The sequence below is a fragment of the Adiantum capillus-veneris genome, chromosome 7 (assembly GCF_014529385.1).
Source record: "Adiantum capillus-veneris isolate H3 chromosome 7, ASM1452938v2, whole genome shotgun sequence".
NCBI classification, from domain to species: Eukaryota; Viridiplantae; Streptophyta; class Polypodiopsida; order Polypodiales; family Pteridaceae; genus Adiantum; species Adiantum capillus-veneris.
In genome coordinates this window covers 143,751,195-143,895,373 of record NC_140937.1, presented here as the reverse complement: position 1 = coordinate 143,895,373, position 144,179 = coordinate 143,751,195, and the positions used below count along the sequence as shown (strand labels likewise).

At 41.0% G+C, this 144,179-nt stretch overlaps 1 protein-coding gene across 3 annotated transcripts; it reads right to left on the bottom strand.

The window, feature by feature from the left end:
• Positions 1 to 64,005: 64,005 nt before the first annotated feature.
• On the bottom strand, positions 64,006 to 66,363 carry LOC147454734 (photosystem I reaction center subunit IV, chloroplastic-like). 3 transcript variants are annotated; one of them, XR_015188672.1, is made up of 4 exons: positions 66,027 to 66,363; positions 64,983 to 65,048; positions 64,462 to 64,620; positions 64,006 to 64,342 (listed from the first exon to the last, which is right to left on the bottom strand). XR_015188672.1 is itself a non-coding variant. In XM_086516584.1 (3 exons), the coding sequence occupies exons 1-3, from the start codon at positions 66,246 to 66,248 to the stop codon at positions 64,519 to 64,521; spliced, it is 390 nt and encodes a 129-aa protein (XP_086372710.1). In that variant the 5' UTR covers positions 66,249 to 66,363; the 3' UTR covers positions 64,440 to 64,518. The 3 variants fall into 3 exon arrangements, 1 of the variants encoding a protein (XP_086372710.1); XR_015188673.1 differs by having other exon boundaries at positions 64,006 to 64,320; XM_086516584.1 differs by lacking the exon at positions 64,006 to 64,342 and having other exon boundaries at positions 64,440 to 64,620.
• Positions 66,364 to 144,179: the final 77,816 nt, after the last annotated feature.

The following is a 144,179-nucleotide window of genomic DNA, read 5'->3' as shown; positions in this document are numbered from 1 at the left end:
AGAAGGTCGGATGCTCCTGTGTGCTCTTTGCTCTCTCCAAGAAGGTAATAGTGGAAATGAGCTTGATAGTGAAGTGAAAATATACTTAACTTCGGGCTTCCCGGATCACTTGTTACCAAATTTGACATGTGCTCCTATCTCGTCGTGAAATGGCACTTTAGGATTTGAAATTTCTCAATTTGGACTCCTTTTGACCTGTTTCTGAGAAATCTGTCCACTTTGCCAAAAAATATTGTCATTTCGGGCTTTCCGCAACTTTTTCAGAATTGTACCCCATTTTTTACCTGGGTTGCCCTTGTCATTAGGACCATCACCGTCTATTCTTTTCTTTTTTCCGATCTCATTTCACCTGCTTTTTTATTTTTTCTTTTATTTTTATTAAGAAAATCATAAAAAATAAAGGAAAATAGCAAATTGAAAGCCAAAAAATTCCAAACATACACGATAAATAGCTGGTAACCCTGTGTATATGAATATACACTTCTTTGTGATTTTTGGACTTGGATTACCACTTTTTATCCACTTTTTAAGCTCCAAAACACTCTTATTTAGTGATATTTACACATCTAGAGACCCAAATTCATCATTTGATCTCTTCTTGTTGCAAAACAAGGTATATAAGGGCATAAATATTATCAATATTCGCAATCAAACATAAAAAATTGCAAAATCATGTAAGACATGCCCTTGTAATATAAATTTTTGTTTTTCTTTGTTTTTTTACGCTTGTAGCTGCTTTGTAAGCTCCTGTATACCTCCCCCCCTCCTAGTCTGAGTCCTCCCGGACGACTATGAAGTGTCTGTGGGTGAAGCATTGTAGTTGTTTTGGTCATAAGTTCCCAATGCAATTGTAGAGCGATGATACAACAGTCTTTCCAATAAAGCTGCTCTTTGTTTGATTGAAGGATTGGTGGTCGGGTTTTGGGTTGGTTTTGGCACTTCGGTAGTAGAATCAGTAGATGGATTCTTCTTTACCTTGTTGTCTTTTTTCACAATCCAAATCTGCTTCCGCTTTGCTTGTGCTTGCCAAAACTCAAATTCTTGCGACCCAAACCTGCTTTGTTCTGTGTGTTGATTTCCTCGCCTTGAAATACCTAGGAGTTTCCGTTGATTGAATTGAAGGAGTTCCTGTTTACAAATCTTTGGGATCCAAATTTGCTTGCTATAGCTTTGTGCCGTCATGACCTTCTTTGGAATCCAGATCTGTTTCACTGTCCTTGATTGTCGGGGATCACTCTGTTGTCTGGTATTGAAGACTCTGTTTTTGTTTTCTGGCACACCTTTTTTGGTCTCCATACCAACGTTGACTCCGTTTTTTCCCAAGGTTGAGCTGTTATATTATTGCTTGTCTTCCTTATCCACTGTTGAGAATTCCTCGTCGAAGAGTAATCCGGTTGTATAGAAACTTTTGGTTGCCATTGCTTCTTCTTTTCCTCTGTTGTTGTTTGCCCTTGTCCGTGGATTCTTCCTTTGGAGTTGGCTCTGCTCCTTTGGTGAACTTAACTGATTGACTTTCACCTTCGTATTTGATAAGCACTGATTTAGAACTCCAGTCAATCATTGCATTGTATTGCTTCTGCCATGGTTGTCCTAGCAATAATGGATGTTGTGTAGCTTGGTCTTCAACCACGTAAAACATATGAGGATACACATATTGGTTAATCTGTATATGTAAAACTGTGCATCCGACAGTTTTGATTGAATTCTCAGAGTAACTTTTAACTCTTGCTTGGCAGTTTGTAGTTTAGTGTCATTTGTCAATTGTCTATACAAACTGAGTGAAAGTAGGTTAGCTTGAGCTCCTGAATCCAATAGTGCTCTGGCTTTGATTTGGTTGGTTCCTACTTTGCATTCAATGATGGGTTCTTCTTTGTCATTCCCCATTTCTGTTATACTAACTGCGTTTATTCGTATTGCTCCTTCATTGCGCTGTTTCTGACGCAGTAGTCTTCTTTTCTCCATTCTTTCCTTCGCCTCGGCTTGCGCTTCCTCCTCAATCTTTTTCTTCTGGACACGCAGCTTTTCTTGATGTATTTTGAGAAGCATGTCTTTGTTAGCGGCAACAGATACTTTTTCACTCTGCATCCACTAATCCAATTGGGCATTTCTTCTCCGTCTAATGTAGCAAGCTTGACGGCTCCACTTGGTGATAGATCTTTAATCACCAGAGGTCCCATCCCTCGCTTTTTAAGCTTCTTAGCATGCTGTTTCAGAGTGTAAACTAGGACATAGTCCCCAACCTTAAACTCTTTAGTCCGCACATGCTTATCAAAAAATTCCTTTTGTCGCCTTTTTTGAGCGTAGATGGAAGCTACTGCTTTTAGGCGAAGCTCATCTAGCTTTTCCAGGTCATCTATTCTATCAGAGAGCTCGTGCCCTGTCCACTCTAGATCCTTAGCCACCCTTAAGGTTGAAATCAAGAATTCTATTGGCAAGATAGCATTTAGCCCAAAAACCATGTTATATGGGGTCGTTCCTATGGATGTTTTATACGCCACCCTATATGCCCATAATGTTGAATGTAACTTTTGGTCCCAGTCAGTTCTCGACTCAGATACAATCTTCGTGAGGACCGTACATATGGTTTTGTTTGTTGCTTCAGCTTGTCCGTTTGCTTGTGGATGATACGGGGCTGATTTCCTATGGATTACCATGAATTCATCTAGAAGGATCTCTATCACTTCATTTATGAAATGTGTGCCTCGATCACTCACAATTTCTATTGGCAATCCATATCGTACAAAGACGTATTCATACAGAAATTGTGCCGTGGTCCTGGCATCTGCTTTTTGAGTTGCCTTTGCTTCGACCCACTTTGTTAGATAGTCTGTAGCCACAATGATGTATTGTGCATGAGTCTTATATGCAGGAGGTGAAATGGGTCCGACATAATCAATCCCCCATTTTGCAAAAGCTCTTGCCCCCATCATTGGTCTAAGCGGCATATCATCTCTTTTAAGTGGTACTTTGGTCCGCTGACAGTCATCACACCGTTTAACGTATTCCTCAGCGTCCATATGTAATGTTGGCCACCATATTCCTGCGGCTAAGACAAGTTTTGTTGTCTTATCACCTGAGAAATGGCCTCCACCTACTCCTCCATGAGCTTGCTCCAGGATTATCACATACTCAGACTCTGATGCGCAAATCCTAAGCTGGTTGTCTTTACCTCTCTTATAGAGTTGATCTCCTATTAAAGCGTTATCTCTAGCTTCTGTCTCTACAGATTTCTGACGAGCTTTTGACGTTCCTTCTGGGAAAGTTCTATTTGTGAGATATTCAACAATATACTGACTCCATTCTGGAGCGATCATTATCTGATATAATGTTGAATACTCGGCTGGCGGTTTTGATGAACATACAATACATACAGTGACATATTCATGTACGCTTTCTTTCATTCCTGGCCAATAGACTCCCAATTGTAACAAATTCCTATATGTGTTCCTTCTTGAACAATGAAATGCACATTCCTGAACATGTGCTTCGCACAGATATATATTATATTCCTCAGGATTGATGCATAGTCGTAAAACATGATCATTTCCCAATTGATACAACCTTCCTGCAATCAATTGAAGATTCTTGGATTGCTGAATAGCAATATGTTTCAGGTTGTATTCTCTTCTATCGAACTCTCCTCCATAGGTTAATAGGGTCAACGACATTTTGAGACCACTTAGGTATCATTTCTATGTTGAACAAGTACGCGTCTGGCATGTCGTCATCTACTCCTATAGGGTCTTCTCCATTCGTCAATCGCGAAAGATGATCAGCTCTAAGATGTGTTTTTCCTTTCTTCACTACTACCGTGAAGTCGAATTCCAGTAAGATAATGAACCATCTCACTATTCTCCCGGTATTGCATGGTTTATTCACTAGGTAGAGCAAGGCTTGGTGATCCGTAAAAAAACACAAACTTGTTGGCTAGAAGATAATGCCGAAATTTCTTCACAGCATATATCATTCCTAATCCCTCTCGCTCTGTTGTGGTGTAATTCTTCTCTGCATGGTTGAGCTGTCGACTGGCGTAACAGATAGGAAAATCCATGTTTCCTTCTTCTGGCTGAGCCAGAATGCATCCTATTGCATATGCAGAAGCATCTATGTGCACATGGAATATCTTCTCCCAATCTGGTGATTTCAAGACTGGAGCAGTAATGAGTGCCTCTTTCAATTTCTTGAATGATTCCTCACATTCCTCTGTCCATTCAAAGTTCACTATTAGCCTGTAAAGTGGTTGGCCTATTATAGCGTACATGTAAATGAATCGTCTATAATATCCGCAATGTCCCATAAAGCTCTGTACTTGTTTCGCATTGGTTGGTCTAGGCATATCCACTATAACTTTTATCTTCTCTAAATCCGTGGATATTCCGTTTTGTGAGACAATATGTCCCAGAATTCTGCCCTGTCGGACCATAAACACACATTTCTCAGGATTGAGACAAATGCGATATGTCCTACATTTCTCAAATACTTTTCTTAGGTGTTCTAGATGCTCATCTCTCAGTAGAGAATGTACACATAAGTCATCCATGTAGATTTCTAGAAACAGCCTTAAGTATTCTTTGAAAGCATGCGTCATCAGCCTCTGGAAGGTTGCGGGAGCATTGGTTAGACCAAAAGGCATAACCCGATAAGCATAAATTCCCCACTCCGTTGCAAAAGCTGTTTTATGTTGATCTTCCAATGCTATGGCTAGCTGGTTATATCCTGAAAAACCATCAAGAAAGGAGTATGCTGTTTTCCCTGATACACGCTCTAGAACATGATCAGTTATCGGCAGGGGATAATTGTCCCTGATTGTTGCAGCATTCACCTTCTTTAGTTGACACACACTCGGAGTTTTCGTTCTTCTTAGGTACTACCACAATCGGAGATACCCAATCAGTGTGTTCAATCTCGTATATGAATTCAGCTTCCATTAGCTTATCTATCTCTTCTTGATTCGCTTAGCAAAAGTATCATTATATGTGTATGGTCTCTGTCTGCTAGGCTTTGCGTCTTGTTTCATGGGATTGAGTGTTGGCATATCGATGGGTCAACTCCCTTTAAGTCCTTATAAGACCATGCAAACACATCCCTATACTCTCTGAGAAGACTCAAAAGTCTCTCTTCCTCGCTTGGAGACAAATCTGTGGCTATGTACACCGGTCTAGGTGTCTCACCTGGAGCTGCTAAATCAACTTTTTTTGCATCCTCCGGTCCGTCATAAGATTCGTTCTCCTTCCTCTCTCGAATAGGTGGGGTTAATATCACCTTCCTATCCTCTATTGTGAATTTCCTATAGTGAGAGGGAACATCCATGTTTTCCTTGATTTTGACGTTTTCGTCCTCTCCACTCTCAATTTCTGTCGTCCAAACTTCCTTCAGAGTTTTCTTGAGCTCTCTGTACTTGTTTCTACGTTCTAACTTGGACTCCGTGTATTCTCTGTTGCGCTTGTTCTTTTCGATTGTTTCTGTTTCAGTTTTCGTTCCATTCTTTTGAACTTGATTTCTTGAGCCTCTTTTGTCTTTTCGTAAGCTCTTTTGATCACTGCCTCTCATTCTTCCAGAAATCTTATCCTTAACACAATCTTCAGCCTTTACTAGCATTAGGAATTGATTTTTTCCTCTTATTCTAGGCATCGGATTGGTTCTAACCCCTTTTGTTTTTCTCTTTGCTCTATAGCGTTTCTGGCGTTGTTTAGTTTGGTTCGGAAAATCATAAAATCGGACATCCGTTATAGTTTCTTCGTTTCCGCTTGAATTGTCCGTTGACTCGTTGTCTGCTTCATTTCCCCACTCTGGATGATTGGGAATGTCGTGAAACACCTCTTCTTCATCTTCCTTTTCCAGTGTATCGTTCTTTTCAGTTTCTTTTTCGAGTACAGTTCTCAACATGAAATACGGAACCACGTCGTACCCGTCCTTGTCGCAAAATTTCGTTGTGGGACCATCCGGAATTGCACAAACATCTAGGGTTGCTAGAATGTGTGTCCATTCTAATGGTTCAAACGTGTCCTCTGGAAAGGGTTCTCCTATATAAGTTTCGTCTTCGATAGCCCTTTCTAAAACACATTCTTCTCGTTTCAGACTTCCACATTTCGAAGCTCCACACATCCATAACTCCTTGGGTTTACCTAACCAAGCTGGAAATTCGGATCCCGCCAAAGTAGCTGAATCAAACTCCTCTACCGGTGTTCGGTTCACATCTTTGTAGCTATGGTCTTTCAGGTTCACACGTGTAGTGGTTTCCATATTTCTCAGGTATATGTGATCGTAGCCCCAATCCTGGACCATTTTCAACTGTCTCATGAATGGTCTTCCCAGTATGATATCATAGTTATTCTCCTTGCCAAAATCGACAATAGCAAAAGTATGTTCGTATTCAATGCCGCAAGAAGTCACTACAACTTTCTCTAATAACCCCATAGGTTTCTCCATGTGTCCATCTGCTAATTGGAGTTTCAACCTAGTCTTCCTTATTGCTGGTTTCCCCCATTTTTTCCAGATTTCTTTTGTAGCTATGGCTACCCCAGCTCCGCTGTCTAGTATTGCCATTGTGTTCACTCCTTGGAATTCAACTGGTAAGGTTGTATTCCCCTCTTCACCTTCGCAATACTCTCCGACCTTGTTTAAGGGTACAGGCTTAGCGTTCTTTTGTGGCTTGCTCAGCTCCTCAATGCTCTCTTGCAATCTCGATGTTGGATCTTTTATCCCGAATTTCTCCAAGCATTTTCCTACAGTGGTCCACATATGTGGTCTTAGCCTCAAAAGCTCAGCTAGAGTGATAGTGCATGTCACTGGTGTTGACAAAATCTCTATCAATCCTTGCGAGTCCATGACTTTTTCTGATGAGATTTTTCGTGAGGGAAGTGCTCTAATCTCGGATTTTGCTTCATACTCTCCTAAGTATGAAGGTAAGGTTTTCAGTGAATGAGGTTTGCTCTCCATTGTTCTAACAGAGCCCCCATCTCCCCAGTAAGATTGCAGATCCAAGTCCACTTGAGATCCTGCCTCAAATTCCACTATGGGAGGATTCCTGATGTCCTTTTCCCAATTTGTCTGATTAGCTTGGCAACTTAGCTCGTTTGCAAAGTTTGCCTCTCTCACTTGTTTCCAAAATTCATTGTAATCCTCATCTTTTTCGTAACCTCTGTATGACTGGATGAAAACTCTCTATCTCCTGATCGGTTGTGTTCAATACTATGCGGTCATCCTTTTGTGTATTTCAGGCTTTTGTGCACTAGGAGTCTTTTCAGCTACCCGTGAAACGATAGTCTCTTGCTGAATTGGGTTTTCCTTTCCACAATTCATTGTTTCTTTTGGTGGTTCTAATAAGGCTTGTGCAGTCTCGATCATTCTCTGGCACATTTCAAGTCTCTGCTTTTCCAATTCCGCGTTTGGGTATGTCATCCACCTCTGTTCTTGTGTTTGGTTGTTCTTTAACCTAGCTTCGTAAGCTCTCATCAGTGCGTCCAATGGTTCGTGTACCTTGTCGACTAGCACTGATCCCCCTGAGCTTAAGCTCGTTGTTTCTTTGATACTCTTTTGTTTCGTTCTTTCCGGGCTCATCTCTCGTTTCCCGTTTTGACTCTCAAGTTTTTCTAATCTAGCTTTAGTTTGCTTTAGTTCCTCAGCTAGAATAGCGTCTTCACGTTCTTTTCTCAACTTCATGCGTGCTTTTCTAGCTTTCCATGTGTTTTTCTGACTCCGCGGTCCTTGACTAACCACTTCAGTCGCTAACTTTCCATTCTCAGGTTCTCTAGTGGTTTTCTTAGCTTGAGCTCTAGTAACAACTTGCGTTGGTATCAGAGTTTCATTTTCAGACCCACTGCTGGTAGGAATAGTTTCTAGCATATTCAATGTCGTCTTTTGCACTTTGTTTGGATTCTTTGAACAATCCTCAATGAAGTGAGTAACCCCACACTCAGTGCAATAAGCGTTAATTCTAATGATTTCCGTATGTGGGCAAACATTCATCAGATGGTCACCTCCACACTTGTAACAGGGTCCTAGTGCTGGTCTTGGTCCCGCTTGATTCGTCCTTTGTGGATAGGATGGTCTTTGTCCTGTTAACCCTCCATGAGCTATGAACATCAAGGTTCTTGCGTCCAATATTGTATCTCTCTTCATCAGAAGCACTTGTAACTGTGGGTATTCCAACATTCCCCATCATGCCCCATGGTTCTGGTTGTTTTGGTTCTTCTGGTGGGTAATACACTGTCGGAGACATGTGTGCACCCGATTCTTCGTAATAGGCTTGAACAGGCACTAAGGCTTGTTCTTCCTGATTCTCTAAGGTTGGTGCATATCTAATGCCCACTGGTCTTGCTCCTGGTAAAGGTGGTTGTTGTCCCAATACCGGTTGAGGTCTTTCTATCCCCATAGGTCCAGGTACATTTCCCGTTGGGTATCGAGGTACTGGATGTACTTGAGGTGGTGCTAATTGAGCAGGAGGTGCATACTGGCGCTCCCTTACATACCCTTTGTTGTAATAACACTCCTCTGTTGGATGATTTGTCCATTTTTGTTCAATAGCACACCATTTCAGTGTTTTTGGCAATGGTTTTTGGTATGGTGCCATCCTTTTTAGAGCATCTTCTATCATTTGCTCTACATTTGGCATGGTTGTTGTTTGAACATTCTTTTTAGTGGTAGTCTCACTCGCTACGGAGGAGGAGCTACTGGATGCAAAATCTGTATCCGCTGACACCTCTCCATAAACCGTACAGTTATCCACTAAGTACAATGCCTCTCTCGTTACTTGCTCGAAACTTGTACAAGCTTTCAAGTGCAAGTCCTTCTTGAGAGTGTCGTTCCTCAGTCCCTCAATAAAGAGAACAGATAGTCTGTCATCTTGTGGTCGTTCACGTACTGGACATCTCTCAATGTATTGTTTGAAGCGAAGTGACGCTTCCTTCACTTTTTCATGTTCTCTCTGTTTAAAAGCATATATTTGTGAGACCGTATTGTGCTTAATCCCTCGTTTTGAGAATTCCTCAGCAAACTCTCTTAGCAAATGGTCAATGTCATGGAATCCCCCAATGTTCATTAGTTGAAACCATGTCAATGCGGTACCTTCTAGAGTAAGACCAAATCCCTCGTATTGTGTATGGAAATCTGTTATCTGCTCAGCTCTTAAGACTTGCTTAAAGAGTGACACATGTGCATACGGATCTCCTGAACCACCATACTTCTTTGGCATACACTTGGCTACTTGAGATGGTCTCATACGTCTATGATCTGCTACCAATCTCATTGCTCCTGTGTCTCTGCTAAAGCTTTCTCTAGCATCATGGACTTCATGGGTTACCCTTGTCGGTTCCTCTGCCCTGAATCTACTACTGGGAGGTAAATGTGATGGTTCCGCTTCAAACCTTGGACCTGGCGTGGTATAGGTGGGGATTGGAACAGCACTACCTCGATTTGTCTCCATTGACTCTCTGGAATGTAATGATCCTATTGGTCCGAGCTTCGAGTCCCAAGGTTGACTGAAAGAGTCAGCAACCTGAGTTCTTTGTCCTCCTGTTGTCATTGAGTTTTGCACTCCAGTTGTTGGTGCTGGTCTATGTGAGCTAGAAGTAACATAATACTGATGTAGTGGTCCCCCAAAGTATGTATATCCTTCTAATTCTTTCTTGCCCATTGTTGAGTATTGCCTGCCATACTTATCGTAAGCAGCAATTTTCACTTCCGATCCCTCTGTGTAGGTAAAGACATAGAGTCTTTTTTGGTCTGTCAACTCTCCGGTGTAGGGTTCTTCACATTTATAATAGAGATCTTGCTCCCCATTACTATATTTGTATAGCCCCACATAGATGTTATCAGTGTTGATCCTTGTAGTTTCATTCTCTCTTCTTAACCTCGCATTAGGGAAGTTCATTATTGGTGCTTTCTCCTCGAGTTCTTCATCTATTTTGGCTTTGGTGCCCATCAATCCCCACTTGTCCACAATGTTAGGGTTTAGGACTACCAAGTACATGGTACCCTCGTCATCGAGATATCTATCTCCGCTATAGCTCACAGGCACTAAGTCCTTGAACTCACTAGGTCTATCTTCTATCTTTACACAATAGCGGTCCATTCCATCTTTGTAGATCTTGGCACCTTGCTCATTGTCGTACTGGTATTTTATGAACAATAGCTTCATGGTGGCGGAAGGGTTTGATGATCCCGCTGCCATATTTTCTCTGTTGTTCAGGTTCAAGTGTTCCAAGTTTTCGGTGAAAATCTCGTAAGACCTCTCCGAAGAAGTATCAGAAACACTTCCTTCAAAGATCGGCTCTAATGGTTGCACCCAACTTTGGTTTACACTTCCCTCGGTTGATATGACACTTGCTGGTTCCCCTTGTTTTGGTTGATTATTCCGGAGATTCCTGCCCGATCTCAAATTCATCAATTCCCCTAAAGGACTGTAACTTTTCCGTCTCGGCAATTTGTTTTCCCCAAGTTTTTGTGGTCAGAATTGATCCAAACTGATTGATACTTGGTCAACTGTTTAATCTTGTCAGTTGGACAACTTCTGTTTCATCAAGTGAGAATTTTGTTACTGTTATGCTGAAAAAGACATTATACGCGTATGATGTCTTTTTTCACAGATTTTGACTATTTTGGTTATGCTCACTCTCAGTGGCCTCTTTATGCTCTGTTCACTCACAAAATTCAGTTTGAACTCTGTTTGAGCAAGTTATGGCTAATTTAGGCTTTTCTTGGCAATTTTCCGCTTTTGACTTGTTTTTTGGGTCAATTGTGATCCAAATGGGATGAAACTTGAAATATAACCTCTAGACAACTATTACAATGGATCTGTGTTAGCAAAGTATCAAAATATGTCCAAAATTAGGTCAAAGACATCATACGCGTATGATGTCTTTTTCATCAAATTGGATCCAAATTTGATATTTATGCTTCCAACAGTGATTGTAACAATCTTGTCAGGTCAGATTTCAAAAATAAGCAGTGGAAGTGCCAAAAGACATTATACGCGTATGATGTCTTTTGTCCCAGATTTTGACTATTTTTGGTTTTAAGCCTTCTCCAATGTTTATAATTGAGTTTCAAGTGTTTTTGTCAGGTTTGAATGTAAAAACAAGATTTGAATCCAAAATTTCCTATTCTTTGCGTTTCTTGGACTCCGACTTGTCTTTTTTGGGTTTCTTTGAGTGTTAATGCTCTTGTTTTAAGTTGATCTTAGGGTAAAACCCCCTTCTAAACACTCTGGCAATGTCAAATTTTCAATTTTAGTCTCTGTTTAGGTTCTAAGACATCATACGCGTATGATGTCTAAAGTTGCAGATTTCCAGTTTTTCAGCACAGAACTCTTCCAATAGCTCTTTTAAGTGCTCAGCAACAATCAGTTACACAGAAATTTTTTCTGAACTTTGTTTATTGCATATTTCACTACCAAAGAGACTTTTTCAGTGATCTAACATGCAATCAAACACATCAAGCAAATAGAACACCAATTGATAGCTCTAGATCAGGATCAAATCAGGCCCTACCTAAGCTACTTCTAATCATAAAATGGATTTTTTGCAATTGAAAATATAAAGAGATTTACTACCACACGAGGAGTAGCAAATGCTTTTTATGTCAACAACCACTTAAACACCATAAAAAACAATCTAACCTAAGCTAAACTAAAAATACTGTCAACACGGAAGACCCAAGAATACCCCACTTCCTAGTATCTCTCGAGACCTTCGGAGTCCACCACTCCTAGATCTTTTCTAACTAAAGTATACAAAGTAGTTTATACGACTCACCTCGTAGGATTAGTCTAAGGTCACCTACTTAGGGCTCTCGTCCCCGGCAGCGGCGCCAAATGTTAAGGCGGTTACGCCGCTAGCGGAAGCTAAATAGCGAGAACTCAACCAACAACAGAATTTGTCAGACGAGGACGAAGCTTGACCCGCAGGCGCATGGAAACAACTAGGTGGGTGTTAAATCACCTACTCGACCTTCTAATGACAATCACTACTAAGGAAATCAAATCTAAGTTCTAAAATACGCAAGTGACTGAAATCCGTACTACGAACAAATGCTATACGAAACAGGATCTAGAATCATCGAATCGATCTCAAACTCAAGGGGAAGTCTATACACTAGGTAAGAACAACACCCTAAAGACTTGAACTGCAAAATCAACCTATAACCACTCCGTGCGGTAAACGCGTATGAAGACAGGCCGAAAAATACAGGTGACCGAAACTTGACCCCGATGGTACTAATGTGTAGCTCTACTCGTTGTGGTTCTATAGATATGCTGCACGCTCTATTTCGACACACGAGTTGGAAGAAAACTCACACCGAAGCTCGTAGGAACTTACCTCACGTAGAAGCCGATAGCGCGCACTCTTGGTATCTGTGCGTAGCTCTCACCGTTGCTAACACAATGGCGGTGTCGCTTCTCCAATGGCGGTCCCGTAGCTCGCGTAGCAAGGAGATAAGACTCTCTCTCACTCTCTCTCTCTCAGACACAGTCACGGCGCTCAAAACTCACTTTGATTAATAATTCAATCCTCCTTTAGGTTACAAAACTTTGGCTTATATACCTCAGCCTTGGAGGTGAAAACATCTCTAATTATTTACATCAGCAGGTGAAATTACGTCGGGATTACAAGCTGGAAACTCAATTGAGTCCCGTTACTTAATGAATGGTTCAAATCAAAATTAAATGTCGGAAAGACATTTATTACAATCAATGGTTACAAAATGATGGGTGTGAGCAAAAATGCGGGTGTGATCCTCTGCTGGCTCAACAATGGGCAAGAATCCTATGGGTTACCAGAAGTATTATGCTAAGTTAGCAAAAAGATGCTATGGACCTTTTAAAATTCTCAAGCCAATCAACGAGATGACTTATCAATTAAAATTGCCCAATCACTGGCTCATACACAATGCTTTTCATGTGAGCCCGGTCAAGCCTTACAAATGAGAGCCACCGAAAGAAGCAACGATTGAAGATCCTCCAGAGATCAAAGATCAAGAAGAGGTGCTCCAACCCTAATCCATCCTTCACCATGAAGACAAGGTATTAAAACATGGTAAAATTATTCGACGGTATCTTATCAAATTCAAGAATTATCTTTTTGAAGATGCAAAATGGATGCATGGAACACAACTTTTAAGGATAATATGAACCTTGTCAATGCTTACAATGATACATTAGAGTAAGCCAATGCAAATGCATTTTAAATAAACAATGTTAGCACTCTCTCTTTCTTTTATTGTGCACAAGTATGCATGCTTAGAATCATGTTTGTGATGGACAATGTCTCCCAAACACCAAGTAGAACTTGTCACTCTACTTTGAAAGTATGATACGGACTAAAGAGCAGACATGCTTGCTAAGTCTCCCAAGCACCAAATGGATTAGTCATCCATTCTGGAATGACGTCGTAGGGTAAAAAGGGATCCTCTACGCGCTAAGAAACATGGACTAATGACTAGGATTTATCTTCTCTAACTCATGTAGTCAAGGATGACTATGATTTCAAGAGAGAGGTAATCTCATAAAATCTAATATCTAACTTTACCAAATGATTTTCTCATATTAAACTGATCATTGAATATGGGAAGATAAAAGGGGAACAAGAGTTAGGATATAGGTATGTGCTTCTAGACCTATCTTAGCAAGAGACCAAAAGGAGAGATGGTTGCATCTCAATAGGGGTCCAAAAGGAGATGGTCTACCAAAGATAAATGTGCAATAAGGGATTCTAGATTTATCTCATCATGGGACCAAGAGAAGAGATGATTACATATCAATAGGGGTCCAAAAGGAGTTAGTCTATCAAAGAGCAACGTTCATATAATGGGTCTTAAAAGACCTTAGGGTTAGCTTCATTAAAGTATCCAAAGGCTAGTGTTGAAAGTCCATAGACCTAGGACCATTAGGTACTTTTAGACCTTAGGCAAGCTAGGGTTGAAGCTTGAGGTGCTTCAGATGTGTAAGGTGCTTGAGGTGCTTCATGTGACTAAGGTCCTTGAGGTGCTTCAAGTGACTAAGATGCTTGAGGTGCCTATTGACTATGGTTCTTGAGGTGCTTATTAACTAAGGATCTTGAGTCAACATGTGTCCCATAAAGGAGTACACTTTTCCAAATGCTACACCCCACCTACACTCACCAAGAGACACCCAAGCCACAAGGGGCATAAAGGACACATGTCAGGCCCCTAGCAATATTGCCCTCATAATGTGCCTAAATCCTATTGGATGACCTTTAGGGAGGTCCAATGAGAATTTAGATTCAATTAAATAATTAAGATCTTTCTTTCAAAGGGGGAAAGGAGGACACTTGTCCAAATGCACAATTAAATAATTAAGATCTTTCTCTCAAAGGGGGAACGGAGGAAACTTGTCCAAATGCTACACCCCTTGCTTGTTATTATGACTAGAGCCATTCATTGGCTAGCCCAAGGCTTTAGCCAATAGGCTTGTATCAAGAGTAAAGTAGAAAAATCAAATCCTGTCTCTCTCTCTCTCTCTCTCTCTCTCTCTCTCTCTCTCTCTCTCTCTCTCTCTCATATACTCCAAAATCCACATGCACACACTCCCCCATTGTGTGTTGTGCACACAAGTCATCTCCTTCTCCAAGCTTGAGAAATTGAGAGCCTACACCAACACTCCTTGGCTATAGAATGCAAATCCAAACAAGAGTTATGCTCAAAGAAATTCTTATCAATCTCTCCGTATTCATTATCACTATGCTAAGCTATGCTCTAAGAGTGATTATATGTGAGGAGACTACTTCTTTCTCGTAGTTCTTCTCTTCATCTTCCTCACTCCTTGCTAGCTCTTGCCACCTTCGATTGTGTTTGAGGTCTTGGGATTGAGGCCAAGGACAAGTTCTTGTTTATTGCAAGTAGATGAAGTATTGTTTTAAGCATAAGTTTGGTGCATGAAACTTTCCATCTTCAAGGAACCAAAGAGGTCTTAAGGAACACAAAGATTTTATTATACCAAGTCTCTCTTCATGGGAGAACCTATAATACAAAAGCCTTTTGAAGGGGGGACCGGCTCCAATTAAATTCAGTCCTCAATTGTTGTCAATTTCTCTATTTATCTCTCTTTTACAAGTTATTGCTCATGTCATGTTAATTAGGAATGTGTACATTGTTTCTATCTCCAACCTAGCACTCTCTCTATTTTCATTAGGAATTTTCTTAATGAAATGCTCACTATGGCTAATCTATTTCCGCTACACTCAAAGCTATTAGTTTCTTGGATAACCTTTGAAAAGATGGCTATAGATAGGTCCTTATAAAAACTTCAACGGTTCTTGGTATGCCATACCTTCTTAAAGTAAGAGAATCTAATAGTTTGTGTACATATAAGCAATACCAAGGTTTTCACCCCCCTCCCTCCTAAGAACAAGTCGTTCTTGAAAAGCCCTACCTTCTAGGGCCTCTGAACCCATTTTGATATCTTGCCTACCAAGCCGCTAATTGTAGGGCATTCCTTGAAAAGGTGAGAGAGATCCTCACCAAACATTTTGCATCTCAAGCATCTTAGATCATTGTAGGGCATTCCAATGCAAGGGCCATTGTCGAAAGCCTTTTTTATTAACCTTTTTGGAAATTTATCTCCAGGAAAGGGCTCAAGAGTTTGTTTCTTGCTTTGAAAACCAAGGGCCACCCAATCTTAGGTTGGCCCATCGGGGTTAGCAATTTGTCTTGCACCTCAAGGTCTTTCCAATAGCCACCTTCAGAAAATATATTTTCCTTGTCAATCACAACCCTTGCCATAATGGCTCATGCATGGTCTTGCTTGGTGATCAAAACCACAAATTTGGCACACTAGGCCTCTACATGAATAGCCAGGTTGAGTATCCCAATGCCTCCTTGCTCTATAGGCCTAGCGACAGGCTCCCATTTGGACCAAGTGAGGATATCAAGTCTTTGGTGTTATTTTTCCACAAGAATTTTCTCACTAGTTTCAAGAATTCTTTTTAGTTGCATTTGGCTATCTTGAGGAACATGCCAATAAAGGCAATGTACGGGAGCATAAATGAATTAATTACTCTAACTTTTCTTGGGAATGGAAGAAATACATACTCCCAACTTATCATCTTACTCCATACCTTATCTAAGCCCGACTAGAGTCTTTGCTTGTTAGTGATTTCTACCCCTAGTAGGACCCCCATGTGTCAACAAAGCTTCCCTTTTGATACAATCTCCCTCGTCCATACGGTTGGGTCTAATGATACATTTTTTGAGAGAGAGACCAGTCTTGATTTCTCAATATTGCACTTTGATCTCGATGTTGTGGCAAACGTTTGAACAATCTCTAGAACCTTCCCAATTACCTACGTTTGTGGAAATTTGATGTCGAGGTTGTGGCAAACGTTTGAACAATCTCCAGAGCCTTCTCAATTACCTAAGGAAAAGCTTTCAATAAGAGGAGTGAGTTGTTCATGAAGAGCTTTGCTGAGACTTGGTCGTTGTTAGGTAGGGACATCCCTTGGATCTCCCCTCTCACTACACTAGCTTCAAGCATGGTAACTATAGGACAATACCCAATGAAAAAAAGCAGCGGGGCAAGAGGGAATCTCTTGACCTTGAATGAGCCCACAATTATTTTATTAAACAAGAGCTTAGATTGGCTTGCAACACCAAGGGTGTGTACCAATCGACAAAGCCACAAATCAAATCCCAGTGATTTCATGACGTCTTTCATAAAGGACAATGTAATTCAGTCATAGCCTTTGTCTAGGTCCAATTTGAGTGAGATACACTCTTGCTTTGTGAAGGTTTCATACTCTATATCGACCATTGATATCAGAAGGTTGTCATAGATTGACCTTTCAGTTGTGTTGGTGGGGGATGATGGCTTTGTCTAGGAAGAAAGAGAGCTAAGTGCAATAGCTTGGTTGATAAATTTATATGCCACTGACATCATAGTTATGGGTCATCAATGTTCCACTTGGGAGCAACAAAATTTCTTCAAAATAGGTTTAATAAGGCCCCTCTTTACACTTGACTCCAAAGCTCCTTCAATCGGTTTGGTTGGCCATATGCATGATTGAGGATTTCTTATGATCTCAAAATTCTTTGATGAACTGAGTTATTAGCCCGCCCCACCCAAGGGACTCTTCCTTGCCTAATGTGTGAAACATGCAAGAGCATTCATCCCCGATGAAGGCCTTCTCCAGTAGGTTGGCTTCTGATAGGGAGATTATCTCCTTGACACTCCTGAGAACATTTGCTCTGGCTACGTCCACTTCCAGGGAGTGGGACTCTGGTTGGCCTATGATTTGGCATAAATGATCAAGCATCAACTTGGCCAATTCATCTTGGTCTTGCAAAACATCCCCTTCCTTGTCTGTGAGAGTGAGTATGTAAGGCCCCGAATCCTCTTGATTTTGAGGGTTCTAAAAAAGGTTGATTGGCACTCTTTGGCTAAAGATAGGTTTCTTTGGATAATAATATTGTTTCCCTAACCTCCTCCAGTTTCTATTCAGCTAGGTTTGTTTTTACTTCCAGACACCTCTTGTTTTTTAGTATTTAGCAATTTGACTTCATCTTCAAGTTTCTTCAGCCTCTCCTTGTAGGCTTTCTTCATTCTAGGGCTTGCATTTTTAAAAACTTTTTGGATACTCCTCAAAGATATCCCAAGCTCTAGGGTTTATTCAGCTTGCTCAAAGCTTTTTTGGTTAGGATTCAAAAATAAAGGGTTATTGAATAGGTGATCCCCCGTGACAAGTAGCTTCTTAGAACCTATGGGACACTCTCCTTCCCTTTTGGCTTTTCTCAATTTCATGCAAAGTGGTAGGTGATTTGATAGATGCTTTGTGAAGTCACCACCTTCATTTTAAGAAGCAAAAATTCAGTCGGCTTGATGGGATCAATAGCATCTATCATGCCAAGATGTCGTGCTGCATTGTTAAGTATGGAGCTTGATTCACCCCTTGTAATTTTTACTCTAAAAAATGTTCATTTGTAAGGCCCCCATTATGAGGAGAAGTCATTGTGCATGAGAAAATCACTTGTCATTGGATATTCCCTTTCACCAAAATATTATGGCCGAACGGCAGTCGAAAAGTGATCGAAAAACAACCGATCGGTTGGCCAATGGCTAGTAGTCAATGGCTGGTGGTCTTTGGCCTGTGGCCAAATTCAATGGCTAGTAGTAGAGTTTCACATGGACTTGGCTACGACTGCACATGGGCACATAGATGAATTTCATGTGGACTTGTCTACCTAAGGATGACCACACATGGGTGTATGGGAGAGTTCAAGATGAGCTTGCCTACACAAGGGTGGCTACACGCACATATGTCTCTCATGAGAGAGGGTAGACCTTTTGGCCTATAAAATGAGGCCTCTTCTATACACAAGATGGATTTTAGTGGTGCATTGTGAAGGGTAAGTGAGTTGGTGAAGTGTGAAGTGGTGGTGAGAGTGAAGCAAGGCGGGAGTTAAAGGGTTTCTAATCCCTTTGTAATCTACTTCAAGATTGAAGTGCAAATTCATTAAGTGGCTGCTTTCCTGTGGATGTAGGCCACATTGGGTGAACCACATATATTGTGCGTGATTTCTCTCTCTCTCTCTCTCTCTCTCTCTCTCTCTCTCTCTCTCTCTCTCTCTCTCTCTCTCTCTCTCTCTCTCTCTCTCTCTCTCTCTCGCTTCTCTATTATGTGTGGGACACAAAGTCAATCTCAAATTGGAGCTGTGGGAAGAAGGGCCACATCAAGAAGGATTGCTGGTCCAAGAAGAAGAAGGAGTCGGAGTCTCAAGACAACAAGGCAACATCAAAGGCCAATGTGGCAGGTAAAGTATATCAAAACACTCTAATTCTCTCATTAGACAATGTGTCCAATTTCTGGATAGTAGACTCTGGGGCTTCATTCCCTGCAGCACCTCACAAGCAACATCTCCATGATTACACCAAAAGTAATTATAGATACATATACTTGGGAGATGATGAAGCTTGTGAAATTTTCAACAAAGGTTTGTGTGAAAACTACAAATGGAAATGATTGGAAGCTTAAAGATGTTAGGCATGTTCCCTCTCTTCACAAAACTTTGATATTTTTGGTGTAATCAAAACACGGTGGAAGATCTTGAAAGAATATTTGGTGGTTACCAAAGGAGAAAAGGTTGATACGCTTTACTTGTGTATTGTCAACACACAATCTTCAACTTGTGCAACACTTATAAAAGTCGACAGTGCGGTGTGGCACTACTGGCTTGGGCATATGAGTGCCAAAGGAAGGTGGCTTTATTTTTGTGTTATGATTGTTTGTATAAGTATCATATAGGCAAAGTGATGTAATAAGGTGTTAGCCTATGCTATGGAACTGAGCTTTATGCATTGGTTTGAGTTTATGGAACCTCATCGATGGATGTGGCTGTCTCATGTGCATGCGCATAATGCTTTCCACCCTGCTAGGTGAAAACTAGCTCTATGTGCAAGGGGGGTGAGGTGCAATCATATTATACCACTTATGCATGGTTAAACATTATCAAAATGGGATTTTAAAGTTATGTTTAGTTGCTGGTTAGACTTCTTTTATTCATAAAAAGTTCATCCTTGCTAGCTGCCCAACTAACAAGATCATCACTACCACTTATGCATGGTTAAACATTATCAATGGGATTTTGAAGTTATGTTAATTGCTGGTTAGACTTCTTTATTCATAAAAAAAACATTCTTGCTAGCTTCTTAGCTAACAAGATCATCACTACCATCTTTTTATCTCGTTAGCCACTTATTGTATCAAAACCCCATTTATTAATTTGAAATCATGTAAAGTCCAAACTTGTTGAATCAAATTTATTTGCAAAGAGTGTAAAGGGGCCCTTGACTAAGGTATAAAAGTGAATTTTGTAACTTTGGACTTAAGTTTTGAATAATGAAAGTTGAGCATGCACTGCAATACAATTTGGTGAAATCTCTCTTGTTTCATTTCTTCGTGTCTCCCTTGTGTGAATTTGCATTGTAGTTTTTGAGCGCACCAATGCACTCGCATGTGAAGCTCTTCCTTTCTATGTAAGTCTCTCATGATGAAGTTGTGTTTTTAGTAGTGTCTATCTACGAGCTATTTTCTCTCCTTACTCTCTATACACACATCAAAACTAGTTTTCGACCATAGGAATAGATAGAGCACGTCCTAAGGCAGCTATAGAGTGCATCGAAAGCCAAACGGACCTACCCAAAATAAGCTGTTTATCTTCGGCGTGATTGTGCCCAAGTGTCTGAAATTGCTTTTGAGCACATGAGGCTAGTGAGGATACTCTGCACATTCTAGGTAGTAAGTTTTGCGCATTTGGAGCACCTTAGCTATACAAAATCATCGTATTAGGCTTATGTTAAGAAGGTTAGCTTTTGCTGTTTGACACACACCTGCGATTGATCCAGGTGAGAGGGCACTAGACTTGAGTTTTTTGGGAGATTAGCTATCTCTTGTAGCCTCCGTACACTGGTCGGGTCAGGTACGTCCCACGGATTGACATTTTATGTCTGTGGTTCTCGCTTTGCTAGCATCAACATGGTGAGGCTTGGTAGCTGACCTACATTTTGGCATCGTTGTCGAGGACAAGGCAACCTAAACTAGAGTAAAACCCAAAGCATTGACTAAAAATTCCACTACTTCCTCTAGGGTCAACTAGAGTAAAACACTTTTTGACTTTATCACTGCCGAGAAGTGCTTGAGAGTAGGGATACTTGGTGAGGACCTTGGTAGCATTAGATTAGTTGGATAGGTTGGGTGAAGGGTCCTTGAGACTAGGAATTAGTCGAGAAAGATAACACCTAGGTAGAATTAGAGATTTGGTATTGGAAGTTGATTTTTTTCATATATTGCACTCTTTTTTATGTTCAATAGGAGTAGAGTAAGTAAAATTAGTCAGGATTGCATATGATCTGAATCCCTCTAAAAAACACCAAAATTTTGTCAAAGCCATCTTTAGCATGCCAAAGATAAATAGCCATGCCCATCACACAATTTTAGGTTTCTCAAGTACTGAGAGTGAGAGTGTTCAAACATAAGGGAAAAGACATCTAAAACCCTTAAGGTGAAATTGGCTTTGCAAAATAGGCAATTCTATCTTAGGCACGTCTAAGATAAAAAGGGGCTATTTCGGGTTGAACTTGAGAATTTGAACTTGCATCGAGTTAGACCAACTTGTTTTGACCTTCCCTATTAATTTTGGTACATTTTGAACCATTGGAAAACCTCGTTGGGCTCAAACTTGGTAAAAATTGCCATTTGTGAGAAATTGGGGAAAGTAAATTCACTTTTTGGCCAAACATTAAAACCAGAGCATAGGTAAGCTTTAAACATTGGGGAAATTCAGACTATGAAATAAAATTTGCAAAAAGCTCAAATTGAAGAATTATAGATTTTCTACCATAGAGGTGATTTTGGCAAATTTTTCACTGACATAGCCTCATTCGAACATTATAGAGCTCTTGGGCAAGTTTGAACAATGAAGCTGTGCAAAGATTGGAAACACCAAAACAATTGGAAACCTTCAAAACTAGCAAAAAGGGGTGATAAAGCACATACATACAATCTAAACTTTGTGAAAGTCCATTAAGAGACTTGAAATTACATGTGAAAACCCAGGAAAATCAAATTGGAGAAAAATATATGAAATAGTGGAATTTTAGATAGAAAGTCTATGAGAAAGGTGAATTTTATTATCTTGACACCAGGGTTAGCTTTGTGTAATCATAGGAACCCCATTCAAGTGGTCAAAGTGAGATTCCATCTCTGAGAAAGAGTGTAGCCATCTTTGACACGCCTAAGATAGCTTGTATACATTTATTGGATTTTGGATCATTAAGTGGATCTAGTGATTAGTGATAGGAATTGTTAAATACTTTATGACTTCAAATTAACAATTGTGGAATCACATACGTTTGAAGTGTTGGTGTGCAGGAAATCACGTCTGGGAAGAAAACGGCAAGGCACAGCTCATAAACACTGTGTCTAAACCAAAGAGCATCTTTCTAGGTTTGAAGTATCTGTCAATTTCTTGTGTCCACTTATGAACTTGGGATCTGGTAGGGTGTTAGGTGATCTCAGAACATTGGGAGAAAATTTGAGTAGGGCATCTACAAAAGAGACTATGAATCAGGGGGATAGATTGCCCACCATTGTAGAAGAAGTCAGAGACACCTACTATTTGGATGCAAGTTTGGAAATGTCATCCATGTCTATGGGAACTTCTTTTGAATTCGGGGGGTCAAGTTACCCAGGGGGGTATTGTTATATATTGACCTTTCTCAGGCAAAATGACCACAGAGCATCCATGTATTTGGATGCGGAAGACAGGCCATGTGCACACATAGATGACCATGAGATTGAATTTGAAACAGAGGTTAGGGTCAACAAGCAAGGGAAATCATATATGGACCCTAAGAGGACTATGTATGTAATCGCAAAGAATCTCAAAATGGTGGATAAATGGGGAAACCTTGTTGAGACTTCTATGCCCAAATAGGACATCGTGGAAGGACCACCTTTTGTCAGACTATTGGACTATAAATTAGTCAACTTGAGAATCATGAGACGCTTGAAAACTAATAATGAGACCTTGGGGGTATATTACTCAGAAAATGTGGATTCGAACAAAATGTTATTGGTGAAAGATGCAATACCGGTAACTCTTCAGGATAGTAAGATCATTTACATATTTAAGAGAGATGATGAAGCGATGCCTGTTTTTAGTTTCTAAGATAAGTATAAGAACAAATTTACATGGATGTCTCTTGAGGACATTGAGGAAACTTTGTATGCAAGGGTACTTGGTCAAGCATTATTTGCCTAAGCGAGGAAAAATAGATGTTGCACAATCCTCCATAAATAGAATTAAAAATGAGAGGGGGTCTACCATGAATCAAACACAAGTTAGGGAACTTGATGACTTACTAGCAAAATACTGGGTTAACGGAGAGAATAATGTAACTCTTCACGTGGACCTAGACGGTGACATGAGAACCAAATGTGGGTTCAGTGAGGCACACAAACCAACTACCCTATTTGATGACATAGGGACCATAGCACTTGTTACTAGATGGGTAGGACAGGTGCCGCATAGGTAAGTGAGACCTATGGATTTCCCTAAGTGGATGAAGAAATACAATGGAAACAGGGATCCTCACAATCACTTAGCAACATTCAAACAATTTCTCAGGGCGAAGAAAGTTTACGACTTCTATACGCAATATGAAGGGTTTGGAGTAACACTTGAGAGTAAAGCTTTCACATGGTTTCAAAATCTAGGGAATGGCACGATTCTAGATTTGGCAACACTAGCCAATAGATTTGTAGCAGCTTTCTCAAAAACTAGGATTAAGCATAACATTGATGCACAAATTTCCCACAAATTTAAAGCTTCAAACAAAAGATTGGGGAAACTGTAAGGGGCTAGTAGATTCGAGCAATATGTAGCAAGATGTCTTAGGAAAGAACTTCCAGGGCAAGAAAGGTCGATCTCTTTGTTTTTAAAGGGCTTCATCAACATAAACTTGCATGCAAGCCTTTATAGCATGAAACACAAAAACTTGGATGCATGTATGCTTGATGCTATAGATCTTGGGGACAATTGCAAGATCTACTATGAAAAGGAAGACACAATAGACACAAGAAGTGAGCAGACAATTGCGATGGTACCTTCACAAGAAGGACCGGTAGCGGCGACCACTCTTGCTACAAACTCAAGTCTGGAAGAGGTTCTCAAGAGTGTCACTCAGACTTTGGCACAATTGAAGAGACAGATGCCTGTGAAAACATATGGACAATGTTCTTACATTGTCCCACCAATAGTACAACCTCAACCTCCTAGAGAAAACAAGTGGTATGAAATAGAGGGCAAATGGACTAATCATGAAACTCATGAATGCTACTATAGGCCAAAACATGATGGGAATCGACAATATGTTCCTATGAGACCACAAGGGCGATCGGCCTATCGATATGGTTCTAGGCCCAAAGCCTGTAGGGGGCATGGAGAGACCACATCCAGTGTTAGGTCAACAACCTCCCTTACCCAGGGTAATGCTATCCTTGTGAAGATTATGCAACTTGAGGAGATGAGAGATGAGCATGCCTTGGGTAACCCCATATGAGGAACCCAGTTCATCTGGAATGGTGGAGGAAAGCTGGTGTTAGTCATAACTAATACCCACTTATGAGCCTATGTACTACACACCACTAGAGTCTCCTTCCATGTATTTTATTGCAATTTAGGGTAGCAAACCACCGATGGGAAGACCACAACACCGCATCAAAGAACTGAGGGATGTCATAAGTGTGGAGCACCAGATCATTGGAAGAATGAGTGCCCACTTGGACAAAGGAGAGCTACTCCCACCTGTTGAAGATGATGAAACAGGAAACATAAGGAAGACAGCAACTCAGAGTAGGAAGAAGATGGAGAAGGAGAAGACACAGAGCTTGTGTACGAGATCTCTGTAGTCTCTCTCTGTATTGGAATAATAATTGTATACAAACTCAGAGCAACAAAGCTTATATGAAACCCTAAGAGATAAGGTGTCCTTTCACACCGGATGTCCAGGGGGAAAAACCCAGTGGGAGAAAAGTGCCCCTGGTGAAGCGCGTATACACACTAACACTACTACATGTCTACAAATCCCCCCTGTAGTGATAGTGTGAATCCGTACAAGGTAGCAGATCATCATGTGTATGAGAGTAAGCCCAAAGATTTTCGGAAAGCTTCAAACTTTTCTCGTGATAACGCCTTCGTAAATAGATCTGCAATGTTATCCTGTGTAGGACAGTAAGTTAGTGTGATCTCCCCTGCATGTAGCCTTTCCCTGACATAGTGGTAGTGAACCTCTATGTGCTTTGTTCTTGCATGAAATACTGGATTCCTTGCAACTGCCATAGCACTCTGACTGTCAGTGAAAATGGTAGTGGGTGCCTGTTGACACTCACAAAGATCTGCCAATAACCTGCGTATCCATACACAATCAACTATTGCCGTGAAAGCTGCCCTGTACTCAGCTTCACAAGTTGATGTAGCCACTGTGGGTTGCTTCTTGCTTAGCCAAGATATACATGCATTTCCCAAGAAAAAACAATTGCCACTTGTGGAATGTCGTGTGTCAAAATCACCAGCCCAATCTGAATCGCTGTAACCAAGAAGCTGCATAGAACTGTGCTTTCCATACATATCCCCCCTTGGAAAGAACATGGCAAGATTAGGGGTACCTGAAAGGTAACGAAGTATGCGCTTCACAGCCTGCCAATGATGCATACCTGGGCTGTGCATAAATCTGCTTGCTTGTGAAACCCCAAATTGAATGTCTGGACGAGTGTTGCCTGCCAAATATATCAAGCAACCAACCGCTGCTGCATAAGTATGTACATCAAAAGTTTCTCCAGCATCATGCATGCTCAACTTTGATTCAGTTTCTACGGGTGTAGAGATTGGCTTACAATTTTGCATACCAAACTTGTCCAAAATTTTATGCAAATATTTTGCCTGCAACATGTATATGCCATCCTCTGATTGCACAAACTGAATACCCAAGTAATAATGTAGCAAACCAAGATCAGACATCTCAAAGGTTTTTCTCAAAGCATCTTTAAACGCTTCAATTTCATTTGCATTATTGCCTGTAAGAAGCATATCATCCACATAAAGTGTTAGCCTCCATCTCTCTTTTTGACATACAAAGTACTTTCTGTTGGACTATTCTGAAATCCCTGGCCAATCAAATAAGTATGTATCTTCTCATACCATGCTCTTGGAGCCTGTTTGAGACCATACAAAGCTTTACGCAATCTACATACCTTTTGCTCTTGACCTTTTACAACAAAACCACTTGGTTGACTTACATAAACTTCTTCCTGCAAATCACCATTCAAAAAAACAGTTTTGATATCCAACTGATGAACTTTCCAACCATGATGAGCAGCAATTGCAACTAGTGATCTAACTGTGGACGCACGAGAAGTAGGAGCAAAGGTTTCATCATAATCTATGCCTTTCTGTTGCGCATAGCCTTTTGCCACAAGCCTTGCTTTGTACCTGTCAACAATACCATCTTGTTTCCTTTTTACCTTAAAAACCCACTTTGTACCAATAGGCTTTTTACCTGTAGGCAAGTCCACTAGATCCCATGTATGATTCTTATGAATAGAATCAATTTCTTGCTGCATAGCATCTTTCCACTGAACACACTCTAAAGCTTGTTCAAATGAATCAGGCTCATCTGCATCACAAAGAGTGCTAAAGCAAGCCAAATCTACTTGCTCTCTGCCAAAAGTAGTACCAGCACGTGTTTTTCGTGGCAACGGTGCATCCAACTTGCTATCCTGCAAAGTTTTCTGAACCCATTTAGGCAAGGTTCTTTCTTCCCTGAGAACTTCTTGCTCTTCACGCATAATTTCCTCTACATCATGAGGTGTCACATGCTGATCAAAAATTGATCAAGATTATCAACCTGTTGTGATTCTTGATTCTCCACAAAAGAAGGAAGCAAACCTTCAAATACATCATGTGTCTGCATATGAGGTACATCAAAAGCAACCATAGGTTGAGCATTAGTTTCTGCAAAAATTACATCACGACTTTCAAAAATCTTGTTTGTAGCAGGATTGTAAAGTCTATAACCTTTACTTCCACTACTGTACCCCACAAATATACATTTGATTGCCTTATCATCAAGCTTCCCACGTAACTGCTGAGGGATGTGAGCATAAGCAAGACAACCAAAAACACGAAGATAACTGACTGAAGGTTTTCTGTCATACCAAGCTTCATATGCAGTAATGGTCTTCAAGGCACGAGTAGGACACCTGTTCAAAACATGTGCTGCACAAGCAACTGCCTCCATCCATAGCTTATGAGGCAAACTCTTAGCCTTGAGCATACATCTAGCCGTCTCCATTAAAGACCTATTCTTCCTTTCTGCAACACCATTCTGTTGTGGTGTGTATGGCATAGTGCATTGGTGTTTAATGCCTTTCTTTCCCAAAAAATCCTTAAATGCACCTGACATGTATTCACCTCCTCGATCGGTACGAAGAGTCTGTACTTTGCAACCTGTTTCATTTTCAACCATGGCGACATAATGTTGAAAAACTGCAAACACGTCTGACTTTGCTTTGAGTGGATACACCCAACAAAACCTGGAAAAGTCATCAATGAAGGTCACAAAATAAAGGCTGTTTCCTATAGATGGCGTCCTCATAGGACCACATACATCACTGTGTACAAGTTGCAACTTTCGTGTCGCTCTAACTGAACCATCCTGCGAAAATGCAAATCTGTGCATCTTTCCAAGAACGCAACCTTCACATACATGTCTTGGTGGCATCTCCAATAAAGACAAATCATGCACCATATTATGACATTGTAAAGTCATCAAACTGCCATAACTAACATGCCCGAATCTAGCATGCCACAACTCAGCATCCTGCATGGCCTGAGTCTTTGTTTCTGCAATACATACCTGAATCTGCTTTTCATAACGATCTAGCACAAATAGTCCATTTTCCAGCGTACCTGTAGTGATAAGAGAATAACCATTCTCTCGATCTCGTACAACACATCTGTCATCCTCAAAAATGACCCGAAGACCATTTTTTGCAAGAGAGGATACAGACAACAAATTCTTCTTGATCCCTGGAACATATAAGACATCTGGCAAGCATAAATCTGAACCATCTGAAATGGTAATCAAAATCTTACCAGCGCCTTTGATTGGATAAGAAGCATTATTTGCACATGTCACCTTCTTTCCTGCTGGAGCTGCATCCAATGAACAAAACAAATCCTTCCTTGAAGTAATATGCCTGGATGCACCACTATCAAAGTACCAAATCATTTGTGTCTTGTCAACACTGTAAGCAGAAAAATTTGAACATACTACAAAAGCATAAGAATCCTGCACAAAGTTTGCAGACTCTTCTTTAGCTGTAGAAGAATCACCAGAAACTGAAACAACCAAACTTGACTCTTTCTTCTTTTCTTTAGCAATTCGCTTTTTACACTCACTAATGTAGTGACCAGGTTTCTTGCAGTAGTGACATTTACCTTTCTTCTTGGACTTGTCGGAATCACCTTTAGACTTCTCTGAAGACTGTCCTGCACCAGACTTGGAGTGATGAGCACTCTCTTTACCCTTGTTTTTGTTCTGTACAACAAGAGCATGATCCATACCATCCACCTGTAAAGACTTGTTCTTACGTGATTGATCCTCCTGCAATAGCAAAGCCACTAACTCTTCAAAATGAAGAGGGTCAGGATTAGCTCGCAAAGACAGAGTCAAAGAAGTCTGAAAAGTCAAATAAGATGGTGGTAGTGAATTGAGTGTTTTGGAAACCAAGTCCTTCTCTGGAATCACTTCATCAATGCTAAACAATTGCTCTTTAAGATCCCTGATTTTTGTAAGATGCTCGACAATATCGTCACCTTCGTCCATCTGTATTTTGTCAAGTTGTTTCTTCAAAAACTCTATTCTGGCAGCGTTTCTTCCTCCAAACATAGCTTGCAGAGTGTTCCAAGCATCCTCAGAAGTTCTGCAAGATCTGATATGTGGTGTGATTGTCCTCTTTATGGTTAAGGCAATCACAGCCATAGCCTGTGCATCTTTAGTATCCCATCTCTTTTGCTCTGGAGTGACTTGTGAGGATCCTGCACCAACAGCTGCACCACGACTAGGCGTGGCAGGTGCAATGCTACCTGGACGAACTTCATCTCCAGATACATAATCCCACAATCCTTTACCAACCAAAACATTTTTGGCCATAAAAGACCAAAGAGAATAGTTGGTACCATCCAATTTGTCTTCGGATGTAAACGCACCAAAAATCTCTTTCTCCGTAGATTGAGCCATACTGTAGATGCACACAAGAGAGCAAAAGAACCTCCAAGAGATTCACAAATCTCCTCTCCAATCCAAGCAAAACTCTACACAAAATCTCAGCACAAAGCTAAGACAAGCTGCTTCCCAAAAGAACTGTTTACCTGAAGAAAATCTGTCAAAAAGCACACCCTCTTGATCTAAACGCCTCGGAAAAGTAACTTCTGCTACGCTGCTCAGAACAAAATTCTGAGGGCTCGAACGGCTTCGAAAGGGGGGTAAAACCCCAGGTCACCTTCTCAGAATACTCCCGGAACGTCGAGGATGCTCCCACGAGCAAATTTTCCGAAAACTGCCTGAAAACTGCGATTGCGCGCGCGGACGCGAAAACGCAAGTAGAGGCTCTGGAAATCACCTCGCTCTGATACCAATTGTTGAAGATGATGAAATAGGAAACAGAAGGAAGACAGCAACTCAGAGTAGGAAGAAGATGGAGAAGGAGAAGACACAGAGCCTGTGTACGAGATCTCTGTAGTCTCTCTCTGTATTGGAATAATAATTGTATACAAACTCAGAGCAACAAAGCTTATATGAAACCCTAAGAGATAAGGTGTGCTTTCACACCGGATGTCCAGGGGGAAAAACCCAGTGGGAGAAAAGTGCCCCTGGTGAAGCGCGTATACACACTAACACTACTACATGTCTACACCACCACCTGTTTATTTTATGAACTTTAGTAAGAAAGGGGGACACTTTCCCAAAGAGTGCCCAAAAAATCCAAACAACAAGGGTAAAGCACCGATAAATTTAGTGGAAGTAGTAGCATCTAGCTCATCTGAATATGATCCGACTATACCTCTCTAGGTAGTCACAAAGGCCCACGCAAAAATGAAGAGACCCAAGGGAATAAGGGGTCAGAGAGTGGTGCAAAACCTTCATCCAAATCTCAAAAGCACTTAGACAAAGATATGAAGAGCAAAAGAGGAAACTGAATGTGCAAATTGAGTCTAAAGCCAAAGAAATCACAGAGAAAAAAATCAAGTCAAAATCTGGAGAACTTGAACAATCTATTGTGAGATCGAGGGGATCAATTTTGGTAGAAAAAATGTATGAACCAATAAACACCACTTTGGAAGCCTACCAAGCAGGTTTGTAGGCTTTAAAAAACTTGGAAAATAAATGGAAGCACTATTCTCATCCAAAGCTTGAAGCTGCAAAGCTAGAGGCTTTTGCGAAACTTGTAAAAATCACACAAGAACTAATGGAATGCAGACCCGCATCATTGAAATTGGAAGATGAAAACATTGCCACGGAGAAAGAAGTCATTTCTAAACCACCAGAGGAACAGACACCTGGACCAAGAGTAGTAGTGCCATATTTAGAGGAAGGTATAGAGGAAATCCCTCTAGTCCAAGAAGACTGGCCAACAAAAGTATGGGAACAAGTGAGAAATGTGAATGAGATAAACATGGGAACACAACCGGATCCTTTTGAGGAACTATATCTAAGACAATCCTGTATGGAAAGAGACACGCCATCTATCCATGGAGATTGGGGAATAGAACCTTCAATGAGTTAAAAGCCAATTTACTCAGAACTCTACCTTCATACATGGGCAAACATGAGGGATAATTTGTAATTTGCAAAATCACCAAACTTCTCACACCAAAAAAACTTTTGGATGTAGCTAACATACATTCAATCTTGTCCACACCATTAAAATGCACCATAACTATGGGAGAACTACTGAGCATTAAACCTCACTTGTGGTTAGATTTACAAAATAGTTAGAAGAAAATGAGAATCAAGGGATTAATGATGGAGCACACCGTACAGGTAAAACAATAAAGAACCATAAGAAAATAGTCAAACATGTCCCAATAAACAAAGTAGGGGACTATTGTGAAGGGAAGAAGGAAATGGCACCTTTCCTATAGAGTATGCAGGGATGAAATCTCTTGTGATACTAGAGAGCAGGGCTGGAATATCCATTGCCACAAAGGAACTATGGGAAGATTGGGGAAAATCTGATATTAGAAAGATGCACATGAAATTGCAACTAGCTGCTGAGAACGGACATGAAGAGAGACCCATAGGCCTACTAGAGGGGGTAATTGTCACTTCTTGTGGAATAGAATATGAGCACACCTTTGCTATTCTGGATTTTCGATCCAAGTCCAACTACAAGAATATATTGGAAGGATAAATTATGAGACAATTACAAATGATTCAGGGCTGGTGCTATAACGCTATATATTTGAGACAATCTGGAGCCATAACAAGAATCTATTTAGCAGATCACTCCTACATGGATGTGAATAATACTCCATTCTAGGACCTAGACATTGAATCATTAGCATTAGTAGGCATAAAACTCCCTCCTTGGCTCAAAGATGATACACCCATGTGGATGTATGCAGCTTCCTAACACAATATCCTACATAGGGAAGATTGCATCCTCAAAAGGACGTAAAGGATAATGCCTATGTATCTGAACCCTTTCCTAATCATTTATTTGATCCATGGAATGAAATCATACCCATTCAAATGCTTTCTATACATAGAACGGGATTAACCAATAGTGAAACCAGAGTACATTGGAAAATGTGAGTGATGACATGCAACAAAAAATACCAACTCAATGATAGCAATAATGAAGAGTATTATGATGCAATGGACAAATATGAGGAGAAAGAAATCACCAAGGGGGATTTTGATTCTGAGAAGGAACGATCACAAGCACGAATGTTAAAACAAAATAGTGAAGAAATCTTTTTTGATTTCCCAAACCAAAGGAGAAATTGTCAAAGGAGATACCAATAGAAATGTGAGGAAAAAATATGCCAATAGTGGAGAACAAAGAATAATATCTCATACTGGTGAACGCATGAGATTTTCGTAAGGACCAGATAATAGGATGTTATCTAGTGTGATCGCTGGAGTCTCGCCAAAACAAAACTACACCAAAGAAAAAGGAAACAAACTCACGGCAAAAGGGGCATGAAGAACCTGCACAAATGTCTAAAACTAAATAAAAATCCAAGTATTGGGAGCTAAAACAAATACTTAAGGATGTTTGGACCACTAAAATAGAAACAAAGGAAGAAAAGGGGAGTGAAACCATTGGTGTTCCATCAAGAAATACACTCTTCAAGACAAAAAATTTGTGGTTCAACAACCTATGAGGGAACTAAAAGAACCAGGGAAGTATTATGATGGACCTGAGAATGCCAAACAAATTGACCTAGCCTTATCTCAAGAATAGCAAAAACTAGCTTACATAGCTATTTATCTCTCACCATAGGAAGAAGAAATCCTCGTCAAAACTTTGAAGGAGTATTAGGATGTATTTGCATGGTCTTATAAGGATCTAAAAGGTGCAAATTTAAAATCTATCAACACACTATTCCAATCAAGGATGATGCTAAACCCACCAGACAGATACTTTATACTTATAATGAGACCTTTGCAAAGAAAATCAAGGAGAAGATAAAATAACTCAAAGATGCGTAATTCATCTAGGAAATTGAACACATGGACTGGGTGTCTTCAATTGTTGGGGTACCCAAGAAAAATGGTGAGTTATGAGTGCTACCATAAGTTACGAGTGGTAAGTCTCAAAAAAATGAATGATGCTACCATGAGAGACAACTATCCCCTTCCCATAATGGAACATGTGTTAGAGAGGGTAGCAAGAAAAGAAGCTTATAGCTTCTTGCATGGGTTTTCAGGATACAACCAGCTGGCCATTCATCCTAGGGATCAACACAAAACAACCTTTGCAATTGAGTGGGGAATTTTTGCCTATCGGATTATGCCATTTGGGTTAACCAATGCACTAGATAACTTCTAGAGATTAATGCTTCACACGTTTAAAGAATACTTAAGACTATTTCTTGAGGTATATATGGATGATCTATGTGTTCATTCCTCATTTATGGGAAGACCGCTTTGAGCACCTCAAAAAGGTTTCTAAAAAATGTCGCTTATATCGGATTTGCTTAAATCTTGAGAAGTGTATATTTATTGTTAGGCAAGGGAAAATTCTCGGACACAATGTATCCAAGAATGGAATTTTTGTTAGGAAATAGGGCATAGCTTAGTATATAATTGAGTAGATTACTTAATGGAGAGAGATAATTTTCACACACAAGAGATTATAGAGTAGAGAGAGAGAGAGAGAGAGAGAGAGAGAGAGAGAGAGAGAGAGAGAGAGAGAGAGTACAGACGATATACGTGGTTCACCCAATGTGGGCTACGTCCATGGGAAAGTAGCCACTCAATGGATTTAGTACTTCAAAACAAGAAGTAGTTTACAAAGGGATTATACCTTTTGGAGCGCCCACCTTGCTTCACTCTCACCACCTCACACCCACCTTGTTGCATCAACTTCACACCATGAAATGTGTGTAGAAATGGCCTCCTTTTATAGGCCAAAAGGGTTGCCCTCTCTCATAAGAGGCAGCCATGTGTAGCCACCCTTGTGTAGATAAGTCCAAATCGGACCCCCAATCTGCCCATGTGTGGGCACCCTTGAGAAGACAAGTCCTCCTTTGAAATCGGCCACCGGTCACTAGCCATTGACTCTAGGCTGAAAATTTTGGTTTCCGGCGAGTGTTTTTTTTTCACACGTTGGCTTCTCCTCATAATGGGGGCCTTACAAATGTGCATTTTTAATACAAAAAATTACAAGGGATAAATCAGGCTCCATACTTAACTATTCTACATACCTTGAAAAGATCAAAGTCATTACTCGACTAGCCAGGCCAACAATGGTTAGGGAAGTGCAAGCATTCATGGAACAGTGTGGATATTATCAATTATTCATATACATGTATGCTATTATAGCCAAGCCTCTATACGCTTTAATCACAAGTTTTGTGTGGATGGATGAGTGCAAGGAATCTTTCCAAAAGCTAGAAATGACTTTAGTATATGTACCTATATTGAAGACACCAGACTCAAATAAAATATTCCATGTACACATAGATGCATCTAATTTTGATATTGGTTGTATCTTGGCTCAACCAGCAGAGGGAATATGGACTTTCCTATATGCTATGCAGGTAGACAATTGAACACCGTAGAGAAGAACTACACAACAATTGAATAAGAGGGATTGGGAATGATATATGATGTTAGGAAATTCTAGAATTATCTGCTACCAAACAAGTTTATATTCTTTGTAGATCGCCAAGCCCCTCTCTACCTGGTCAATAAACCTACAATACCAAAAGAATTGTCAGATGGTTATTTTGCTTGAAGTTTGCTTCAAATTTTTTGTAAAAAAGGGGACCACACATGTGTGGGAAGACCATTTTTCTAGGATAACCAATGGAGAAAACCCTATGGGGGTAGATGATGACCTTCTTGATGCATATGTATTCTCACTAGAAGCCATACCCAGGTGGTCGAAACAAATAGTATCTATCATGACTATAGCACAAATGGATTATGTTATTCCATTTCCCCTTACACCAAAACTGATTGGATAGACTGCTATGTACCAGCTATTGTCTGGAAGGCTATATTGGAAAACACCGGAGAGAGTTCTACTCTTGTGCATCAAACCACAAGAATGAATTGGGTATCTAACTCAAGCTCACAAGACCATAGTGGGATTGCATTATGCCAAAGACCAAATAGTGGAGAGATTAAAATGGTAAGAGTCTATTGGCCAGCAATGGCAAGGGATGCGGTAGCTTATATAACTTGCAAAGAGTGTCAACAGAGGGAACCCATTCCACATGTAACTCTGTATCAATTGACAACCACGCCCACATGGAATAAAAATTTGGTAGCATTCTTATCCACGAGTGAGGGGCGGTTGCCCCGCGCACGTGTGTGCAAGGAAGGGGAAGGACACGTGTGTGCAAGGAAGGGGAAGGACAAAAAGAGGAGAACACAAGATTTAGGGGAAACACACAGCTGCAAGTCTTACAACTTGTGTCTCTATATTATTTTGTATATAAGAGAAATGTCAAAGGGTTAGTGGAGTTAGAGTGTGTAGGGAGGGTACACGTGGGTCGATGGTCGTGACGGCCTTTACCCAACAATCTCTCACTTAAAGGCCAATGTGGTTTTAAGTGGCGACTAAAGCTAGTATGTAAAACCGTGAAACACGACAACTTCACCCCTATACAAAACTTCTCAACCTACACCCATTAACTGAATGCAATGTGCAAACTGCTCCATAGCTAGACTCTTTATAAAAGCATCTACTGGGTTGTCATCCATGTGAACTTTGACAAGCTCCAAACATCAATGCATTCCAAATGAGATCACACCTTACCTCCATTCATTTTGACTCGGAATGAAACACGGGATTACTTGTCAAAGCAATGGAACTCTCAATATCACAATGCAAATCTAGAACCTGTTGGATGTCTAAATCTCCCACTAAACATGCCAACCATATAGCTTCCTTGTTGGCATCTGACACTGCAACATACTCAGCCTCTGTAGTGGAAGAAGACATACAATCTTGGAGAGATGATCTCCAAGAAATGGCTCCTCTTGAAAATATGAAAATGTAGCCATACGTAGATCCCCTACTATCTCTAGAACCCACATAATCTGCATCCGTGTAACCAAAAATAGATGCATCACTATTGACAAAGCGTAAACACCTGCTGGTTGTACCCTTCAAGTATCTGAGTATGTGTTTCACTGCTATCCAATGCCGCTTGCTAGGATTAGCCATATACCAACTAGCTACTCCCACTGCAAATGCAATGTCTGATCTCGTTGCTACCATAGCATACATAAGACTACCTACAGCTGAAGAGTATGGCATATTTTCATTTTTTTCTCTCTCAACATCTCACTTGGGAGAATCTTCCTTGATAAGTTTCAAATATGACCGTAGTGGGGTACTCACTGCCTTCCCCCCCTACATATTGAAATGCTCCAAGACTTTGTGGTTATAGGATTCCTGAGTTAACTCAAGAATGCCTCTCTCTTTATATACATATCAAGACAAATATTTTCTTTGCCCAAATATTTCATAGCAAAGTTTTTTCTCAACATTTACTTCAATTTGGCAATCTCCTCAGTGGACTTTCCTGCAATGAGCATGTCATCTACATATAAAATGAGAATGGCTAAAGAACCATCACTGAGTTTCTTTGTATACAAGCAGTGATCCTCTTGGGTCCTTCTAAAACCCTGAGACCGCATAAAAGCATCAAATTTTTTATACCACTGCCTAGAACCCTGTTTTAATTCATAAAGTGAGTTTACATACAAGATCCTCCTTGTTAATTGTTCATAATATTTAGGTTGCTTCGTGTAAAAAACCTCTTTTAGATCCCCATGAAGAAAAGTTGTCTTCACATCCATTTGGACAAGCTCTATGGCTACTAGGCCAAACACTGTACACAATGTAGTCATCTTGACCACCACTGGTGATGAGAAGATTTCATCAAAATCAACTCTCTCTTTCTGCTTGAATCCCTTAGCAACCAATCGAGCCTTGTATTTAGGCTTAGAATCATCAAATGTAAACATCTTCTTGTAAACCCATTTGCAAGGTAAGGCGTGCTTGCCTTCTAGAAATTCAACCAAGTCCCATGTCTCATTGTTCACAATCAAGTTGTACTCAGATTGCATAGCTTGCTCCCACTTCATGCTATTTTGCATTTGAATAGCTTCTTTGTAACAAGTGGGCTCATCATAGTTAGTGACTAATACATAGTCCAATCTTGGCTCAAAACACTCAGGTGCACAAAACACACGTGCAAATCTCCTCATTGCCCAAGTGCTTGATTCCAATCTCTCTAGAGCACTACTAGTGGTAGGAACTTCACCAGTTCCAAATTTGTGGAGGTTACATCCTCAAATTGGACTTTTTGATATTCAACCTCTTTAACATGTTGTCTATGCATTTTAGACTCATTGAATATCACTTGTGAGCTACCTTTCTAGATTTTGGGGTGCTAGAGACAATATCCCATCTCTCCATCTGCACCATAACCAATGAAGATGCACTTGTGTGACTCGGGATCTATCTTCTCGTGAAGTTGTTTGGGAATGTGTGAGAATTCTTCACACCCAAACACATGTAATCTATCATAATTTGGCTTCTTGCCAGTACACATCTCCTATGGAATCTTGAAATTCAACAGAGTACTAGGCGATCTATTGACGATGTGTAGTGATGTCATAACTCGGGAGGTAAATTTACCATAGATAACATGGATGCGAATCTTCCTTGAACTGTGAAATTCATACGCTCAGCAATTTCATTCTAAGCAAGTGTGTACGGTGTAGTAAACTATCACCAAATTCCTTGCTTACTACAAAAATTCATGAACTCTGTGGAGACATATTCTCCACCGTTGTCAGTTCAAAAATCTTTTAGCTTTCTACCAGATTAGTTCTCAACCATGGATAAAAAGATTTGGAATGTAGTAACACTTTGTATTTCTCCTTCAAGAGGTAGACCCACACCATCCAAGTAGAGTCATCTATAAATGTCAAGAAATACAGTGCTCCCACTAGAGATTTGTGTGGCATAGGCCCACATAAATCACTATGAACCAATATAGAGGGTTTCCAAACTCTCAATGTAATGGCAAGGAACTTTGCCTAGTTTTCTTGCCATAGATACAACACTCACATAAATTGAAATTAGAATAGTTTAACAAAGGTAATCAGCCCAAACTTTGAAGGATTTTCATTCCTTTCTAGCTCATATGGCCTAGCTAGCTATGCCACAACTCAATAGAAGGATGCTCTTGGCTGAAGAGACATATAAAGAGTACAATGAAACAAATTTGTGACCTTTAATGAAAATCATATTTTCTTTATGCACTAGCCAAGAACCATTGCCAAAAATAATAGTATAGCCTTGAGCATCAAGTTGACCAACTGACAACAAACTCTTAGTCAATTTAGGAACATGTCTGACTCCACAAAGCATAAATTCAATGTCATTCATCATATGAATAACTTGACATCTCCCATAATGCATATATCAAGCTGATAGGAATCTCCAAGCTTGATTGAGCCATGCATATCAGTGTATGTGGTGAACTATTCCCTTTGGGGAGTAACACGGAAACTGACACTTGAATCAATGATCCAATTTTGTGCATAACACTCATCAAGAGACAATAACACATCTAGACTCAAATTGAAAGTGAAAAAAAGCACATCAATGATGGTTGCTACATGGCAAGAACAACCTCTAGAGGTGGAGATTCAACCACATTGATCTCCTCTATCTTTACACTACTCTTTTGAGCGTCAAACCTCACAACAGCTTTGTCCTTTTCACGCTTTAAAACAAAACAATCTTTCTTTAAATGGCCTTTTTTACCACAATGATAGCATTTTACATTTCTCAAGTCACAGCCTTGACTCTTGCTATGATTGTGGAAATCCCTACAATCTTGTTAACAACTATGGCTGCCACTACATCCACCTCTTTGCCTATCATCAATTACGGCCACTTTCCATATATGCATCTCTATGCCCACCACTATCAAGAGATTGAGTCTAATCTCCTCAGTGAACAATGCACTAGTAACATCATTGAACTTCAATTTACTGATAGGTGCGAAGTTACTAATCGCACTATTAAATGTATCCCAAGTATAAGGCAAAAAGCATAGCAAGAAAATGGCTTTCATTTCATCAATCAAAACTCATCCCTTTTGATGTCACTTGAGAAAATGTTCTATTGAACTCATCCAAGTGTGCATATTCAAACACATAAGTTTCTTCATCAAGAAAACTTTATTAGAAGCACTTTTTCCATCCCAAGCTGCACATAGAGAGTCCCAAAGCTCTCGTGCTATAGTCTTGTCCATGCTCGTAAAGAATATGGTCTCACCAAGATGTAACCTAATCGTGGCCATAGCACACACATCCAACTCTTCCCAGTGATCATCATTGTAAGCATTCTATCTACGCTCTTTCAATGGCACTGCTACACCCTTGTTGACCAAGACATCAAGCATATGTTGCTTCCAAATTGTAAAGTTTGTGCCATCAAATTTATTTATGTAGTAGTCTTCCCTTCCCGAAGCACTACTATTAGCCATAACTCAAGAGAAAATGACCAAAGATTTATGGCAAAACTTGATGGGAGAATTTTGATAGAGTTTTCCCTAGAATAGGGGTAGAAACTCAAGACAAGATACAACAGAATCACTGGCTGTAAGCAGTCAAATGTGCCAAGATGCATATGGTCGACTTGCGGGAAAAATCCGGCAGTTTCCTCTGTATGGGGAGTAAAATCTCAAATTTGACACGAAAAAATAAATGCATAAACTGACAAAAGAAACCACTGGGCATAAGACTGACGTGAAAACTACCATATGATTGTCAACTCGGTATCAAAAGCAAAAGTGTTTGTCCAAATACATAGCCTATGGCGAGGATACCAAAAGAGGGATACTCCAACAACTTGTATCACCGAAAGTGTCTCAACATTCAAGAACACCCTAGCTCAAGAAAACCTCACGCAAAAAATCCTCCAAAGATTAAGCAGACTCAAGACTAGCCACAATCTCAAAAAGGGCCACCAAAGTGTCTCAACATTTGAGAACACCCTAGCTCAAGAAAACCTCACGCAAACAATCCTCTAAAGATTAAGAAAACTCAAGACTAGCCACAATCTCAAAAAAGGGATCTTCCTGTCAGAGTGTCAGAAACGATCGAAAAAACTGCCAAAAATACCAAAAAATGGCTCCACATAGTGTATAATAGGCAGTAATCACAACTCGATGTACATGAGATTTTGTGCACAAACAGGCACAAAAAATTGTTGCATACAGTAAACAAATCTCTACGGGGATATCCACACTCAAGATAGCTCAATAGCACTATGTGTGATCAAGGAAGTATGCATATATCAATGCATAACCATCTACAAAGAAAATTGGTGCCAAAATGACTGCCAAGAATGCCTGAAAGGCATTGTACCTATGTGTGTATCAAAAACCTATAAATTGTGTGTATGTGGGCTCAAAAGCCCCCCTTTGAACTCACCTGTTTGTGTAGACTAAGAGTTCAATATTGATTTCCATTGCCGCATGGAAATATGCTAGTTGAGTAGCTGCCAAATTGATCAAAGACGAAACTATGCAAAAAAATGCAATTGCTGTGCTCAATGCCGATGCTGGGTGTCACCCTGTATAATAGAGGTACCTCATCTGCACATGTCATGAGCACTATTGTCCATGGGAAATTGCTCATCCGCGAGAACGTTGGTGTTGGGGGCGGATGTCAAAAATCCATCGTGTAAATGTGAGATGTCGGGAGGAATGCCCATGTCATGAAAGAGTGATCTCTATGGAGCGTCAAAAAAATCTCATGCTCTCTCTCTCTCAAACCTTCTCTCGATCAAAAGGGTGTGTGTGGCTGTGTGTGTGTGTGTGTGTGTGTGCACGTGCGTGCATCGAAATCTAGAGCCATTAACAAAGATTTAATGCTCTATTTGTTATGTTCAATGACTACCAAACTGTGTACCCTGTGTGTGTGTATGTATATACACATCTGTCCGATCGATTCTCTACAGATTAGCATTGCCAAAATTAGCTCTTGCTGCTCGTTTTTTGTCTGCTCATTGCGAGTTTCTCAAGAACCTGCACTCATTGGCTTTGTTCAATGAGCAGTTTTCTATTGCCCAATTTGTGAGCTTCAAGTTCCAACTCAGTCCAAGTTTTCCAATTACAGTGTTGTGCTACTTGGGACTAGCCGATTTTGGGCTCCTCAAGTGCACTACAACAGTGTGTGTTGAATGTGATCCCAAGTCTGGCTTGCTATGGCTGCCTACTTACACACAATAAAATTGTTGGTTGCTTGGTTTGCTTGCTGTCAATTTTCTATTGCAAGCCCTCGATTTTGTGTTCCCAATTTTCTCACATCTCCTTTGGCTTGAGCTTTGCTAAATTGTCTTCAAGGCTCACATCTCCTGCTCGATTGTTTGAGTCTCTACTTAATTTTGAGCTGTAAATTCTCTTCTGCAGCTCGACCTGCTTGATTTCACTTGCTTTGTTTTCACCTGCTCGGGTTCTATTGCTCAACAATCAATTCCACTTGTTAGATGTTGCAAATCTTACCCTTAACATCCCTTTCAGATCCCCATTTTTGCCAAGATTCCACAGGAACTCTCAAGATTTTAGAAGCTCAAGAGGGGTTGCACACGCCATCAGCGATTTCAAAAACCAGAAAGCTCTGATACTAGTTGAAAATGTGGTTGCCCCATGCATGTGTGTGCAAGGAAGGGGGAAGGAGAAGAAGAGGAGAACACAAGGTTTGGGGGAAATACAAAGCTGCAAGTCTTAGAGCTTGTGTCTCTTTATTATTTTGTATATAAGAGAAATGTCAAAGGGTTAGTGGAGTTATAGTGTGTAGGGAGGGTATACATGGTTCGGAGGCCGTGGAGGCCTTTACCCATGCCCATGAAACAAAATATCTTCCAATTTTGAAATAAGCACATGCCAAATTAGCAGGGGGACACTTTGCAGCAGGCGTATGATCAATAATGGCCACAGGAATATGGTTGCCCACCTTACATTTATACGCCAAATAATTTAGATGTTGTGATGCATGTCAAAGGGCACACATACCACAAAGAAGGGACAATATGCCACTTAGACCAATGATGGGTGCATGGGTTTTTGTGAAGTGGGGAATTGACCTTGGTCCGATTTATCCACCGGCTTACAAAACACAAGCACAATACATTATAGTTTCCATAGATTATTTGACAAAATGGGTATCCAAGGCAACTTGTAAAAATACGCATGAACCAATACATAGTTCTTATATAAAAATTTATTTACAAGATACGGACTACCAATTGAAATTATGAGTGATGGGGGACACACTTTTGAACAAAGTAATTGAATACATGCTGGATGAATTCATGATCATACATAATAAATCTGCCATAGATCACCCACCCAACAAGCTAATGGCCAAGCATAACACACCAATAAAATCTTGAGCCAAGTGTCGACAAAAATTGTTTGTATGGGATGTAGTGATCGGGTGATGCATTTGCACTCACCTCTATGGGCTTACAGAGTGGCCTACAAAACTGCTTTAAACACGACACCATTCAATCTAGTCTTTTGGCCAGACACGATACTTTCAATGAATTTTTTTCTTCCTACCTTACGTATAGCTCAAAAACTTGAATGGAGTGGGCATGAACTGTCAAATAGATTAGAAGAACTTGAATGATTGGATGAGCAAAGGTTAACAACCATAGCCCATATTTATGCTCAAAAGAGGAAACAAAAGCAGTTCTTTGACACAAATTCTTGCCAAGGAGTTTAAAAAGGGGAACCTTGTCTTAGTATACTCATTTAAATAGCATGTTCCTAAGTTCAAGAAAAAAGGGGATGGACCATTTGTAATTGAAGATCTTTCCCTTGTGGAGTAGTCAAATTGGAAGTGTTAGATGGAGATGTCATGGCCAATTAGATTAGTGGATGCAGATTAAGAAAATATTATATGCCATTAACCAATGAGATGCTAAGTAGAATACACTCTACCAAAGAGCATAAAGTAAGGAAACAACATGTGATTGATCAAGCGCAAGAGGAAGCAAGGCTTCGTATCCTTAAACGCAAACAATGAATGCAACAACATCCTCTACCACTTGCGGCAATGGAGCTCCAGCCCATGGATGAAACATACAAGAGGGGATGGATGTTCAAATCTTAGTTGGATCATCCACAGGATATGAATAAAGGGCATTAATAGATACAGGTGCAAGGGAAAATGCCATCAACTATACCACCTTTCAAAGGATAAAGCCGGAGGACATGCCACCATGTCGGATGAGCCTTCACATGGCAAATCAATCCCTCTCTCAAGCAGTGGGCAAGTTGAACGTAGATATTTAAAGTTAAGGTATTCCTTGTAGTCATCTATTCTACATTTTGCTAGACAATCAACTTTTGGAGAAAATTATCCTTGGCACTTCTCGGATAAGAACATATAATGCTATGCCAGATTAGGAAGCAAATTCCTTGAAAGTAACCATTCTCGAAAGTCATAGCACAATACCGTTCTGTTGCAATGATTTCCCATGTGTAAAATGTTCATGAAGCCAAGTGTACGAACTTACTGACAACATAAGTGCATGCAAGGAACCAAGCAAGTTTACGTACCAAAGAAACTAATTGCAAGCTCATCCGAATATATTTGGATTGCAAGGATCAAACAGCCCACAAAAACCACAAGCTATCACAATGCTAGAGACACCAAAAATAATGGAGAGTGAAAATAACTCAAGCAATTCCTTCCGCAAAACCTAAAAAATCCAACACACAAGTGAAGCAGCTTGAGCCAACTCAATACTCAAGCAAGAGATACACAACTAAAAATATAGATGGTTGGATATGGAAGAGAAAGGCAACCAATGAAGTATCGTGGACCATCAAACAAAGAGCTATTGAATTACAACACTTTCTCTTTGGAAAAAAAGTGCATGAAACCTCATCATCAAATGCCCTTGAGCAAAATGCTCAAGACCCTCTTCTTGCACCGCAATATTGTCTTTCAGTTGCGTTGACTTTAATTGCATGGTAGAGCCAATCACGGCTATGGATAGACAATCTTATGATGCCATGCACACACCCACTTCAACTGACCATTGTTGACTCCAATTAGGAGGGGTGGACGCATACATATATGCGGACCCTTTAAAGCGAACAAGTACACTTGCTATGAATGTGATATTGAATTCTTGAATTTTTCCAATTTGGTGGAAATGGTCGATACTAAGAGTTTATGGAGATTTAGGGACAAAAGTTATATATGAGCCCTTAGGAAGTATTTGACCTTGTAAATAAGTACGTTTTCTTTCAAAATTAGAGCTTTTTGCTAATAATAGCCTTTAAAAAATACAAAATCACTATCACAAAGGGCCATGTGTGAGTGAGTAAATTTTTTAGGTTTTTTGGGTTTGGAATAGAATTTTTCTGAATAATTTTGGATTATTTTATTTAATTTTGTTAATAAAAGCTAATAAAAGTCAAAAATATATAAATAAATATGCAAGAATGCCAGAATTGGAATTTGACTTGAAATGCTAAATATTGAAGCTCAATGGAACAACCAAAAAAATTATGGGGCAATTTTAATCAAATTGATCGGCAAGACCACTCCAATGTACTGACTACTTTGGACAACTTTTGGCAAAAGGGTCTCTAGATGTTAGTTTTCAAAATAATTCAATTCGGGGATACATTGTGAGGGCTACTCGACTCAATGGTTAGGTAAAAGATGGGGGGTGTTCGAAAAGTCCAGGTATGTATAGTCCACTAGGCCATTTCTACCCTCATTTGCATTGTGGACCTTTGTGAGAGAACTCTAGCTAGTGGATTTTTGTGATCTTTTGAGAGCTTTTATTCGTGTTCTTTAAGCTATAACTCACTCCAGCCATGAGGGGTAAGTTTCTAACAAAGCATTTTGAATACCACTTTTTCCAACACCAATTGTAGAGGACACGACAACACAGGGTAATCTGGGAGTTTTCGAGAGGAACAACACTTGTATCGGCACATGGAGCTTCCAAATTACACAAGACTTGAACCATGGACTCATATCAAGTATATGAATACATGGGTGGAGTCAAAAGTAAAATTGCTGGCTGATTTCTTGACCTAATATCTTCGACATGCCGAAGATAAAAGATCCAATTGGGACCATGTTTTACCCATTTGAAGCTAGCATTATGTAGAAGGCTGATAGAGAATCGGGAGTCTATTAGAGGTCTCCTCATCAAGCTATGAAAAAATGGCCATCTCCTTGCTGCAAAGTGACATTTTTCACTTCCGTGAAAAAAATTGACTCGTTTGACTTCAATCCTCAAAGGGACATTCTAACACCTATATCTAATCTACATTAGCCTCCTGGGGGTCAAGAATCACAAGTTGGTAGCCAAAAATAAAACTCTACTCAGGCAGGGACCATCAACTTCAAGGTAATCAACACCAAGTGCAAAACACAGGACCAAGGCCACATTGACCTTAGAAGCTATATATAGCAAATTGGGGGCAAAAGATGCTAATTCACGAAAACGTTCTCTTCTACGTGCCTAAGATATCATTCCTCACATAAAGCTCTTTTTGCACATTTGATTGCAGAAGTATGATCTCCATAGCCTTCACATACCTTGTATAAATCTGGGACTCACACATCATGCATTCACTTCACTATGTTGCACTTTTCCAACCATAAAAAATACAGAAAAAGGTGTACACAAAGGACTTTTGGACCACATCTTAAGCTCAAACTGTTCACAAAGCTTAGTTAGCACCTATTGGAGTTACACAAGAAACATCAAGCCAAAAAAGTTCCAATTCATTGCATGTTTATCTTTAGTGCGTTGAAGATATACTTATGTCATGTTGAATCTTTTCTCAGAAAATTTCTCCATTAATGTGTTTATATGGTCTATGTGAAGCTCCATATCAAGTTTCATCAAGCTCAACTCCTAGAGACAAGCACAAGCTCTAATTGCGGAAAAAACGGACACATATTTACCTATAACTCACCACAGTGCCCAGAAAGCCATCCAACCTCATGCATATCACCTATAGCATGAACACAACGTGTACATTCACTTTGGGACAAATTTGCAATCATATGCACACATCTGCATCTTCGGTGCACCAAAGATAGACTTTGCTAGATTTTGTGTTTTTTGCATTTCAGCTGATGTTGTTATAGCATTTCTACTTGTTATTAGTAAAGATTGGAACAAGTCTGTTAGAAAATTTCTGACATTCTCATGAAAGGATATCTCTCCTCATCCTCAGGGGCTCCAAAGAAGAAAAATATGAAGGACAAGTTGGTAGAATTGCCAACATATTAACTAGAGGAATAATCTCTCAAGAAACCTAATGTTACCTAGCTTGCTAAAGACCAATTAGAGCACCAACACATCACTATTTACCATGGGACCATCAAAAGTGCTCAAGGGTCAAAGGTGGAGGTTCAAACCAAAAGAATCCATAGACTTAGCAAAAGAAGATACACCATTAGATCCTTTGCAGGAAAAGCTAATCCAACTGGAACCATGTGATGTTGACTATCAAAGAGCATATGAGCTGATACACACTATCAATGAAGATGGTCAAGCCACAATATCAGATCTTAACAGCACCCCAATGGAATTAAACATCACAGAGGAGCAAATAGCTGGTGCACTGAAGTTGCCAAAGGGCAGAAAGCCTATGAGAGACCGCCAACTAGCAACCACAACTATCTTGACACAAAATCCACATCTTTTGCTGATCTCAAAGAAATGGAAATAGAGGGGGCACTTTGGCTCTATCACCAACACTTCCACTTCACCACAAAGAGGCCACCTCAATATACATGTCCTAATCATGCAGTAGCATCCACTTTTACACAAGCATGGAGGAAGGAGGGGTCTATTGATGTCAACCATGCCCATTACATCCATACCACATTAACATATAAAAGCCAAAGCAAATATCATTCTTGGGGGCACCAAAGGTACTTACCAAAATAGCCTATCATGCTATAGGCCAAGTGAAGCATTTACCACCATACCCTGAGCAGAACCTATGGCTCGCTAGCAAGATGGAAATGGAGGAAGAGGAGATACCACCTAGGGCACCATCTATTTCTACAAAATTGAGGCAAAGACTTGTCAAAGTTTCCAAAGAGGAACCAGAGGGAGAAACGCCCACCACATCTGTGGCACCACACAGCGACAAAGACCTACAAAGTGAAGAAAAGGATCATCTTGAGAAAAGAGCAAAGGAAAAGGGAAAGGCCAAGATCGAAGAAACAATTAGCAAAAATTGGCCACGCCCCATAGTAAAAATCGAGGAGCCGACACAAAGAGCGGCTAAAATTGAAAGAGAAGCACTGGCCTTTGAGCTTGAAAGAGGGCTCATGGGAGATTTTGCTGAAAAATGGCAACCCAACCCAAAGAAAATAAAGGTCCACACTAAAAATCCATTGTACCATCAACGAGACGACCCACTGGCTAAATTGGAAGTGGTTTATGAAGAGGAAGAGACTCAAAGAGAGCAATCCAAGGCACATAAATGGCTTCAAAATGGGACTAAAAATCGACGATGCCTATTGAAAGTACTCCCAACATGAAAAGAAGCTACAACAACAATCAAAAGCAAAATCCATCAAAAGACTACATGCATCCTTTCTCTCAAGGATGAAGTTTATAGAGGTGAGATATTCCTTTTTGCTAGAATATTATGGCCAGACGATGACCAAAAAGTGATAAAAAAATGGCCGATGGATGGTCAGTTGGCCGACGGTCGGTTGTCAATGGCTGGTTGGCCAACAACCCGATGTCTATGGCCGATGACCGATGTTCAACAGTCGGTGGCCGAGTTTCAAGCGGACTTTTTTACCTAAGGATGATCACACATTGGTGCATAGGGGCGTTCTACTTGAACTTGTCTAGACAAGGACAACTACACACGGATGTCTCTCATGAGGAGGGTAGCCCATTTTGGCCTATAAAAGGAGGCCTCTTCTACACACAAAAATCATTGTTGTGGTGTGAGGTGAATTGTGTGTGGGGTGGTGAAAGAGAGCAAAGCAAGGTGGGAGATCCATAAATGGTTGATAATCCCTTTGTAACCTTAGGCTACTTCAAGTTAGAAGTGCAAAGCCATTAAGTGGCTGTTTTCCTATGGACTTAGCCCACACTTGAGTGAACCATGTATATCATGTGCTCTCTCTCTCTCTCTCTCTCTCTCTCTCTCTCTCTCTCTCTCTCTCTCTCTCTCTCTCTCTCTCTCTCTCTCTCTCTAGTGTGTGTGAAAATTATCTCTCTCCATTAAGTAAATCACTATAACCTCTCTTAGCTATGCCTTTATTTCCTAACACATTCCTATTATGCATAATATTTTTTGCCCCACCATTTGCATTAGCTTTGTGAGCCATAAACCCTCCAAATGTGGGCAACTAATGTCTTTTCATAAAAAATATATTTATAATATTCCAAATTCAATTTGTGCAAAATTATTGTCAACAATGAATTTTCATTTGGCACGTGTGAGAAGCTCGCAAACATATGGGTCATACACATGAACTAACATTATATGAAATCTTGACATGGGGGGATGTGATCAAAATGGAGCCACATATCATACAAGTTTTCTATTGTCACATTCTATTAAACACATGTGGTTGGACGTCTCTTTTTAATTGCCCATGATACAACCCCGTATGAATATATTGATAATGGTACCTAGCCTTACGGTCAAGCATACCCTCATGATGTTTATTGGTGACTTCACTGATCTTTTAGTATCCTCCATCAATCCATAGATAACGGAGGTATCTAGAATTCCTCAACCTCGCACCCATTCTGTGACTTGAACATGCATTTGTAGCCACAATCCTATCCATGATGATATTGTTTACAACTCTTCTTTCCAACTTTTTTGTAGTAGTGAGTAGATGAAATGTTGCATGGATATGAAGAACCTCTTGAATGTGTTTAAAGGCTACTCTACTATGTCCTTTTGCAACCAAATTCTTGTGATATCCTAAGTTGATGACACATCTTGTTACTCCCATTTTGTCTAAGGATTACGATAGTGGATGACGACATGACATGTTTCTAGAAATTGGCATTTTCTTATGAGAGAGCCCAACTCGTTGGTCATCAAAGACTTCAAGAACAATCTTAATAGACTTTTCCACTATTGAGATGCATTAAGCAATGATGTCCTATGATATTAAGGACAATCCAAATTTTCACAACATAGATGATTGGAACATCTACTAAACCTCTTAGTACCGCAAAAGTTGCCACTATTGCTAGTCATATACTCTATCCAGGGATGACTCATATTTTTGATCCATTTTAGACATAAATGGCTTATCTTTTGTGGCAGCAAATCAAATGCTTGCACAAAAGCAAGTTTCTTCACCAAAAAGAGAAACTTGTAGATTACTTTGCAGAGGCAACAATCTTACCATGTCGAGATTTTTTTTATAGAGGCTCTCTATTTTTAACATTGTCTTCCATCCCAAAATGTATTGGCACTAATAAAGATTCCATTGCTTCATATTACTATATGGATTGTCCCAAAAACCTTATAAAGGTCCTCTTCTATGAAAAACATATACATCTTTGCTAGTTTCATTTTGCACTAGTTCAAGCTTTCTTTGGACACCACACATTGTGAGTGGAAAAGTGGATAATTTTTGTTCCATCAACTACTAAAACTTTACTCATGTCATTTAGTTTAGAAAAGTATTCCATCATAAGGAACAAAAGTGCTATTAGTTTCTTCCTTCACATAGTCTCTTACTTTGCTTAATTAAAATGAGTTTTGGGAGGGGTTTGGGGGGGGGGGGGGGGGGGGGGGGGGGGGGGGGGGAGGAGATCAACTCTAGTGCATAAGGCTAATAAGAGGTCAGAGGTTGAAGCTAACCTTCTATTGAAGGCCAACATTTATAATGGAGGGTTTCTCTTATGGGGGGGGGGGGGGGGGGGGGAGGAGATCAACTCTAGTGCATAAGGCTAATAAGAGGTCAGAGGTTGAAGCTAACCTTCTATTGAAGGCCAACATTTATAATGGAGGGTTTCTCTTATGGACCACATTAGTAGCCATTGGTACATGGAGCTTGTCCAAACGGATGTGAAGACAAACTTTCTTCATGGGGATCGTGAAGAGGATGTATACATGAAGCACCTTGAAGGTCTTGGATAGCCTAGCATGAAGGAGCTTGCATTCAAACTCAAGAAATCACTTTATGGCTTAAAAGAGGACTCAAAGGAGTGATACCAAAAGTTTGATCTTTTATGCGGTCCCAAGGATTTAGAAAAAGTCAAGAGGATTACTGCATGTATATAAAAAAACTCAGTGATGGTTCTTTGGTCATTCTCATTTTATACGTGGATGACATGCTCATTGCAAGAAAGTCCACTTGAGGAGATTTCCAAATTGAATCAAATCTTGAGCAAAAACTTTTCTATGAAGGATTTGGATAGATCAAAAGGTTTTCTTGGTATGGGTACCAAGAGAGACAAGAAAAAGGGGTATTCTTGAATTATGTTAGGAATCTTATATCTACAAGGTATTGCAATGTTTCATTATATAGGGGCAGGTTGGGGGGAGGGGGGGGGGGGGGGGGGGGGGGGGGGGGGGGGGGGGGGGGGTGGGGGTGACAGTGCCAGTACCCCACTACCATCATAATTGAAACTAATCAAGGAAGATTCTCCCAAGTCAAATGTTGAGAGAGCAAAAATGGCAAGTGTGACATATTTTTGAATTGTAGGAAGTCTTGTGTATGCTATGGTATCTACAAGGTGAGACATTGCATTTGCAATGGGGGTGGTTAGTCAGTACATGGCTAATCCTGACAAGAAACATTGAGATAGCGGTGTGACACATCCTCAGATACTTGGAGGTTACAACAAGCAAGTATTTACGCTTTGACAATAGAAAACATCTATTGTTGGTTACAAGGATGCAGACTATGTGGGTTGCAAAGTTAATAATAAATCTACATTTGGCAACATTTTCATATTTGTTACATCTTCTTCCACTACAGAGGCTACGTACGTTGCAATTTCAAATGCCAGCAAAAGAGCTATATGGTGTTGGAATTAGGTACCCAAGAAAACACACACAGCTTGGAGGAGACGAAGGAAGCTCAAGGCACACAACGGAGAGTATTTTACTTAGTGTGCAATGGAAAGATAGATAGCCCTAGAGTGATGGGCATATATACAATGCATGGGAAATAAAACCTCCTAAAGAGGGAAAAATGCCTCGGCGGTCCTAAGTGTGTTCACACACATCACTACCACATGTATATGGTAACAAATCCCTCCTAGAGTGATGCGGTGAACGAGAGCTGGCACACGATTAAAGGGAAGTGCCATGCCCTGAGGACATGATCAGTCCAAAGCTTTGCGGAAAGCTTCAAACTTCTCACGAGACAATGCCTTTGTGAAAAGATCTACAAGGTAGTCCTGTATTGGGATGATATACATGAACTGCCAAGCATGAAGCAAAAATCACTTGTGGACATTCGCGTGTCAAAACAATCAGCTTAATCTCAGTCTGAAAAAGCATGTAAGTATTGCGGCAGTTTTCCCCCCTTGGGATAAAACAAGCCAAGATGTAAAGTGCCACTCAAGTAGCAGAAAATTCTCTTGATATCCTGCCTATGCTTAGACGTTGGGCTATGCATAAATCTGCTAACCTGTGAGACTACAAACTAAATATCCATCCTCGTGTTGCATACATAAATGAGGCATCCAACAGCAATTTGGTAAAGAATGACATCTGCAGAATCACCAACATCATGTAGACTTAACTTCAAACTTATTTCCATGGGAGTGGCAATAGGTTTGCAATCCTCAAGTCCAAACATACATAGCAATGTCTCTATGTAACTTTTCTGACACAAGGCAATACCACCATCACACTGCTTAAACTATATGCCCAAGTAATGATGCAACAACCCCAAATCTTTCATCTTGAAAGTAGCATTCAAATCAGCTATAAATTCAGCAATATGTGCCTCATTGGGACCAGTGATCAACAAATCATCTACATAAAGAACAACAATGAGAAGTACATCACCCTCATGCTTGACAAACAATGTGCTTTCTGTTAGACTGTTACGAAAGCCTCGTTTGACCAGATGAGTGCCAGCCTTCTCATACCAAGCACGAGGAGATTGCTTCAACCCATACAAAGCTTTGTTACATTTTCACACCTTATCCTCTTGTCCTTTCTTGACAAAACCGCGAGGCTTCGTTACATAAAATTCCTCAAATATGTCACCATTCAAGAAAGCAGTAACAATGTCTGATTGATGTACATCCTAACCAAAATGAGCTACCAATGCACTTAGAATGTCTGATTGATGTACACCCCAACCAAAATGAGTTGTCAGAGCACTTAGAAAACGCACAGTAGTCATACGACAAGTGGGAGCAAAAGTTTCTTCATAATCTATGCCTTTTTGTTGCGCATAGCCTTTTGCAACAAGTGGAGCCTTATGGTGATCAACCTCACCATGGGGTTTGCGTTTCAACTTGTAAACCCACTTTGTACCAATGGCCTTTTTGCCAAGAGGCAAATCACATAAATTCCATGTGTCATTTTCTATAAGTGCATCATATTTTGATTGCATGGCAGCCATCTAATTTTTTGAATTATGTGCTTCATCAAAAGATAGAGGTTCCTCAACATCATGTAAGCTAGACACAACCAAAGCATAACAATTTGATGCATAAGAGGCATGGCGAGAACTTGAACGAGTACGACTAGACAAAGGTACATCCAAATCAGCGTCACACAAAGTGTGCACCAGCCATTTTGGCATACCTCTAGCATGCTCATTTCCAGCCCTTTCCTCATCAAGTATATCATGTACATCTGCATCACTAATTGGCTGATCTGTAACATTTTCAGAAACCCCCATAGGCTGTACATTTGTCTCATTGGAATTTACATTCGTACTTCCACCACTAAAAAGAGGCAGCAAAGTGTCATAAATGTCCTGTGAGCTTACATTACTGTCATGACAACAAAGGATGAACAGAATCTTCCACAAACACAACATCACGTGAGACCAAAATACGCTTTTTTTGCGGATGGTACAACCTGCAACCTTTGCTTTCAGCACTCTAACCAACAAAATTACATTTGACAGCCTTATCATCCAATTTTTTGTGTTTCACTTGTGGCACTAAAGCATAATCCAAACAGCCAAAAACACGCATATGCTTAATAGATGGATTTCTATCATGCCATGCTTCATATGGAGTCATAGACTGCAACGCTTTTGTAGGACACCTGTTGAGTAGATAAGTGGCACACATGATGGCCTCAAGCGAAAATGAATGTGGTAAAGCTTAACTCTTGACCATACATCTTGCCATTTCCGTAAGAAACCTGTTTTTCCTCTTAGCAACACCATTTTGTTGAGGCATATACGGCACTGTACATTGATGTTTTATTCCATGACTAGCCAGAAATGCATTAAATTCATGAGACATATACTCCCCCCCTCTATTGGAACGGAGGGTGCCCATAGTACATTTCGAGACATTTTCAACCATAGCAAGAAATTGCTTGAAGCACATGAACACTTCGAACTTAGCTTTCAACGGATATACCCATGCATGTCTGGAGTAGTCATCAATGAAAGTCACAAAATAAAAGTAATTTCCCAAGGACGGAGTTTGCATAGGCCCACAAACATCACTATCCACAAGTTGCAATCTACATGTAGCACGAATTGACCCATCCTTTGGAAACTTAGTACGCTGCATTTTACCCAAAATACAGCCTTCACAAACATGTTTGATAGGTGCTTCAAGAGGTGGCAAAGAAGCAACCATATCAAATTTCTACAAACGTAGCAAACTGGCAAAATTCAGATGCCCAAAACGTGCACCATAGTTTGCATGTGAAACAACCCTTGAATGTGCAACTGCATTTGCAAAATTTTGTCCACGCTTGTCATATAAAGTGAGCTTATACAGCCCACGGCACAAAAGGCTAGATGCAACAATTTCATCACCAAAATTGAGATCATGAACTGTACATTTGTCATCCACAAATTTGACTACAAGTCCAAGTCTAGCAAGTGCAAATATAGACAAAAGATTCTTCTTGATCCCAAGTACATAAAGTGCATCAACAAGTGTGAAAGAATTTCCATTTACAGTAATAAGCACAATCTTTCCAACTCCCTGAACCGGATAAGAGGCATTGTTGACACAAGTGACTGAATTCCCATGAGGGACAAACTCGAGAGAGGCGAACAATTCACGATGTGAGGTAATGTGCTTTGTAGCACCACTGTCAAAATACCACAAATGTGAATCTATAGAAACTGACATGCATGCATCATGGACAACAGGATTGTAAGTGCACTTTGCACTAAAAGCCTATTCTGCATCAACATCAGTATCAAAGTCTCCTTTCACAGAAGAATCAACAATGGTTGCATTTGTAATGGAGCCATCACTTGCAGTGGAACCACCCTCTTTCTTCTTAGCATCTTTGGCCTTCAACTTAGGACACTGCTTGATCAAGTGATCATTAGCTTTACAATAATGGCAACGCATCTTCTTTTTGCCCTTATCACCAGAATTCCCAGACGAATTGCTGCCAGCAAAAGCATTAGGAACATGTGATTTTCCACTCGTAGAAGAACCATAAGAAGTGGCTACATTGCTGTTACCACCCTTTCTTTGAGCAGTAATAAAAGCCTGTTCAACTGCACGTTGTCTAGTCCTGTTCTTTCTAGAAAGTGACTCTTGCAACAGCAATGTGCATAATGCATCAAACTTGACAACTTCAGGATTTCCTTGGGTCATAAGTCTCCAGGTACTAGCAAAAGTTTGGTAAGAATCTGATAAGGTATCAATAACAATCTGTACAAGGGAGCTGTCTGAAATGACTTCACCTGCAGAAATAAGTCCTTGATATCCTTAACACCAACAAGGAAAGTTTCCATATCATCTTCCTCATGCATAATCTTCAACTCCAGTTCTTTACGCAACAATGCAATTTTTGCCTCATTGCGGCTTGCATAAAGACCAGCCAGAATATCCCAAGCCTATTTTGCAGATTTTGCTAAATGAATGTGAGGAGTAATGGTGCGCTTCACAGACAACACAATATATGTAATCCTGCGCATTCTTTACATCCCAACAAGCTTGTTCTGTCGTAAGCAAAACAACTCTAACAACAACAATCCTTGCAGCAAGACCTGCAACATCCTCTACATCGCCTACATCCTTAGAACCAGGACGTACATCAATGCCTTGCACAATATTCCAAACACGCTTTGACACAAGAACATGTTGCATCATGTAAGCCCACATACGGTAATTGTCCCCATCCAATCTATCCTCAACAGCAAACATCTTGAACACATTTGTGTTGTTGTCAACCATGGAAAATGCCTGCACCTGATGTGAAAACCGCCTGAAATGAGAAAAAATTGAGTCAGACCAGCACGTGCTATATAGCACAACCCGCAGTAGATTGTATGGGATCTGTTATGCAGTAATTGACATTGATAGAAATTTTGCACAAAATGACAAAATTGCATGTGCAGACCTGCCTGTAGTGGAAAAGGAGGTCAAAATGAGCCCAAACGCTTGCCAAAGCTCACCAAAATTGGATAAAGTGAGCAGGAGTGTGATGGAGCTATTGGCGACAAATCCCGAGAGGATGAAACTTGCTTTGATACCAATTGTTGGAATTAGGACACAGCTTGGAGAAGACGAAGGAAGCTCAAGGCACACAACGGAGAGGATTTTACTTAGTGTGCAATGGAAATATAGATAGCCCTAGAGTGATGGACGTATATACAATGCACGAGGGAAAAAACCTCCTAAAGAGGGAAAAAATGCCCCGGCGGTCCTAAGTGTGATCACACACATCACTACCACATGTATATGGTAGCATGTGGTTGGCATGCTTATTGAGAGATTTAAACATTTAGAGCACGTTCCAATTTTGCATTGTGATAGTCATAGTGCCATTGCTTTAGCAAGAAATCTTGTGTTTCACTCTAAGAAACACATTGAGGTAAGGTATCATCTAATTTGGGATACATTGACGGATAAGCACTTGGAGCTTGTCAAGGTCCACATTGATGATAACTTAATAGATGCATCTAGCTATAGAGCGGTTTGCACATTGCTCCAAGTTAATGGGTGTAAGGTGGACACAATTGTACAAGGGTGAAGCTAATGTGCTTCATGGTTGTACATTCTAGCTTCATTCATAGCCACTTGTAGCCACATTGACCTGGTAAATTTTAGGGATAATGGTTTGTGGCTAGAAACATGACTAACACCCTACTAACTACTAAAACTCATTTACCCCACTTGTAGCCACATTGACCTTTAAGTGGGAAATTTTAGGGAAAAAGGTTTGTGGCTAGACACATAAATAACACCCTACTAACTACTAAAACTCATTTACCCCATATACGAGACAAATAAAAGGTACCCACTTCTTCTCACAGTGGCATGTTCCCCCAACTTCTTCTCCTTTCCCTAATATGTTGTACATAACATAAGAAACTGAATGGGAAAAAAAGTAAATTTGGCACACCTTAAATTGTTTACATGTATTGCTTATGTACATGTGTCGAATGAGTTGTGTAGAAAGTTTGACCCATAAGCTAAAATTGCATGCTCAGTGACTATTCCCTTGAGCAAAAATGGTATAAATGTTACAATCTTATCATGGATCAAGAGCATAGATATTGTTTTTGATGAATTAAAGAGTTGGTATGCCGATGAGAAAGATAATTTTGGAGCTAATGTAAAGAAAAATATGTTGCAAAACTTGCAAGTGTGTAGTCACAAGTTTTGAGCGGATCACATTATCACTTAGTTCAAGTCATGATGAGAATCCATTTTGCATGTGAGAGTAGAGCAAAGCTATCATGAGGAGTATGGTATAACCTCTATGAAGACTTTGGGTGCAAGTAGGATGCATGTAGAAAATGGGACACTTGGTAACATGTGACTCACCATTGTGCATGCATGGCAAAGACTGTGCAAGATGTACAGCCTACTTGTTTTGAGGATGAAATTGAAGATCTCAAGTGGCATTGAGTTCTATGATGAGGAGACGGCTATCCTTGATACTAATAATAATGAGACATGGGATTTGGTACCATGTCCAAAAGGAGAGAATGGCATTGGATATAAATGGGTTTACACAAATGGCACGGTGAGCCTATACAAACCTAGATTGGTAGCAAAGGGCATGCACAAACTTATAGTATTGATTATGAAGAAAATCTCAACCCCATGGCCAAGATGGTTATTTTCCATACCATTATTGTAGTGGCTATAATAGAGGTGTATATGGAGCATCCACATGGATATGAGAATGTGAAACATATCGAGTATGTAAGGAAGCTCATGAAAGTACTTTATGAGATAAAGAAAGCACAAAAAGCTTGGTATGAGAGGAATGCTCTTTATTTAATTACTATTGGTTTTCATATGGCTAATGCAATTAATTCCTTGTATGGGTGAGACAATGAGGCAAGTACAATGGTCATATGCATCTATGTGGATTATTTGATTGTTGGTGGCAATGATGAGGCTGAAGCTGAACATATGAAGAGTCTCTTGGGAGAGCCACTTTATTTTTGGGCATTGAGATTATAGGCAACAAAGAGGGTATGTGGCCATCACAAAGACAATATGCATTGGGTATGTTGATAAAGTATGGAATGGCTAATTTTAAGCCTATCGATATGCCATTAGATCAAAATTTGAAAGGGCAAATTGATGTGGGTGATGTGCTTGAGAATGCTACCATGTACAAGAATATTGTCGGTAGACTAATCTGCTTGATAATCTCACAATTTGATTTGAGTTATTTGGAGATACCTTGAGATGTAGCATCTTAGAAAGATGCCACTTGGATGTGGTGAGACACACATTGTGCTATGCAAGTGCTACATTGGATTATGCACTTTTTTAATGAGACTAGGATAGTAGTGCAACTCTATGGTTATGTAGATGCAGATTGGGTTTGTAGTCCAGTTGATTGATGATCCATGAGTGTGTTCATGTTTTCATTTGGGAGTAATGCTATCATATGGACAAGCAAAAGGCAACCCATGGTTGTTTGTTGAGTGCAGAGTCTTGGGGTGCTACAGTGGTAGCATGGCTAGAGATGCTACTTGGATAGTTGGGCATACAGGTTCAGAGCTCAGTTTTCATCTACTACAACAACCTTAGAATAATTTTAGGGGATGAGCGACATTGATGTACGCTACCACTTCATCCTTGTTAGGGTCTTGGCATGTTGCAGACGTCTTCATGAAAGCTCTGGGAGTAGAAAAGTAGAGGTAGTTTCAAGCTATGTGTGGAGTTACATAAGAGATGTTGTTGAGCTTGAGAGGGAGTGTTGCAGACGTCTTCATGAAGGCTCTGGGAGTAGAGAAGTTGATGTAGTTTCAAGCTATGTGTGGAGTTACACAAGAGATGGTTTTGAGCTCGAGGGGGAGTGTTGATATATGAAACTCAACACATGGTAGCTTGGATGACTTCTCACCTACATTTATCACTAGCATGAGGTAGCGCACATGAGGATCATCATCAGTGGTGACACAACTTGACTTCACCGACATATTCTACCTATTAAGATTGATGGTCACTTATCTTGCCATCTCACTCATTAGTGGTTTCACATTGACCATTATACAAAGTTCTTATTATGTTGTATTTCCCATTTATAGACCTTATTAATGTTTTGAGTAGAGAAGAAGAAGGAAAATAATTTCCAGCCTTTATCTTCATTGTGTGCCCTCCTCTTGGTTGATGCATGTGTGCTTGCAAGAGCTCAAGCTCTCTCCTTCTTTATTCGTCACAAAGAGGAATATACAAAAACCTCGATATTAGGAAGCAAGCATTCCCGGAGAGGATCCATGCTAGGAGTAGGGTACCAAATATTTGAAGAAAGACACAGTAATAGACCATCAAAAACTCAGGATTGCGCACAATAGCATACCATATAGAGATGCATAGTGCACATTGACATACTAAGGACATTGGTTTGACTAGCTTGAAGGATGCTTGGAGCCTCTTACACAAGTAGAGAGAGAAAATCTTTTCGAACCATATTTGCCATAGTACAGCAAACAATTTCTATAAAAAGTTCAAAAAGAAAACCATAACTATATATGAAACCTTATGATTTACTTTTACTCCTAATATCAAATAACCTGATAACATTGTTTTCCTAGATCTCACCCCTTTTTTTTCAGAGTGCCAATATGATTCTTCAAAGACCTGATGTTGCGATTGTAGCCTGAAATCTCTAGTGCCTAGATATAGATACCTTTAGACATGCTAAAAACTTGTAGAAGATCAAGTAGGACTTCATCCATTGTCAGGAATATTGTCCACAAAAAACCTAAAAATCACAATTTGTGCCACTAAAACTTCTCTTGGAAACAATGCGAAATGTGATCTTTGAGAACGGAAGCTTGATAAAAGACCTTACTTCTCTTGGTAAATTGATAAGTGGGGAAAGATACTACCACTTATTAAGAAGAGGAGAGTTGAGTCCAAAGGAGCTAGTTGTTTGAGCATTCATCCTTGGTGACCAGGTTCATCGGCTCGAATGCGGCCAAGTGACCCGTTGGTGCTCACGGATGTACTTTGTCACCTTGCACGAGAGTTGTGCGATTTGCCCAAGGAAAAAAAAAAAGGAGAGGAGAGGTGAGTTGGTATGCATAACATCAACCAATCAACAAAGCTTTCTCTATGGAAGTAACCTTTATTATTTAAATCGTGCAGTATCTATAAGTTAGGTAGCACTTAATACTAGAGTAATCATGCACACATAGTAAATTTACTTAGGATCGAATACTAGATTATCTTTAAACCATTTCATTGTAGTACATTCAATCATAGTCATTCTATTTAAGGAAAGCGTTATTTTGGCTTTATGGGGAGTGTTCGAATGACATGATATCTAAGGAGATACCTTTGGTCTAAATTCCTATGATCGACATAATGTAGATCAGATTCTAAGTCGCCTTTTAAAGTTTATATAGTAAGGGGGACTTCTTAAAATAAGGGGATCCATGAAAACGCTTTTGGCTTTTTGGAAAGGTCAGAGGGTGGGAAGCATCTTCAAGGTTGATGCTGTAATAATTCATTAATTAATTGTGCTTGCTAGAGGGGAGGATATAGCTCTTTAGGTTTTAAATTGCAGGACGACGCTTAAAGTGCAGGCCACCTTCGACGGTTATGGCTCTGCTATTGTACCTTGCCGACATCATATTCGCATGGTGCTTTCTACACACACAGACACACACACACAGAGACAGAGACAGACAGAGAGAGAGAGAGAGAGAGAGAGAGAGAGAGAGAGAGAGAGAGAGAGACGGGCATCACCCTCGCCTCCGCTTTCTTCCTTTTCTCTTGTATTTAAAAGAGGAGGCCCGTTACCATCCTCGGCAGCCACCATCCTCAGAACGTGATCTACTGAGACTTGCACATGCATGCGTGTGTGTGTGTGTGTGTGTGTGTGTGAGAGAGAGAGAGAGAGAGAGAGAGAGAGAGAGAGAGATTGTTGGGGAGCTTGGAAGTCGAGCAAGACCAAGTGTGTGTGCAGCCAAGGATGACTTGCCGGTCCAACATTCAGTAGCTACTCTCTCTCCCTCTCTCTCTCTCTCTCTCTCTCTCTCTCTCGTATTCAAGGTTAGGTCCCGTCCTGCTATCTCCTCCTCTCATGGTCCTCTCTCTCCCTCTCTCTCTCTCTAACACACACACACACACACACATGGGATTGGGATTGTTCCTACGTCTTTTCTTCTCTCCCTGATTCTCATACATTCATTACTTCCGCATATACTACCCTAGAGCTAGTTTCCATGACATAGATGCTCATAGATAAGAAATCATTGCATGAGTCATCTCTTCTATTTTCTTCTCAAATGATTTGGTAAGGCATTTGTAGCATAGCCACCATTTTTTCCTCATGTATAACCAAAATTCTTTATGCTCTTTGAGCTTCTTTTGGGATCGGCAAGTTGTCCTTGGCTACACTACCTGATCTTCTCTAATTCTAAGCTTCTTGCAAACTTAGTCAATTCTCGGATATCCAAAGAGTCTCATCATTGCTTGTTCACATTCTGGTGTCTCCCGGGGTAGACACTTTTCAAAATGTGTATCATATCACATCAATTAAATGGAGAGGATTATTAACAATCCGAAATTTATGCTTTTATGTACACATTATAGGGGTTGGATTTTTTAAGAATAGGTCCACAGTGGCAATATAACATGTATAATTAATAACATATTAAACACATTTGCTATAGGGAGGTTTTGATGAGTGACTGCCACAGGTATTGTCTGGATTAAAGGGTCGCATATGTATCTTGCTTAAATTAGTGTCACTACAAATTAAGAAGGTGACCAAGATATAAAAGATTTGTTTTCTACATAGTCGGTCTACATAAATTTTTTGTTAATATGTAACTTATATATTCATACATACACAAGTAGTGATATACATATACAATCATTATATGTATGTATGTATGCAGAATGGAGAAAGAGAGAGTAAGACATATCCTAGCAAGCTTCTTATCAGTATAATGGAGTTTACCAATACATTTTCGCACACTAGTAAAGCAAAATATGTTGAGCATGAGCACACCAAAGAAGCACTCAATTGGTTTTATCAGCTACAAATTGAGGGTCCCTATCTAAATGTGATTATCTATGCTTGAATGCATGCGACATTATGTCAAAAGTTGACATGGAGAAAGCATATGCACAAACTGTCAGTGAGATAGGCTCTCTATTCTAGATGTGGTAGCTCACAATGCAATTGTTGTAGTAGTATGTCCAACAAGGGTAGGCTAGGGAGCATTGGGCTATTTTTAAAAATGCATAGCGAGACTTTCTTTCTAGATAATTTTTGGGTTGAGGATTTTGTCTTTGAACTCCACTTATCATAAGGAATGTTTAACTTGCGGAAAACACATAAGAATTACTTCTTGTCATCAATGCAAAGTGAGGGTCTCTCTCTCTAAATGCCATCACCTATGCTTACATCTACAAGCCACATAGCATTATGTAAGAAGTTGAGATGGATGAAAGCATGCATGTGGGACTAATGGTCGGGGGGAAACAATTTTTCCAATTCATATTAGAGTGAAATGTATGTCAACTCTTGTAGATTCTGAAAGCACAAAAATTTTGTGAAAGGCTTTCTATCTGGGATGTGGCCTCTTGGAATGCATTGAGTGCAAGATATGGACAATGAAGTAAGGGCTACAAAGCTTTTTTTTATATATAAATGCGCTAAATGCGCAATGAAAGTTTCATGGTAGGCAAAATTTTGGTTCACAATTGAACTTTAGTCATTGTGCAAAAGATTGAACTTTACTCATTGTGAAGAAGATGATTTGACACACAGGCATGGAAAAGAAACTCTAGATTGCAAAATATATCCGACAAGGGTAGGGCTATAGTGCTTAGTCATCTTGAGTGAACGCATCATTAGGGTGTCTACCTACTTGAACTTTGATCTAGGATGTCTCTTGCACGATTTTCATCAAGTAGAATATGCTCGCATGAGTAGGGGAAGAAGCTCTATGCAAATTAAATGCATGTCTCCAAATGCAATCATCTATTCTCACATCTCACAGGCGTGTAGTTAATATGGGTTTCCCTATGAGTGTATGTTTTGAGATGTGTGTGTATGTACATATGATTAATTCCTTCATATTTCGCTCCATTTACAAACCACCATCGAAGGCTACGACAGGTTCAAATTATAGGCTAATCGATTATGGGTTTCCTTATGAGTGGAAGTTTTGAGATATGTGTGTATGTACATATGATAAATTCCTTCATATTTCAATCTATTTACAATCCAAGGTCGAAGGTGATGACAGGTTTGGATTATAGGCACTAATAATAGGCTCTTCACACTACTTCTCAAATGCATCATATATATTTTGTAATAGTACCCCCTTGTGAGAACTTGGGGAGTGCACCTTTAACAAACTACTCATATAACGTGTGTTCAACATGTATTAAAAAACGCTTTTAATTACATGCATATTTTTTCTTATCTTTTTTGACACGTATGATAGTCTTTCTACAAATGCTCTTTCTTGTAGCAATGATAGCACTCGACAATATGCAATGAACCTCTAGATTTGCTTCGAGAATTTTAGTGATCCTTAATTTTGGCACGGTTATGAGTGCGACCTCCTTGACCTTTGACATTGGCAATACATGCAATAGCTTGCTTTGTAGGCTCCATGTACTTCTTATGTATCTTTTCACTGGCTAGGCTTGAAACTACAACATAAACGAATTTGTGCTCAGACACATAGTTGCTAATCACTGTGCAAAATATGTTCCATGACAATAAGAAGATGGACCATACTTCATTGTCAAAATCAAGTTTCTATTACATCAATTGACGAAAAAGAACTTCGATCAACATCACTTGATGAAAAAGTCACTGTCACATTTTTCCATACTAAGCTAGAAGAACTTCATCAAGTACACCTTGTTACATGCGCTTATCCTCTCATGTGTATTGCATAGCTTGTCCCATAAGGCTTTACCTGTAGCTTCACCTGCTATGGTAAAATACAAACTCTATGAGACGTATACGTATAGTGGGCTTGGCTTTGGCATTGGGCATCTTCTTGGCCATGATCTTTTTGGGGATCAATGATTGAATCAAATTGGCCCTTTTCGATTTGACACATCTTGGATTTTCCCTTCTACATAGAGAAATTCGTGCCATCAAATTTTCTAATGTTATAATTGTCTTTCTCAGAAGAGGACGCCGTATCTTTGTCACTTTAGCGAATGTCAACAACTATGCCTAGGAAATCGAGCGAAATTTGGGTAAAATCTTGCATTATAACAGAAGAAAATCTCAAGCCAAAACAGTACTCAAAGTGTCATAAACACAGGTAAACTCGCAAGAAAAATCTAGCAATCTCCTTTACAATAGGAGCTAAACTCAATCTAAATTACTCAAAAAAGCTAATTAATTACCATTGAAGAACGACTACGATATGACAAGTAAAATCTCTCGCAAGAACATGACATATGGCAAAGATATTGTAATAGAAAACTCTAACCTATATTGCCAAAGATATTTCAACATTTGAAGATATCCCAACTTAAAAAACCTCAACCAAGGCCTTGCAAGGACTAAGCAATAAACACATTGCACTAGCCATTGTTTCAAAAGGAACTGCTAAAAAATATCCAAAGAAGATCAGTTCTCCATCCAACCTTGATAGTAGAACAAAGATTTGGTTGGTATTGTGGATTGGGTCTTGAGCTACGCACGCTTATTACTGGTTGACAAATTATACTAATATTTCTGAGTTCATTAGTGAAATTTTCTTTAGCTGAAACACATAAAAGAATTAATGTCAATATATTAAATTGTGCAAAATTAGGAGAAATCCAGCCATATTTGATAAGAGAATATTTGAAAGGCCAGAAATATTTTGGGAATTTCTCCAAAATTAATACAGGGGTACTTTAAAAATTTTGAAATGTGGGTTATTTTGAGAATTTCTCCAAGTTAAAAGGGTACTTTGGTAATCTTCCTTATTCTCTAGTAATTAAGTTCAATACTACAAAATGTAGAATTCATAATCTGAGGCCAAGTTTTGGAATATCCCCAGATCACAGGGGTACTTTCAAAATTCAAGAATTTGGATCAAAAACAGATGATGGCATTAAATCCTACATAATGATAGCCATTGATTGTACACATTCTCAGAGAGTAATAGTATGGCTTCATCAGTGTTTCATGACTGGCTAGAGTTCACGCCTGCCAACATTAACCAACCGAAAAGGCAAAATGGCCATTCCATATAATCACAAAGGCGCTGATCCAATTTCCGAACTCACGACCTCTTGATTAATCCTCAGATACTAGTCTTGAAGGAGGTCTACCAGCAATTCTAATACTGTCAAGTTGTGAATTACTTTTGAGGCCCAAACTAATCATAAGTGCTCAGTTCATCATCACCTGCATACAAAAACAAATGGATCTGCAGACAGAAGGGGGAAGACACATGAACATGGATCCATCACTATTTCCATCTTTGAAAACGCAAAAAGAGACTAGGAACATTGGAAGTATGAGCATAGCACAACACCATTAAATTACATTTGAAGGGAAAACTTGATTATAACAGCCGTCTCTACAAGTGAGGCTAGAGATCTGCTACATTTGTGATATCTCATCAAGCCCATAGTTGTTTGTTGACACATTTGCATAGTTTAATTTCTCGAACCGCACGACAACAGGGTACCGGACACCAGGGGCCTGGCACAGAAAACAATGTGAGCACTGAGGAAAAGATTACCACTGAATTAAAAATTCACCTGCTATACCAACCTCATTTACATATTTACAATGTAATCTCAACACAACTGAATTGAGGCACACAGCAATATAAACCACTCTACCCATGAGAGCTGTAGTGATTGCAGGAATGAAGGATCTCTCTCTCTCTCTCTCTCTCTCTCTCTCTCTCTCTCTCTCTCTCTCTCTCTCTGTGCATGCACATACCGCGAATTAATGCAACATACTAAAAGCTCAAGGTACTTGAGCAACACCCACAAGAAAGGCCTAAGATTTCTTGATCCAAGTCAGAAACCAATGAGGAATGGGAGTGTCAAATCTACCTGATCTACAGCCACAACTGTGCCAACTGTGTTGAACCAATATGACTCCAGCCTCAAAATCTTCACCTGCATTGCAAGAAAAACTGAGCATCTTAGCAAACCTGCCACTCTAAGGCATCTCCTTCACAACTGCTTAAAATGTCGGTTGATAAGACTGCTATCACATAGAATAAACACTCCAAGTGAAGTTAAAGGCCCAGGAGACAAGAATCCGCATAAACCTGTACCAGATGATTAATTACACGGAAAATATGTCATTGAGCAATCATAGCTTAGTACCCGGTCACATGGAATGTAATTAGAATAGCAGTGACTTTCACTGGATAACCCAATACTCATAGGTAAGATAGCTAGCTCGCGTGCAGCAATCCTCAGATCATGGCGATAGAAAGCTCCTCTGAGGAGCCAGTTTCAACTAGCAACCCAACGCCACCTAGGCTATCATGAATGGAACTGTGATCAAATGCCAGCCTTGTGCAATGCTAGCACATCAGCCCACCGTTTTATTCCATACATCATGTTAAAATTGTTACTGATAATCAACTCCTTCATCAACACAGAGGACATCGCTATCAGGGTGACAAAAGACGCATGGTCAACGACAGAAGGATACAAGCTTGAATCCATTCCCAAGTGTAGCAATCAAGTTTCGTGCTTATCACGGTGCAGCAATATAAACCACTCTACCCATGAGAGTGATCAAAGAAATCATTCTCCAATGCGTAGTGTGCCGATGGCCAATGCTGCCACTGAGGGTATATGTATGACATGCCCTTTGTATTATGACTGGAAATACTCGCTAGAGCAATTGCTGCTTGGGGATCACGGCGAAAATGTTCCTTCAAATACACAGAATCTACATCACCAACTGACCCCCACAGAGCATGATCATCATCGTTCTCTCATATTGTCGAAGGTAGCAATGGCTACGAGAAAATCGTCATTGCAAGCAGACGGATAAGCGTTGTTTCAGAGCTGAATACGCAAAATACTTCGTCCGAGGGTCGAGGTTGAAGAAACGAAGAAAAGTAGGAGAAACCTAACCTTTGAGCCACGCGACGGACCAATGGGCTTGGGCTTCTCCACAGAAGCATCGGCAGTAGGAGCTGCGGCGTCAGCGGCGCGCACGCAAAGTCGAAGAGGAGCTGAGGAAGACGAGAGAGGACGGCATTGCAGGCGGCTGGTCACCGCGTTGGCAGCAGGGAGCGATGAAGCAGTTCCTGATGCCACAGAGGAGAGGGAGGTCGAAGCCACGCAGCTCGCCATAGCTCGGATAGAAGCAGGCGACTGGAATCTGAGTTAGGGTTCCTTGTCGAGGAGGCTGTCGAGAATGAGCTAAGAGTGGGGAAGCGTGTGTGAGGAACGGAAATGGAGGGAAAGCGCATCCACAAGGCTTTGATTTCATTGGGTATTGGGTGCGCTCTTTTCTATCCGATTCTTTAAAATCTGAATGAACACATAGGCCTAGGCCTAGGCGAGTAGGCTGGGTTCAGACTGTTGGATAATAAGGCCCCGTCAGACTCGGACACCCCCCCCCCCCCACTCTGATTTTCGGAGGGTTCGCAACTTCGCTGTCACACACAAATATAACAAAAGAGAAGCGAATGGGGGCAGTGCAGATGACGAAGCCCCTGCGTTCCACGTTGTACAGTAGAGCTCAGAGTCCGTGAGTTCCCTTCCCGCGTGCCTTTTTGCAGATGGCCGTGGAGTTTGGAAACTTGGTCGAGGGTGTTTGCCCGTCCCTCTGACAAGGTCCTTTGCCTTTTCGCCCAACAAACCGACGCTCACCACCTAAGCAGGGCCACCTCTTGCCTGCCCCAGTGTCACACGGGCCTAAAAGAAAGCTATGTTTTCCGGACCCCTGGCCTCTCACCCCCATACGAGCAGCATGTCTGTGACCTTTTCAATGCAAAACGCGGAGACGACTTGAACTTGTGGCCCCACAAGGAAGAAGACAAACGATGTAGCCACGAGGCCACTCCTCATTTGTTGGAAAGCAAATGTCATATATTGTTTTAACCTTGTCCATTCCCATTGGAGGCGCCCGCAGCCATCTCTCTCTCTGAATTGCCTCCACCCTCCTGGTTGACAAGCATCGGTAAAGCTCCGCAGAGAAAAGCTCACAAGATTGCAATCTACGACATAAAATCAAACAAACTCTAAGCTCCCCCAAGACTGGCAGAGGAAATGGAGAGAAGCAATTTGCAGACTTATGAATGAGAGAAAGGGAGAGAGTCCTCCTCTGCACCCCGGCTTTGCACGGTTGCACCTCCACCCCATATTGGCAAGCACTACATTCAATCTCTCGCCCACGTGAGCATCTTTCGTAAGGCATAGGTAATTGCATATGAGAAGGGCCTTCCGTGCTTGGATTTGCATGTGTGTGTCAGCCACGAAAACTAAGAAAAAGTAGAGTTGTCATGCATGAGAGAGAGAGAGAGAGGTTACAAGTAGAGTTGCCATGCATGAGGCAGAGACAAAGGAGAATCTCTTTAGATTCTCCTCTTCTTGGCTTTTTTAAAAATCGTACATATATATCACTATAGTTGTATATAATAGGCCCAAAAGGCACAGCTTTGACAAGCTAGTAGTTTTGTGTGACAAATGAGGGCTTGATAATGTTACCATATACATGTGGTAGTGATGTGTGTGAACACATCACTACCCCGGCGGTCCTAGTGTGTGAACACACTAGGACTGCCGGGGCATTTTTTCCCTCTTTAGGAGGTTTTTTCCCCAGAGCATTGTATATACGCCCATCACTCTAGGGCCATCTATCTTTCCATTGCATACTAAGAAACACACTCTCCATTGTGTACCTTAAGCTTCCTTCGTCTTCTCCAAGCTGTGTGTGTCTCTCTGCAACCCTAATTGCAACAATTGGTATCAAAGCAGGTTGCGTCCTCCCGAGCTTAGTCGCCAGTTGCTCGAGTACACGCTTGCTCACTTTCTCCGATTTCAGTGAGCTTTGGCGAGCGTTTGCAGGTCGACAAATACTTCGGGAATACTCGTAGAGCTTGGTCTGCTCAGATTTTCGATTTGGGCTCATTTCGGCCTCCGTTTCCACTACAGGCAGTACTGCACAGGCTATTTCGTTATTTTGTGCAGAGTTTCTGTCAGTTCCGTTTTCTTCATAACAGGTGCCTTACAATCTTCTACGGTTTGTGCTATATAGCACGTGTTGTTCCCGCTCCATTTTTCCTATTTTCGGGTAGTTTTCACATCAGGTGCAGCATTTACCATGGCTGACAACAACAACACAGATGTGTTCAAGATGTTTGCTGTTGAGGATAGGTTGGATGGGGACAATTACCCTATGTGGGCTTATATGATGCAACACGTTCTTGTGTCAAAGGGCGTCTGGAATATTGTGCAGCCATTGATGTAGGTCCTGGTTTTGAGGATGTAGGCGATGTTGAGGATGTTGCAGGTGTTGCTGCAAGGATTGCTGCTGTTAGAGTTGTTTTGCCTACGACAGAACAAGCTCGTTGGGATGTAAAGGATGCGCAGGCTCATGCATTGATTGCGTTTTCTATGAAGCGCACCATTGTTCCTCACATTCGTTCAGCAAAATCTGCAAAACAGGCTTGGGATATTCTAGCTGGTCTTTATGCAAGTCGCAATGAGGCTAAAATTGCTTTGCTGCGTAAAGAGTTGGAGTCGAAGATTATGCATGAGGAAGATGATATGGACACTTTCCTTGCTAGTGTCAAGGATATCAATGAGCAGCTTATTTCTACAGGTGAAGTCATTTCAGATAGTTCCCTTGTGCACACTGTTCTTGATTCCTTACCAGATTCCTACCAGACTTTTGCTAGTACTTGGAGACTGATGACCCAAGGAAATCCTGAAGTTGTCAAGTTTGATGCATTATGCACATTGCTGTTGCAAGAGTCACTTTCTAGAAAAAACAGGACTAGGCAGTGTGCAGTTGAACATGCTTTTATTGCTTCTCAAAGAAAGGGTGGTAACAGTAATGCAGCCACTTCGTATGGTTCTGCTGCGAGTGGCAAAAATTCTGTTCCTAATGCTTCTACTGGCAGCAATTCGTCTGGAAATTCTGGTGATAAGGGCAAAAAGAAGATGCGTTGCCATTATTGTAAAGCTAATGATCACTTGATCAAGTCGTGTCCTAAGTTGAAGGCCAAAGAGGCTAAGAAGAAAGAGGGTGGTTCCACTGCAAGTGCTGGTTCCACTACAAATGCAGCCATTGTTGAGTCTTCTGTGAAAGGAGACTGTGATGCTGATGTTGATGCAGAATGGGCTTTTAGCGCAGAGTGCACTTACAATCCTGCTGTCCATGATGCATGCTTGTCAGTTGCTGCAGATTCACATGTGTGGTATTTTGATAGTGGTGCTACAAAGCACATTACCTCACATCATGAATTGTTTACCTCTCTCGAGTCTGTCCCTCATGGGAATTCTGTCACTTGTGCCAACAATGCCTCTTATCCAGTTCAGGGAGTTGGAAAGATTGTGCTTAATGTTGCTAATGGAAGTTCTTTCACACTTGTTGATGCACTTTATGTACCTGGGATCAAGAAGAATCTCTTGTCTGTATCCGCACTTGCTAGACTTGGACTTGTAGTCAAATTTGTGGATGACATATGTACAGTTCATGATCTCAGTTTTGGTGATGAAATTGTTGCATCGAGCCTTTTGTGCCGTGGGCTGTATAAGCTCACTTTGTATGACAAGTGTGGACAAAAATTTGCAAATGATGTTGCAGATTCAAGGGCTATTTGCAAAACTTTGGCATGCACGTTTTGGTTATCTGAATTTTGCCAGTTTGCTGCGTTTGCAGAAATCTGATATGGTTGCTTCTTTGCCGCCTCTTGAAGCAATTGTCAAACATGTTTGTGAAGGCTGTATTTTGGGTAAGATGCAGCGTTCTAAATTTCCAAAGGATGGTTCAGTTCGGGCCACATGCAAGTTGCAGCTTGTGCATAGTGATGTTTGTGGGCCCATACAAACTCCGTCCTTGGGCAATTACCTGTACTTCGTGACTTTCATTGATGATTGCTCCAAGCATACATGGGTATTTCCGCTTAAAGCGAAGTCCGAAGTTTTTATGTGCTTCAAACAATTTTTGGCTATGGCTGAAAGTGTTTCGAAATGTATTATGGGCACCCTCCGTTCCGATCGAGGGGGGGAGTATATGTCTCATGAATTTAATGCATTTTTGGCTAGTCGTGGGATAAAACACCAATGTACAGTGCCTTATACACCTCAGCAAAATGGTGTTGCTGAGAGGAAAAATAGGTCGCTGACGGAAATGGCACGATGTATGGTCAAAAGTCAAGCTTTGCTGCATTCTTTTTGGCTTGAGGCCATCATGTGTGCCACTTATGTACTTAACAGGTGTCCTACAAAAGCTTTGCAATCTATTACTCCATATGAAGCATGGCATGATAGAAAGCCTTCTATTGAGCACATGCGTGTTTTTGGCTATTTGGCATATGCTTTGGTGCCACAAGTGCAGCGCAGAAAATTGGATGATAAGGCTGTCAAATGTATTTTTGTTGGTTATAGTGCTGAAAGCAAAGGTTACAGGTTGTATCATCCGCAAACAAAACGTATTCTGGTTTCTCGGGATGTAGTGTTTGTGGAAGATTCTGTTCAGCCATTGCTGTCATGTACTAGAGACAATAATGTAAGCTCACAGGACATTTATGACACTTTGTTGCCTCTTTTCAGTGGTGGAAATACGAATGTAAGTTCCAATGAGGCAAATGTACAGCCTATGGGGGTTTTTGAAAATGTTTTAGATCAGCCTATTACTGATGCAGATGTACATGATGTACTCGATGAGGAAAGGGCTGAAAATGAGTAGGCTAGAGGTATGCCAAAATGGCTGGTGCACACTTTGCGTGACAGTAAATTGGATGCACCTTTGTCTAGTTGTACTCGTTTAGGCTCTTGCCATGCATCTTATGCATCAGATTGTTATGCTTTGGCTGTGTCTAGCTTACATGATGTTGAGGAGCCTGTGTCTTTTGATGAAGCACAGAATTCAGAAAATTGGATGGCTGCCATGCAATCAGAATATGATGCACTCATAGAAAATGACACATGGACTTTATGTGATTTGCCTCTTGGCAAAAGGACATTGGTACGAAGTGGGTTTACAAGTTGAAACGCAAGCCGGATGGTGAGATTGATCTCCATAAGGCTTGACTTGTTGCAAAGGGTTATGCACAACAAAAAGGCATAGATTATGAAGAGACTTTTACTCCCACTTGTCGTATGACTACTGTGCGTTTTCTATGTGCATTGGCGGCTCATTTTGGTTGGGATGTACATCAATTAGACATTGTTACTGCTTTCTTGAATGGTGACATATTTGAGGAAGTTTATGTAACGCAGACTCGCGCTTTTGTCATAAAAGGACAAGAGGACAAAGTGTGCAGATGTAAGAAGGCTTTGTATGGGTTGAAGCAATCTCCTCGTGATTGGTATGAGAAAGCTGACACTCATTTGGTTAAACGAGGCTTTCGTAACATTCCAACAGAAAGCACATTGTATGTAAAGCGTGAGGATGATGTACTTCTCATTGTGGTTCTTTATGTTGACGATTTGTTGATCACTGGACCAAATGAGAGACATATTGCTGAATTTAAGGCTGATTTGAATGCTACTTTCAAGATGAAAGATTTGGGGCTGTTGCATCATTACTTGGGTATACAGTTTAAGCAGTAAAAAGGTGGTATTGCCTTGTGTCAGAAAAGTTACATAGAGACATTGCTATGTAAGTTTGGACTTGAGGATTGCAAACTTATTGCCACTCCCATGGAAACAGATTTGAAGTTGAGTCTACATGATGCTCGCGATCCTGTTGATGTCACTCTTTACCAAACTGCTGTTGGCTGCCTCATTTATGTATGCAACACGAGGCCGGATATTCCGTTTGCAGTCTCACAGGTCAGCAGATTTATGCATAGCCCAGGGTCTAAGCATTGGCAGGCTGTCAAGAGGATTTTCCGCTACCTTAGTGGCACTTTACATCTTGGCTTGTTTTATCCCAAGGGGGGATCATTGCCGCTAGACTTACATGCTTTTTCGGATTCAAATTGGGCTGGTTGTTTTGACACGAGAGTGTCCACAAGTGGTCTTTGTTTCATGCTTGGCAGTTCATGTATATCATGGTTGAGCAAGAAGCAACCTACTGTGGCCACTTCGAGTTGTGAGGCTGAGTACAGGGCAGTCTTCACAGCTGCGGTTGAGTGTGTATGGCTCAAACGCCTTATGGATGATTTGGGTGTTGGACAAGACACTGTTAACACTATCTACACTGACAGTCAGAGTGCATTGGCAGTTGCGAGGAACCCAGTTTTTCATGCTCGCACAAAGCACATTGAGGTGCATTACCACTATGTCAGGGACAGGCTCTCACCAGGAGAGATCAACTTGGCTTATGTGCCAACACAGGACAACCTTGCAGATCTTTTCACAAAGGCATTGTCTCGTGAGAAGCTTGAAGCTTTCCGCAAAGCTTTGGGCTTACTCCCCTTTGGACTGATCATGTCCTCAGGGCATGGCACTTCCCTTTAATCGTGTGCCAGCTCTCGTTCACCGCATCACTCTAGGGGGGATTTGTTACCATATACATGTGGTAGTGATGTGTGTGAACACACTAGGACCGCCAGGGCATTTTTCCCCTCTTTAGGAGGTTTTTTCCCCCGAGCATTGTATATACGCCCATCACTCTAGGGCTATCTATCTTTCCATTGCATACTAAGAAACACACTCTCCATTGTGACCCTTGAGCTTCCTTCGTCTTCTCCAAGCTGTGTGTGTCTCTCTGTAACCCTAATTCCAACAGATAAATGTGGGTGGGTGGGAGGGATTGGTAGGCTAACTTGCAGAATAAAGGTGCAAGATCCATGGCATGCAATAGGGCTACTTCCAAAGGGTGAGCATATATCTATCTTCTATCTATAGATTCTAAAAGGGACAAATGTTTACATGTTGCAAACGTATCCACCCCTATTAGCTTAGGCTTCAGCTAACCAAAGAAAGAAATTGAGGCTCAAAGTTCGGTTCCCCCGATCAATCACTCACTTCTATGAGCCCACAACTCTCTCTTCTCTCTCATATGATAACTATCTCGCTCTCTTCCCTCTCTCTATGGGAAAAAATGTTTGGGGTAGTTCTCTCTCTCATTGAATTCTAAGGCCCCTAATGCATTGGGATTAGTAGGAGAAGACCAAGCTTAGTTGGCAAAAGTCTATTTGGTATAGCAAAAGAATGCAGGTGGCCATGAGTGATGTCAAAGGGACACCTAGACTACTTGCCCAACTTTCCAAGGTTGTGGCCAACTACAAAGTCAAGTGCACAAAGAGCAAGCGATAGGGCTTGAACATTGACCAATTGCATGGAAATCAGAAGCTTTACCATTTGGCTAGAGCCTATTCAATGGAAGGTAGTGGCAACCTTTTACATATGTTCTAATGTGACACTGGAATAAGTTGAACACTTTTGACAGCTATTCCAGGTTGGTTAGTTAGAGTTAGTTCAAATCAAGTTATGACTTCAGATCAAACAAGACTAGAATTGAAATATAGTGAATTGGAACTGAGACTTAACATTGAAATTGGAGACTGGAACGAAATGTATCTATATTAATGTAAGCCAGTACAACAATGTGAGCCAAGTCTATTATGAGCTCAACTAGGGTTACAAAGATACAAGAGTCCTAGTGATGCGAGAGGTAGCCCGTAAAAGTGAGGAGCGAACCCTATTTGTAGACCTTGAACTGGGTATCTAGCTGATTCTGCACTGTACCAGTTACCACAGTATTTGACCTTGGTAACTACCAATCCAACTGACTCAGCCACGCAGTTGAATCTCCTTTTGAAGGTTGTTCCCACTATTCACATTTCCTTTCCCACTTTCTTTGAATTTCGGAGTGTTTCCAAGATTTCTAATAAAGCCCTACGATCAGTTAAGGAGTATCAGTCCACCTGACTTTCTTCTTTTTGTTGGGAGCCTTTTTCTTTGGAGGCTTGTAAAGTACTCTTGGCGGTGCATTGCAACCCCCTTGTTTTTCTTTCTGGATCAGATGATAGAGAGCCTCTTGCTCGAGCTGGTCTTTGTGCGTTGTTTTCATTTCGAACTCATAAGGTGTGAGGGCATTCTAGGTTTTCATATCAGGGTCATACAGGGTTCTCTTCCCTCTGGTGAGTCTGGCTCTAGCTAGCTTGTGACAATATGAGGCTTTATGGATCCATCCTTAAAGAAGTGGCCAATTGCATTTAACTATGGCTTCAAAGAGAATCTCAGCCATCTCCCTGAATTATGGTTCAGAAGTCGCTCTATTTGCTAACTCCTTTTCTGGGATTGGCAGCCTCAACAGTAAGTTGAAGAAGCTGATTAGTGATTTTTATGAGCTAGCAAATCGGAATTCATCATTGCCCCATTCTCAGCTTGAAGTTTTGTAGAGCGTGTAGCAGATCACCCACTTGGTTTTTCTTCATAGCTTCATCCAAAACCTGATTCCAAGTTGTCCATCCAGTTGTAGCCCTTTCATATCAGTCTCTGAGTTCATCCACTATCTTGATAAATGTCTACTGATCTGCGAGTTTGGGATATTTTGGCTATAGAGCTGGAAGGAATCTAGGAAGCTAAGCCTCTTTAGAAGGTAAGGCAATACATGAGGACTAGAGAGTCTAGAACAAATTCAATGACATTCATCACGATCTGATTCTCTACTGCATCATCTTTTTGGAGATGCGAACTAGATGATAAAGACTTTTGAGATTCTTTTCCTGCACACCGAGAGTTATTCTTGTTTGTGGTCCTTTGCTATACCGATGGCATTGCATTCCAAAAGTAGTTTGATTTTATTTTCCAAAACTCGCCTTGCAATATGTAGTTATATTAGAGCAGCACGTCCTTAATCTGAGTAAAGATGTCCTTCATGCATTTGTAAGTTGACTCAATGCCTAATAGCATTTGCATTTGTAGTCCAAAGGCTCTTCAAATCAATTGTGAACGAGTCCTGTATGTGAGAATTTACCTTGACCAGATTGTGGCATGTATAAAACAAGGGCTTGACCAGATTGTGTTTGTTCTTTCGATTGAGTCTGTTATTGTTCTTGCCTGCAGATCTTGACCAGACTGGATCTGATTCTGTTGTTGAGTCTGGCTACCGGGCTGATTGTCCTGGCAGTCAGAGCAAGTGTCCGTGGTTGTCTGGTCCCCGACTCCACCTGTCGTTGAACTTAGAGGGGGTTGATCATCATCATCACTATCGTGATCAGTTCCACTGTCATCTGCCCACTCTTGGTCATCATCATTGTCTTCAGCATCCTGGTTCTTTATATATTCTACCAACACTTGATTTACCAGGGCTGCTATGTACTGCTCATGTTAATCTTCAAGATCTGATTTCATTGTTTCCACTAAATTTTGTAAGTCCATCATATCAAAGTCAAGTTTCCATCAGCATCAACAATATCTACTAGTACCAGGGATTGGTAGATATATTTCTCTGTTATGGCCTGCTTCAAGAGGTTATGATCGGCAAGTAATGATTTTAAGGAAATTTTCCTCTCATCCAGTCTCCCCTGGAGCTCCTCCTTTACCTCTTCTGCGACCTACTTCTCATCTGCTAGTTGTTGGTTGTCACTTTTAAGTGTGTCAATTTCTTTTTGTTGTGAAGCCATTATCCTTGCATCTTTGTTATGCTCAATGAATAGTTCCAACATTTTGGTTCTGAGTTTTCCCATTTTCCTCTTTGCCTTTTCTAGCTCAATTTTGGTCTCTTGAAGTTTAGTCTATAGGGCAATTACTACCGAGCTCCACATCCGTCTGTGATGGCATTGACATCAGTCTAAGAGGTTTCATATGCAATAAGAGGGGTGGATAAGGCATCAATGCCTTGTCTTCCTGTTGCACAACCATTGTCCATTCGAATTGGTTGTACTGGAGGGGGGCCGACCAAGGCTAGCTTGGATTGTGATGTATCTTTACTCCAATGTCAGTTAGTGGATCTTTCTCATCTCCATTAGTCTTCTTTTTCTGTGATGAAGTGGTGAGGTCTGAGCCAACTCAATGGGCTGGTCTATTGAAGAAACCTTTTCCTATACCTTTGTAGCAGGCTTAGCTTGTGTTGTCTGTTTTGGCCTTAGCTAGTTCAAACAATCCATTGTCTTTTGTTTCTTTTTAGGCGGCTTAGTGTTGTCATTGGTGCTAGCTCCAGCTGTGCCATCATCTACCTGTGCAACTATCCTCTTTGCTCTTGGCGTAACTATAGCCAAATCGGTGCTTTCTTCAACAGAGTCCGGTTGTGTTTCTTGGCCTTCTGTGTGATGTTGCTCAGGGTTTCTACTAGTTCCAGATGCTTTTCTGATAGGTTTATCCCAGAATTTGTGTGCATTAGGGTGTCGTTGGGATACAGGATGCCCAGTACTAAAAACTGCCATGCATACCAAGCTTTGAAAACATGCTGGTAATAGGGTCTTCACCTAGCTATCTGTTGGATCAACCTGTTATGTACAAATGTGGCCAAATCAATCTTTACCTTGGAATCTTTAAGTCAGACTAGTAACATCCCAAATACATAGGTAGGGTTGTTCTTTAGGCTAATGGCCTCTGCAATGAATTTGTACACTGGCCCATACTGCAAAGCGGCCATTGGACTCCCTGAGCTCCCCTCTTCATTTCTTGGTAGCCTCAACATCCTCCTTCAAATGATTTCTAACTTCTTCATATGAATAGGGTTTGATTTTAGCATTATATGGCAGTCTCAACACATGGCCAAGAGCTGCTATTATGGCTTGGATTTCTTTGCCATTTATTTTTGTTGAACCACTATCAGGATCAAAGGTGTCAATTACCAGATGGATGATCCCTGCATCAAATTCCATATTGGTGGCCTCCAATACCACTTCCAGATCCCAGATCTTCAAAAGTGTTCGTTCACTAATATGGAAAACATATTTACCTATGTTGTTGTGGGGTACCAAGTAGACTCGTTGAACCTACTCCACCTATTTTATAGTCTGACTCGTGCTTTCTTGCATCTATTCTGATCGCTTCTTGGTCTTTCCCATGTCTGTGTCATAAAATCTAATATCTAACCAACCCAAATGCTTTTCTCATATTAAACTAATTATTTAGTGCCGGAGAATAAACGGGAACAAGGGTTAGAATACATACATGTGCTTTCAGATCTATCTCAACATGGGGCCAATGGTAAAGGGGTCCAAATGAGAGATGGTATGTCAAACAGCAAGACTAGCTAATGGAGCTTAAAGACCTTAGGGTTAGCTTCATTAAAGATCTCCAAAGGTTAGTGTTAAAAAGTCCTTTGACCTTAGTTAAGCTAGGGCTGAGCTTGAGGTGGGAACCTGGCCCAAGCTGAGGTGCTTGTCGTGCTTGCTGACTAAGGTGCTTGAGGTGCTTGTCATGCTTAATGACTAAGATTCTTGAGGTGCTTGTTGCTGGGTTAGAAAAATACATTTTTCCTAACCGAAGAAAATAAGGGCAAACTTAAAATTCTACCGGTTTTTAGGTCAAAATTTAAAGCTTTGGTCGGTATTTAGACTAAAACTTGTGTAAAATTTCCGGTTTTCTTAAAGGAAAGCTCAAAATCTAACCGGGATTTTATGATTTTAACCGGTTAAAATACAACGTACCCCGGTTTTATTCTAACACTGGCTTGTTGTGCTTGCCGACTAAGGAGCCTGAGGTGCTTGTGGGAACACTACCCAGACTTGAGGTGCTTTGTCATGCTTGCTGACTAAGGTGCTTGGGGGTAAGGTGTGCAAAAGTCAATAATTATCCCTACAAGGAGGGGGCGAGCCCTACAAGAGGGGGGTAGAGAGAGAAGACACACACCCTCACAGAAGGCAAGCTTGGTACAAAGAAGGCAAAACAGACACTTGTCAAGCTCCTCCTCATGTTGCTCTCATGGTGTGCCTATGCCTATTGGTTGGCCTCCTAAGGGGTCCAATGAAAAATTAGTTAATCTAATTAATTGTTTTAGCATTTATCAAGTCCTCTCTCTCAAAGGGGAAAGGGGGACACTTGTCCCAAGGCTACCCTTGTTGCTTGATATGTCCCTGCTTGTGATTGGCTAGGCTTGGAGGGGTCCAATGAGCTTCAAGCATGAGCTACAAGGGGGGGTCGACCAAAGCATGCTAGGGGGTTGCTTGAGGGGTATACTCTCCCACACACACTCACACACACACTCACATATTGTATTGTGCAAAGTGCAAGAGCTCCCTCTCCTTCTCCAAGCAAGTAGAGAGGTTGAGAGCCTACACCAACACTCTTGGCTATGGAATGCAAATCCAACCATGAGCAATGCTTCAATGCTTAAGCTTGCCATCTTCTCCATCTTCATTACTATGCTATTATGTATGCTAGCAAGAAGAGTGATGATAAGTGATGAACTAGTTCTTTCTACTGTGAAATATTTGTTCTTCCTCTTCCCTACCCTCATTCCCTGCTAGCTCTCTCCACCTTCGAAGGTGTTTGAGGTCTTGGGACACTGAGGCTTGGGATAGTTAATGCTTTCCACAAAGTTTATGTTATGCTCGTGATGCATGAATCTTTCCATCTTCATTGCATCACCTAGGTCATAAGGAACACAGAGATTGTATTGTACCAAGTCTTTCTTGATGGGAGAAACTATAATACAAATGCCTATTGGAGGGGGGACCGGCTCCACATAAATCCGGTTCTCAGCTGTTGTCATGTTCTCTAAACTCTCTCTCTTGCAAAAGTATTGTTCATGCCAAGTTAACTAAATGCTATGTTTATGTTGCTACTGTCAATTAAGTTTCCCCGCTATGCTCTCAAAGTAATTTCCCAAAAGTACTTTCTCTAATTTCCGCTACTCTCAAAGTTAATAGGCCATTACCATTACATTGGTATCAGAGCATTTGGTTTCTCTTTTCTTGCTTAAGAAGAGAGGTTCTTAAGTAGCCTATAAATGGTTGAATTTGTTAATTATATTAGGGTAAATGAGACTAGAATCTATTATCGGTTTTGTTGAGCCCACTATGTGGGATATGGTTCACACCTCGGGAGATTATGACTTAATAATGGGGGCTTTTTAGACTTGCCTACGGCTTTACCATTATTGAGCCATAAGGAGTCCGAAAGGAGCTAGCCCTCGTTAATTCTGCAATATTAGACCCACTCCACTACTCTCTATAATTAACCACTTCGAGCCATGGGTATAGATACTTAATTGCCAATTTTCAAAGGCTAAGAGGAGTGGCAACTAAGGTTTTGAATTGCCAAAGCATACACTAAGTAAGTACACAAATTTTGTTAACATGGCTGACAATAATCAAGAGAGTAGAATGAGAATTGATAACTTTGATTTTGCACATTAAGGTGCTAATGATGATGCCCCCATGTTTGTCAATTATCTTGCTACTAGGTTGCGACAAGCTATGGGCAACCCTGCTTTGCAAGCCAAAGTTACTCAACAAGTTCGCGCTTATGGGATTACCCTTTCTCTCCAAGAGGAGAGAGAGCTTAGGAGGCCTCTTGAAGAGACCCCCAAAAGAAGACTCTCTCCCATACGAGAAGAGGAATCCAAAGAGCAAGAAAGCAATGAAACTTTAAGTTCCGCTGAAGATGTGGCTCCACGTAGACTATCCTCTTTGCTCTTGGCGTAACTATAGACAAATCAGTGCTTTCTTCAACAAAGTTCGGTTGTGTTTCTTGGCCTTCTGTGTGATGTTGCTCAGTGTTTCTACTGGTTCCAGCTGCTTTCCTGATAGGTTTAACCCAGAATTTGTGTGCATTGGGGTGTCGTTGGGATACAGGTTGCCCAATACTAAAGACTGCCATGCATACTGTTGAACCTACACCATACCATTACTGTACTTATGTCTTAGTCAATCAACACTTAGTCAGTCAGACTTTGATAAGTCGGATTTTGATCAATCAACACTTAGTCGGATTTTGGTCAATCGGATGTAACTGCTATAATTGCTAGGAGTTCTTATTTAAAGGTCCTGCTGTTCACGCGAGAATGTAATTTTTGGGTTGAAATGGAAGTTATTTGTGGACCAAGATGAAGCAACTGTGTAGTCTCTTGTTCTATGCTTCATGCTTGTTCTGCAATCTGCTGTGTCGGAAGTTGGTGAATAATGAAATGCTGATGAGTTGAATGTATTTGCCTTTGTTTTACTCTGTCTTAGTGTGTGTGACATGTTGTCAACACTTTAGTTCTGTTTGTGTTGAAGAACCCCAACACTTTGGCGATCCCGCTGTTGTGAATCTGTGGAGAATCATGTATGTCACAACAAGAGAGGAGAGTAGGCATAGTTTATTATATGAGGGCACAGGCGCGGGCACGAAACCTTGATATTGATCCTTTTCATTATGATGATGCCTCTGATGGAGAGGAGGAGTTCCGTGACAGTGAACAGGAGTTATTGAACCAAGGGGTTGAGGGTTCTGTGAGAGCATATGGGAGGCACGTGAGGCAATTTGTTGGAGCACTTGCCTTGACAGGAAGACCTGTAGGGACAAGAAGAAGGCTTCAGTTTGACCCACTACAGGGGGCTACCCGGCAAAGACCTAGGAGACCACCCAGAAATCCTCCCATGGCCCATCCAAACCCTATAGTGAAAGCAACCAAATTTAGAGGAAAGTTGAAAGAAGTTGTAGACTGTCATGCTCCCCAGTTTGAAACAAAGTGGCAGGCTAGGGGTTATCAGGCCTTGCATAATGACCAAACAAAGATGGAGCAATTTGCAGCTACATTAGAAGGCAAAGCCATGGGTTGGTTTAGCCAATATGGTATAGCTCATTTTTCTACCTATAATGCTTTGAAAGCAGCTTTTTTACAGAGATTCAGAAAGGAGAAGACTCCTACAGACATTTTGAAGAAACTCGGGGTGATCAGACAAAGGGATATGGTGGTTGAAGATTTTGCTCAAAAGTTCAGAGTTTTGGTTGAGAGACTTCAGGGCAATGAGAGACCCACTGATGAGATGTTGGCAGGATATTTTTTGACAGGTTTGAGGAAAGATTTAAATAATGCTGTGGCAAGTGTGGATATAGGTACAGGTTTTGCTGCACTAGTTGATGCAGCAGTCAGAGTCGAGAAAAGACTTGGCAGACCCAAAATGAAGAGCAGGTCCAAAGAGAATGAGGATTCTGATGATCAGTCAGACTCCACTGATGCCCATGAAACTGATGAAGATGCTGATTCAGATGATGACACTGAGTCAAGTGATGTTGAAGAAAAGTCAAAGAAGAAGAAGAAAAGCACAAAGAAGAAGTCCAAAAAGGATAAAGCAACACAAGAAGGGGAATTGGTGAGTAAATTAAAGAGCATTGGTTATTCAGTGTTGGCACCCAAAGCTAAGTTGTATTGTGAAATATGTGACAAAGAAGGACATGCCACCTCTAGGTGTTGGTTTAATCCCAGGAATAGGGAGCAGCCAAATATAGGAAGAGGTAGAGTTGAAGCTACAACAAATCAGGTAGCTCCATTTAGAGAAAGACAACCATTTAATAGACCTCCCAGACCTCCTTGGAGAGAGCAAAACAATAATCAGAGAAGAGGAGATAGAGTGATTCCTTGTGTCTATTGTGGATCACCAGACCATTGGGTTGGTCTTAATTGTGAATTATGGGTTAGACACAAGGGAGAAAGAGGGATGCCCATTGTGAGGCCTGGTCAGGCAGACCAACAGGGAGTGCAGCAGCAACCACAGCATAATCAACCAGCTCAGGCCAATGTTCTTTTGGTGGAAATTCAGGAGCAGCAGGAACCAGAGCCAGTCATAGTACATCAGGCTGAGCATAAGGAACATGAAGAAGGATGGTATTGTGATTGTTACCAATGTGGTCAGGTGGAAGAAGCTGAAGCATTGGCAGTCACAAGAGCAAAAGCTAAGGGACCAATTAATTGGAGAGAGCAGAAAGATGTGAGGGATAAGGTTCATGAAAAAGTGCAGAGAGAGCAGGTTCAGTATGCAGAAGAGAAGAATGAAGAGTTGGAGGTATCCAAGAAGCAGCATAAGCTTGACAAGCCAGGTTTGATGCCAACAAAAGAAGACAAAGATTGGTTTGAGGTGCTGGTGAACTCTCCCTTGCAATTGTTATTAGATCAATTATTATGTATAGTTCCAGCCTTTAAAGAGAAATTGTTGAAGAAGCTTCAGGGTCAGCAAGACCAAGTGTTGGCAAACCAAAATCCTGAAGTAATGCTGCAGCAGATTGATCTAACAGATGTGGATTTTGTAGTACCTGTGGTGGCAGTAATGTTTCAAGGCATTCTATTTCAAGAGGTGCTTTTGGATGGAGGATCAGGGGTGAATATACTTCCTGAGGAGGTTTATAGAAGATTGAAGTTAGGAGGAACATTAGCTCCAGCACCATTTCAAGTGAAGATGGCAGACCAGAGGAGAGTCCAACCTTTAGGCATTCTCAAGTAGAAAGCAATTGAAATTGCAGGTATGGTTTTCTTTGTGAACTTTGTGGTACTTAGAATGAAGGATTCAGATTCTTCCTACAAGATGCTGTTAGGAAGACCTTGGTTTAGACAGAGTTTAGCAGGATTGGGGAGAAAATGTGGTCATGATGAAAAAGGGGAAGCAGTCAGTAACCATATCAATGCAGGGAAGAAAACAAATCCCTCCAGAGATTAAACCATTATGTGCTCAGACCATAAACTTGGCAGATGCAGTGGAAGATGATGAAGAGGAGGAGTTTTTGAGAGCTAATCCCACTATTGTGCCTCTCTTTGAGGTTGATGTAGAAGGGATAATACAAAAGGTTGAAGATCAAAGCGAGGAAGAAGTAGAAATAGTTCCAGGCCAGGAGATTGCTGGATCAAAAGTGTTGCAGATGATGGATCGAAATTCCGAGGTGCCTCAGAAAGAGCAGATTGATCAAGAGGAGAAGGAAGCAAGGGTAATGGCAGGAAAAATCTATGATAAAAGGTTTGGTACCTCCAGCAGAGTAAAAGAGGATGAAGTTATAGAGTTTAATTTGGGAACTGAAGAAAATCTCAGGATGGTCAGAATTAGCATCCATGCTGAAGGGGAATTTTTGAAAGGTCTGATTCAGCTATTGCAGGAGTATAAAGATGTATTTGCTTGGGATTATTCACAGGTAAAGGGCATTGATCCTGAACTACATCAACATCACATTAATCTCAGAGAGGATGCTAAACCAATCATACAACAGATATACAGAATGAACCCCAATTTTGCAAAGCAAGTAAAGCAGGAAATAGATAAGTTATTGGCAGTTGGATTCATCAAGCTAGTTAATGAAGTGTCATGGTTGTCACCAATTATTGTTGTGCCAAAGAAGAATGGGAAGTTGAGGGTGTGTGTGGATTACAGGAAGTTAAATGCTGCAACTATTATTGATCCATTCCCTATGCCATTTTGTGATGCTGTGTTGGATGCAGTAGCTGGACATGAGATGTATAGCTTTCTTGATGGTTTTTCAGGTTACAATCAGATTAAGGTAGCTCTAGAAGACCAACACAAGACAACCTTCATCACTGAGTGGGAAGCATTTGCGTATACAGTGATGAGTTTTGGTTTGAAGAATGGTCCACCTTCCTTCAACTTTGTGGCTCATAAGACATTTGAACCTTATCTTCAGGATTTTATGAGGGTTTTTGTAGATGAATTTTTAGTATTTGGAAAGAAGGATCAGCATTTGGTTCACTTGAAGTTATGTTTGGAAAGATGCAGACTGTTTCACATGGCCTTGAATCCATATAAAAGTGTACTTGCAGTCAGGAGTGGTATTTTATTGGGACATGTAGTATCTGCTGATGGGATGGCCATTGATGCCAAAAAGATTGAAGCATATTCATTGAATAAGTTCAGGCATTACTTACTCAGTAACAAGGTGATGTTTCATGTTGATCACCAAGCTTTGTTGTACTTGGTTAAGAAGCCTATGCTTACAGGGAGATTAGCAAGGTGGATGTTGCTTTTGCAGGAATTTGAGTTTGTGATTATTCATACTCCTGGGAAAGACCATGCTGTGGCAGATTATTTGAGCAGACTGGAAACAGGGGAATCTCCAATAGGTGTGGATGATCAATTACCTGATGCATGTTTATTTTCAGTTCAGCAGGAAGTTCCAAATTCTTGGGATGATCAGATGTTGGTGTACCTAACTGATGGGGTTATTCCAGGAGGGTTTTCACCTGATCAAAGGAAGAAATTTGCATTGAAAAGTAGACCATTTTTGGTGATTGCACGAGCATTATACAAGAAGGGTATTGATCAAGTGATAAGAAGGTGTGTTCCAGAATTTGAATAGTCAGCAGTTCTGCAGGAAGCTCATTATGGACAAGCTGGTGGACATTTTTCAGGAGACATTACAGGAAAGAAAATTTTGCAGGCAGGTTTGTGGTGGCCTACTTTGTTAAAAGATGCACATGAGTATGCCAAAAGATGTGTGGTGTGTCAGAAGCTTGGTCAACCAGACAATAGGGACATGATGTCAGATCATCCTATTCTACCCCTAGAACCTTTTAAAAAATGGGGTATGGACTTTGTAGGACCAGTGAATCCCACTAGCTCTAGGGGGAACAGGTACATTTTGGTTGATACAGATTATTGTACTAAGTGGGTGGAAGCTGTGGCACTGAAGGATAACAAAGCAGCCAGTGTGGCAAAGTTTTTGTATCATAACATTATTGTTGGGGTTAAGGCCTATGTGCCTTGACCGGTCGCCCAGGTCATGGGCGCCCGCCCACTGTTACCCTATACTTATAGTGAGTATACTGTATAGGGGGAGCTGCCACTTCACAGTCTCCCCACCCACATTGTGTGTGTGTCTCCTTCTCTCTCTCTCACTCTCCGTCTGTGGTGCTCCCCGATCCCCTTCAGTTCTTCTTTGCACATCAAAGCTTTAAAAATCGGTGGAGCATTTGCCAAGCCGAAGGGAGCCATGTCAATTTGGAGCTTAGACAATGTAGGCAGATGAATGCCTATCAACAGATTGATACGTTGAAAGTAGGGCTTTAATCTCCATCCATTGACTCTGGTCTTGTCGAGTTTTCCTGATAAATCTGCTAATCTGTAACTACCATTCCCAAACTTTGTTTTTATCATGAAAGGTCCCTCCCATCTTTGCAAAAACTTTTTGTCAAGTCGAGTATCAAGTCGGTTATCATAGCGAAGAACCAACATACCTTCCTTCAATCCTTTCCCCTTGAGCTTCTTGTTGATTTTATCCCTTTGGCTTGTCGCTTTGGTGATGTAGTGATCAATGGACTCTTCTCTATCTAGCTCAAGTCGTTGGAGATCTAAGATCCTTTCATGTAGAACCTCTTTTGGTTTTTTTGCCACTCTTGCAAGAACGCGCAAGCTTGAGAGCTCTACCTCAATGGGGAGAAGTGCCTTCTGTCCATAAACTAGATGAAAAGGGGTGAATTGGGTAGATACCTTGAAAGATGTCCTATACGCCCAAAGAGCAGCCGTCAAATGGTGATCCCAATCATTAGGCCGGTCCACAACCTGCTTAGAAATGATCTTACATATCATTCCATTCACTTTTTCCACCAATCCATTGCATTGAGGATAGTAGGGTGTGGAATGCAGGTGTTTCACTTTTAACCTCCTCAAGAGATCATTCAGAAGGTCAGCCCTAAAACCCGGGCCTCGATCTGATAAGATTTCTAGGGGTGTTCCAAACCTACTACAAATATGATCAAAAATAAACTTTGATACCTCTTCAGCTGTGATTCGGGTTGTGCTTGTTGCTTCCGCCCATCGTGTCATGTAGTCAACACCCATGATGATGAAAACCTTCCCTGTAGAAGTACGAGGTAGGGGACCTATTGCATCCACACCCCACTTTTCAAAAGGGCCATAAGATATTATTGGGACTCGAGGCTCATATGTTAGTCGTCTATCCCCAGCAATTTGGCATGGCTTACATGCCTTACACCAATATTGGACATCACGATGTAAGCTCGGCCAAATAAACCCTGCTTGTAAAATCTTCCTACTTGTAATATCTTGAGAAAAGTGACCACCACAGACATCATCATGACATGAAAGAAGAATTTTCTCTATCTCTTGCACACCTGGTACTCTCCTCAAGATCAAATCTTTCCCTTTGTGATATAAATTATCCCCGATCAACTGGTAAGGTGTGGCCTTCTTAACTAGTCTATGTCTTTGCACCTTGTCTAAGTGTTTGGGACACTCACCTGCTTGTAGAAAGAAGATAATGTCTTTTAGCTCCTCTTGACCTTGATATTTGGGTTCATATAGTTTCACACCTCCTACCGCCATTTGAAGCTTTTCATTTGCGAGTAAGTCTGCTTCCTTGTTATGAGTTCTCCCAATGTGTTGTACCTGTGTTGCTTTAAAACCCTTCATCAAAGCTCTTACACTACTAAGCCACTCAAACAATGTATGATTCTTGCACCTCCAAGTCCCTTGGATTTGCCTGACCACTAGCAAAGAATCACCTTTTATAATAAGTCTTTGTATGCCTAATTCTTTGCATTCTTCTAACCCAAGGGTTAGAGCAGCATACTCAGCCTCATTGTTAGAGTGAACACTAGGTAGAGTGATACCTTTTCTAACCATTACCTCCTTTTGTGGGTTCAAAATGATGATTCCCCCTGCTGCTTTGTCTTGTTGGCGTTGATAAGCTCCGTCAAAGCATAAAGTATGGGCATTATCAATCTCCTTCACTTTGAACTGTTTTGAGCCTTCCTCTCTTTGTAGTCGTGATCCTTCCCTTTCTCTCACTTTGTAGGTGAGAATGTCTGCAAGTCCTGCTCTTGTGCTATCTTCTACAAGGAAAGTGTATTCAAATTCTTGGAGTTCAAGCACCCACTTTTCTATTCTAGATGAGAGGCTCATGTGTTGTACTACATATGGTAGATTGTGCTCTAAGGTGATAAAAACAAATGGCACAGGGAGAAGATACGATCGAAACTTCCTTACCGCAAACAAGATTGCAAAGACCACTTTCTCCATTTCAGTGTATCCCTTCTCGGCCGGAGTCATCACCTTGCTTGCAAAATAGATCGGCCTCATGTATGATGTTTTAGGATCTTTTTGCATCAAAACAACACCAATTGCTTCGAAACCTACACTTGGAGTGACATAGTAGGTCTCCTTTGGATCTGGTGGCATTAGGATTGGGAGAGAGCTAAGAATGCCCTTCACTTCCTCAAAACATTTTGCATGTTCCCTCCCCCATTCAAATGTAGATTGGCTTGCCAACCTATGCAAAGGGGCGATGGCTTCTGCTAGGAGATGGATGAAGCGAGAAATGTACCTCACTTTGTGGTTGAAGGTCATTAGCTCCTTAGTTGTTGTTGGTGGAGATAATGACAAAAGGGCCTCTACTTTAGAGGGATCCACTTGAATTCCTTGTGAAGAAACCACATGGCCTAGCAAAACCACCTAAGATTCACCGATATGACACTTCTCTGGGTTGAGTTGTCCCCCAAATTGATGGAGCCTCTTAAGCCCCTCTTCAACCTTTTGGCAGTGAAGTGATCTACAACTATAAATACAGAAATCATCCATAAAGACTCTTATAGATTTTCCAAAGAATGGCTGAAGTACAAATATTGTGAATCTCATGAAGGTGCTAGGAGCATTGGTGAGCCCAAAAGGCATTACTCTGAATGAAAAACATCCCCAAGGTGTGATGAAGGTGGTTTTTGGTTGGTCCTCTTCTGCTATTCTAATTTGAAAATATCTTGAATACCCATCACACACAGTGTAGCATTCGTGACCTGCTACTTCATTCAAAATTTCATCTTGGAAAGGGAGAGGGAAGTGGTCCCTCTTTGTCGCAGCATTGAGGGGTTTGTAATCCACGCAGACCCTCCACTTACCATTCTTCTTGGGAGTGACTACAATAGGTGATACCCATTCGGAGTTGGATACTGGATAGATGAAGCCAGCCTTCAAGAGTCGATTCACTTCTTGTAGGAGAGCCTTTTGTTGCACAGATCCTAGTCACCTTAACTTTTGAGCCACGGGTTTGGTCCCTGGTTTCAATTCAATTCGATGCTCTATTACATCTACACATCTTATTTGTGAGTAGTCAGTGATAAACAAATTGGGATACCTCCTTAACATATTGATGTAGGACCTCTTCTCCTCACAACTAAGATCTTTTGCAAGCATCTTCTCAAATCCTTCTTCAAGGTGGTGGCATCTTTCATCCCCTCGTGTGTGATTGTCTGTTGGCTTTTCTTCTACAGGAACATCTTGAGTGTTGGCGTTGAATACAATTCCCATTACCTCCAAAGAAGACTTCTCTTCACTGGTTGATGCAATGGTTGATGCTTCCTCATCACTTGAGGAAGGACTCTCCTCCTCGCTCTCTTCATCTGACGTGGTTTCATAGTTGGATATCTAGTTGCTTTCCTTCTCGCCAATCATACACCACCGGTTGACCCTTCTTAAGAATCAAACGACCACTTCCCCATTTTTGATCTGCATTCATAGTAATGAGCCAAGGCCTCCCTAGGATGATGGGATATCCCTCCCCCTTAGCTGGCATGACATACATATCCACTCGTGCATCTATGTTACATACAGAGACTTTTACATTTTCAATGATCCCCAAACACTTCACACTTGAGTTGTTGGCTAGCCTAGCTTGACAATCAGAGGACTTTGTAATTTCAAGCCCTAACCTGTTCATTGATTTTTCCGTGATCACACACATTTGAGCTCCACCATCAACATATACATTAGACACCTTTTTACCCCTTATGTAAGCATCCACAATGGGTTCCACATCTTTTTGTAGCTTTGAGGCCACAACCTTAATGGAAATATTTGCTTTATTTTTTGGAATTCTTGTACTTACCAACATTGGCCATTGCCTTCTTACTTTGGCTGATAGGTGTAGAAGTTGAGGCCATGAAATGTTTGGCTTTTGGGTTTGTAAATCCTCCAGGATGTTGTAGGGCTCTAGCTCCTTTCCCAATGGGAAGTCGTTGATACCAATTTCCCTTCGCCTTGATCTTTTCTTCCTGCTACTTTCAGCTTCTTCCATCTTTGACTTCTTCTTCTTGTCCCTTCTAGCTGAATTTGTTCCTTCACTTCTCATGTCTTCATCCTTATCATGTGCTCTTGTGCGTTTTTCTGCCGGCATAACATCAAAGTTTAGAGTATGCTCATCTACTACCTCTTCTAGCTTGATGATGTTGACTCCTCTTTCTTCCTCCTCATGTGGGACGGGAGGGATATTTGCTGGTGGTGGTGGTCGACGAAGGATTTGTGGGCCTTGAGCTAGTTCTTGCTGCACAGTGAGAGGAGGCGGTTTGGGGGGATATATGTCTCCCGGAAGTCGCCTTGGATGTGGACAATTGTACGTGCCATGGCCCATTTCATTGCAATTCCAACATCGCAACTCTTGAGCTTGTCTTCGTTGATTGCGATTCCCTTCTCTTCGTTGTCGTTGTTGAGGTAGGCCCTGTACTAGATTCAGAGTGAGGTTCTCAAGCTGTTGAGTTAGCCTTTGTAAAACCTCTTGTTGAGAGTTATCTCCTATTTGTGAAGATTGTGCAAGAGGGGCCCTAATTGGTGCTTACATGGTTTGTGAAGACTCCCTCTTACTCACTTCATTCAAACCCCTTGCTCTATGTGCTTGGAAGTGTAGTTTTCTAAACTTGATGATGGCTACCTCACGTGCTTCTTCGAAGGTGGATGGGAATTTTAGCTCTACTTTAGCCTTTAAAAGTGGATACAAGCCAACCATGAATCTCTCTTTTTTTAGAAAGTTAGGTGCACCACCATGATTTTCTAATGTAGCCTCCCACCTACCCCATAGATTGACAAAGGTTGCTTCATAAGAGGGATAGTCTTCAAGTGATACCTGCTTATGTCCAATAAGACATTTCCATAGTCCTTCAGAAGTATCACCTTGCCCGAACTTGGAGAGGAAGCTTGCTCGCAGTCTCTCCCAATTGGACTTGATTTGGGGTTGCAAGGTCTCATACCATGCTTTAGCTTCTGCTTTTAGAACCAACGGGAAGGCTCGTAGCTTTACTTCCTCTTCGTCTCTCCCGGATATGAGATGTGCCATCTCCAAGTTGTCAAGAAACTCTTGCGCATCTTCCCCATTTCTTGCATAGAACGTGGGAAAAGAACTTGACATTTTGTTTAGACTTTTTGAATTTTCTTTTTTTTAAAGAAACTTTTCTCTTACGGGCCGCACAAGATTGTTCACACTATAAATCTGATTACATTAAAATGAAGATGTACACATCCATTGTTAATTCGTACTTTATCATAGGTAGAATAAGTGGATTAATTGAAGCATTGATTTCATTGAGGCAAGTGGATCCAAATATCCTCCTTATGATAGATTGAAACCTAAACTTAGTTGCAATGATTATATGAATGGATTGCCGAGCAATAGGCCTAAAAAGTTCATTGTTTTGATCGTGATTCATGTGCTACTCCTCGTTGTTGGTTTGAAGACCTCGTTCCTTCATATGGCCCTTGAGCACCCCTTCACAACTCCTTGTTCCTGCCTTTAAAACAAAACGAAAACGTGAACATCAAAAGAAGTTTCATAATTGATGATTGGAAGTATAATTGGATTGGGTGATGCCAGTATTTCTCTAAGTCTTTCTGCACCAAACATAAAAACAATGCGTTGCTGGAAAAAGACTTTTCTATCTATGTGAACATTTACTCTAATGTGTTGTGCAAAATGAAATGGATAGATGGGAACTCCATTGTTCATCACTAAAAAATTTGAAGGTAACTTGGAAATATGTTCCTCAGTGGGGGCACCACTTTATGAGGGCGAGCTTTTTGAAATGGGGCCTCTAAACCCAAACCAATGGGCCTACCCTCACAAAATGTTCGTAAAGAGGTACGCACACTACTTGGGGCACCACCTTCTTTTGGGAGTGGAGAAGGAAACCAATCAAAATAACACTTGCACTCACCCACTCAAGCAACACACTTTGAAAACCCCCTTACTCTATATACACTTTGGACACTTGAACACCATCAACGATTATGAAACCCAATGCCGTGCATCAAAATGAAATATGCAATTTGTGGAATAGCATTCACCTTCTCCCCATAAGAATATCCATAATACATCCAAACTCTTCCTCTCTCAAGCACTCATCAAAAAAATCATGCGCACAAGACTTGCCTCTCAAACACACAAGAGAATCACTTACATCAAACTAACACACTTTGCATAGAGAGCTCATCTCCATCTATGCAATGCCGTGACACAAATAAAATCACCATGAGAGGTAGCCACATGCATATGTAATGAAGCAAAAGAGAGTTGGAGTGAGAAATTTCTTTAGACCAATTGAATAAGTGTGGAGAAACAAACCAATGGTAAATTGAGAATAGAACACTTACTTGATTTCTCGCACACCTTTTAAGGGGAGGACAGACACTGGCTAACCATCACGAATTGCGACACTTGAAAGTTTTTGAAGATGATTTCATGATCATTAACATAACCATGAGAGAGATCATGATGTATTTACAAGTTATTGAGGTGCTACAAATGATTTATTGGGTTGATGGAGTAAGAGATTGTAGAATGGAAAGAGTGGAGAATAGAGTTGCACTTCCTCCAGAGAGGAGGGTTAGGAAGGAGGATGTGAAAGAGGGAGAGTTGGGGTTTTCTCTACTATTGATCAAGAAACAACATGAAGTTGAAAATATAGGTGTGTGTCCTTGAGTCTCTCCAAGGGGGGCTATTTATAGTTGTGTAGGAGTGGGATTATGCTACACTTAATTAGAGTAAGTGATTAGACCTAATTAAGTGTCCTTTGACCACTCATTGAATATTGGACATAAAAGGGACTATTTATTCACCAAAAATATCATTTTAGACCGTGAAGGCTCCATAGGGGTGCATAATGTAGGTGGGCCTCACCATGAGGCCCTACGGGTGGCTCCTGCGGGGTATCTCAATTTGTCTGTCTTGGCATTTAGAAAGCATCTTTAGGTTGGTCCCATCACATGCAAGTGACCTTGAACACTCATTGCTCTTATAGAAGATGAGTAGGGGAAAAATAAGATCTCACCCTCTTGATTTACTTGATTTACAGTTCCCTTTTGCTGCGAATCTGACAGATTTACACTATTTTGACCATAACTTTTTACCTGTAGCTCGGAATGACATGCTTCAAAAGGCAAAATTGACCTTCTCAACATGTTTGATATGAATTTGGACTATTCTTCACACCCATGCACCAAGGAATTCGGTTTGGAAGGTCCACACTAGGCTAGGGAACCTTTTGCTTCCAAGTCTTCTTGTATGGGCCCTTTGCTTGTATGCATCTAAGGGGAATCATGCTTTTTCAAAAGGCTATGATACTTAAACAAATAGAGGAGGGCCCAATATTATTTGCTTGTGAAAAGAATATACAATTGGAGTCTTTTTGAAAGGAGAGAAACTATATGTATATTCTTAAGAGATATTGGGCCACCTATGTAGGGGGCATAGAAGACTTGTAGAGAGGGACCATAATCTTTGGTAAAAACAAGTGGAGAGTTGATTTCCATGGGAATTTATCTATATGGGGTGGAAGATGGATATATTATTTTTCTACTACTAATTCACAAGAGGTAAGAAAGTTTGGGGGTATATAGTTGGTTATTGTATGCTTATTCTATTTACAAAGCAAAAAAAAAAAGGGTGGCCATATAAATATATGACTAAGGTGACATTTTTGGGAAGAGTATAATGTATGTGTCGCCACAAAGGTTAAACGAAGAGGGGGAATTTACTCTAGATAACTTAATAGCGTAGAAAAATATATACACATAAGAGGAAGAGGACGTTGAGTAGGCTGACAAATGTTGGAAAAAGATGGTTACCATTTTATGCCACTCAGTGGTTTTTGGTTTCTTAACATTACTCTCAGAAGATCTCTCACGGTGTCATCTCTTGGAATACTTTCTGGTCCTTGGCCCAATATCCAATCCCTTATGGAGTACCCTTGGTATTTAATTTGTTCCACCTCCTCAGGAGTCATCATAACAAAGTTATTGTTATAACAATCCTTAAACAGGTAGATTGGTAGATCTGCTGATCTCTTATACTTGATCTTGAAGATATAGATGATCTTCATGGGCGTTAGTTGTCCCGATTTGGCATGCAAAGTCCACAGAAGATCCTTGACGTCTCTATCCTCCCAACAATAGACTCCGATCGTAGGATTGTCTGTACTAAGCCATTTCAAAGGCTTCAAATCAACTTGATCATATCCCTCAAAGTTGGTGGTCCTTCTTTTGCTGCCATATTTGGAATTATGGTGTTTACTTCAATCCCCATTTGTCTATCACGTCAGGGTTTTTGACTTGTAAATACTGAGTTTCATTTCTATCCATGTATATTTTTCCTTGTTTGTTTGCCCTGATCTCCTCTTCGCCAACGCAATACCATGGTCATCAATGCAAATAGCATACTCTTCATTAGGATCAGGTAAACCTGAGCTCCATGGCGATTAGTCTTATAAAATGAGAGTATATGTTTGTAGCGCATTGTCGTTCCAGTTTCTGAGAGAGTCAAGTAGGAAGACATTTCAGATGTTGAATCGGAAAAAGTGTCCGAGACTTCTTCAAGGATAGTGTGCAAGGGATTGCCTTGATTCACACTCTCTTCGATGGATACTCTATTGGAGGTTTCTCCAAATATGCCTTGGTTTCCTAGTACATGACCATATCTAAGGTTGATAAAGACTTGTGAAGCCCTGGATAGAGTACTTACCTTTGGATTGACTTGTTGTCAATTTCTTCCACTTTACTTGATTTCAACTTCTGTCAAACTACCGATTCCTTGCCCGCAGCCTGATTCCTATATCAATTTTGATCAAGTTAGCTATTCTTTCACAAAGACTGTGTAATTTCTGCTAACTATTGTGATTGGTCTATGTGGATCAATTCAAATCGAGCTAATTTAGTCAGCAGTTGAGACTTTCAGATTCAACTTTGGCAAAAAATCAAAGGACTAACCTGCAACACAAAAATTGAGTGAACATGTACCAATTTGGATCCGATTGAACCCAAAATTTCCCAGTGGCATTGTATTATGTTGGTCTAACACTGTACAAGTTCAAATGTCAAAATTGGTGTCTCTGTGTAGCAATAGTTAAAAACCATGATTATTTACTTTTGTTAGTTTTGTGCACTTTTTGGCTTGGTTTGCTAAGTATACAACCTGTTAAGTAAGGTCTCTGGACAAGTTTCACTAAGTTTGGACAAAATTTGTTCAAGTTTAGCAATTGTTTCGTGTCCGCAGACTCTGATTTCAAGAATCTCGCATAAGTCTCATTTTTGTGATCCAAATTTCACCAAAATTGAGTTGTGTGGTCTGCTTGACATGCTTGACCTTGTGGTATACTCAAATGTGCAAGATTGTCAATTTTTAAAGCAGAGGTAAATAATCGCGATTATTTACTCTAGTTAATTTTTTGCAAGTTTTTGTCCCAATCTTGAGACAGATCTGTTAAGCACTTCAACTTAAGGTCTCTAGCCAAGTTTCTTCAAGTTTGGACATTTTTTGGTCAAATGGTGATGAATTTTGTGTCGGCAGATTGACTTTGCAAATTTGGTCACAATTTTCAATCCAATGATCCAAATCTTACCAAATTTGGTTTGTGGGCTTATTACAACATGGCAAAACTAGTGATATGCTAACTTAGTCAAAAAAGTTGAAAAATGGGGTAGATATAAATAATCGTGATTATTTACTTCTGACAAATTTTTGCATCTTTTTGGTCAAATGAGCATGTACACATGTCTATCACATCAATATAAGCCTATGAATCAAATTTCATTAAGTTTGGACAATTTTTTCACCAATTTACACTCAAGTTCTCGAAAGTCAGTACAAACTTTAGTTTTTACCCAGTTTTTTGTCAGTTTGGTGATCCAAATCCTATGTGCCTTTACAAAAGTTGTTTGTACACATGCTATGAGTCACTGGTATCAACCTTGGTCAAATTTGAGTTGAAAGTAAATAAACAAGATATTTACTTTATGCCCAAAATGAACACATTTTTGTACTTTTCAATGGACAGTCTTTTCATGAGCTATTTTAAGTCTATGAATCAAGTCAAAACTTAATTTGGCCTAAAATGTCAAGAAAAAGTAAATAATCTGAGTTTTTTCGAACTCTTAAAATTTTTACCTCAATGTGTCCTTGAACTTACCCACCGGTTCATACAACTTTTAAGCATACTCTCCAGTCGGATTGAGTGGTTTGGAGTCTTTTCGTGCTATTTCTAGTCGTAGACTTGAGATTCTGCAACTTCAAATAACAACTCACAATGATTCTTTCGGAGAGAGCAATGTTCTGAAATCCACCTCGGATCCTACTTACCCTACTCTTAGGTTCTCATGCAATGGGGTTGTGGAAAGTGTCCACAAACACTTGTTTTCTTGTTTTTTTATGGTTTTCTGAGCATTGATCTTAAGGCTTGTCTCGTCTATCAATCATTTTCCAAATCCTAATCTAGTTCTACAATCCTACAATCCTAAAGGCACTCAACAAGTACGATTACTTCCAAGCTACCTCTACACAACAAAAGACGACAATCTTAAGCTATGCGATTTCTAAAAAGAAGGTTTTTACTCTAGGAGATCCTAGAGGAAGTTAAAGGATAACTTCACAAGACGCTCGTGTTTTTTCCTAGTTTAGGTCTCTTCGATCCTCGACAACAGCACCAAATCTAGGACGGGTGTCTAACCTCACTCCTATCTTATTGCAGATTTAGCCAGAATCACGATTAAATTGTCAATCCATGGGATGAAGCTGCCTCAACTAGTGCATAAAGGCTACAAGAGGTTGTCAATCTCTTGGAAAACAACTTGCATCTAACTCAAGCTACACTCAAGTGACCGAAATCACTAAGAGCCAATCGCTCATCGGCCAACAAATCACATCCGTTACAGCATCAAATGACATCTAAACATAACGAAACTTCTAGGATAAGTTTAAAATACCTAAGCACACATGTTTATGGCCTCAAATCCCACTTTACATCAAGTGCAAAAATCACGATTATTAACAGTAGTGGATTTTTGACCTAGTTCTAAATGCTTAGCAATGATGCCCCAATACCCCGCCTATACTTAGTTTTTGATTTTGAATTGTAAGTTCCTACTTATGATGAAATTAGGTCGTGGGTCGACGACACCAAAAGCTACAAAATACTGTGAAATGCTTACGTCAATGCGTAGAGCTCTTACCTGCGGTTGCAACACAACAAACACGACTGCAATGTGACAACCGGGGAGGGAGTAGGAAGCACGAGAAGGAGAGAAGTGAGCGTCGTTAGCTCACACTGTGGATTTCATTATCCAAAAACTTAAAATTAACTTACAAAAATTGGCTTTTATACCTTAGCCAAAGTTTTTGGTGGTCAAAACTAATAATCTGGGAGCTCTAACTAAAGATGGGTAATGACAGGTTGATACAATCTGGAAGCTTGTAGCCCTAGCTCATCAATTACAAAGATTTATCTAGAAAATAGGAGTTACAATATTCTCGATTTATCAAAATAATGTGTTTTTACAATGAGAGCTCCGAAAAATGGTAACCAAGTTAGCTTGCTGCTAACATTGCATAAAGCAAGCATGTTGAAGCGTAGAAACAAGATAGTTTACAAGCATAGGGACATCATTAGTTGCTCTATCATTAGCAAAATCAAAGCTATCAACATTCATTTCAATCTCATTACCCTTGTCAGCCATACTAGCAAATTTTAGATGTATATTTTTATTTGTACTTTGGCACTTCAAGCCCTAGTTGCTACTCCTCTTTACCTTCAAAGATAAGCACTCAAGCATCTATACCCGTGGCTCAATTATCATTTGCAAGCAATAGAAGAGAGGGTTTCATAGAGCCGAGATAGCACTGGTTCTTGTCAAGCTTCTGATAGCTCAATAATGGTTAAGTTGTAGGCAAGCCCCGTAGGACTTCATTATTAAGACCATAGCTCTTGACTGTATCCCTGTTAATTGCATAAAGCAGGCGTGCTTCAAGGATGAAAAATCCCTATTCTACTTACTCTTTTTCAATTAATAACATCAACCATTTGTAGTAAGCTTGAGGACCTCTCTTCTTGAGCAAGAAAAGAGAAACCAATAGCTCTGATACCAATGTAACATTTAATGCACTAGTAACTTGTGTGTAGCAAAAAATGATAACATAGTGAGCATTTCATTAAGAACAAGTTCCTAATGATCAAAAGAGTACTTGGTGATTAGTGCACGTGTGCACGGATGCGTGCGTGTGTGTGCGGTGTGGTGCGTGCGAGGAAAGGGAAAGAGCACAAGCCGGTGTGGGTGGAGTAGCCTCACAAGACTAAAGATGAGGAGCTCTTTATTTTCATATGTAATGAACAATAAGGGTATGTACACACATGGGCAGGCAGCCAAACACTGGACGTCCGGGCGGGCAAAAGGCGGAGTGCCTTTACCCCAACAATCTCCCACTTAAAGGCGATGCACCGATAAGTGAGGCCTACTAGCTAAACTACTAGTATGTACAACAAAATTAGGTGAGAGACTCTCTCAACCTACACCCACTGGCTCACTGTGTCGATCTACACGTAGTCATATTGGTCCTGATGGTAGGCTAGTGTGCATACCCACACTAGAGCCTGCATGTAAATCCCACAGACAACTCTGTCTGGTCTGCAAAGCTCCACGAAGCGTCATGCTAGTGTCAACCACCGTACGACTAACAATCCCTGCTGCAAATTCTCTCATTGCAGCTGTTAGGTCAGGCCTCGACAGTAAGAAGTCGAACATGAGACGCCCGAAAGTTGATGAAATTTGCACAAGGCTGGTTGTACTTGCTTCCCCTGTGCTATTTGTAATCACTACATCCTCAGGACTACCCATCGCGTGTGGATGTGTCAACACCAACACTGGGAAGGCTACATCCCTCTCACCCATAGGAAAAACTGTGCATCTTGGCACCAACTCATCAGCCTCTAACATGAGCATGTCAAAAGACTCCATATCTGTCAACTCTGTCTGTGTCTTTAGGGAGAAGGCCTGCTCTACCTCTACCTGCACAAAGTTTGACAACACTTACTGTGTCTCACTAGAGCATTGCCGCTCTATCTCTATCTCTACAGAGTCTACTAGCACGTCATGCACAGCTAAATGCTCTGTCTCCTGAGCATGATGGAGATCACTGGAAAAAGAGACACGTCTCATCTCTCACTCAAAGCATGCTAGCAACAAAATCAAGACTACACCGTCTAGAACCTCAGACACATGCATAGGATATATCAGGCCGATGTGGGCTCCTTTGGCAATCACTAGTGAACTGCAATGCATCTAGAAAGACTACTCTCTAAGCAATACCTGACAACCAAAAGCTTCCAACTGTCTCATTGAGATCAAGCTCTATCTCAACTGAGGAACATAGCACACATGTCATAGCGTGTATGACGCACCACTGGGCAATGACAAACAAACATCTCCTGCACCCACTATGTCAACAACCAAGTCTCCCACTAGAAAATGTTCTAAACCACTCACGACATGGTGTGACGTGGAAAACTGCATCGCTATCTAGTAACCACTGTGGAGAAAGTGTGCTAACCATAGACAAATCTATAAGAGGTACACTAGAGGCAAGCGTGACATCACCGTCATTGGCATAGACTACTACTAGAACTGCCTCTCTAACATGTGTCAAAGTTGTATCTGCATCTTGCATACATCTCTGTTGTTGTCTCATACGTCTAAAACAACGGCGTCTAATGTGCCCTCTGTGATCGCAATGCCAACAATGCATGTATCGGGGCAAGAACGAGATCACCGTCTCTCAATGTCACACATGTCTGCTGCCATAAGGAAACGTTAAAATGGCAACAAAGTGGGAGATCACTCAACCACTATTCTAATCAAGCGTAAACCAACCAATAACTCAATAGTGAAAACCCGTAACCTGCATGCTGTAGTCTCATGCTTGGAATATGCATCGATGTGAGAACATGAGGAAAAATCAAAGGAAACCTGTAACCACTATGAGCATATTATAAATGAATGGCTAAGAACCAAAGTACGGTGAGAAATCTGGGAAAATATGACAGAATCTCCTCTGTAAACTGAGCAAAAGCTCAAGTACAATCTCAACCATAAACCATGCCAAATTGGCAACAAAGTGGGAGGTAACTCGACCACTACACAATGCTCAAAAGCATGATCAAACACATCAAAACCGATGCTCACATATCCATAAAGCCAACTCCACAATTTGCAAACTCTGCAAGCATAAACTAGGACAAATTGCTCAACCGAGCGTAAAGTGCATAACCATATATGCAAGTAGAGAAAAAGCTAGCTCAAAACGCATCCCACAAGAGAAATTGCCTGCAAATATTTGCAAACAAATTGTGAAACATATGACTAGCAAAGTCTGTAGCCACACAAGCATACACAATCCTCACTCCTGCGAGAGTGGGTACAAGAACACCAAACTGTGTCCAAACTGACAAAACCTGTCAAAGTGAGAGTAAGCACTCGATCACTGTCAAAGTGGGAATATATCGACCATAGTAGAAGATGGCATAACACTGCGAACTTTTATGGTGAGAAGATGGGGAAAAACAAACGAAATTTCCTGCAAAATGAGTCAAAACTCAATGCAAACCGCAAGCCAAAAAATTGCAGATAACTGAGTGGGAGTCAACTTGACCACTAAACCATCAGAGAGAAACTGTGAATACGTGCAAACCATGGTGAGAACTGGGAAAAGTCCAACAGAGTTTCCCCTGGAAACTGAGTAAAAACTCAAAAAAATAAACAAAGGAAAAGCAATGGTGAATGTAGTCCAAGTGATACCTAGTAGCTCTTCTGAAAGTGAACCCATTGTTCCAATCAAGGTGACCACTAGAGCCCGGGCTAAGAAAAAGAAACATGACTCCTCTGATGAATCAGAGAATACTAAAATTCCTCTCAAAAGACCAAGAAAATAAGAAGTCAAAGGTATGAGATGAGAAAATAGAAACAAAAGGATGAGATTGAGAAAACAACCAAGAAACTATTCCAAGAAAAAGTGAAAGAAAATGAAAGTGAAATCAAGGAAACCACAATAAAATCTGGAGGATCAATTTTGGTAGACAAAATTTTTGAGCCAAATAATGAAGCCTTGGAATCTTTCCAAGCGGTACTTAAAGCAGGCCAAAATATGGAAAACAAATGGAAAAACTATCCTTCTCCATATATGGAAGCAGCTAAGCTTGAAGCTTATCAAAATTTGGTAAGAATTACTCAAGAAATGCTGGAAAAACAAAAACCCAAGCTTGAGAGTATAACAAACCTGAGGAGCTTGTGGTAGAAACCAATAAAGAGAAATCCAAAGTAGTAGTAGAACCCCTCCTTGAAACCAAAGAGCCAAAGCTCATAGTGCTTGACAGTGAAGATGCTCTAGATGGAGTTCTATTTGTGAAGGAAGAGTGGCCAGGACATTTATGGGAAAAAATAAGAGAGATTAATGATGGGAGCATAACTTTGAATAGAGGAAGTTTGGTTAGACAATTTACCTCCTGATATGGACATTGATATACAATCCTTGTATGGGGATTGCGGCTCTGAAGCATCAGGAATGTCTAAACCATTGGCTCTAAAAACACTACCCTCTTACTTAGGATGTAACGAAGATGAGTCCATAGTGTGTAAAACCACTTAGGTAAAAAGAGCGGAATAGAACCTAGAGGTGGAGAACATCTATTCAATCATGTCAATGCCCATTCAATGTACTCTTACCTTGGGACTGTTAAAAATCGTACCATATTTATGGAATGATTTACAGAAAACTCTAGAGAAGGTGGGGATAATAGGGCTAATAGCAAAAAAAATTGGTAAATTGATACATGAATTGGATAACAAGGGGATTAGATCCGTTCCTATGAACAAAGTTGGAGAATACTTCGAGGGGGAAGAAAGAAACACAACCCTTCCGGTGAGATATAATGATGTAGAAACCATGGCAATACTGGACAGTGGGGCTGGAATAGCCATAACCACAAAAGTAGTATGAGAATCATGGGGAAAACCAGCCATTAGACAAACTTGAATGAAATTACAATTGGTTGATGGACACATAGAAAAACTCCTGGGACTACTTGAAAACGTGATAGTTAGTTTCTGTGGAATTAATTATCAACATACTTTTGGGATAGTGGATTTTGGAAAGAAACTTAATTATGAAATCATCCTAGGGAAGGCCATTCATGCGGCAAGTACAAGTCATTCAAGATTGGGGAAACAATTACATGTACTTGAAGCAAGTGGGATCAATCACAAGGGTTCATCTGAAAGATCACACTTGTAGAGACGTAATGAAAACACCCATTCAAGAATATGACTTAGTCTCTTCAACTAAATCAAAGCTTCCGTCTTGGTTAAACAAAGACACACCTATTTGGATGTATGGAGTCTCAAAAAATGGGAGTTTAAAATAAGAAGAATGTATCTTAGAAAGGGGTCCTATAGATGAAGCATATATACCTAAACCCTTTTTGGAGCATTTGTTTGAGCCATTTGAATGGACTCAAATTTTGGCAACAATGGATGTGTGTGTGAATACGTCTATGCCTACTCAATTTTGCAATGAGGATGGTTATGACATAGTTCCCATACCAATGATCTCAACCCTTCACATTGAAGATGAAGTTCAGGAACCCAAAGACTTACTGAAAGCTCAACAAGTTTTTTCAGACCTCTATTATGATGCCTACTCAATTTCGCAATGAGGGTGGTTATGACATAGTTCCCATACCAATGATCTCAACCCTTCACATTGAATATGAAGTTCAGGAACCCAAAACTTACTGAAAGCTCAACAAGTTTTTTCAGACCTCTATTATGATACCTACTCAATTTTGCAATGAGGGTGGTTATGACATAGTTCCCATACAAATGATCTCAACCCTTCACATTGAAGATGAAGTTCAGGAACCCAAAGACTTACTGAAAGCTCAACAAGTTTTTTCAGACCTCTATTATGATGCTACTGATGACAAGTTTGAAGGACATTTAGCTACATCTGATATTTCTGAGTAAAAAAAGGACTTGTGAGAGCCAAAACTACTCCTAAAAGGAGTCCTAAAAGGAGGAGAGGAAAAGTTTTTTGACTTTCCAAACCAAAAACCAAGGAGACAAAAATGGTATAGAAGAAAAAGAGACACAAAAAACTTGAAATCTAAACCTATGCCATCAGTTTCTAGCATAACACAGTTTTTGATGCATAAAGATGCACATGATTGTGTCAAAGACAAAATCACAGGTAGATATCCTTCAAACAACAAACAAGGAGTATCAAAAACATCAAGGAAAATGAGAAAGAAAACTCAATCAAAACCTAAGCACCAGGATGATGAATCATCCATGACACGAGTTGAATGAAAGAAAAAATATCAAGAGTTGAAGAAAACTATAAAGGAGGTGTATACCACTAAAATGGAAACAACCGAGGAAGAGAATAAATATGTAATGAGTGTTCCATCCCATTACAAGAAATATTCTCTCCAAGACCGAAAGATTATAGTCGAACAACCTATAAGGGAACTAAGAAAGCAGGGTGAGTCATATGAAGGACCTGAAAATGCAAAGAAAATAGATCTAGCTGAACTAGGAGAAGAGTCCAGACCTGCCTACATTGCGAACGACTTGATTAACGACTTGATTGAAGAAGAAGAAGAGCTTTTTCGAAGCTTACTAAAAGAATACCGAGATATCTTTTCTTGGTCTTATAAAGATCTCAAGGGTGTTGATCCAGGAATTTGTCAACATACTATACCTATGAGAGATGACGCAAAACCAAGTAGACAAAGGCCATGTACTTATAATGAAACATTTGCCAAAAAGATCAAAGAAGAGATAGAGAACCTCAAGGAAGTCGAATTCATTTATGAAATTGAAGACACGGATTGGGTGTCTCCAATTGTGGTGGTACCCAAGAAAAATGAAAATTAAGAGTGTGTGTCAATCTCAAAAAACTGAATGCAGCCACCATTAGAGATAACTACCCTCTTCCAATCACCGAGCATGTTTTAGAATGAGTTGTAGGAAGAAAAGAAGCTTAGAGCTTTTTAGATGGCTTTTTAGGGTACAATCAACTTTTGGTTGACCCAAAAGATCAGCATAAAACTGCCTTTTGCAACTGAATGGGGTATTTTTTACTATAGGGTTATGCCTTTTGGGTTAACTAATGTTCCTGCCACCTTTCAAAGATTGATGAGCCATGCCTTCAACAAATATCTTAAGAATTTCTTGGAAGTATATATGGATGATTTATGTGTACATTCATCAATTGGAGATGATCATTTTGAACATCTCAAAAAGGTATTGGAAAAATGTAGACTTTATAGGATTTTCTTAAATCTTGAAAAGTGCACATTTATGGGCAGACAAGGGAAAATTCTTGGACATACAGTGTCTAAGAACGGCATAACGACCGATATGGATAAAATTCATGTTATTGATGAATTGCCTAGACCAACAACAATCAAAGGGGTTTAGGTTTTCATGAGACATTGTGGATATTATAGACGATTCATTTATATGTTGATATAATCACAAAACACATGCATGGCCTGATTACACTCTTTGGATGAGTGTGAATAATCCTTCATGAAGCTTAAACAAGCTCTCACTTTAGCCCTAATATTGAAAGCACCAAATTGGAATATGATATTCCAGATATATGTGGATGCTTCCAATTTTGCCATTGGGTGTATATTAGCTCAACCAGGAGATGAAAAAATTGATTTTCCCATTTCTTATGCTAGTAGACAGCTGAATGTGGCAGAGAAAAACTATACAACCACCAAAAGAGAAGGATTAGGGATGATCTATGCCGTAAAAAAAGTATAGACATTACCTATTAGCCAACAAATTTGTGTTCTTTATGGACCACCAAGCTTTATTGTACTTGGTCAACAAGCGATGCAACACAGGGAGAATAGTGGGATGGTTCATCATTGTTTTGGAGTTTGACTTCATTGTAGTTGTAAAAAAGGACACCACACACCAAAGAGCACATCATTTATCAAGGATTTTTTCAGAAGAACCACCAAAAGGGGTAGACAATGATCTACCAGATGCATATCTGTTCTCCGTGGAAATGATACCCTATTGGTAAAAAAATATGGTTTCATTAATGACTATAGCTCAGATGGTTCTCAAATACCACTTCCTATTACACCAGGATTAATTGGGCAATTGGTTATGTATCAATTACTAGCTGGAAGGCTATACCAAATAAATCGAGATGGAATATTGTTTTTGTGTATTAATCCAGAGGAGAAAATCCAATACCTAAATCAAGCACACATTACCATAGTAGGACTTCACTTTGCAGAAGACCAAACTATGCAACGGATCTTGAGACTTGGAGTATCTTGGCCAACCATGAGGAGTGATGTTCACTCATTTGTAAAAGATGATCTTCAATGCTAGAAACAAATACCCATACCTCATGTGACATTATTTCAAATATCATTCATTCCTAAGTGGAGTAAATATATAGTTACTTACTTATTAAGCAGAACATTTTCAGAGGATATGAGTAAACACTGTCAAAGAGCTATTCTCAAAAACTCATCTACCATACTGAAAAAAGTTTCACATCTAACAACTCAGAGAAAAGCATCTTCCAGAAGAGAAACTAGCACTAGATGTGTTTGGAAACCAAAGGAGCATTTATCTTCTCCACAAACTGTAAAGCCGATGAATCAGTGGAAGGTAAAATCTCAAAAAACTCCACCACGACAGTTCATCAACAAAAAACCAAAATATCAATCGAGAGTTAAACTCAACAACCGTCATCATTGATACCTACAGCTCAGGAAATCAATGTGCCAAAGCATCCAAATGGTACAATCAGGCAAAGAGCACATAAGTTACAAAATCTACTATCTAGAAAACATCAACAGCAGCAAGAAACCTCGACCACTAAAACCCTTAAAATAATGCCCTTAAAAATCATCAACAAGGGAATTTCAACTGATAAAATCTCCTTGATGAGTGTAAATAGTGTATATACTATCAAAAATTACATTAAAAATAGCCTTTTTGCTTATTTTCTTTAATTTTTCTTGATATTGGAGCTTAAAAATGGAGAAATCCGCCAAAAAGTATTAAAATAGCATTTTCAATGAATTTTCTTAATTGTTGATTTTTCAATTTGCTTTTTTAGTGCATCTTATTATTTTCTTTGATTTTTTAATAAACATGTTAAAAATTAATAATAAATAAAAAATAAAAAATAAGCTCAGATGGAGAAATTGAAGATATGCTGATGATCAGAAGAACAAAGCAGATAGGCCCAAAAAATTTCAATCAAAATGACAAATGGAAGCGGGAGGCCTAAATTAGACCGCTAGGGCCTGTTTTTGCAAATTCTTGCAGAATGTGCTAATGGAGTCCGATTGAGGAAATTTTCGAGTCTAACGTAGATTTCACGGCCTATTAGGACTAACAGGGGAATTTGGGGGAAAATAGTTTGGGAAGTCTAAGTATAGATATCCAAGGTAGCCCAAAATCACCTCATTTCCACTAGTCACTTTTGGAGAAGAGAGCTCTCTACCTTCTTCACGCGGATTTTCGGAGTCCACAGTCGCCCATTTTCAGCACTGTTTCACACGAGACATGAGGGGTACGTTCTAAAATCATCAAAAAACGTTTCTATACAGTCGGGTAGCAAGTCTAGGCCCAAGAAAAAACCCTAAATATAATCTCAGCTGTGTACGAATTTCTACGACACAAAAACGACCATAGCGGCGTGTCAGCTCAACCGAATTGGACGAGATTTGAACTGTAGCATGCCCCTAGATAGTAGAACACTTCCATATCATTATATGACCATTTGGCAGGGGTCGAGGGGGTCCCAAAGTAAATAATCTAGGTTTTGGCCACATGCCAGAATTGAATTCTGACTCCACGGACAACTTATAGACAAGGTCTATACACAATGTACCTAGATGGTTTTAAGGAAAAACTCAAGTCAAGCTCTCTAATAGCAGGAAACATCTCAAAGACTACAAAGCATCAAATTTGACATATGGAGTCAAGCTGACTCCGAATGAGCCCAAACTGGATGAGCAGCATCAGGAAAATGTAGCGAACAAGTCCATGTCTTCAAAAGTGACCAAAAAACTCGATGCACCAAGTGGTAACAAAAAGCAGTGATTTCAGAGTCGACAAGAGCACTACGTGATGCCGACACGACCAAATCTTACCAAACTCAATATAGGACTTGTTTTAGATGTAATGAAGATGTGTAGGTCATAAAATTATATTTTCAAGCAAAAAATACAATTGTTGTTAATAATCGCGATTATTTACTTTTGTGAACAATTGGCTTGAAAATCATCATTTTGCTTCACCTATCACTTTCCACATCTATCTCATGCCACATGTCAAATATGAGTCCAAAAGATCAAGAAAATATCAGATTTGGTTTAAAAACGCACTAAAGGCTCTTCTATCCAAATTTTGAGTTAATTGCCACATTTTTTGATCCATGACATCCCATATCTCACACAGAGACTCTATAGCAAGTCTAGAACCAGTTTGCAGCAAAAAATATATATTTTGATGAAAACGTTAATAATCACGATTATTTATATTTTTGCGAGAATGAGTTCAAATTTCATCTTGTTGTGACAAGCCCACCAATCAAGTTTGAGCACATTTGGATCACAAAAACCCAAAATCCCTTCATATCTAGTGTTTCAGAGTCTGAAGACTAAATTTGACACTATTTTCACCCTGTGCACTCAAATGAGTCCACAGTCCTCATAGTATCTAAATCATATAGTCAAAAGTGTCAAAAATTTAAAAAATTCTCCGCTGTAAATAATCGTGATTATTTACTTTGGTTGCAAATTTTACCTGGATTGAATGATTTTGATCTTTACATGCTTTTATGCATCTATGCATGCTCCAAAATTGATTTGAAGCAAAATGGGCATCATTTGCCAGCAATTCAGATACAGGGCATTTCAGAGTGGAATTTGTGGAATTTTCTAACTTCAAACTGTATTCTCTTAATAGGCGCAATGCAAGCTGCTAAGAAAGCAAAGAAGAGAATGACCCAGAAAGAAAAGTTGCAAGAATTTTCACCATATCAATTGGAGCCAAGTTCAGTGAAAACGGCTAAGGTAACCCACCTATCAAAAGAACAGCTTGAGGAGCACAACACCACAATCTTCACCGGCAGATTCAAGAGTGAAGATGGAAATTAGGTAGAGTTGCAGATGCTACCCAAAGAAGTCTATGATGTAGCCACAAAGCCAGCAACAAAAGAAGCCAATAGAAGGTTAGGAATTGAGAATTTTACGATCAAGAGCCATGTGGAGTAGACTTCCAGAGGGCTTATGCAACAATCAAAGAGGATGGATCTACCCAGATCACACAAGGACAAAAAGTCAAAGTGGTCGTTAACAGACATAGTGGCTGAAGCACTAAAACTGCCCAGTGAAGGTATGACAATGAGGGCCAGAGATAGGAAGACAACTGGTACATTCACCAAGGATACAACTACTACCACCTTCTCTGACCTTATTCTAAAGCAAGTGGAGGATCCCGCTTGTCTCTATCACCGGCAGTTTCACTTCCTCGCAAAGAGACCACAAAGATACACTACTCCAAATCATGCGGTTGCAACCACCTTCACGCAGGTGTTGAAGTCAACAACAAGAAAAACAATAGATCATGCTCAGTACGTGCTTACAACACTCAAGAGCACAAAGAAGGAAGGAAGAGTAACATATCTGGGGGCTCCAAAAGTTCTAACCCGAATTGCATAGCATGCCATTGGGATGGCCAATAACTTGCCTCCAGGCTCAGATCAGAATACATGGATAGTCACAGCTCAACCCTCTCCACGAGCCACTAGATCAAAGAAGAAAAGAATCTATAAATCAAATGAAAAATCAACAGAAATCTCACCTGAAGCCCATAATAATGAAGAGAGTTTTGACAATGAAGAAAAAAGGGCAAGGAGAGAAGAAATGAAAATAAAAACAGTGGTGGCTCATAAGGAAGAACCTCAACAGAAAAAAGCAAGGTACGAAAGAGAGAAATAATCTTATGAAAGAAGTCGGCAAGCTGCATGACAGAACCTAGAGTCATGGAGTCCAAGGGAAATCAAGGGTCCTAGAACCAAGAACTCCGAGAAGAAGATCCGAAGGATCTGCTCGTGAGAATGTATGGGGAAACCAAATCCCTGAAGATACAAGAGGCTTTAGAAGCGCAAAGAAAAGCAAGAGAAGAGTCGACTGCACAACAAACACAGCAAACAGAAGCGGCACAACCGACTGAACCACAACATGATCAAGGAGAGATGTCTCCAATACCACCTTCATCCGCTACCGAACAAGAAGATCAACCATGTCCTAGTCCAAGCCCTTCACCAACTGACAAATCCAATGAAGGCGAGGAAACAAAAGGAGAAAATGAACAAGAGGAGGAAGCCAGTCATGAACATCCCAAGGAAAAAGACAAAGATGAGGTTGAACCTTCTACAAACCTCAAGAAAAATTAGATGAACCATCTACAAAACCTCAAGCAAAATCCATTGAACAGTCTAAAGAGCCGTAAGACGAATCTGTTGGACCTTCTAAGTAGCCTCGGATGTAGATGATGACATAGAAGATGCGAACAACAACTCTTAGCCGCAGTGCTAAAGCTCGAGAGTTGGAACAAGTGATTGATGCTCTCCAAGGCGAGGTTGAAAACAGGATGAACATCATTAAAAATCTCCAACGCCAGATCAAAGAGTTTAAGAACAAAGTAGAGCAACACCAAAGTGTCAAGGAAAGGCAACAAAAAGAGGTGGAAGATTTAGGGGAGCTTCTCACAAAGCTATCAGATGCATGTAAAAGCAAGGACCAACAGTTGATTGAAGTAACAAACAAACTTTTGAGCACTACTCAGTCAGTACAAAATCTCCAAGTACAATTAAATGTAGCAAATGCTTCTTTGCAATACTCAGAGCAGAGAATCAATTACCGAGCGGCATTCCTAAAGCAAATCAGGGAAAACCCAGCCATAGCTTCACTCAAGGGGACATATGATGTTTACAAGACTTTGGAAAAGAGAAACAAAGACTTGGAACTTGAGTTGAATCTGGAACAGACACAAAGAAGGGACCTCGCCTTGATGAGGGTACAAAGAGAAGAGCAATTGCTTAAAGAGATAGAGGACTTAAAGAGATCCAATCAATTGCTAAGAGAAGGGAATGTGGAAGTTGAGGAGGAGACAGGTACATCTGAAGAGACAAATCACATCAGTCTCCTTTGTAGAAATGGAAACACAGCCAACAGAAGGGCAGACAGGAGGTTTTGAATTCCAAGTACCAATCATCGAAGAGGAACAAGTGCCAATGCTCCAGCTCTCTAAAGTTGAAGAAGATACAATTAAAGAGAAGATTGTTCATGAAGTTGATGTTCATGAGGGTTATTCACTTTGTCAATGTAGCTCACTCCCAACCAAATCAATTCTCAATGGCATCAACAATTGTTGCCTTACCATTTGATAAAGGTGGAGCTACTGCAAGTAAAAGAAATACTTTACAAGGATATGCAAGAAGAGGGGTTAGATGCTCTCCACCCCAAATGGAGAAAAAATTGGCTCAACAAAAACTCAAGGTATCTCATTTTGTTTACAAGATCACCTGCAGCAATCCAAAAAGACCCAACATTCTATCATGTACCAAGGGTAAGGACATGGCAAGCACACGAAGCATTAAAGAAGAAAAGGCTGACTTGGCTCAACTACCCGAGACTGCCAACTCTAGAGCAAGGACCGGAAACTAAAGAATACATGGTGAAAACCCTAACGGGTGCCATGAACTTCTTCAAGAGCCTCCGTGACCTCTCATGTGCAATGCTATTGAAAACCTGTATAATGTTTCTCACATGCATCCAAGCTTTTCATGAGCCTGAGCAAGCAGGAGCCCCATGGATGTCCTTCTTAGAAGGTAACAAAGGCATGTGCTATGATTTGAGTGGGCAACCTTCAAAAGAAGTCCTTTACGGCTTCTATGCCAGATGTATGTTCTTGCCATCAAGCAATATGTTGACATTTGAAGAAGCTTTTTACAGAGGATTTTTCACATGGTGTACAAAGATTTTAGCAATATGACAGCAAGATTTGTCGGATATTCAGCCATAGAACTAAAAAATAAAGTCACTATTCAGATTTTGCAAGTCCCTGAGAAAGAACGGCGCATCACATATCAAAAAGCGTTTCAAGCACTTAAAGACCGCCTCGCCAGCCATCAACCTGAAGATTATTCCAGTCCATGAAATTGTGTCAAGGGACGACACAATTGAGGGGGGGGGGGGGGGGGGATGTTAGCAGCAAGCTAACCCATGTAACATTTTTCGGGAGCTTTATTGTAAAAACACTTATTCTTATGATAAATCGAGAATATTGTGACTCCTATTTGCCAAGTGGATATTGTAATCTGTGAAATGAAGCTATAAGCTTTCAGATTGTATCAATTTATCCTTAGTTAGAGCTCCCAGATGATTAGTTTTTTACCAAAGAAACCTTGGCTAAGGTATAAAGGCCAATTTTGTAAAGTTATTATTAAGTTTTTGGATAAGAAATACACAGCGTGAGATAGCGGCGCTCACTTCTCTCCTTCTCATGCTTCCATCTCCCTTGTCGGTTGTCACATTGCAGTGCCATTTGTTGTGTTGTAACTGTAGGTAAGGGCTCTACGCATTGACGTAAACATATCATGGTAAATCGTAGATTTGGGCGTCGCCAACCTGCGGCCTAATTTCATCATATAGGAATTTGAGCTAGGAAATCACAAAATAAGCATAAGCGAGGTATTGTGGCATCATTGCTAAGCATTTAGATGCATTCACAGTAAAAAACGACTAGGTCAAAATCTCATTGCTGTTAATAATTGCGTTTTTTGCACTTCATCAAAAGCAAGATTTGAGACCATAAGCATGTGTGCTTAGGTCTTATATACTTGTCCCAAAATTTTCATAACATTCAAATCTTGTTTGATGCTATAACGGCCATGTTTTGTTTGCCGATTAGTGACTAGCTTTTGATGACTTAGGTCATTTGAGTGTAGCTTATGTTAGATGCGAGTTGTCTGTTGTTTTCCAAGAGATGGACACCCTCTTGTAGCCTTTATGCACTAGTCGAGTCAGCTACATCCCATGGATTGACAATTATGTTCATGGTTCTCACTATGTCTGCAATAAGATAAGAGTGAGGTTAGGAAACCCATAAACAATATTGAATCTCTTGAAGGAAAAATTCTCTTTTCTTTTGGTTGAGAAAAAGCTTGTTCTCCCTCAATGCTTGAAAAATCACTTGGAGATGTTGCTTATGTCCTCCAAAGACTTGGAGTAGATGATGATATCATCAAAGAACACTCAAGTGAATTTGCGGTAGGGTCTAAAGATTTTCGCTATTAGATGATTGACGTAGCTGGTGCATTAGTCAAGCCAAGTAGATATTTATAAAGACCGAACGTTGTGCGAAACGTGGTCTTTAGGATATCTTCATCCACTATCCTTATTTGATGATAGCCACTTTTAAGGTCAATCCTACTGAAGTAGGTGGAGCCTTGTTGCTTATCAAGCAGACCTTCTACCTGAGGCACAAGGAATCTGATTTTGATAGTGATATGGTTTAGTGCTCGATAGTCCACACACATACGGTATGTACCATCTTTCTTTTGCACTAAAAGGACTGGAGAACAAAAGGGAGAGGAGCTAGGCCTCACCATCCCTTTCTCTACCAATTCTTGTACTTTCCTCATGATGAGCTTGAGAAACTTGATAAGGAGGCTTGTTAGGCGGTGAGCTTCCTGGTAGGTGGTAGGAGCTCAGTTCAATGGTCGTCATCCCCTCATTTTGGAGGTAAGTCCATAGGGATATCATCGATGAACACATCTTGGAATCCTTTTAGAAAATTAGACAAGTCTAACTCTTCTTGATTCCTACCATTTACATTTGATGAAACATTTAGGACCTTTTAGGGACTCTTTGACAAAAATCACGTATGCAGTAACTGAGCTCTTCATTGATTTATCAAAAGCAGGTGAATTTACAAGTGGTATAGTACGACCAAACTCAGTAGTATCTATGTACATGTTCTTTCCCCTGTAGGTGAAGTAGACTCTCCTCTCAGGGAACTTCATGTTGGCAGCCATGCGGTGTTGGATTCAGGCCAACTGGCCGGACATCCCACTTACTACTTACCCATCTACTAACTTAACCCATGTATACACTTATTCTTTAATACAATAGAATAAGGAGCCGCAACAGGATAATGTTGTTGTGCGCTCCACCCAACAATAGGTTTCTCTCTTTGCTCTCACACTTGCACTCACACACGCTTCCCACGGCACCTTCAACTGGTATCACAACAAGGTTTGTGCTTGCCGTTTTCGTGTCCACACGCACGTGCACTTTAAACATGCAAACAGGTTTTCGATTTTGGCATCGATAAATTCAGCATTCCAAGAGCATTTCCAGCAGGTTTCCTGCAGTTTTACCCCCCTTTCAAAGCTGTTCGTACAGTCAAAAGGTTCATTCAAGCTACGCTTTAGGAGCTATATTTTTCAACTCCACTTTTGCTAGAGGTACAGTTACAGGTACATGACACAGGTGCAGGTTGTTCAGAGACTATTTTGGGATTGTATATAGCCATTTTATGGCTATTATGTGCTATTGAGACGGTGTTTATGGGCTGATTAGGAGCATTTTTTGGCATCAACATTGTCTCAGGTTTTTCAGGCATCCATCTCCTCATAGGTTCTTGCATACATACAGGGCATCCAGGTTTCTTACAGGTTGCAGTGTTTTGCATCAGCACAGATTTCAATGGGCGTATTTCCCGGGGCGGCGGTCACTTATCAAAAGCTTCTTATATCACGTGCGTTCAAGACGTTACTAATAATACCTCAATATACATACTATATTTACACTATGTGCCTATTTTAAAAACCCCCACCCCCCTCTGTATGTATACATTTTGATACATTTTGATCTTTTAATAATCCTCTCCGGTTAATTCACGTGATAGCATACACATTCTAAAAAGTGACCGCCTTGGGGCGTATTTGATGCGCATATGCATTGTTTTGACACTTTTGATAGTGCTTGAGCTCTTTTGAGAGCGGTTTTACTCCCCGCACGGATTTTTTTACTGCTTGCACATTTTGTTTGGCGCTTGTTTGGTATACTGCACCTTGCAGTATTGTTGACAGTGGATGTATGTTGAGTTGCGGAAATTGCCATATGTACCTTTTGTGGAGCCAATTTGGTTTGTTTCTAGCAGTCCCTACTGTTTCTGAGACTCGGTTCGGAGGCCCTTTTTGAGACTGGGCTGGTTTCTTGTCTGCATAACCTTTTGTGAGGGTCAATAGCATGAGGTTTTCTTGAGTTGGGGTATTCTTGAATGTTGAGATCCTTTCGGTGATACAGGTTGCTGGAGTACCCCTTTTTCGTGGCCTCACCATAGGACATGTATAGAGAGGGCTAGGTGCATTTGACGCAGTGTTGGAAGTCTTGGGTCAACTTTTTGACTTTTTATGCATAGTTAGTGGTTGATGCACCTGTCTTATGCTTCGAGAGCATTACTTTTGATACGTTACTGATCTCTTGTGACAGTTTTGGATTGAGATTCTGTCAATTTTTTTGGGGAAACTCTGTCAAATTTTTCCCAGAATTACGAGTGTTTATCACCATATATCTTTAGCTTGCAACCATGTCATCTATTGGTGAAAAGGATATTTACAATATCTAAAAATTTGATGGGATGAATTTTTCTATCTGGAAAGAGCAGATTCAAGATGTTCTTATACAAAATGGCCAGCTGGATCATATCATGGAGCGCCCAGAGGGCGAGTATACAGATGTTGAGTGGGAGAAACTTGATGCTAAGGCCAAATCTACCCTCCGTTTGCATTTGACCAAATCTGTGTACTTTAATATAGTTGGAGAAAGGACTGCTAGATATGTATGGGATAAGTTGTGTTCCAGTTACGAGAACAAAAGTGCTACTAATGAGGTTTTCTTGATGAAGAAGCTGTTTGACCTTCATATGAAGGAAGAGGGCCCTATTTCTACTCACATTAATGAGTTCAATATCATTTTCACTCAGTTGACCACTCAGGGTTTGGTCTTCAATGAGGAAATCAAATGTATCTTCTTGCTATGCAGTTTACCCTCGTCTTGGGATACGTTCTGCACTGCAATTAGCAACTCTGCACCTGGTACTGATCTAGTGTACAATAAAGTCCTTGCGATTCTATTTACCGAGGAGATTTTCAAGAAATCTCTCGAAGGCAAGAAGGATGGTGATGCGTATGTTGCTAGTGATAGACAAAGGGGTCGCACTCAAAGTCGTGCCAAAAGCAAGGAACGTGGGGGCTCATGCAGTAAGTCTCAGGGTTCTATGCGTAATGTCAAGTGCTATCACTACCATAAAAAAGGGCATGTGAAGAAGGATTGCAGGAAATAGCAGCAAAGCAAGAAGGATAAACAATCCTGTGAAACTTCTAAGTCTAATGATTCAAACAAGGGCAAAGCAAAGTTAGAGGAGATCGATGTGCTAGAGTCTTCAAATGCTCCTATTGTACAAACTCTTCCAGTGGTTGTATGCCACTTACCTCTTACGTATTGGTCTTCACAGCAGATCTACCTGTCGAGGCTCTTGTTATAGCAGATATGCAGTATACACAAAATTGGATAGTAGATTCTGGTGCGAGTTTCCATGTGACACCACATAGAGAGTGGTTCTCTACTTATTCTCACTCTTGTGGCAAAGTGAGACTTGGTGATTCTTATGAACTAGACATTGAGGGTGTCGGAAACGTCAAATTGCATGTAAGGAATGGCACACACTTTATTTTATGTAATGTCAGACATGTACCCAAGTTGACTAAGAGCTTGTTTTCTGTTGGTGTCTAGCTTGATGATTTGGGCTACAACACCACATTTGGCAATGGTTCGTGGATTGTACACAAAGGTAATGTTGTTGTACTCACAGCTCAGAAGCATGGTACCTTGTATTCCATGCATGTGTCAGATGTTGGTCATGATTACATATCTATAGGCGAGCTGCCGTCTACTGAGTTGTGGCATTTTCAGCTAGGTCATATTAGCCAAAAAGGAATGAGAATTCTGACTCGTTTTGGCTACTTACCTGTCTTGTCTTATGTTGACTTTCCTATTTGTGAACACTGTATCTATGGCAAACACACTAGGTCCGTGCACTTACCATCGGGTCAAAAGCGTGCTGAACCACTAGATTTAGTACATAGTGATGTTTGTGGTCCTATGTCACCCAAATCTCTAGGGGGGGGGGCAACTATTTTGTGACTTTCATAGATGACTCTACTCAAAAGGTGTGGGCATATCCTTTGAAACATAAGAATAAAGTTCTTCCCGTGTTCCATAAATTTTTGGCACTTGTTGAGAATCAGTCAGGCAAGAAACTCAAGAGGTTGCGGATTGACAACGATGGAGAGTATGTCTTCAAGGAGTTTGACAATTTCTATGCTAAAAGGGGGATTAAAAGGCTTACTGCACCATATAGACCAGCTTAGAATGGAGTTGCTGAGTGCATAAATTGTACAATTCAAGGAAAGAGTCACATCCATGCTTTCTATGGCAAATCTCACACAAGGCTTTTGGGCAGAAGCTGTCTTGACCACAATGCACATTATAAATCATTCACCTAGTACGCCATTGAATTATGAGATTCCAAAAGAGTTATGGTCTAAACGTAAGCCCCACTATGACCATCCACGTGTTTTTGGTTGTGAAGCTTATGCTCACGTGCCTAGACAACTTCGACAGAAGTTAGAGCCAAAGTCACACAAATGTATTTTCATTGGATATGGTGCAGATGGAGAGATGGGATATCATCTCTGGCACCCAGAATCTCGTCGAGTTATCCGTAGTTCAGATGTGATCTTCAATGAGTCGAAGATGTATAAACAACCTATCAAGGAAATAGAGGTTCGGAGAGTCACTTTTGAGGATGTTGCCTCAGAGACAGTGAAATCAACTTAGCGGGCTAGCGATGTACCTTGCACTGGCAATGCTCCAGAGGGAGAGGATAGCAATGGTCAAGGAGCGAGACGGTCTACTAGAGTCTCTCATCCACATGCGTGTTTCGAGCTAGGTCTTGATTACATCATGTTGACCGATTGTGGTGAGCCAAGCTGCTACTAAGAAGCCATGATGACGAATGATGTGGTGAAGTGGGAGCAGGCTATGGAATCTGAGTATAACTTGATTCTGGCTAATGACACTTGGGACTTGGTAGAACTACCAAATGATGCAAAAGCTTTACCTTGCAAATGGGTTTACAAGAAGAAATTTACCTCAGTTTATCCAAATCCAAAGTACAAGGCTAGACTTGTAGCCAAAGGGTTCAAACAGCAAAAGGGAATCGATTTAGATGAAATCTTCTTGCATGTGGTCAAGATGACAACGCTTAGAAATGTACTTGGTCTTGTAGCGATTGAGGACATGGAACTTGTCCAAATGGATGTGAAGACAACATTTCTTTATGGGAATCTTGATGAGGATGTTTACATGCAGCAGCTTGAAGGGTTTGTTCAGGAGAACGCATCTCATGAAGAGCTAGTATGTAAGCTCAAAAAGGCACTTTATGGCTTAAAGCAAGGTTCAAGGCAGTGGTATCATAAATTTGATGCATGTATGAGGTCTCGAGGATATAAAAGGAGCAAAGAGGATCACTGCTTGTACACAAGAAAGCTAGATGATGGCTCAATGATTATTCTTGTTCTGTATATTGATGACATGCTTATAGTTGGTAAATCCATTGTGGAGATTGCCAACTTGAGGAAAACACTTAGCAACAATTTTGCAATGAAAGATTTGGGGGATGCTACACACTTTCTTGGAATGCGAATCAAAAGAGATTGCAAACGTCATATTCTTGATTTATCTCAGGAAACATACATTGAGAAAGTTTTGCAGTGTTTCAATATGCAAGGGGGGAAGCATTGAGTACCCCAATGCAAGCATTCTTGAAACTCATCAAGGAAGATGCATCCAAATCTGATGCTAAGAGAGCAGAAATGGCAAAGGTACCATATTCTTTGGTAGTGGGCAGTCTCATGTATGCTATGGTGGCCACAAGACCAGACATTGCTTTTGCAGTGGGAGTGGTGAGCCGATATATGGAAAATCCTGGAAGCATTGGGAAGCAGTGAAGCACATTCTTAGGTACCTCAAAGGTACGGTCGGTAGGTGTTTACGCTTCGAGAATAGTGATGCATCCATCGTGGGTTATGCGTATGCAGACTATGCGGGTTGTGTCCATAATAGGAGATCGACATCTGGCTATGTTTTCATATTTGCTGGAGCAGCAGTATCTTGGAGGTCATGTATTCAAGATTGTATGTCGTCTTCCACTACGGAAGCAGAGTACGTTGCATTGTCGAATGCAAGTAAAGAGGCTGTATGGTTATCTCGCTTGGTCAGAAATCTTGGCATTGATGAGACTCCAATGATATATTGTGATAGTCACAGTGCTCTTGCATTGGCAAGGAATCTCATGTTTCATTCCAAATCGAAACACATTGAAGTCAGGTATCATTTCGTGAGAGATTTTTTTGGCCAAAAAGCTCATTGATTTGGTCAAGGTACACACTGACGACAACCCAGCAGATGCTTTGACAGGCTTAGCTTTGGAGCGGTTTACACATTGCAGTGAGTTGATTGGTATAGGTTGAAGCCACTATATTGCTTCATGGTTGTACATACCAGGTCACTTGGGCTGCATTGCCTTCAAGTGGGAGTTTGTTGGGATTCAGTCCAACTGGCTGAACATCCCACTTACTACTAACCCATCTATTAACTTAACCCGTGTATACACTTATTCTTTAATACAATAGAATAAGGAGCTGCAATAGGATAACTTTGTTGTGCGCTCCACCCAACAGTAGGTCTCTCTCTCTGCTCTCGCACTTGCACTCGCACATGCTTTCCACGGCACCTTCATGCAGTTGAACCATGGTGCCCCTAGGATAACATCCTCATCTTGGAGAGGAGAGATAAAAAAGTCTTCTTTGTCGCCCCTTTGTCAACATAGCTTTGGACATGGAGCCTCAGCTTCCCAATCAAGGGAGTAACGGAGGCTCCCTATCCCTTGAAAGCAGTGTCGGCCATTACAACATCTCCCATCTCGAAAGCTTGAATGCCTAACTTGGTGGCCAACTCTGTTGATGTGAAGTTGTGAGTAGAGACAGGGTCAAATAAGATGAAGGCATCATGATCCCTTACCTTTCCCCAAGCATAGGAGAGAGGTTCACCTTTGCAATGAGCATCCTCTTTTAGAGCTTCGATGGTGGAAGCCCTAGGAGTCTCATTGCGAGCATTTTTCTTGGGGCAAGAACGATAGCCATGTCCTTACTCCCCACACTTAAAACACTTATGGTCCTTGCAAAAAGCTTCAAGCTCTTTAGGAGAGAGTTTGTTTTTGCCTTTGTAAACTCCCTTCTCTTTGGACCGATTGTTGTTGTTGTTGTTGGAATTGCCTTGGGAGGAATTTTGGGCATTGGTTTTCCCCTTTGCATCATTTTTGTCTTTGTTTTCCATAAGCTTGACATTTCATCTAGCCCCTTCTTGGAATTGATGCGCAAAGAAACCATGGTGTGGTGGATTACTTTGGTGATAGAACTAGACCATTGAGAGTTGACATACTCGGCCATCTCTTCAGGTAATCCCACACAAAACTGTTGCTTTTGCTCGGCAAAGTCTATCTTTTGGAAGACAGGAACCTTGAGATGTAAGTCCCAAAACTTGTCTACGTATTTGTGGATAGACTCATGAACTTTGTCCTTTGCATCGCTTGCAAGGAATTTCTTTATGATGGAAACTCGTAGAGTTTCCATATCTTTGGGGCTTCTCCATTGCCATGAAGTCTAGCCCACCATTGACGAGCCAATTTTTGGAAGTGCATAGCTACATGGCATAGCTTGGAGGACTCCATGAAGCCCTCATCTCCAAAGGCCGCATCAAATTGTTGGATGAAGGCCAATACTTTGTCAGTGGCACCAAAGGTGCCATCATAGGTGAGAAAAGAGATACTCTTTCCTCCCACTTTGAACTTCTTGAGTATTTGTGACCTTCGCCATCCAGGGTATGATTGCGATGTCCTCCCCTCTTCTATTCTATAATAGAATAGCCATAACATTAGTCAAAAGAGCAGGAAGGTGAAGAAGAAAGAGAAGAGAGTGGCCTCTTTCTTGCCCTTTTCTTCCTTTGTATCCTCTCTTCCCTTTTGGAGTGACGAGCAGAAGGACTGTGTGTTGATCTTTTCGTCTTGGGAGGAGTTGGCAATTGTCTAGACCGCCGTCTAAATGGAGCCACATCTTCAGAGGAACTTAAAATTTCATTGCTTTCTTGCTCTTTGGATTCCTCTTCTCGTACGAGAGAGAGTCTTCTTTTGGGGGTCTCTTCAAAAGGCCTCCTAAGCTCTCTCTCCTCTTGGAGAGAAAGGGTAATCCCATAAGCGCGAACTTCTTGAGTAACTTGGCTTGCAAAGCAGGGTTGCCCATAGCTTGTTGCAACCTAGTAGCAAGATAATTCACAAACATGGGGGCATCATCATTAGCACCTTCATGTGCAAAATCAAAGTTATCAATGCTCATTCTACTCTCTCGATTATTGTCAGCCATGTTAACAAAACTTGTGAACATACTTAGTGTATTCTTTGACAATTCAAAACCTTTGTTGCCACTCCTCTTAGCCTTTGAAAATTGGCAACAATTAAGTATCTACACCCATGGCTCGAAGTGGTTAATTATAGAGAGTAGTGAAGTGGGTCTAATATTGCAGAATTAACGAGGGCTAGCTCCTTTCGGACTTCTTATGGCTCAATAATGGTAAAGCCGTAGGCAAGTCTAAAAAGACCCCATTATTAAGTCATAATCTCCCGAGGTGTGCACCATATCTCACATAGTGGGCTCAACAAAACCGATAATAGATACCAGTCCCACTTACCCTAATATAATTAACAAATTCAACCATTTATAGGCCACTTAAGAACCTCTCTTCTTAAGCAAGAAAAGAGAAACCAAATGCTCTGATACCAATGTAATGGTAATGGCCTATTAACTTTGAGAGTAGCGGAAATTAGAGAAAGTACTTTTGGGAAATTACTTTGAGAGCATAGCGGGGAAACTTAATTGACGGTAGCAACATAAACATAGCATTTAGTTAACTTGGCATGAACAATACTTTTGCAAGAGAGAGAGTTTAGAGAACATGACAACAACTGAGGACCGGATTTATGTGGAGCCCGTACCCCTCCAATAGGCATTTGTATTATAGTTTCTACCATCAAGAAAGACTTGGTACAATACAATCTTTGTGTTCCTTATGACCTAGGTGATGCAATGAAGATGGAAAGATTTATGTATCACGAGCATAAGATAAACTTTGTGGAAAGCATTAACTATCCCAAGCCTCACTGTCCCAAGACCTCAAACACCTTCGAAGGTGGAGAGAGCTAGCAAGGAATGAGGGTAGGGAAGAGGAAGAACAAACATTTCATAGTAGAAGGAACTAGTTCATCACTTATCATCACTCTTCTTGCTAGCATACATAATAGCATAGTAATGAAGATGGAGAAGATGGCAAGCTTAAGCATTGAAGCATGGCTCTTGGTTGGATTTTCATTCCATAGCCAAGAGTGTTGGTGTAGGCTCTCAACCTCTCTACTTGCTTGGAGAAGGAGAGGGAGCTCTTGCACTTTGCACAATACAATATGAGAGTGTGTGTGAGTGTGTGTGGGAGAGTATACCCCTCAAGCAACACCCTAGCATGCTTTGGTCGACCCCCCCCTTCCCCCTTGTAGCCCATGCTTGAAGCTCATTGGACCCCTCCAAGCCTAGCCAATCACAAGCAGGGGCATATCAAGCAACAAGGGTAGCCTTGGGACAAGTGTCCCCCTTTTCCCTTTGAGAGAGAGGACTTGAAAAATGCTAAAACAATTAATTAAATTAAGTAATTTTTCATTGGACCCCTTAGGAGGCCAACCAATAGGCTTTAGGCACACCATGAGAGCAACATGAGGAGGAGCTTGACAAGTGTCTGTTTTGCCTTCTTTGTACCAAGCTTGCCTTGTGTGAGGGTGTGTGTGTTCTCTCTCTATCACCCTCTTGTAGGGCTCGCCCCCTCCTTGCAGGGATAGTTGTTGACTTTTTCACACCTTACCCCCAAGCACCTTAGTCAACAAGCATGACAAAGCACCTCAAGCTTGGGTAGTGTTCCCACAAGCACCTCAGGCTCCCTAGTCGGCAAGCACAACAAGCACCTCAAGCACCTTAGTCAGGAAGCACGACAAGCACTTCAAGCTTGGGCCAGGCTCCCACCTCAAGCTCATCCCTAGCTTACCTAAGGTCCAAGGAATTTTTAACACTAACCTTTGGAGGTCTTTAATGAAGCTAACCCTAAGGTCTTTAAGCTCCATTAGCTAGTCTTGCTGTTTGACAGACCATCTCTCATTTGGACCCCTTTACCATTGGCCCCGTGTTGAGATAGATCTGAAAGCACATGTATGTATTCTAACCCTTGTTCCCGTTTATTCTCCGGCACTAAATAATCAGTTTAATATGAGAAAAGTATTTGGTTTGGTTAGATATTAGATTTTATGACATAGATATGGGAAAGACCAAGCAGCAACCAGAATAGATGCAAGAAAGCATGAGTCAGGCTATAGAATAGGTGGAGTAGGTTCAACAAGTCTACTTGGTACCCCACAACAACATAGGTAAATATGTTTTCCATCTTAGTAAACGAACACTTTTAAAGATCCGGGATCTGGAAGTGGTACTGGAGGCGACCAATATGGAATTTGATGCAGGGATCATCCATCTGGTAATTGACACCTTTGATCCTGATAGTGGTTCAACAAAAATAAATGGCAAAGAAGTCCAAGCCACAATAACAGCTCTTGGCTATGTGTTGAGACTACCATATAATGCTAAAATCAAACCCTATTCATATGAAGAAGTTAGCAAGCATTTGAAGGAGGATGCTGAGGATACCAAGAAAGGAATATGGGAGCTCAGGAAGTTCAATGGTCGCTTTGTAGTATGGGCCATTGTACAAATTCATTGCAGAGGCCAGTAGCCTAAGGAACAATCCTACTTGTGAATTTGGGATGTTACTAGTCTGACTTAAAGATTCCAAGGCAAAAATTGATTTGTCCACATTTCTACATAATAGGTTGATCCAACAGATAGTGATGGGGGCTTTTCACAAGCCAAGCTCCCATACCCCTCTTCTCTCGTCCCCACCCCATGAAAACCCCCTCTTAGGGAGGGAATGATAAAAGGCATTGGAAAAAGTAAGAAAGAAAAAAAGTATGATTATGTAAATATATAAGAAAGGTAAAATAGGCCACCTCATGCATGCGGGGTAGCCCATCCCCACCTTGCCTCCTTTTTCTTCACTGTTGCCCCGCCGTGTGTCCCTTTTCCTCTCCTCCACTCAAAAGGTCAACCCCCTCTCTCTTCCCCTTGTCCTTTCTCCTTTATCTCTCCCCTCAAGCTACCCCACCTCTCACCAATAATGCATTATAACTCACCAATAATGCATCCTAACTCACATGCAACTTACCCTATCTTCCAAAATAGTATAACCCACCCCCCCTTTCTCTCTCCTATCATATCCCATGACCCAAATACCCCCCCCTCTCTCTAAAGGGCGCCATGTCTCTTGTCTTGTAGCTAAATAACCTCCCCCACACTCACACACACTCAGTTTCACTGAAAAAGGTGCCCACAGACCCATCCCCACCCGGTGGTTACCTGATTTTTCTTGTGTTCACACACATCTACACACAGATTCACCTCTGAACACACTCCCCTCTCTCCCCTCTTGTAATTAATTTATTCTCCATGTCACCTCTCACTTTTTTTTCATCAACCCATCTCTCTCTCTTAGTCTCTCTCTCATGAGACTGCTATTCTGGCACATATACACATAACCAGACAAGTGGGGCCCACAGTCACATGGCCTATGTAGATAATGATTTCTTCATTTCTAAATTCTAGAATTTCTCCCCCCTCCTCCCCTATATAAAGAGGGGTCACCATCACACTAAAGACACACACAACATCACCAAAGAACACACTATGCACTGTGTGTGCCTAGTGCACACACACACACCCACACCATCACCATCACCGCAATCACCATGCTCGTCTTGAGCATGACCTCTACACCCTTGGGCTATGGAAGATGAAGGGAAACTAAATGAATGATGATGGCCATAACCCTCGTGTGAGTCTTCGCCATCAACTCCCACCTATCCGCCATGTGCTCTACCACGCTGTCCCTTCTCATTCCCCTACCCTATGCTCCCCATTTCATCGCCTTATTCTCTAAATAAAGATTGAGGTTTTGTGAGTATGTTTTCTTGCAATGTTTTGCCCCTATGAGGTGTGCGGAATCGCCACCTAGTCTTGTGTTTGGAATGAGCTTGTGTATGTGTGAAGGGTGTGCGGATTCGCCATCCTTTTGTGGTGCCTAAGTACTAAGCCGCTATACCCTCCCCCCTCACTCTCTCTCTCTCTCTCTCTCACTCTCTCTCACTTGATCTCATTCCCTTTCCTCTTCATCATTACTCCCAAGCATCCATCTCTCTTGGATGAAAACTTTGTTATGGTGGTGTGTTGTTTGCGTCCTAGCCGCTGAAGCTAGGTGGTGCCCCCTGTTTGCTTTACCATGACAGGCTCGAGGCGCGCCATTTGGTCCCCGGTGTTTTAGAGGCCGTTGGGGTTCGGGGTTCGCTTTGCTCCTGTCATTTGGTGCCGCCACTGAGGATCTTTTCATGAAACCCTTCAGTTTACAAGACTGAAACCCCTAAACTATTGTGAATGGATGAATGGCTAGCAGGATTTGCTAATTGGACGACAGAAGAAGAAGAGCTCCAAGCACAACTAGACGAACTCCGCATCTCCATTGAAGCTCGAGTGCCAGGCGTAACGGTAATCGATTTGCAGTGGAAGAGTCAACCAACACGCCAAACCCAGTGGATATACATAGGCCAAGTGCCAAGAAGAAGAAGGAGAAGGTCGAAACCATGTCCGCAACCTACAACCAACCCACAACAACAAAATGGAAGGAGCTCTACACAATAGAGAATCAACACTATTCTACTTTGAGAATCGGGTAACTCAAGTCACTGAGGTAATTATCACAGTCAGTTTTCAAGTCGCACCTGATGCTGCAGCACAGATAACGGAATCATTGGCTCACACTCTCATTAGAGAAACTAGGGATCTACTGAGTTTGTTTCAGGAAAGAAAACCACCCTCTCCCACAAGCTTGGACAGTGACTAAGCACCTCTAAGCTTCACATGAATCAGTACAACCTACCTCAAGATAGATCACATATACCAACACGTGTACACTCAATCAAGGTGATACTGGATTTGAAGGCTCACTACCAGCACGTCATTGACACCATGCTGGGTGGGGAGCGATTTTTTGAGGTTCTGGCATCAAATCAACCAAATTTTGTCCTACCTTTGGTACAAGGCAATGTACCGTTTGAAGTTTTAATCTATGTCCTAGTATAAGAGGGTATACACGCCTCCTTGTAAAGAAGAAAAAAACTTTTGCAAGTTAAGAAGTGTGTCTTTCTAGCTCTCTCTCAGTAATCATGGCAAGTGTAGCATTTCCAACATTTAAAGGAAAGAAGGGGGAGGATTTGGTAACAGACTTCCTAGATGACTTTGAAGTAGCATGTGTAGTGAGCAACAAAGATACGGATGAATCCCGGGTTAGAATCTTTAAGCATCTCATGAATCTAGAAGCTAGATCATGGTACAATGCACTTCCACAAGCAACCAAGGATGACTGGGAACCCTTAAAAACCGCTTTTAAGAGGCGCTTTGGGGAAGGTACCACTTCAAAAAAGTTGTGGGACAAGTTGAGAGACTTGAAGCAGGAGGGTCTTTTAGAATATGCCACCTATGAGTCCAAATTTGTGGATTTGTGGGAACGGTGGGTTGAGTCATTGGCAAGGGGGGAAGCCACACCCGATTTCCTAAAAAAAGATCGATTCACGCATGGCTTATGGCCGCTTCTCAAGGAGAAGGTGAAAGATAGATTCCCGGCTACGTACGAGTTAGCCGTTGAGATTGCTCGCCTTAAGGACAAGAAGCTGCGAATGAAAGCCAAAGAAACCGAGTCAACAGAAGTAGGAACATCGCGTCGACTAGCAACTACGACAACCACCATACCACCACCACCGGCTCTTGGGGTAAGAGATGACCAACAAGATATGTTGGCCCATATTACTGACCAACTGCAGAATTTGTCTGTCCACTTAATACAGCAAGGGAGGAGTCAAGAAAGAGATCAAGAACCTGGAAGAGCACGACAACAAAACAGGGAGTATCATTGCTACAACTGCGGAGAAGACGGTCACGGTATGTACTACTGAATGAAGTAGCGGGTTTTGAATGCTATACCGTCTGTGATGGTTATTCAGGATACTTTCAAATACGCATAGCCTTGGAAGATCAACTAAAAACCACTTTTATCACGCCATGGGGTTGTTTTGCATACAGGGTTATTCCATTTGGTCTCACAAATGCACCTGCCACATTCCAAAGATATGTCACATATGTTTTTCAACCGTTCTTTGGAACATCCATAAGAGTGTTCATTGATGATTTTTGTATATATAGATCCCGTATTTCACATTTAGAAAAGGTAACTGAAGGTTTAGCCAGGTTGCAGAGCCTAGGTGGGCAATTAAATGTGGATAAATGCCACATTGGGGAGAGTAAAGTCATTCTACTAGGCCATGAAATTTCAGCAAAAGGTATCAATGCTGACCCAAGTAAGGTGTCCGCACTCATAGCCCTACCTTCACCAACGACCGCACGTCAACTGGTCTCTTTTCTACAGAAGGTGAGGTACTTAAGTAGAATCATACATCTACTATCACAACTTGTTCTACCACTGCAACAACTCACTCAAAGATCAACTTTCACTTGGGACGAGGAAAGCGAACATCACTACAACAAGGTAAAGGAGGTCTTAGCCACTCTGCCAACTATCTCACCACCTAAGTGGGATGAAAAATTCTATGTCACCTCAAGTGTTGGTGATGACTCATTGGGGGCTGTGCTACTCCAAAAGGATACGGCGACATCTTTCATGAGGCCAATCTACTTCTCTAGTCGAATGATGACAGCAGGAGAGAAAGGTTTCACCCATGTGGAACACTTAGTCCTAGCTCTTAGATTTGCAACTACAAAGTTTAGGTCATATTTGCTGCCTAAGCAATTTGTGATTCTAACCACGGATGAAATATTTCCCTATGTTGTACAACACATGGATGTGTCTGCTAGAATTACTAAATGGCTAGTTAGTCTGCAAGAGTTTGACTACACGGTTCAGGTAGAAAGCACGACAAGGGCAAGTTTGGGGGGACTCATGACCTACCAAGTCTTTGAAAGGAAGGAGAAGCAATCTAAGGAATGAGAAGTCCGATTACCTCCAGTACCACCGATGGTAGAAGGAGCATACTCTCTCTACTTTGATGGAGCCTACAAGCGAGCGTCCGACAAAGCAGCTGCAGGCATAGTGGTCTTTGATGACAAAGGGACAAAGATATTTGCGTTGGGCCAATTGTTAGATTCACGTTCTAACAATGAAGCTGAGTATGCAGCACTAACCAAGGGTCTACAATGGTGCGTCTCACAAGGTGTACAACGCCTTAATGTATTTGGGGATGCTCTACTTCTGGTAAGGCAAGTAAATGGAGCATGGACATGCAAGAATCCTAGTTTAAGGACTCACTTAAGTGGTGTAAACACCTTGTTGGGTAAGTTTGAAGAAGGTCAAATACACCATATCCCAAGTTCTCAAAACCAAGAAGCAGATGCTCTAGCAAGTGAAAGAATACAGGAAGTGGTGGTTGGAGCAATAAAACTAAAGCTCCCTCTATTTCAAGGAAGTGATGCCTTGCGTGACATCATGCATTTTTTGGAAACAGGGGAATGCCCATCAGATTTAACAAAGGGACAGAAGCAATGGCTGACGCGGAAGGCCACAAGGTATCGACTCATCAATGACGGTTTGTACTGTAAGGGTAAGGACCAAATACTCAGGAAGGTCCCTCTCTCTCAGGAAATCCCGCTACTTAAGAACCTCTCTTCTTAAGCAAGAAAAGAGAAACCAAATGCTCTGATAGCAATGTAATGGTAATGGCCTATTAACTTTGAGAGTAGCGGAAATTAGGAAAAGTGCTTTTGGGAAATTACTTTGAGAGCATAGTGGGGAAACTTAATTGATGGTAGCAACATAAACATAGCATTTAGTTAATTCGGTATGAACAATACTTTTGCAAGAGAGAGAGTTTAGAGAACATGACAACAACTGAGGACTGGATTTATGTGGAGCCCGTCCCCCCTCCAATAGGCATTTGTATTATAGTTTCTCCCATCAAGAAAGACTTGGTATAATACAATCTCTGTGTTCCTTATGACCTAGGTGATGAAATGAAGATGGAAATATTCATGCATCACGAGCATAACATAAAATTTGTGGAAAGCATTAACTATCCCAAACCTTAGTGTCCCAAGACCTCAAACACCTTCGAAGGTGGAGAGAGCTAGCAGGGAATGAAGGTAGGGAGGAGGAAGAAGAAACATTTCATAGTAGAAATAACTAGTTCCTCACTTATGATCACTCTTCTTGCTAGCATATATAATAGCATAGTAATGAAGATGGAGAAGATGGCAAGCTTAAGCATTGAAGCATGGCTCTTGGTTGCATTTGCATTCCATAGCCAAGAGTGTTGGTGTAGGCTCTCAACCTCTCTACTTGCTTGGAGAAGGAGAGGGAGCTCTTGCACTTTGCACAATACAATATGAGAGTGTGTGTGAGTGTGTGTGGGAGAGTATACCCCTCAAGAAACCCCCTAGCATGCTTTGGTCGACCCCCCCTTGTATCTCATGCTTGAAGCTCATTGGACCCCTCCAAGCCTAGCCAATCACAAGCAGGGGCATATCAAGCAACAAGGGTAGCCTTGGGACAAGTGTCCCCCTTTCCCCTTTGAGAGAGAGGACTTGATAAATGCAAAAAAAATTAATTAAATTAACTAATTTATCATTGGACCCCTTAGGAGGCCAACCAATAGGCTATAGGCACAGCATGAGAGCAACATGAGGAGGAGCTTGACAAGTGTCTGTTTTGCGTTTTTTGTACCAAGCTTGCCTTCTTTGAGGGTATGTGTGTTCTTTCTCTACCCCCCTCTTGAAGGGCTCGCCCCCTCCTTGTAGGGATAGTTGGTTACTTTTGCACACCTTACCCCCAAGCACCTTAGTCAGCAAGCATGACAAAGCACCTCAAGCCTGGGTAGTGTTCCCACAAGCACCTCAAGCTCCCTAGTCGGCAAGCACAACAAGCGCTAGTCTTGCTCTTTGACAGACCATCTCTCATTTGGACCCCTTTACCATTGGCCCCGTGTTGAGATAGATCTGAAAGCACATGTTTGTATTCTAACCCTTGTTCCCGTTTATTCTCCAACATTAAATGATCAGTTTAATATGAGAAAAGCATTCGGGTTGGTTAGATATTAGATTTTATGACACAGACATGGGAAAGACCAAGAAGCGACCAGAATAGATGCAAGAAAGCATGAGTCAGGCTATAGAATAGGTGGAGTAGGTTCAACAAGTCTACTTGGTACCCCACAACAACATAGGTAATATATGTTTTCCATCTTAGTGAATGAACACTTTTGAAGATCTGGGATCTTGAAGTGGTACTGGAGGCCACCAATATGGAATTTGATGCAGGGATCATCCATCTGGTAATTGACACCTTTGATCCTAATAGTGGCTCAACAAAAATAAATGGCAAAGAAGTCCAAGCCACAATAGCAGCTCTTGGCCATGTGTTGAGACTACCATATACTGCTAAAATCAAACCCTATTCATATGAAGAAGGTAGCAAGCATTTGAAGGAGGATGCTGAGGCTACCAAGAAAGGAAGAGGGGAGCTCAGGGACCAGAGTCCAATGGCCGCTTTGCAGTACAGGCCAGTGTACAAATTCATTGCAGAGGCCATTAGCCTAAAGAACAACCCTACCTATGTATTTGGGATGTTAGTAGTATGACTTAAAGATTCCATGGCAAAAATTGATTTGGCCACATTTCTACATAACAGGTTGATCCAACAGATAGCTAGGGGAAGACCCTACACTAGCATGTCTTCAAAACTTGGTATGTGTTGGGGTTCTTCAACACAAACAGAACTAAAGTGTTGACAACATGTCACACACACTAAGACAGTGAAAAAAAAAGGCAAATACATTCAACTCATCAGCATTTCATTATTCACCAACTTTCGACACAGCAGATTGCAGAACAAGCATGAAGCATAGAACAAGAGACTACATAGTTGATTCATCTTGGTCCATAGATAACTTCCATTTCAACCCAAAAATTACATTCTCGCGTGAACAGCAGGACCTTTAAATAAGAACTCCTAGCAGTTATAGTAGTTACATCCAATTGACCAAAATCCGATTAAGTGTTGATTGATCAAAATCCGACTTATCAAAGTCCGACTGACTAAGTGTTGATTGACTAAGACATAAGTACAGTAATGGTCTGGTGTTGGTTCAACACCTGGCACAGCCCGGTGGTGGATTTCCTTGAAATCCTACTTGGATTCACAATCCCTTGATCTACATATTCTCCACCACCAACATTACTCTTTACACTGGTTCATCTTCATTCTGAGCATCCACATCTGGCTCAGCGATACCCTGCTCTTCAACTACTGACTCAGGTGCCACTATGCCAACAGGTACAGTTTCCACTGCTTTAAGCACTTCAACCTGTTGATTCATCTCTGCATCATCCTTCAATTCTTGACCTTTCTCAATCTGTTCCTCCAACTGAACATCAGCCATATCCCCTAGCAATTCTTTCATCTTTAAATCCTGAGCTAATTTGAACCACATGTCTCTGTCCTTTTTGACATCCTCTAATTCCTGCAGTAATTCACCCTCATGCTCACTTACAAATCCCTGCTTCATTGTCTCATATGGATGCTTTATTGCTACAGCAATTCTTTTCTTCATAGACTTCCACACTTCCTGAACTGCTTGCAACAGCTGTTCTTTCAAGACAGAAATTTCTCCCTCTGACATAAGCACTGCATTGACATCCACATCCTCACCTTTTACTTGCTTCTCCAATTCCTGCAAAGGAATCAATCTCTGATGTAACATTTGAACCTGAACTTGCAACTCAGCATTAGTCTTTGACAAATGCTCCATTTCCTCATTCAATCTGGCATCTAACTTCATTGTCCAATCTCTGAACAGTCCCAAAGACATTTTTATTTTTGAAACTTCTGCATGATGCTTTTTCACCATATCCTCTAACTCCTTATGATGTACTTCCTGAATCTGTGCCAACTGCAAAGTCATAGCTTCCAACTCCATGTCCTTCTGCTTTACTTGCACTTTACCTACTGTTGAATCTGCAACCTGTTTCAGTTGCTCCTCCATTTGTACCTGCTGACCCAGCACAAATTCTTGCACCAACTTAAGCATCCTTATAGCACTGCCAGCATCTTCACATCTGCCTTCAGTTTTAAAAGATGTACTTGGAGTAGCAAATTCAAAATCTAAAGCTTTAGCAACACCCTGCTCACCAGCACTCACCTTTCTCTTCTTGGACAAAGTAAATGTTTTGCCCAACCTTACTGGTGTTTGAACATCTACAGGGACTTTTTGTGAGAAAACAGATAACTCACCAAAGTCTTGGAAGAAATCTGGGCTATCCACAGCTTCTCTAGCCTCCTCCTCTGTGTAACCAACCTCCATCAAATCTTGAAACTACTTTCTCTTTGCTGGTTCTCCATCAAAAAGCTTGTCCAATTCATCAACCTGCTCTTTACTTTTGTTCTTCTGAAGTTCCGACTCAGCAGCAGTAACAGAGATATTTGGCACCACTGTTTCTCCTGCTTTCACCATCCCAGCATACTTGAATAATGCAGTTAGGAATGGAGCCAATCTACTGCTGCACTGACGCTTCCTCCTATCTGGAGTAAACACTTCTGCATGAATTTTTTCATGGACCCAATGTGCCCAACTGAAACAACCTCCCTGCTCAGCAAATGCCAATGGAGCATAATTCTCTTTTGACATATAGTCAAATTTAGCCAAAAAGCACACCCTCTCAAGATACCACTTTAACTGTTCCCTGCGGCCATACTCCACATTTTTGAGCATGTAATACAACCTTGCTCCTTCTCTAGACCCAAACTCCTTCTTTAAACAATCATCTGAACACTTAGGTGGAACAGCTACTGTTGTGAATGGTAACTTGAAAACTGCAGCAATCACCTGTGGGCACAACACAATCTTATCAGATATTGCTCCTCTGGTCTTCCTCAGCAACTCTGCCTGTGAATTTGCATAAAAATTTCCTTTCCATTCTTTCCATGGCAACATTGCATACTCATAAAGCCCCAACTGTCTGAGCCACTTCTCATTCTTCTCTATATCAGCTTCCATCTCAATCTTGAGATCTGTGTACAGATCCATCAAACTCTGCAGCATTTTATTTGCTGACAAAGGTGGCGGTTCTTCCTCTGAGAACTCTTCTTCTTCCTCATTGCTTACATCCACCCTCAGGTTAATTCCCTTTCTCCTCAGCCTTGTTGCGACAGGCTCTGCCGACTCAGTTTCAGCCTCGGGTCTCATGGCTGCTGCTACAGGCTTTGCTTTAGGGGCCATAGTGCTTGATGAAGGAGTAGATGAAGAAGGCGATTGCAAGAAGTAATCAGCAGCTAAGTACTTGCACGGCGAAGAGACTAACATTTCATGCAAATAACGCTGCATGCATCCGCTGAATGACCTCTTTGACAGCTCCCGCGCCCCAATAATTACCTCTAGTGGCGAATAATCTCCCCGCAAACCCAAATATTGTTGATCATTAAACCGTTTACTTCCACGTTAAAAAATTCCGATCCAGTAAATGCCGATGGACCAAATTCCGATCAACCAACATCCGATGAACCACACTATATGACTGCATACTGGATTATGTTTATGTGAATTGAATCTCCACTCATCAGAACCTTGCCAAGAACTCCTCCTGCCTTCCTTCATGACTTGTTCTCTATTGAAACCCTTATCAACATCACTTCTAATACCATAGTCACCTGATAGCAATGCTTGCTGACTCTAAAAATCTGTTAATTCAACTGCCTCACACAAAGCAGCTTCTACCACTTTTGGTGTCAAGCAATCAAGGTGAGGTGGTTTACCTTGAAATTTCTTTAACCTGAATCCATTAACTGGTTTGTCCACTCTGGTTCCAAACACATCAGCAACTATAAATGTGCCGTGGCCTAAATCTTCAACAATCTGATAAGGACCCTTATACCTCAAAGTCGATTTCCCTGGGAATGGACCAAGCCTAGAATTATACAGCATCACCCAATCTCCCACTTTAAACAGTTTGAACTTGACATTCATAGCTACCCAGGCTTGTCTTCTCCTCTGGATAATCTCAGTGATGTAAGAACTCACCAGCCTGTCCTCTTCTAGCTGCATCAAATACTTACTTCTATGCTTTACTGACAATGCAGGAGACATTTTCTCAGTAGAAATTCTCAAGCTAGGTACCACAAATTCCATAGGTACTACAGCTTCCAACCCATAGACCAACCTGAACGGTGTCATCCCTGTGGTGACTTTGAAAGCAGTTCTGAATGACCACAGAGCTGAATCCAACTTCGGGTCCCAATCCTTATGATCATCCTGCACAATATTTTTCAGAATTTTAACCAGAATTTTGTTGCTACTCTCTGCCTGTCCATTGGCCTGGGGATGATATGGGGTAGACTTCTTGTGTAATATCATATGAGTTTTAGTCAGCTCATGTATGACCTCATTCAAAAAATGTGTCCCCCTATCACTCACCAACTCAACTAGGACACCCAAATTTTGTCATAATTGAAGGGGATCGGGGAGCACCACAGATGGAGAGTGTGAGAGAGAAGGAGACACACGACACACAGATATAGGTGGGGAGACTCAAAGAGTGAGCAGCCCCCTATACACTTATCCTATGTATAAGGTATACAAGTCAGTGGGCGCCCAGACTCTGGGCGGCCGGGCAAGGCACAGACGCCTATACCCCAACAACCTCTCACTTAAAGGTGACTGTGCCTTTAAGCAAGAGAACCTAGTCTAAAGACTACAAAAGGCGAGAGAAAACCGCTCTCAACCGATGCCCACTGGCTGGCTGTGATCGTGTGCATCCGACTGTCCTGCTCCCGTGTAAGTCCATACACCACCAGACGTACCGCACACGTACTGCAAGTATGTACACAATACCTGCATATCTCCCTCGTGCACTATGCCATCGTCAGTCAACAAACGACTGACAACCCCAACTGCAAATGCTCCCACTACAGCTGCGATATCCAGTCTCAAGATCAGCACCTCATACATGAGACCACCGAATGCCGATGCAATGCTAGCGGGCCCTACTAGCTCTACGGAGCATGCATCAACATATATATCCCTGGCAATAGGCATCTCTGACTGACAAGGCGTGTCAGCCACATGCATCTCCTGATTGTCCGCAAAAGATGCATCAACCTGTCGTGCAACCTCAGAGCAAACCAACTGCTCTAGGTGTCTGTTGGAAGACATATCCTGCACAACTATATCCCCATGCTCACTGTCGAGCATAGAAAGGAATGATTGCATAATCGCTGACGTCTCAACCTCCTCTGCAATCATCCACTGCAAACATGACCACTCAATCTGCTGTGACTCACTAGAGCTCTCATGCTCTAACTCCGTATGCATAGACTCTTGCACAACGTCCTCCTGTCGTGACTCACTAGAGCAAGACCGCTCTACCTGTCTATCCTGCATAGAAGTATCTCGCACAACTGACTCTCTGCTTTGCTCAGTCACTAGCAAAGCATGCATGTATGACTCTGTCACCTCTCTGTGTGACTGCTCAAGTCGTGCTCCAACTGTGTGCACAACGAGCTCACTACTCTGCACTCCATGCAAAGCATCCTGCAACCCATGAGCAAAAGAGACTCGCCTGCTCTCTCGCTCTCTACCTGGTTGCATGATCACAGAGACAACACCATCTCTCACGTGATCCACATGCAATGGGTAACCTGTACCACTCCTGGCACCTGTCGCAATCACTAGCGAACCCAAATGCATCACAAAATCTCGCTCTCGTAGCGAAATCTGACATCCACAATCTCTAAGCTGACCAATCGAAATCAAACTCACTGTCAAATCTGGTACATAGCGCACATGTCGTAACAAGTAAGATGCACCACTCGGTAATGACAGTCTCACATCTCCTGCACCTACTATCGCATGCACCGATCCATCAGTCAAACGTACACTGCCAAGCATCCCGCTAGAATAGCTACAAAACCATGCACGATGCGGCGTGACATGAAACATAGCATCTGCATCTAGCAACCACTACGAAGGGAGTGCACTATCCACATGTATAGCATCTCGTGCATAGCTCGAGGTAAAAGTGACATCCCCGTCACTAGTATACTCCAACACTACATCTGCCTCAACTGTCAAAGCAATTGAGTCCATGGCATCACTACATACATCTCTGAGAATGTCATGTCTCCTACGATGTTGCATACGACGAAAACAACACCGTCTAACATGTCCAGAATGACCACAATACCAACATATCACCTGTCGGCGTACTCGTGAATGTACATGTCTCACATGAGTCCATGATGACTCAGATCTATCATACATTTCATGTAATCTGCGCCAAAGTGCTCTCGAAGTATCCTCATACATAACAGAGGCATATACAGATTCCACAAGGTGCAAAGAGAGTGTAGATAGTGCCATCTCCTCTAGCTCCTGCCACTGATCGTCAGACATGTTTGAAGGTCTACATGCATCACCACTCAATGGTCGATGCAACCCTCACTGTGTCAATGCATCAAGCATACACTCTCTCCATGCTGCAAAGTCTGACCCATCAAACATGCACATTTCGGAGAGATCATAATCTGAGCAATCACCTGTCTCTGCCATGAGCACAATGTAGCAAACTAGAAAGCAAAACCACCTCGCCAACAACACCTGGAAACTGTCTACAAATATGGCCAGAAACACAATGTAAAACCTGTGAGACACACTCCAAAATAGAGATTGAAGGGGATCGGGGAGCACCACAGACGGAGAGTGAGAGAGAGAGAAGGAGACACACACACAATGTGGGTGGGGAGACTGTGAAGTGGCAGCTCTCCCTATACAGTATACTCACAATAAGTATAGGGTAACAATGGGCGGGCGCCCATGACCTGGGTGACCGGTCAAGGCACATAGGCCTTAACCCCAACAACCTCCCACTTAAAGGCCAATGTTCCTTTAAGCAAGATCTACTAGTGTACAACTAATAGAAGGTGAGATATTCTCTCAACCTATGCCCACTGAATCTCGATGAGCTAGTGCATCCGGCTCTACTGATAGACAAACATCCCGCTGCGGAAGCCACACAGAGCTAGCTCCAAGCTCTGCAAATAGTCTATAAGAGCTCATGCACTCCTGCAAGTATCGGTCCAATACCTGCAAATCTCCCCTATGCTCTATGACGAGATCAATCATCGAACAACTAATCAACCCTGCTGCAAATGATCCCACTGCAGCTGCTATGTCGGGCTTCGAGATCAGCATCTTGTACATAGGGACACCGAACGTTGATGCAACCCTGGCAACCTCTGCCACCTCCAACTCAGAACTCAACTCATGGCAATCCTGTCCCCTATCATAGAGACCATGGCACTCTGACTCCGAGCTCTGGAGTGACTCCTCGTGCCCACCACATATCACATGTGTACCAAGAGTATCCATATGTCCTGAATCTGCATCAAGATCTGGCATAAGCATATCAAGAAATGACTCCACAATAGTCGACATCTTAGCATCCATGCGAGTCATCTCTGTCATCACCTCTGATGACTCATCCTGTGAGACACACTCCAAAATAGAGCTCCCGCAATGTCAATACAAGCCTCGCATGCTCTAGTATCACACTGCAATCTGTGAGCTAATCACCAAGCCCACACTGTGCGGTATCGATGCATACACACGCACAAATCTCCCACCTGTAGAGAACACCGCACGCAAATGCTGAGTGCAACCCGCAATCTCTACCTAGATTGCATAAATGATACGCATAAAACTCCTGGGAAAATTTTGCCAGAGTTTTGATGCACAATGGCTATCAACACAAAATAACCATTGTCCTGCAAGCTCAATACAATGAGCAATCAATGCGAATCAAACTACACTCAATATACATGCATAAGCTCTGCAAAACTATGGCAAACAATGCTCGAGATCACAAGACTCTCCCACCCGAGAGCAAACCACTGTCTCAAGCAAAGAAAGATACACAACTCCTCACTCTTGCGAGAGTGGATACAAAAACACAAAACTGTGTACAAACTGACAAAACCTGTCAAAGTGAGAGTAAACACTCGATCACAAACTATGGCGAGAATCTGGGAAAAATCCGACAGAATTTTCCCTGAAAACTGAGCAAAAAACTCAAGTACAATCTCTACCATAAACCATAACACTAGTCAATGCCAATGAGTAGAAATGCAAAAATGGCTCCACATTTTCACATACAATGGCAATCCGCACTCAACGTACATCAACGGAGTGACTGCGCATAAGCAAACGCCAAAAGATTTGCAATCCGGAAACTTGATCAATGCGGAAACAATGCTCTCAAGAGAGCTTACCGGCACTTGAAAGTGCTCGCCAAAATGCATGTATAATGGGCATCAACCATGTGCCATAACCATATGCAAACCATCCGCAAAGACCATGAATCCAAGCACAAAATCACTGCCAAAGTATTTTGTGAAAACCAGTGAAAGAAGCTCCACCTGTGTGCTCCAAAAACCTGCGTCTCTCAAGAGACCGCTTCGGTGGTGTGTAAACGCCTCCGTACTTCGTTGCCCAAGTCTACCAAAAAACCCTCAAACCACAAGCTTAACACAAGCTGCAATTGCATCTTCAGCTCAGAATTTATGCACTCAACTTCAAGCATCTCCCGTGCTTCCAAAAGTGCATCAAACTCGCACACAATGCGACAACAGAAAATTTGGAATTTCTGTATACAGTCAGTCTGAGCTGAATATCAGCAAAACGGTGAGGAATTTGCAAAAAGTTTCTTCTGCAAAGTTATAGACCACGTCGAAACGGATGGGCTTGGATGACAAAATTCTCAGATCTGCATTCTACAAGGAGAAAAACGAATCTGAAAACAGTGCTGCTGTGCACACAGTTTTAGGGCAGCACCTTCACTTACACACAATCTTCCACACTCCTTTCTGAGCTTCCACAAGAGCATACATCACTCTCAACTGAGCTCACAAGCTCCCATTGCATTCTCACAAAGCTTCCAAGCTTTCTTAATCTCTCTACTGTCGAGAGCAAGCGAGCTATCGCCTCGAAGCTCTCAAAGTCGTCGTGCTCTCCGCGGTCACCATAGCTCTGATACCAATTAAAGGGGATCGGGGAGCACCACAGACGGAGAGTGAGAGAGAGAAGGAGACACACGACACACAGATATGGGTGGGGAGACTCAAAGAGTGAGCAGCCCCCTATACACTTATGCTATGTATAAGGTATACAAGTCAGTGGGCGCCTAGACTTTGGGCGGCCGGGCAAGGCACATACGCCTATACCCCAACAAGAACCAGCCTTGGAATCTGAACATACCCAAGGCAACCCTCCCATCTCCGATTTATGGGATTGAGGTAATGAAAAGTAGGTCTAATGGAGTAAAAGAGTGCATGACACTCCTCCTATTGAAAAAAAAAAAGTGGAAAAGAAAAAATGACAAAAAAAAGAGAAAAAGAAGCAACACCGTCCTCCTAAAGATATGAATATCTCTAGGCTTGGGGGAGGGCTAATATGAGTGGCATAAAATGGTAACCATCTTTTTGCAACATTTGTCAGCCTACTCAACGTCCTCTTCCTCTTATGTGTATATATTTTTCTACACTATTAAGTTATCTAGAGTAAATTCCCCCTCTTCGTTTAACCTTTGTGGCGACACATACATTATACTCTTCCCAAAAATGTCACCTTAGTCATATATTTATATTACCACCCTTTTCTTTTTTGCTTTGTAAATAAAATAAGCATATAATAACCAACTATATACCCCCAAACTTTCTTACCTCTTGTGAATTAGTAGTAGAAAAATAATATATCCATCTTCCACCTCATATAGATAATTTCCCATGGAAATCAACTCTCCACTTGTCTTTACCAAAGATTATGGTCCCTCTCTACAAGTCTTCTATGCCCCCTACATAGGTGGCCCAATATCTCTTAAGAATATACATATAGTTTCTCTCCTTTCAAAAAGACTCCAATTGTATATTCTTTTCACAAGCAAATAATATTGGGCCCTCCTCTATTTGTTTAAGCATCATAGCCTTTTGAAAAAGCATGATTCCCCTTGGATGCATACAAGCAAAGGGCCCATACAAAAAGACTTGGAAGCAAAAGGTTCCCTAGCCTAGTGTGGACCTTCCAAACCGAATTCCTTGGTGCATGGGTGTGAAGAATAGTCCAAATTCATATCAAACATGTTGAGAAGGTCAATTTTGCCTTTTGAAGCATGTCATTCCGAGCTACAGGTAAAATGTTATGGTCAAAATAGTGTAAATCTGTCAGATTCGCAGGAAAAGGGAACTGTAAATCAAGTAAATCAAGAGGGTGAGATCTTATTTTTTCCCTACTCATCTTCTAGAAGAGCAATGAGTGTTCAAGGTCACTTGCATGTGATGGGACCAACCTAAAGATGCTTTCTAAATGCCAAGACAGACAAATTGAGATACCCCGCAGGAGCCACCCGTAGGGCCTCATGGTGGGGCCCACCTACATTATGCACCCATATGGAGCCTTCACGGTCTAAAATGATATTTTTGGTGAATAAATAGTCCCTTTTATGTCCAATATTCAATGAGTGGTCAAAGGACACTTAATTAGGTCTAATCACTTACTCTAATTAAGTGTAGCATAATCCCACTCCTACACAACTATAAATAGCCCCCCTTGGAGAGACTCAAGGACACACACCTATATTTTCAACTTCATGTTGTTTCTTGATCAATAGTAGAGAAAACCCCAACTCTCCCTCTTTCACATCCTCCCTTCTAACCCTCCTCTTTGGAGGAAGTGCAACTCTATTCTCCACTCTTTCCATTCTACAATCTCTTACTCCATCAACCCAATAAAGCATTTGTAGCACCTCAATAACTTGTAAATACATCATGATCTCTCTCATGGTTATGTTAATGATCATGAAATCATCTTCAAAAACTTTCAAGTGTCGCAATTCGTGATGGTTATCTAGCGTCTGTCCTCCCCTTAAAAGGTGTGCGAGAAATCAAGTAAGTGTTCTATTCTCAATTTACCATTGCTTTGTTTCTCCACACTTATTCAATTGGTCTAAAGAAATTTCTCACTCCAACTCTCTTTTGCTTCATTACATATGCATGTGGCTACCTCTCATGGTGATTTTATTTGTGTCACGACATTGCATAGATGGAGATGAGCTCTCTATGCAAAGTGTGTTAGTTTGATGTAAGTGATTCTCTTGTGTGTTTGAGAGGCAAGTCTTGTGCGCATGATTTTTTTGATGAGTGCTTGAGAGAGGAAGAGTTTGGATGTATTATGGGTATTCTTATGGGGAGAAGGTGAATGCTATTCCACAAATTGCATATTTCATTTTGATGCACGACATTGGGTTGCATAATCGTTGATGGTGTTCAAGTGTCCAAAGTGTATATAGAGTAAGGGGGTTTTCAAAGTGTGTTGCTTGAGTGGGTGAGTGCAAGTGTTATTTTGATTGGTTTCCTTCTCCACTCCCAAAAGAAGGTGGTGCCCCAAGTAGTGTGCGTACCTCTTTACGAACATTTTGTGAGGGTAGGCCCATTGGTTTGGGTTTAGAGGCCCCATTTCAAAAAGCTCGCCCTCACCACCTCATCACAAAGAAAACCGGGTGTCACTAAAGCCAGTTTAGGGCTACATGAGTCACTATTTCCAACAGACTGGTTTGAAGGACTCGGAACAGGACCAACTGCCAGGAGTCTAGGAGTTGAACCAAATAGACGTGTCAAACAGCTGATATTCAGAATTGGGTCAGAAAATACAGTGGATCAGGGGATTCATATAACCACTTAGCAAGCTTTAAGCAATTGCTAAGAGCAGAAGGCATATTTGAATTCCATACTCAATTCAAGGATTTTGGAATGACATTAGAAGGAAAAGCATTGACATGGTTCTAAAACATTCCACCAAGGTCAATCATGGACTTGAATACCTTAGCTCAAGGATTTGTAGCTGCTTGTTCCAAAATAGGGATCAAACACAATATGGTAGATCAAATCTACAGCTTTAAATAGAAACAAGGTGAGTCTGTTAGGAATTGTGCAAATCGAATGAAGCAATACATTGCCAGATGCCCAGAGCTAGAGATACGTGCAGAAGAAGGACTAGTATCATTGTTTCTAGAGGGACTGCTAAACAAAGAACTTCACGCTATATTGTAAAGCAAGAAGCACACAACCCTAGAAGAGTGTGTGTCAGATGCTGTTGATTTAGGAGACAATTGTGATATTTTCAACGAAGAAGATGTCCCTAAAGATAACCAAAGCGAGAAAATAGCATCCACCAAACTAGCTCAAGTGGGAACGGCTACTGTAGCACCACTTTCAGCCATAGAAGACATGCTCAAAAGGATGAATGACATGATGGATAACATGCAAAAACCACCTATGAGAGGACCAGGACAAGGGATATCTCAACAGGGACAACCAATTAGGCCGCAAAAATGGTGTGCCATCGAGGGTAAATGGACCAACCATGAGACTAATGAGTGCTATTACCGACCAAATTATGATGGGAATGTTCAGTGCGTGCCTATAAGACCATAAGGACAATGCATGTACAGATGTCAACCTAATATGGCCCCAGCTCAAAGACCACCTATGGGTATGGAAAGACCTCAACGTGTGTTGGGTCAACAACCTCCATATCTAGGACATAATGCAGTGCCTGTAAAGTACATACACCTAGAGGTAGTCATAGATGAACAAGCACCAGTGCCTGTTACACCCTATGCTGAGCCTAGTCCACCTACAGTAATGGTAGAAGGAGGTTGGTATAATTCACATCCACCACCAATGGAAGGACCTGTGACTTATGCTCCACCAGAGCTTGCACCAATGTATTATGTGGCTAATCAAGGTGTTAGACCTCCTATGGTAAGACCCATGATTAAGCCAAGAACTGGAAACTGTCATGACTATGGTGCAGATGATCATTGGAAAAATGAATGCCCAGATCCTGACAAGAACCTTAAGACAGTTGAATCTTATTGCATACAATGTTGTAAAAAGGGAGGACACTTCCCAGACGATTGTTCGAAAAATCCTTTAAACAAGGGTAAAATAGTAGTGAACATAGTCCAAGTGATACCTAGTAGCTCATCCAAGAGTGAACCAATTGTTCCAATCAAGTTAATCACCAGAGCCCAGGCTAAGAAAAAGAAACATAACTCCTCTGCTTATTTAGAAAATACAAAAATTTCCTCTCAAAAGTCCAAACGGAGCAGAAACAAGAGGTATGAGATGAGAAAGCAGAAACAAAAGACTGTAATTGAGGAGAAAGCAAAAAATCTATTCCGAGAAAAGGTAAAAGAAACTGGAAGTGAAATCAAGGAAACCACCATGAAATCTGGAGGATCAATTTTGGTTGACGAAATTTTTGAGCCTATTAATTGTTGAGATGTCGAGCTCTACACCTTGAGCTGGCATCCACTACGGGTCTTGGCCGCTTACGGCATTTACTCACTGGCGCGTTAGGTGACCGACACGGAGGATCTCTGCCAGTGATTCTACAGCTGGACTACACTTATAGTGCCAGCCTAGTACGCTTCTAGCGAGTTCACACTTAGTGACCGCATGTACATATATGCTACTTTTCAGCTTTAGCACTTAGTCATTTTGTACTCTCTTTTCTGTGGAGAAGAAGAAGAAGCTTTCCATCTTTGTGTGCTTTGTGCTTGTCTTGTGTAGCTCTCTTGCATCCTCATTCTTTACATGGTATCAGAGCCTGGTGCAGGCAAGAGAGGCTAAGAGAGCAAGAGCATCACAATCCCTTCGTTCGCAATCCACGACCAGATGCTGTTTCTGAACAGGTCTCCAAAGTGCAGTATACAGAGATTTACTGTACAAGTACAGTGGTTGTATGTACGCTTGATTGTGGACACTCGTTTTTCGCACAAGTTTCTGAACAGGTCTCCAAAGTGCAGTATACAGAGATTTACTGTACAAGTACAGTGGTTGTATGTACGCTTGATTGTGGACACTCGTTTTTCGCACAAGTTTCTGAACAGGTCTCCAAAGTGCAGTATACAGAGATTTACTGTACAAGTACAGTGGTTGTATGTACGCTTGATTGTGGACACTCGTTTTTCGCACAAGTTTTTGAACAGGTCTCCAAAGTGCAATATACAGAGATTTACTGTACAAGTACAGTGGTTGTATGTACGCTTGATTGTGGACACTCGTTGAGTGTAGAAAGCGTTACAGGAACCACGATAGCAGGTTCAGCAGATTTGCAGGTTTTTGCAGATTGCAGCTATTTTGTCTTAGTGCTTCAAGATGTCTGACGGTTTTAGTCAGATTGTTACTGAGAAGCTTGAGAAAAATAACTACCCTGCATGGAAGTTCAGAATAACAAATTTCCTAAAAGGAAAAGGTTATTGGGACTATGTAGAAGGAGACAATGAAAAAGAACCAGAGATTCCCGAGGCAAATGCTACAGCAGAACAAAGGAAAGCTTTGAGGGACTGGCAACAAGGCCAGAGCAAAGTGATGTATTGGCTTTCTATGAGCATCACAGATGGCATGATGGGCTATCTACAGGATGCTGAAACCCCCGCCTTTGCATGGAAAAACTTAGGCAGAGTGTTCGAGGTGAACACCAAGGCCAGGAAGCTTCAACTAAAGTCGGAGCTAAATCAGGTTAAGAGGAACAACCTCTCCATCAATGATTATGCTTTGAAGATCAAGAGTATCATTGAGGCTCTTGGATCTATTAAAGTCTCAGTGGAAGACGATGACATTGTCCGTGCATGCTTGGATGGTCTAGGAGATGAGTATGTACATTTTAGGACTTCCATGAATACAAGAGACGACATCCCCGTGTTCCAAGATTTGATTTCTATGCTTATTCTTGAGGAGAAGAACCTTGACACATCTTCTTCTCATGGCAGAAATAATTCTGAACAGGCCTTCTATTCTAACTCCAACAGAGGTAGAGGTAGAGGTCGTGGTCGAGGCCCAAGGGGTTGTAGGGGCCAATTTCTGGAAGGTCAATCAAATCAAAACAATACAGGTGGCAGGGGAAACCAGTCTCAAGGCAGGGGGAGTCAAAGAGGTCGTGGTGCAGGATCAAGCAGGCAGCAACATACTCCAGATAGTAGAGAATGTTGGACTTGTGGTGAAAGAGGTCACATGTCACGTGACTGTCCAAAGGGAAAAGCAAGTAGAAAGAGAGAACAGGGAAACTATGCATCTACTAGCAGAGATGCAGATGACAGCAAAAACGAGCGCATGTTTGTTATGCAACATGTAATGAATACAATGACTGCAGAGAATTCCACCCAAGATGATGTTTGGTATGTGGATTCAGGTGCCTCTAATCACATGACGTCTCGTGGAGAGTGGTTTAGAGATATGCGCAAACCAGATGTGTCAGGCTATGTGCAGACAGGAGATGACACAGGTCACCCCATTGCTCATGTAGGGGACATACCTCTAAATACGAAGAGTGGGAAATCAAAGTACTTAGCAGATGTACTTCATGTCCCAAACATTACAAAGAATCTTGTTTCTGTTGGACAAATGGTTGAGCAAGGTTTGCAGATTCGCTTCAATCCAAATGGCTGTTATGTAGAAGATTTCCAGAATGGCTGTAAGCTGATCACAGAGGGCAAATGTGTGGGCAGAATGTTTACGCTGAATGTAGACATGCCTGAGGTAAAAGCTGCATTATTTGCATAGGGCACAGGTGTTGTGGCTGATGT

What these genes read in the sequence shown, in the direction of transcription:
- LOC147454734 (XM_086516584.1), bottom strand. Translation starts at nt 66,248, where the DNA reads ATGGCGAGCTGCGTGGCTTCGACCTCCCTCTCCTCTGTGGCATCAGGA. An exon ending in GTCCGTCGCGTGGCTCAAAG is followed by an intron (nt 65,049 to 66,026) that starts GTTAGGTTTCTC and finishes CTTGCAATGCAG; the next exon opens with GTGAAGATTTTGAGGCTGGA. An exon ending in CAGTTGTGGCTGTAGATCAG is followed by an intron (nt 64,621 to 64,982) that starts GTAGATTTGACA and finishes TTTCTGTGCCAG; the next exon opens with GCCCCTGGTGTCCGGTACCC.